The sequence below is a fragment of the Oryza sativa genome, chromosome 2 (genome assembly GCF_034140825.1).
Source record: "Oryza sativa Japonica Group chromosome 2, ASM3414082v1".
NCBI classification, from domain to species: domain Eukaryota; kingdom Viridiplantae; phylum Streptophyta; class Magnoliopsida; order Poales; family Poaceae; genus Oryza; species Oryza sativa.
In genome coordinates, this window is record NC_089036.1 from 6653690 (window position 1) to 6787017 (window position 133328).

General features: G+C 42.2%; 15 protein-coding genes and 3 long non-coding RNA genes across 20 annotated transcripts; 7 read left to right on the forward strand and 11 right to left on the reverse strand.

The window, feature by feature from the left end:
• The first annotated feature begins 7651 nt into the window (after positions 1-7651).
• LOC4328743 (allene oxide synthase 4-like) lies at positions 7652-9560 on the forward strand. Its single transcript, NM_001409865.1, has one exon. The coding sequence runs from the start codon at positions 7724-7726 to the stop codon at positions 9254-9256; it is 1533 nt and encodes a 510-aa protein (NP_001396794.1). The 5' UTR covers positions 7652-7723; the 3' UTR covers positions 9257-9560.
• Positions 9561-13911: 4351 nt separating this feature from the next.
• Positions 13912-15599, reverse strand: LOC4328744 (uncharacterized). Its single transcript, XM_015769611.1, has one exon. It carries the CDS (start codon positions 15542-15544, stop codon positions 14141-14143), a length of 1404 nt encoding a protein of 467 aa, XP_015625097.1. The 5' UTR covers positions 15545-15599; the 3' UTR covers positions 13912-14140.
• A 2420-nt stretch (positions 15600-18019) lies between these two features.
• LOC9270421 (uncharacterized) lies at positions 18020-19589 on the reverse strand. Its single transcript, XM_015771616.3, has one exon. It carries the CDS (start codon positions 19454-19456, stop codon positions 18089-18091), a length of 1368 nt encoding a protein of 455 aa, XP_015627102.1. The 5' UTR covers positions 19457-19589; the 3' UTR covers positions 18020-18088.
• A 1559-nt stretch (positions 19590-21148) lies between these two features.
• On the reverse strand, positions 21149-22600 carry LOC107275833 (uncharacterized). Its single transcript, XM_066307221.1, has one exon. The coding sequence runs from the start codon at positions 22598-22600 to the stop codon at positions 21149-21151; it is 1452 nt and encodes a 483-aa protein (XP_066163318.1).
• A 2852-nt stretch (positions 22601-25452) lies between these two features.
• Positions 25453-30669, reverse strand: LOC4328745 (beta-galactosidase 4-like). Its single transcript, NM_001409866.1, has 17 exons — positions 30103-30669; positions 29885-29980; positions 29695-29807; positions 29485-29551; positions 29294-29386; positions 29040-29183; positions 28814-28902; positions 28614-28719; positions 28432-28519; positions 28163-28281; positions 27916-28080; positions 27655-27824; positions 27457-27560; positions 27262-27371; positions 26961-27173; positions 26636-26838; positions 25453-26180 (listed from the first exon to the last, which is right to left on the reverse strand). The coding sequence occupies exons 1-17, from the start codon at positions 30301-30303 to the stop codon at positions 26072-26074; spliced, it is 2190 nt and encodes a 729-aa protein (NP_001396795.1). The 5' UTR covers positions 30304-30669; the 3' UTR covers positions 25453-26071.
• A 4328-nt stretch (positions 30670-34997) lies between these two features.
• LOC136355355 (uncharacterized) lies at positions 34998-37784 on the reverse strand. Its single transcript, XR_010739567.1, has 2 exons — positions 36266-37784; positions 34998-35328 (listed from the first exon to the last, which is right to left on the reverse strand). It is a non-coding gene; the product is annotated as an uncharacterized lncRNA (long non-coding RNA).
• Positions 37785-38512: 728 nt separating this feature from the next.
• LOC4328747 (uncharacterized) lies at positions 38513-42629 on the reverse strand. Its single transcript, XM_015771617.3, has 10 exons — positions 42260-42629; positions 41996-42037; positions 41753-41897; positions 41306-41535; positions 41081-41138; positions 40082-40159; positions 39896-39984; positions 39227-39308; positions 38965-39144; positions 38513-38895 (listed from the first exon to the last, which is right to left on the reverse strand). Exons 1-10 carry the CDS (start codon positions 42430-42432, stop codon positions 38758-38760), a joined length of 1215 nt encoding a protein of 404 aa, XP_015627103.1. The 5' UTR covers positions 42433-42629; the 3' UTR covers positions 38513-38757.
• A 4167-nt stretch (positions 42630-46796) lies between these two features.
• LOC4328748 (tetraspanin-2) lies at positions 46797-49697 on the forward strand. The gene is made up of 2 exons (NM_001404889.1): positions 46797-47381; positions 49129-49697. Exons 1-2 carry the CDS (start codon positions 46875-46877, stop codon positions 49432-49434), a joined length of 813 nt encoding a protein of 270 aa, NP_001391818.1. The 5' UTR covers positions 46797-46874; the 3' UTR covers positions 49435-49697.
• A 283-nt stretch (positions 49698-49980) lies between these two features.
• Positions 49981-52706, reverse strand: LOC9269252 (CASP-like protein 2D1). The gene is made up of 3 exons (NM_001404890.1): positions 52384-52706; positions 51771-51882; positions 49981-50578 (listed from the first exon to the last, which is right to left on the reverse strand). The coding sequence occupies exons 1-3, from the start codon at positions 52587-52589 to the stop codon at positions 50291-50293; spliced, it is 606 nt and encodes a 201-aa protein (NP_001391819.1). The 5' UTR covers positions 52590-52706; the 3' UTR covers positions 49981-50290.
• A 3751-nt stretch (positions 52707-56457) lies between these two features.
• Positions 56458-59385, forward strand: LOC107275892 (cytokinin dehydrogenase 6). Its single transcript, XM_015769432.3, has 3 exons — positions 56458-57825; positions 57922-58328; positions 58454-59385. The coding sequence occupies exons 1-3, from the start codon at positions 57237-57239 to the stop codon at positions 59039-59041; spliced, it is 1584 nt and encodes a 527-aa protein (XP_015624918.1). The 5' UTR covers positions 56458-57236; the 3' UTR covers positions 59042-59385.
• A 4150-nt stretch (positions 59386-63535) lies between these two features.
• Positions 63536-65364, forward strand: LOC107275724 (cytokinin dehydrogenase 7). The gene is made up of 3 exons (XM_015768875.3): positions 63536-64115; positions 64250-64656; positions 64777-65364. The coding sequence occupies exons 1-3, from the start codon at positions 63536-63538 to the stop codon at positions 65362-65364; spliced, it is 1575 nt and encodes a 524-aa protein (XP_015624361.1).
• Positions 65365-75344: 9980 nt separating this feature from the next.
• LOC4328751 (protein CYTOKININ-RESPONSIVE GATA TRANSCRIPTION FACTOR 1-like) lies at positions 75345-77482 on the reverse strand. Its single transcript, XM_015770373.3, has 3 exons — positions 76928-77482; positions 76400-76780; positions 75345-76205 (listed from the first exon to the last, which is right to left on the reverse strand). Exons 1-3 carry the CDS (start codon positions 77135-77137, stop codon positions 75735-75737), a joined length of 1062 nt encoding a protein of 353 aa, XP_015625859.1. The 5' UTR covers positions 77138-77482; the 3' UTR covers positions 75345-75734.
• A 3313-nt stretch (positions 77483-80795) lies between these two features.
• On the reverse strand, positions 80796-86487 carry LOC136355356 (uncharacterized). Its single transcript, XR_010739568.1, has 4 exons — positions 86367-86487; positions 83148-83408; positions 81536-81822; positions 80796-81430 (listed from the first exon to the last, which is right to left on the reverse strand). It is a non-coding gene; the product is annotated as an uncharacterized lncRNA (long non-coding RNA).
• A 209-nt stretch (positions 86488-86696) lies between these two features.
• Positions 86697-90220, forward strand: LOC4328752 (elongation factor 1-gamma 2-like). The gene is made up of 8 exons (NM_001409867.1): positions 86697-86849; positions 86972-87032; positions 87999-88148; positions 88220-88280; positions 88370-88422; positions 88499-88600; positions 88679-89168; positions 89493-90220. The coding sequence occupies exons 2-8, from the start codon at positions 87024-87026 to the stop codon at positions 89870-89872; spliced, it is 1245 nt and encodes a 414-aa protein (NP_001396796.1). The 5' UTR covers positions 86697-86849; positions 86972-87023; the 3' UTR covers positions 89873-90220.
• Positions 90221-91784: 1564 nt separating this feature from the next.
• LOC4328753 (elongation factor 1-gamma 1-like) lies at positions 91785-95812 on the forward strand. The gene is made up of 8 exons (NM_001409868.1): positions 91785-91865; positions 91984-92037; positions 93059-93208; positions 93279-93339; positions 93429-93481; positions 93630-93731; positions 93808-94309; positions 95098-95812. The coding sequence occupies exons 2-8, from the start codon at positions 92029-92031 to the stop codon at positions 95475-95477; spliced, it is 1257 nt and encodes a 418-aa protein (NP_001396797.1). The 5' UTR covers positions 91785-91865; positions 91984-92028; the 3' UTR covers positions 95478-95812.
• A 357-nt stretch (positions 95813-96169) lies between these two features.
• On the reverse strand, positions 96170-103330 carry LOC4328754 (probable serine/threonine-protein kinase SIS8). 2 transcript variants are annotated; one of them, XR_001543367.3, is made up of 12 exons: positions 102176-103330; positions 101621-101724; positions 100689-101533; positions 99877-99917; positions 99437-99505; positions 99231-99331; positions 99029-99107; positions 98846-98944; positions 97779-97867; positions 97221-97270; positions 96952-97128; positions 96170-96848 (listed from the first exon to the last, which is right to left on the reverse strand). XR_001543367.3 is itself a non-coding variant. In XM_015769901.3 (12 exons), the coding sequence occupies exons 1-12, from the start codon at positions 103058-103060 to the stop codon at positions 96764-96766; spliced, it is 2604 nt and encodes an 867-aa protein (XP_015625387.1). In that variant the 5' UTR covers positions 103061-103330; the 3' UTR covers positions 96170-96763. The 2 variants fall into 2 exon arrangements, 1 of the variants encoding a protein (XP_015625387.1); XM_015769901.3 differs by having other exon boundaries at positions 97799-97867.
• Positions 103331-109608: 6278 nt separating this feature from the next.
• On the forward strand, positions 109609-117328 carry LOC112937835 (uncharacterized). 2 transcript variants are annotated; one of them, XR_010739088.1, is made up of 7 exons: positions 109609-110103; positions 110207-110309; positions 110387-110572; positions 111574-111822; positions 111943-112034; positions 112752-112907; positions 117158-117328. It is a non-coding gene; the product is annotated as an uncharacterized lncRNA (long non-coding RNA). The 2 variants fall into 2 exon arrangements; XR_010739087.1 differs by lacking the exon at positions 117158-117328 and having other exon boundaries at positions 112752-113125.
• Positions 114226-120042, reverse strand: LOC9269769 (putative transcription factor bHLH041). Its single transcript, XM_015768453.3, has 5 exons — positions 119289-120042; positions 119118-119132; positions 118069-119022; positions 117173-117664; positions 114226-114838 (listed from the first exon to the last, which is right to left on the reverse strand). Exons 1-5 carry the CDS (start codon positions 119679-119681, stop codon positions 114755-114757), a joined length of 1938 nt encoding a protein of 645 aa, XP_015623939.1. The 5' UTR covers positions 119682-120042; the 3' UTR covers positions 114226-114754.
• Positions 120043-133328: the final 13286 nt, after the last annotated feature.

Here is a 133328-nt window from a genome sequence, read left to right on the forward strand (position 1 = left end):
GGAAAATAAATAATGTATAGATATGATACTACTGCTAGTCTGCTATGGTGGATATGTGAGTTGATTTGTAATCTGTCTAGTCTTAAACTAACACTCCCTCTATTTCACAATATATAACACTGTTGATTTTTCTCATAACAATGTAGTAGTTCATAGGCACTTGTTAAGGGAGATTATGGCATTTGTTCCTCGGTGTGAGGAACCCTGTGCACCTCGAGAGTGGGAAATTCCGGTGGGTTATGGCACCCACCGGAATATGGAAATTCTCCTCTAGGTGCATGGAAATTTTTCCTGTGAGTACCATATCTAGGGAAATATGGATGGGAGGATTTCTTCATCCATCGAGAGCAGGAACGGGTTGCTATGCTACCCAACAGAGGCAGCCCGGTTGCCATTCCTAATCCACGTGTCCACATCCCATGTATGTTTGATGCTTTCGGAGGCGCATGCAGAGTGGATTGCATGTTGTCGTGTGAGTGAATTTTGTAAGCGATTGCATCCAATGGTACTCTCTTAAGAAGAAGAAATAAAATCCTATAAACCGAAAAGGCTTGAAATTTCCCTTATTATTGTTCAAAAGAACTAAAGAAGGCTGGATTTTCTGGGGTTCATAGATATGGCTTATAATATAGGAGTACGAAATTTAAGAGGCCCAAAAGGACCAATGATGCCCATGCGCAGTAGCCTGAGATGAGCCCAGCCCAATCTCTTTAAAGAATCGAGCGAGAGGAAGCTTCGGGTGGACCAGTTTGTTTCTAGGGCCCAAAAGGAAAGAACGTTTTCGCAATACAAATGCATTCAAAGCGTTTCTTAAAAAAAAAATTACAAATGCATCCACACGTATTATTCACCAGGAAATTAGGTTGAACAGGTACGGTTTTTTTTAGAGCGACAGGTACGTCTTTTGATTGGTCTGGTTTTGTATTCAACTCCCCATGTTTCACATGCATTTGAATTCATAAAACAGATTAGACCGGGACAACACGCTACTACCATCTAACCGATTTTTCATGTGGTTAAATCATTTTTTGCAGGCGGATGGGTGGTCCACCTGCATGTATTTTCGATTGCGGACACTTATGTCATCCGACTGTGAAAAAAAGGCAAAAAAAAGTAAATGTTCCTAAAATTGAAACCCTAGCCAGATACGTCGCCACCTGGTCGCCGCAGTCCAAAGCCCGTTGGATCCACTCGGGCTGGGCGCCTACCGCCGCCAGTCATCATCGCAGCAAACAGGGCGTGGTCGTGGACATCATTGCCATCGAGTCATTGTCGCTGTCGAGGATCAGAGATGAAGTGTGGGAGGGGGAGAAGGGCCGCTGCCACCATTGGATCCACCTCGGTTGGGGTTGCGGCCGACGGGTCCGCCACTAGATCCACCCAGCCGGTGCTGCGGCCGACGGATTTGCCACCTCCTGTCGCCGTTGTTGCTTGATCCGCCCCAGCCTGATTCGTCGCCTCCTACAGCTGCTGGATTTGCCTAGTCGCCCCCCACTCCTTCGCTACTGATGACAGATCCCACGCTCGCCGGCTGCTCTGCTCACATGCCCTACTGGCTAATTTGCTCCCACGCCCACCGGCTACTCCGCTCCGATGGCGGAGTAGAGACTGGAAAGCCCGACCGCCACCGCCACCCGCAGTCACTGGTAGTAGGAGAGGAGTGGGCAACGAGGAGAGTGGGGAGAGTTGTGGACGGGAGAAGAGAGGATTTTGTGGGAGAGAGAGAGAGGGGAGAGAAAAAGGAGTGGGAAGAGAGATGGGCATTTTCGCATGCTATCCTGTGCTTAGGGAAGCAATTTTTGCACGCGGGAGTAGTTATGGTCTATCTACAATCTGAAGGTGGTCTCATCCCGAAAAATCAACTACGTAGTAGCGATATTCTTAATTAAAGAGAGAGCTAGGGTTATCCTTTCATAAAATAAAAAGTCATCCAAATTTCATGCTTTAATTTCAAAGACGACCCAAAGACCAAGAGCAAGCACAAAAAATAGCCTATAAGCTGACTATAATTATTTCTTTGCGCATGTACAGGAGAGATAAAACAGATTGACAGCTGTTCTCCAAGAATTAGCTTTGCACGTGCCTTAAAAGAGATGCATTAAATATATAAGTGAGGAAAAAAAAGATAATATAATAAAATAGAGATGACCTTAATCGCTTAATTATTTCACATGTTAGTTGTAATATATACTCCCTTGTCCCAAATTATAATACCTATATTTTTTACACGTTCTTCAATAACATACTTTGACCAATATTTTATTTCATTCTATGATCCCAATAAACATGAAATTAACATCATATATATGAAAGTACTTCAAAATATGAATCTAATGATATAACATGCATAATGCATACTTAGTATAGATATAGTATGATTATTAGTCAAAAGATACCGAGTTTGATTTTTCTTAAAAAGAGGACGCTCTGTAATTTGGGACGGAGGGAATACTAATTTTAGATGTGCTTATTATAGTTAGTGGTTAGCTTTATCATTAAATTTGCTCTCGCCGCGATAAAATCTACGTGTATAAACTTAATTCAGTTTCTTAAAAGATAATTATGGAGTTTAAAAAAATGGCCTCTCCAGGAATTTGGAGCCCCGTGACGAAATGTAAATTATGGCCCTAAATTTTTTAAAAATTATAGATATAATATAACTAAGCATATTTTATGTCAACTATATAACTTTAATGTGTTATTTCATACCATATTCAAAAAATACATCAAATAAATATTAATACTAAAATAAAAGAGAGTAAAGGTAGTACCAACCTCGTGATGTACTGAAAAGCATCATCCATCTATTGTTTTTTTGAAATGAAATATTTGATTATATCTTCATAATTAATATTGTCCAATACATCACTTTCAGCACCTGAATCATACTTCTTATTTGTAGAAGACATGCCAATGATTGAGGAAATAAAATTCTTCTCGTGTTTTATAAACAAAAGAAAAGACAAGACATTATATTACTTTTTGGTTGAATAATCAATCTAATTGGTCATTCAAAATACCATAATTTTATTTGAATGTATATGCATATGAATATATATCCATCCATCCCAGTCAATGAACAGTGTGAGAAAAATAGTCGCTGTAAACAATTGGCAACAAGGATAACAGTGTGAGAACATAGTTGGATGGATTGGCAGGCACGTAGATGAAGCTATACATGGAACCATAGAAATCACATGACTTCAGAAAAGAAAAGTATAGCTATGAGTAGATCGAGATGGCCATGTCAATGATAATTCGAGCCTTTGAGGGAGATTGGATTGAGGATTCGAGGACGAGGAGATGACCATGAGGACGACGACTCGACGAGGAGGCAGAGCCGCAGAGGCCGCACAGCCAGCCCGCCGCCAGCAGCCGCTAGGGCTTGGGCTGTTCGGTGCTCGCCTTGCCGCCGCTCGTCGCTCGTCGCTCATCACCTGCGGTGCCTGCTCATCGCTCGATATTATCGTCGGTGAGTCGGTCTGCTTGCCTGCGCGTCGATCGCCGCCTCGCGTCATCGTCTCGTCGACTCGTTTGTCTCGACTCTCCATCTCGTAGGCGCATGCATCAGTTGGAAATTGAAGTCACTTCACTGGTCACAACGCCACGATCGAGCCCACGACCCACGCACGCACCGACGCAATGCAAAGCGACGCCTTTCGCCTTCTGCCCCTGCACTCCTCGCTCGGTTGGTAATGGTAGCAGGCCAGGCATGTGTGCAGGCTGTTGGGATACGCGTAGGCTACGATAGGATAAATTAAAATTTTCTATCGCGTAAATCAGGAACCATGCAAGTATTAGATCATAGATCGTTACCACTCGACGCGCTGCGCAGAGGAAGAAGACGCTGAGAAGTCGAAAGAACTCTCGCGAAGTAGTGCGCGTCGATGTAGAGGAAGTAGTCGATCGCACCGGCTCGACCTTCTCCTCCACGTGCGTTCTCCTCGCCATACTCCCACGCCGATCAGCACCGCAAACCAGCGGCGCCTCTACCGGTATCCACACGTACAGGGACGGAACGCCACGCGCAGATGTGCTAGCACCCGCGCGCGGCTAGGGTTTTGCTCGGAGAGGGAAGTGATGGCTAGGGTTTCTCACGTGATGCAATGCCTCCGTCGGTCACGCCCCTCACGAATATATAGGATCCATCACTCGGGCCTCCAAGGCCCGTAGGACTCCTATTCGGATCCCTATCCGAATTAAGCTCATATTGGATCTCTATCCAATCCCCTTATTCCGGCTCATTAAGCGTACGACCCTGTAGGTTCATATATACTCGGCTGTAACCCGAAAACTCCTTTTCGGTCCACGCGTCAACAGCGGCACCTAGCAGAACGTATTGACCCACCGGGCATACATAAAGATCATATCGGCTGAACCTCTAGTGTATACTTGTATGAACCCCTTTGCCTCACGATATCGATTAAGCTCAAGGCTAGATATGTGCCATCCTCTAGTAGCTCAATCATTCACTCGAACCTGTTGATAGATTATATAACTTGTGATTGACTCCTCAATCACCTTTGGCATGGCCATGCACTTCCATAATCTACAACATCGAGGAGCCAAGAGATATCTCTCCATAGGAGGGGCAAATCCCATCTTGCTTATTCATATCCCACTACATGTTTCATAGCATACCCGAAAACTACTTTTATAGCTACCCATTTACGGAGTAGCGTTTAGCAGTCCCTAAGTAAGCTGCTACACATGTTGAGAACCATGATAATCTCAGGTCTAAGAATTCAACACCAATACTAAATGAGATCACCGATGACACAACACATATGGCTCTTGCAGTGTCTCATATTGGGTCTATCCAACAACATGTTCACCAACATGTGTCCACATTATTAATTTGGTATCTCTATACCATGATCCATGAGACATGATCATCAATTAATACATGTGCTGATCATATAAACATATTTGTTCCACATATGATATTTGATCAGGGATCCTTTAGAAATAGTAACAAACAATATAAAGAGTCTCATGAAAGAATCACATATTCATTAACCAATAAATAGTTATCTATTTCAAGGAACAATGTCGGATAAATATATAAATATAGTATGTGATACAATCATCTCTATGTTGCCTCTAGGGCATATCACTAATTAACACATGCCTACTTCGAGGTGAGGGCAATGGCGAAGCTATATTGTGTTTGGAGAGTGCACATGAACCCCCAAATTCCTAATCTCACTTAAAAACACTAAAAACACTAGAGTGTATATTGTTGTATTGAAATTTTCTAGGTTTTCAATAGTAGTGTACCCCTTTGTTTTGATGCTAGCTTGGCCCCTGGGTGAGCGCCCCCAAAAAAATCGAGGGCCCGGCCTGTGCAGCCGTCGTGTTGCTCATGGCTAGCTATCGACGGCCCTGTGCAGATAAAGAAAATTATTGGTAATAATAGCTAGAGTCAGGCCAATAGGGATAATGGTTTCTTGGGTTATGAATACAGGCCAATAGGGATAATGGCCTGTGTCAGATTTAGCTCGAATTAAAATACTCCCGCGTGATACTTGCTTAAATATTAAAATCGTCCACATAGTCATCAATTGATCAATTCATCATCATATATAGTCCCATATGATGATCTCGATCGTACGTGACGATACTTTGAACTGGTCCACTTGATCAACAGCCGATGAGGTATTCTTCCTTATGTAAAAGTACACTATCGAAGTTACTTAGTACTATTACTTTGCTACCTCTGCATTAAAATAATTTCGTTAACGCACCACGCTCCCAGGGAACGTTTCTAAACTCTCGAGTGGGCATCCCCTCGATCTTTGCATTCTATCCAAATAGTTATAAAAAAATAAAAATTTTGATAAGATAGATTGATATGTTATATATAATTTGACTATGGGGTATTTAGATATAGAGGTGTAAAGTTTTGGCGTGTCACATCGGGTATTATATAGGGTGTCGCATGAGGTGTTTTGACACTAATTAAAAAAACTAATTACAAAATCCATCAGTAAACCATGAATGTTTACTGTAGCACCACATTGTCAAATCATGAAATTAGGCTTAAAAGATTCATCTCGCAAATTAGTCACAATTTGTATAATTAATTATTTTTTAGTCTATGTTTAATACTTTATGTAGGTGTTCAACGTTCGATGCGACGGGTGTAAAATTTTTATGTGGGAACTAATCAGGGCCTATATGTATATGTTAACTAGCTAGAGTTCCATTTATCCCTTTTGTTATAACTTGTAGAAGTTGAACTTGTACGTATTTAAAGTGATTAAATCACATATTAATCTATCCTCTTAATATTTTTATAACTATTTAGATGACATGTTACAATCAATGGAAATATAAGACATTTACCAAAGGTACTCACAATTTATGTTAGATTTACATATTATCTATTTGATCAAATAATGTTGTGCAATAATTGACTCGTATTTTCCTTTCCAGAGATGCTATCATAGCTTAAGAATACATCTGGTAAATAGATGAACTACAAGGCTAATGTAATATTATTTCAAGACCTTCCTCAACTATTTTTGAAGGTTACCACGTCATCTTGAACCCTCAACATGTAGATATTCAAACCCAGTGAGTTTTTAGCCCAGTTCGGCCTCTTAGGACAACATTTACTACAAACAGACCTAGCGCCTTTATGCTAACTCTGTTAGTTAATTTTGGACTTATAGGAGAGCTTATGGAGTCACATTTCAAAGCATATCATCCACGATAAACTTCATCCTGAGTCAACGGAAATCATCCAAACAAGATTGCACTGTTGTTGAAACCAAACTTAAGTTTTAGACTTTGTAATAGACTAGGCCTATCTCGAAAATGCCTCTGTCGATCTCCACAAACCTAAACACATTCCTAGAGCTATTTTCCTCTTTAAATATCTATGTACACCCTATAAAACAATTGGATATTGTTTAGCTAAATTTTGCCAAGTGCCATTCACTATGTAGTCCTCGGTTGTTTAGTCGCTTTACTATAGATTCAGAGCCTCCAATAATTGGTGTGTTGATTTGCCGAGTCGATTAGATAAAACACTTCCAATGTTTTCTTTGTTCTTAATTACCTATTCATAATATTTAGATTGCAAAGATCATCAAGCACGCATCATCATTTGTGGTACAGTGATTGTACGACATCCTGAACTTGTTCTGACGTCACCAATATCGCATTCATCAAAGCTAGAGTTATCCCTCACCAAAGAAACAAACCACAAGAGAGAGCGCCATTAGATATCCCATCGACCGTTTAAAATTTATTCCTTCACAGTCCATGATAAGAACAAGCAGTTGGTACTCCCTTCAGTTTTTTTTTTAAAAAAATTCTTGGTTGTAGTTGACTTCTAAACATATATTTACCATTCATCTTATTAAAAAATTAATTAAATAATATTATTTATTTCGTAGGGATTGTTTTATCGTTAGAAATACTTTAAATATAACTTATATTTTATAAATTTTAATATATTTTTAATAAACCAAACGGTATGATAAAAATCAATAGCGTCAAAATATTACAAGTAGGATACTACCATCAATGCTCAGTCAGCAACAGACACACAATGAAAAAAAAAGGAAAAGAGTTTACTTTGTCTGCTTCTCACTTTAGCCTATTTAACCCCAGTACAACAGATGCTCAATGATTCATAGCTGTGGCTGTGACGATCCGACACCTGCACGCTAGTACGTAGTGCGTATACGTAGCCAGTACCCTACTCCCGTCCATGGCGCCGCCGCGAGCCAACTCCGGCGACGGTAACGACGGCGCCGTCGGAGGGCAGAGCAAGCTCTCGCCGTCGGGCCTGCTGATACGCGAGATTCCGGGCGGCTACGGCGTGCCCTTCCTCTCGCCGCTGCGCGACCGCCTCGACTACTATTACTTCCAGGGCGCCGACGAGTTCTTCCGCTCACGCGTCGCCCGCCACGGCGGCGCCACCGTGCTCCGCGTCAACATGCCGCCCGGCCCCTTCCTCGCCGGCGACCCCCGCGTCGTCGCCCTCCTCGACGCGCGCAGCTTCCGCGTCCTCCTCGACGACTCCATGGTGGACAAGGCCGACACGCTCGACGGCACCTTCATGCCGTCGCTCGCGCTCTTCGGCGGCCACCGCCCGCTCGCCTTCCTCGACGCCGCCGACCCTCGCCACGCCAAGATCAAGCGCGTCGTGATGTCGCTCGCCGCGGCGAGGATGCACCACGTCGCGCCGGCGTTCCGCGCCGCCTTCGCCGCCATGTTCGACGAGGTCGACGCCGGCCTCGTCGCCGGCGGCCCCGTCGAGTTCAACAAGCTCAACATGCGGTACATGCTCGACTTCACCTGCGCCGCGCTGTTCGGCGGCGCGCCGCCGAGCAAGGCCATGGGCGACGCTGCCGTGACGAAGGCGGTGAAGTGGCTCATCTTCCAGCTTCACCCGCTCGCCAGCAAGGTCGTCAAGCCGTGGCCGCTGGAGGACCTCCTCCTCCACACCTTCCGCCTGCCGCCGTTCCTGGTGCGCCGCGAGTACGGCGAGATCACGGCGTACTTCGCCGCCGCCGCCGCGGCCATCCTCGACGACGCCGAGAAGAACCACCCGGGAATCCCGCGCGACGAGCTCCTCCACAACCTCGTGTTCGTCGCCGTCTTCAACGCCTACGGCGGCTTCAAGATCTTCCTGCCACACATCGTCAAGTGGCTCGCCCGCGCCGGCCCGGAGCTCCACGCCAAGCTAGCCTCCGAGGTCCGCGCCGCCGCGCCCGCCGGCGGCGGCGAGATCACCATCTCCGCCGTGGAGAAGGAGATGCCGCTGGTGAAGTCGGTGGTGTGGGAGGCGCTGCGCATGAACCCGCCGGTGGAGTTCCAGTACGGGCGCGCGCGGCGCGACATGGTCGTCGAGAGCCACGACGCGGCGTACGAGGTCCGCAAGGGGGAGCTGCTGTTCGGGTACCAGCCGCTCGCCACCCGCGACGAGAAGGTGTTCGACCGCGCCGGCGAGTTCGTCCCCGACCGGTTCGTCTCCGGCGCCGGAAGCGCCGCCCGGCCGCTGCTGGAGCACGTGGTGTGGTCGAACGGGCCGGAGACCGGGACGCCATCGGAGGGGAACAAGCAGTGCCCCGGGAAGGACATGGTGGTGGCGGTGGGGCGGCTGATGGTGGCGGGGCTGTTCCGGCGGTACGACACGTTCGCCGCCGACGTGGAGGAGCTGCCGCTTGAGCCGGTGGTCACGTTCACGTCGCTGACCCGCGCCGCCGACGGCGACGGCGCCGCGCGGCGCGGAGTATAATAGTGTCAAGCGGCGGCGCGCGTGAGCGGCGAGTGTTGGTGCGGCGACGACGCTGTCCATGCATGGTCGCTGTCAGTTGGTCAGATTTGCATGGATTTCTTTTTTCTTTGACCTAAAAAAATTGGGAAAAAGGTGTACTTTCGCGTGCTTGTGGGGGCAGGTTCTTAAGTATAGGGATTCGGTTTGTCATTGTGTGAAGTTCAATACGATGTTTGAAGTTGAATAAAATTATGTGCGTTCCTCGTGGTTTTTCTTTTTGGATTATAGGTCAAGATGGATAATCACACAATGCAAATTATGTGCATTCCTGGTTTTTCTTTTTTTGGATTATAGGACAAGATGGATAATCACACACGCTACCATGCAAATTATGTGCATTCCTCATGGTTTTTCTTTTTATTATAAGTCAATATGGATAATCACACACGCTACCAATCATGCAGTGGAAACCGCATATGTATTGGAAAATTTAAATTTACCTTTGATTCAAAAATAGATGTATGATATTTATTCATATCATCAAAAGTAGAAAAATTTCTTCTAGTAAAATTCTTACTCATGATTGAATCCGGGAGTTTTCAAATTTACACTACATATTTCCCCCGCTAAAGCTACCTAGCTTGTGAATAACAACTTCTAAGGCTGAGTTTGACAGTTCGTTTATCAACTCGAAATGATAACTTTATTATTTCTCGTTAGCACGCATTCGGAACCGCTAAACAATATATTTTGTGTAAAATGTTTCTATACATAATTTATTTAAAATTTATAATAGTTAATATGTAATTAGTGCAACTGTGCAACTCTGTTTTTTAATTGACCGGCAGGGGATATACCACTCTCATGACTTTCTCTGAGAAGGATGGCCACGAACCCTGGCTCCTTGACACGCAGATCCACCCCATGATTTAGGCTTTAACCCTTTGCTTTGAGGCACTTACTCGTACACGATGGTTCGTAATTATAAGTCATTTCTTAACACGTGTTTTAAACAAGGGGTTAGCGAGTACATTTTTAAAACCAGCTCAAAAATTATCTCTCAAGATGTGTCGAACCTAAGGGCTGGTAGGCATACTATAATATCATAACCACTGTGCAACAAACCCGTTCACTACCACCTACACTTTAGGTTACAAGGTTTTTATTAAGTAGGAGTACAATCGAACAAACACAACCCACAAACTTTAGTACTCCCTCCGTTTCACAACGTAAGTCATTTTAATATTTCCCACATTCATATTGATGCGCATCAATATAAATATGGGAGATGTTAGAATGACTTACGTTGTGAAACGGAGGAAGTACCACTCTATCATCGGTAGATCATATCGAATTCCTGCCATAATAAACCTCTAGTGACGATATTAATTAATTAATATCACTGCAGGTCAAGCCACAAACTGGCATTTGTACATATGATGCAGTAATATTGTATTACATATATATTTTGTTATGTATGTCCCTATGGACGATTACATTACGATCATTTGATCTATTCGTGATCTGTACTAATGTATTATATATGTATCTCGCATTTAACCTAGCTTGTCGAAGAGATGGATATGCATGGACTTCAAGCCTCCACATTGAGCATGTCGAGTTTTTTTTCCCTTACATGCCACTCAAGGCAAAGCATAATTAGGTGACAATTAATGAGTACAACTTGTACGACTTACAATAGAAAACCCTATAATGACACATCCAATATAATGGATCAGTAGCTGTTAGTAACTTGTCCTAAAGAACATTCTTATGTTAAACGCCACTTGTTTATGTAGAAATATAATCCAAGTCATTTGGGGCCGCATGACCGAGTCATGTCTCATGCACATGTGCTAAGTCGTTGACCATGCTTTTGTGTGTCTGGTGCACATGCGAGTACAGAGCTTTTACTAAGCTGAATTATAGATTTTTTTTTTGAGATGATGTGCACTGTAGTGTTGTATAATGTACATGTTGCTTGATTATATTAGCTTAGGCTTAAGTCACATATGGATTAATTATTGGTTGCTTGGTCAGATATATGGATTGCAACACCTAAATATATGGAAGGTATCCCTACTTTTTGTTATTAATTTTTTAGTGAATTAAGTGCACGAGCGGTCACTAAACTTATGTAGGTATATCATCCAGGTTCCTTAACTCTCAAAATGCATATTTTAGGTCCCCCAAACTTATTTTTGGTGTTATATAGGTTCAAACGAGTTATAACCCGCTCTATGATGTGGCATGTCATGATAGGGCCTACGTGCTAGTCGGATCCACGTGTCAGTTACATATACAAAAATAAAACTAAATAAATATTTTATCCTATACCTTAGAATAATTTTTATCTATCTTTTTTTTCTTCTCTACCTATGAGGAGAAAATATGGTTTTAAATTTTATTTTTTATAAATGACCGACATGTGGGTCCTACTAACACGTAGGCACCATGGCAATACCACATCAGCGCATAGAGCGGGTTAGAATACATTTGGACCTATGCGACACTCAAGATAAGTTTGAGGATAAAAAAATATATTTTGGGAGTTCAAGGACCTAGATGACACACCCGTAGATTTTTCGTAGAGTAACTTTTGGACGAGTACAGTAACTTTTGGTTGTATATACTAATGTCTTGATATATAGTTATTAGTTTTTTATATTTTTACACAGTGTAAGGGCATATACAAATGTATACTCTGACAATTAATGTACCAAAATAGTTGAGACAAACAAAATTTCCTACCATTACTGTACCAAAATATTTTTTTACTACCCTTCTTTCCTTTTCTCCACCCCATGTAACAAAACTTCTTTTAATAAAAGAGTCGACTCTGGACCGTTATCATGCGTAGCAATCATGTTTCCCTTTCCTCCCCCTCTCTCTCTCTCTACTATGTCATTAATTTTAGAGAAAAGTACATTTTACCCCCCTGAACTAATGCGGTTAGCCGAAAAACCCCCCCGAACTTAAAAATCGGTCATTTTTCCCCCTCAACTAATAAAACCGGACACTTAACCCCCCCTAACCATACTTTGGGCGGTTTTGACTGGAGACTTGCGCACGTGGCAGTCCAACGTGGCAAGACGGGCGCGGTTGGGCAAGCAGCGACTGGCGCAGCTCAGGTAGGGCAGCGGGCGCGGTAGGGAGGGCGAACTGGTTGGCGGCGAGCGGTGACGGGCGCGGATGGGTGCCTCTGGTCGGCTCACCCCTCTCTCTCTCTTTTCTCTGGAGGCGGAGACGGAGCGCGTCGACCGCACGGCCTCCGACCTCGCCCGCCGCCGTCATCGACCCCCTCCTCTACGTGTCGCCGTCCCCTCCCCCAATCTCCATCGCACCATCCCCACCTCCCCAACGGCGACCCAACCGTGGCCGGAGCCGAGGCAGCTGCTCCTATCAGGTTCCAGTCGAGGCGGACGAGGAGCGACGGCGAGGCCGCCCCCAGCCGCCTCCGACCCCGCCCGTCTCCGGCCTCGCCTCCACGCCCCCCAGCCGCGGCCTCGACGCCCGCCGCTGGCCTCGCCTCCGCGCCCGCCGCCACCAGCCGCCTCCGACCTCGCGCGCCACCCCTAGCCGCCTCCGCCTCCGCCACCAGCTGCCCCGACGAGCTCCTCCGCTGCCGGCCGCCCGCTCCGCCTCCACCTCAGCCGCCCAGGGAGCTCCGCCGGCCGCCCACTCCGCCTCCGACTAAGTCGCCCGCCGCCGCCGCCAGCGCCTGAGCAACTTTTCTTGCCCCCGCCCTTGCCCGCCCGCCGCCAGTGAGGGAAGGGAGAAGAGAGAGAGAGAGAGGGAGAGATTAGGATAGAGAGGGAGAGAGAGAGAGAGAGAGCGGACACCCGGGTGAGCTCCGCCTCCACCGCCCGCCGCGCGGGCGAGCACCGCCTTGGCCGCCGGCCGTCCGAGTGCGTGCGCCTCCTCCTCCGTAGCCGGCCGCCGCAACCGGCCGTCCGAACGAGTGCCGCCCGCAGCCGCCTCGTCCCCCGCGCCGGCCTCGGCTCCTCACCCGCCGCCCGCAGCCGCCTCCGCACCCGCCTCCGCACCCGCCCACCGGCCTCGGCTCCTCCGCCACCCCCTTCGTCGCCTCGAGCTCTGCCAGAGAAGAGAGAGGACACCGTCCTTAAGGTGAGGGAGAGAGAAGAGAGATGATTTTGGAGAGAGATAGAGAGGTGAGGGGTAAAAGATAGGTGAGAGACTGACACGTGGGACCCACTGATTTAAAAAGAAAAGAATTGCTGACTGGGCTGCCACGTAGACCAAAACCGCTTGCAAAACTGCTCAGGGGGGTTTTTCATCCGGTATCGATAGTTGAGGGTGAAAAATGACCGGTTTTCGAGTTCGGGGGGGGGGGGGGGTTTTCAGCCAACCGCATTAGTTCGGGGGGGGGGGGTAAAATGTACTTTTCTCTTAATTTTACTTGCATAGTAACGAAAAGAGACCGTTATTACTCACCGTTGTACATGCCCTAAGTATTTTGTATCACATCCAAACTTGGCAATGAATGGCCGACACTATGTCGTCTGTTTAATGAGACTTACACCCTCTAAAGTCGGAACAGGAAGAGCGACTCATTTGAACAATTTTTAAAAGGAGTGACTAAATTTCGCCAATCTCATAAGTGTGCAGTACACACTAAAAAAATCTAATTAGTGTGATTATACTCTAGTGGTGATCTAATTAGCGTGATTGAATCGTGGTGAATGTAACTCCCAAGTACAATTGTGGACCATGAATGAACATGACAATAATACGAAAATAACATAGTGATATTGAAAGGGAAACCAAGCAGTACGTTGCATCTAGTAATTAACCCTAAAAGACTGCCCTATAAACCCTAAAAAAGATAAATCATATATATGAAATGCAACCCTAATTAAATTATCCATAATTCCTTTCCTTGTTTCATAGATCAGATGATCCATGCTTGAGCTCATGGGCTATTAGCCGCTCCTTCTTAACTGTCCTCTTCTTCTCCAGCGAGTTCTTGATCATCTCCTGCTTCTTCTCCTTCTTCTCATCCATGGCGCCGCCGCCGCCGCCACGGCCGCCGTTCAACTCCTTCACAATGCGGGTGTCCTTCATCAGGCTCCGCTTCGACCTCGCCGCCGACAGCTTCCCGGTGACCTCGTCGTCGTCGATGACGAACACCTGGCCCATCAGACCCTTCCCCTGGAGGTGGTGCAGGAAGCCGCCGGCGAGGAATCGCCGGAGGAAGTTGAGCCGGACATTGTCCGTCCATGTCGACGTCGTGAGGAGGCCGTAGTTGGACGACGACGTGCGGACCGAGATCACCGGGGGCTTGCCGCCGGCGAGGAACGTCGTGATGTCCTTGAAGAGCTCCTTCTGCTCGACGAAGTTGGTCTTGTCGACGCCCGCTCCGGCGGCGTCGTTGGCGAGGTCGGAAGCTCTGGCCTCCATCTTGGAGAAGAGGGCGCCATTGTTTTTCTCGGTGAAGAGCTTCATCTCGATGGCGACGGCCAGCGCCTCGCCGGCGGCCATCCGGACCTCGCGGCTGTCGGAGCCGAGGAGGGAGACGAGGTGCGCGTGAGCCGCCGCGCCTCGCCATGGCGCGGCGGGGGACACCTTCTTCTTCTTGTTCCACCCGCCGGTGGTGGTCAGGACGAGCGTCCACGCCGACACGGCGGCGGCCAGCACGCGGGGGCTCGCCGTCCCCTTCGCCGCGCTGGCGAGCTTGGGCCCCGCGCTCGGGCAGATCACCGCCCACAGCGCGTTCATGCACGCCTCCGTGTCGTCCATGTTCTCCGCGGCGACGTCGACGAACGCGACGACGGCGAGGCACTCGAGCGCGGCGACCACCAGGGACGCGTCGGCTTGTGGCGCCTCGAGAATCCGGGAGGCGAGCGGGTACGTCGCCTTCATGATCTTATTCGCGCCGGAGCCGAGCGGGTTCGCCGCCGTCTCCACCGCCGCGATCTTCTTCGAGGTGGCGCCGGGGCCGAGCGTGACGGCGAGCAGCGCGACGGCGCGGAGCGCCACGCAGGCCTCCCTGGCGGCCCTCTTCTTGATGGAGACGTAGCAGCCGCGCAGGATCTCGTCGGTGTGCCCACCCTCCGCGTCGTCGGCGGAGAGGAAGCCCTCGAGCGCGGCGATGAGCTCCGCCAGCGCCGCCTCCCGCGTCGACGCCAGGCTGTCGTGCACCGAAACGGCGACCTTCTCGAGCACGGCGGCATTACGACGGATCCTCTGCTCATACGCGCTCACAGCCACAGCGCCGCCGCCAGCGGAGGCATCGTACGACGTCGAGGCGTGGCCGCTAGAGCGGCCGGTGGATTTCTTCAGCACCATGGCGAGGCGGTGGTTGAGGAGGCAATTGATCGAACACGTCGCTGGCGCAGAGAGATTTCGTGATCGATCGGGAGGGGGATCCGGGGATATGTAGAGAGCGGAGGACGAGACCGAGTCGTATTGGGCGTGGGCGGGAAGAGCCCTGCCACCGTCCGATCTGATGAGGTTTAATTTGGTACGCACGATTTGTGTAGAAGTGGAGTACAACTCTACACAATTTTCCGATCAGGAGTCATTTCAAATTAGGGTAATATTGTTCATGCCAAATACGATTCGGTAATCTTGTCAAATTTTTATAATGTTTTATGGGATGAACTTGTCAAATTAGGGTAATCTTGTTCATGCCAAGGAGGATTAGGCTTTACATTATAACAAAACATGTCGACCAGGAGTCATTTCATAGCATGTCAGAAACACTGGGTAATAAAATTTTACAACGTTGATTTCCTTGCCATATATATTTTCTAATTAAACAAGCATTATTAATTTTTCAAATTCTGCTACAAGATACTCTGATATGATGACTTTGTGATTATAGTTGTAGTAAGACATCGTAAAAATAAACCTTTACGAACAGGAAGTCAATTATGCGCTATCAAGTGCTACAGGAATTTTGTGAGTATCAATGTAACTGCAATAAAAATCATGTGTTCTAACTTCTAAATCTATACCAAATAATAATATAATTTAAAAATATGTAAGGCTTCAATCATCCCTTTTTCCATCCGGGCCCCTCCCTCCCACGCCTCCGCTTCCGCCTCCCTCCCTCCCTCCATGTGCCTCCATCTCTCCCCCTCCCCCGCAACCCCTCTTCTCCCTGGCAACGCCCCTCCTCTCCCGTCTCCCTCCTTCCTTCCCGGCACCCCCCATCTCCCCCTCGTTGCACACGCTCCCTCTCTCCCTCGGTATCTCTTCTCCCGAGCGGCGTCCCTCCTCTCCCCTGCGTTCCCTTCCTCTTACACATTCAAGGAAAACGGAACCTCCTTGTTCGGGAACACATTTTGACGCACTCACTCAGCCGTGTTCACCACAGGAGCTCACCATTGTTGTTTCTCTCTATTGGGACTATGTTGTTGTCGGCCGCGTTCCCATTGTTCTGATTTTTTTTCGTTGCCAACCGCCACCATCTACGGACGAGTCATATCATGGGACACGTCCTACCACTTCCCTCACCGTCGTTTGGTCGCTGAAGCATTGGCGCCCATGTTCCCTACTCTTTTTTTTAAAATAATGGATTATAATAAACCCGGCCTCTACACCTTGTGAGGATGTACACAGCCTATATTCCCTACTCTTTTATTTCTCGCCTTAGCTAGGGAAGACAATGAACAATGTCTATTGGGCATTATTCTTCTTGGTCTATTATAACCATGCTCCTAGACCACTCGCATAATATTTAGACCATATGAGTATGAATAGAATATGAAAATTGTAATTTATATCAATAAAACAGACACCCGTTCAGATTTAGTGAATCAAATTTTCATATGTGGGTTAAAAGAAGTTTTTCCAATTTCTAGCTAATTTCAGTTGTTTTTCATTTACATTATTAGTTTTAGCACTATTTGATCCACTAAAAAATATTATAACTTATAATTTTCTCTATATTAAATTATTTATAGCTAAATGAGAAAATTGGATTAAGTTATATAATTTTCCTGATATTGAATTATCGTTCTGGACAAAGTTATTTGTAGTGTTGTTATTTATAAGTTTATATTCCCTTCATCATTTATGCCCAATTGTAATATATGGTTTAGGATTTTAATTAATGTCAATGAATACTATTTAGAATCCGTTGCAACGCACGGGCATTATGCTATTAACCTCTAGATAATTTCTTTTAAAAAGATAGATGGACTGTAAATAAAACGAGCACACCACAGCTTCTTTCAAATGTATGTTCTTTGCAAGAATTTTAATAAATTTAATCTCATTACTTAAAAAACGATAAGTTCAATACAGTCTAAGTTCTAAACATGGCCAAGAGGGAGTTTCGGGCTTAATACCAATATTTTAGCAACAAATCTAATAAATCTAACTGTAGTGGTTGGTGTATTGATTTATTTTGGAAAAGGAGCGTGTGCGAGTTGTCTATTTCAAGAATAGATTGGATCTATCCGGCTGCACTTTAGAATATTTTTTAGTATTTTTCGAATAAATAAGAAAAGGGTGCACGATCTCGACGATTTACTTCTGAATAAATGCATAAATCATATGAAACAACCATAGCATTTTGCGACCTATTGGTAAATCAAATCAATACGCTGGTTATAAAGTACTAATATGGACTATACTTAGGGACATAATATGGACTTTTTTCATACTAACTTATCCAGCATGCGGCTTATGCTCGGCGGTAGATCGGCCAGGCCATTGTTCGAGACTTCGAGTCATGGATAGATTCTCTTGGGCCAATGGGTTGCACTGACCATCTCCAAGATGAGAATTGCTAAGAAAAAAAGGTTATCGTACAATTTTATTGTGAAAAACTTTCAAACGTAATTTCATAGTGCAATTCCATAAGTAACCCAATTTACTCTCTCAGATAATTATTTTTCTACATAATAACTTTACATGCACTGGACTCTGCTTGGCCCAAAATTCCTTTCCTAGTTTCATACTGAACTTGAGGTCAGAGGCTATTTGGCGCTCCTTGTTGAGCGTCCTCTGCTTGTCCACCTTCTTCTTCTGATCCATGGCCATGTCGTCCTCCTTCACGACGAACACCTGCCCTATCAGCGGCGCCTCCTCCCCCATCACCACCTTCCCCTGGAGGTGCGGCAGGAACCCGCCGCCGAGGAATCGCCGGAGGAAGTTGAGCCGGACAATGTCCGTCCATGTCGACGCCGTCAGCCGCCCATGGTGGGACGACGACACGCGCACCGAGCTCGCCGGTGCCTTGCCGCCGGCGAGGAACGACGCGATGCTCTTGAAGAGCTCCTTCTGCTCGACGAAGTTGGCCTTGCCGACGCCCGCTCCGGCGGCCTCGTTGGCGAGCTCGGACGCTCTCGCCGCCACGCCGGAGATGAGGGCGCCGTGGCTGTCCCGGGTCACGAGCTTCATCTCGATGGTGACGGCGAGCGCCTCGCCGGCGGCCATCCGGACGGCGCGGCTGTCGGAGTGGAGGAGCGGGGCGAGGTGCGCCGCCGTGTCGCGCCACGCGGTGGGAGAGGACGACGCCGCCTTCTTCTTCTTCCAGCCGTCGGTTGTGGTCAGCACGAGCGTCCACGCCGACACCGCGGCGGCCAGGACATGAGGGCTCGTCTTCCTCGCCGCGCCGCCGAGCTTGGGCCCCGTGCTTGGGCGGATCAGCCCCCACAGCGCCTTCATGCACGCCTCCGTGTCGTCCATGTTCTCCGCGGCGACGTCGACGAACGCGACGACGGCGAGGGACTCGAGCGCGGCGATCACCAGGGACGCGTCGGTTGACACCTCGAGGATGCGGGAGACTAGCGGGAACGTCTCCGCCATGATCTTCTTGGAGCCAGGGCCGGGTTCGAGCGGGTTGTACGTCTCCGCCGGCAAGATCCTCCTCTTGGAGCCCGGGCCGAGCGTGACGGCGAGCAGCGCGACGGCGCGGAGCGCGAGGCGGGCCTCCTTGGCGGCTCCCTTCTTGATGGAGGCGCAGCAGCCGCGAACGATCTCGCCGCGGTGGTGCCACCCGATGAAGTGGGCGGGGACGAAGCCCTCGAGCGCGCCGACGAGCGACGCCAGCGCCGCCTCCCTCGTGGACGCCCGGCTCTCGTGCACGGAGACGGCGGCCTTCTCGAGCACGGCGACCCTCTGATTAATCTTCTGGTAGTAGATGCTCATGCCGCCACCGCAAGCGCTGCTGGTGTCATCGTCCAGCATGGACGACGACGAGGAGGCGTGGCCGTTAGAACGGCGGATGAATTTCCCCATAACCATGGTGAGCGGTGGTTGACTGGTTGAGGCAATTGATCGAACAGGTCGCCTGCACAGTGACCGGGTGGTTGAGGCAATCGATCGAACACTTGGCAGGCGCAGTGAGAAGCGTTCCTGAATCCTGATGGATCGGTATGGGAGTGGAGAGGAGGGGCAGGGGATATGTAGGCGACCAGAGAACCGACTGCGAATCGGGAATCGGAGTTGGAGTTTGCGCGGCGGCTGTGCTGATTCCGAATCGGAGTTTGCGGTGCGGCTGGGGCTGATTCGATTCGGACGGGAGAGCTCTGGCCGTCCGATCTGATCAGATTCGGCTGGGAGAGCTCTCGCACCGTCCGATGTGATTCAATCTGGTACGTGTGATCAAAATTGGAATTAAATTAGGGGATTATATATTGGGCTTTTTTTTAGGGGGGAGATTTTTCAATATATTTGGTACGGTGTTTGCATTAAAAAGATAAAAATCCAACGCTTCCCAATAACAGGTATAATGTAAAAAGTATTTAAGTATTAGTGTAGGTATTTAGCTACTTACTCCCTCCGTCCAAAAAAAAAAGACAAACCCTGGGTTTCCGTGTCCAACGTTTGACTGTCCGTCTAATATAAATTTTTTATAATTAGTATTTTTATTGTTATTAGATGATTAAACATGATTAATACTTTATGCGTGACTTGTCTTTTTTTTCATATTTTTTTCAAATAAGACGGACGGTCAAACGTTGGACATGGAAACCTAGGGTTTGTCTTTTTTTGGACGGAGGAAGTAGGTATTAAAGATAGAACGTAAATTTACTAGTAGAGAGAAAATGGTAGAATTATCCTCAACTTTGGTATTAAAGATAGAACATAAATTTGCAAGCAGAGAGAAAAGAGCAGAATTGTACCACTTAAGTCATTTGCCTGTACTAGCGTATATGTTCTCTTTTGTGTGGTTTCCTATATATTTACATCGTGTTCTTTGAGGTTTTTATTTGTGTGATTTTCTCTAGATTTATATTTTGTTCCAAGAACACATTACTAGCATAAAAATTCTCATTTGCATGATCTTCTATAGATTTATATTCAAACTATATCCGAAAGAACACATGATCAGCTTCTCCCTTGATCATGTCTCCTTGCGGGTCCACATATTCAAACTATATTATAAGAACAGAGGAGGTCTCGTTCCGGTCCCTTATACGAAAGAATTTGTGAACTACGTAAATAACTAATCAATAAGATCTCACCTATTGGGCTTCACCTATGCCATTGACTGGTTGATCTCGTCTCATGTTGAATTCTCAACAATTCTGACGGTTCTCCCTCTATTTCTTTTTGGAGAATTTAGGTCAAATCCTAGAGCAAGAACAAACTAGTGTGGAAGACAATGCGGAAGAAGAAAGAAGACGGATCTGATCTTTTTCCCGTGGAGATCTATTCGATGCGTAAATCAATGCTTGATTTACGTTTTTTCTACCTATCGGTACCAGATTAGTTCAGCCAAGTATACCATCCACTTAAAATATCCATATTTTATTACCTAATAATTACTTCCCTGTCATCGGTTATAATAAGTTTTATTCCGTACCTTATCCCTCTCTCGATCAATTGTTCACATTACTTCACCTCTCGATACTTCTAAATATCTCACAAACACCATAAAAGCTCTCTAAGTCATATTGATCGATCAAAGCTAATAATTACTAGTGCTAACTACTAATACTCGAGCAACAAAATCGGCTGCTGCACCGGCGGCAACATGTGGCTCGCCGTCGCCGGTGCAGTAGGCGGCAGCAGATGCGGCTGCCGGTGCACCGGCGGCAGCATGTGGTGGCAGCACGCCAGCGCCGGGAGCAGCATGAGCGCCGTCGTGCCTCTCTCGGGCTCCTCCTCCGGCAGCCCGAACTTGTTCTTCTCCTTCCACACGGCTTCGCGGCACCTCCTCCGCTCCAGCGTCCGCTTCTTCTCCCTCTGCTTCCTGCTCATCATCTTCCTCGCCGCCGGTAGCCCCTCCACCTCGTCGCCGTCGACCTCGAACGTCTCGCCGAACAGCGGGTTGTGCTGGAGGTGGCTGTGGAAGCCATTGCCGAGGTACCGGGTGAGGAAGTTGAGCTGGAGGAGCTTCGTCCATGTTGTCACCTTGAGCACGCTCTGCCTGCTCGACGACGTCCTCACCGACTTCGTCGGGGCCTCGCCGTCGTCCAAGAAGATTTCGATCTGCCGGAAGATGTCCTTCTGCCCGGCGTGGCGCCGCTTGTCGCCGGCGCCCTTGCCGGAGGGCTCGGTGGCGAGGTAGGAGACGGTGGCGTTGAGCGCTTCCATGTCCTCCGGCGGGGTGTCGTGCGCCAGCTTGAGCTCGACGCACGCGGCGATCGCCTCGCCGGCGGCGACCCGGACGCCGCGGTCGTCGTGGTCGTCGAGGAGCTTGGCGAGGAGCGCGATCTTGTCCTTGCAGCTCTCGCCCTCCTCCGCCTCGTACCGGTCGTGGACGACGGTGAGGAGGAACGCCCACGCCGACACGGCGGCGGCGAGGGCCTCGGGCGTTGTCTTCCTCGCGTCCCCCGCGGCGAGCCTGGAGCCGCCCGGCCCAGCTGAGCTCGGGTCGATCACGCCGCCCCAGATGGCGTCCATGGACCTCTCGATCTCGTCGTCTCCGTCCTCGCCGGCGAACGTGGCGACGGCGAGGCCGTCGATCGCGGCGAGCACCTTCGCCATGTCGTGCGACGCCTCCACCGTCTTGGCGAGGAAGGGGAACGCCTCGGCGAGGACATCCTTGGCGCCGGCGGTGTCGTCGCCGCCGCCGCCGAGGGTGAGCGCGAGGATGCCGATGGCGCGGTAGGCGAGGCGGGCCTCCCTGACGGATCCCTTCTTGAGCGAGAAGACGCAGCGGGACACGATGGTGGTGTACTTGCAGCTAACCTCCCGCGCCGACACGTGGCCCTCGAGCGCGCCGACGAGGTCCTCCATGGCCGCCTCCCGCGTCGACCCGCGCTTCTCGAACAGCGCGACGATGCACCGCTCGACGACGTCGCGGGGCACCATGTCCACGCGTTCCTTCTCCGGCCTCGGCGGCCGGACATGGATCGGCTTCTGGCCCGTCACCATCCTCGACATGAATTTGCCGCCGCCGCCGCCACCGCCGCCTCTTGCATCTGCACGGCGAGCCATCGCCGGAAAACCTCATCGTCTCAATCGATCGAACAAAAGAAGAGAAACAATTAAAACAGAGATGAAGGAGGACGTACGTGGGAACTCCATGCCCGGAGATCGGCCGGATGGAGCCATGGAGAGATCGCCGGAGACTGCGATGACTGATCTGGTTGTGCGCGTGCGGTGGAAGTTCGCCGGCGATGAGGTAGGTGGAGGTTGGGACGGCGAGGGGGCGAGAGGAATATGTAGTGGCGGGGAGGAGGAGACCGTGTCGGCGACGGAGAGGGAAGGCGCGCGCGGGAGCGGGAGGAGCTCGTGCGCCCCACGGTGGATTTGAATTCGGGTGTTTCCTTTAAAAATCGTGCGGGTTTGAGATGGGCCTGGTTCGCGCGCAACTTAATGGGCTAACCTTGACGGCCCATGAATATTTGGGCTCGGATTGTGAAGCCCAGCAACGTGTGGACCGAAACATGCCTAGGAGGTAAACAAGCCCATCACATTATGGGCTTGGATACGGATAACAGTGTATGAATGGGATTAGAATTTGAATCTAACGTTTATGTGAATATGTTATTATGACCGCCCCAGTTTTAGAAAATAGATGAAATTAAATAAAAAAATTGTGATTGGTTGAGAGAAGTATGTAGAAAATTTGAATGGTGCAACGTTGTGATTGGTTCAGAAGATAATGCAGATGTAAAAGTGATTATATTTTAGAACGGATGGAGTGCAAATTTTATCAAAGGACAATAAGCCCAAATTGAAACATACTGAATCTTTGAAATGGTGCCGATTTTAATGTTGTAATGTACTTATAATATATAGCTACGGGCATATTTTTACAAAGTCGCATTTGCAAATAATAATAATAATAATAATAAAGTCCTTACAAAGTGCACTTGACAATACTTTTCAATCGAACTGAAACCGGAGGGAGTATTGGCCATGTTGTTTCGTGGGGTTTGATTGACAAGTGGAAACACTTTGCAATTCTGTGGGCAGTGTGGTTGTAGATGCATTGCTTCATTTATTATGGTTCATACAGTGGTCGCTACATAAAAATTCAATAGTTACATGCACATTGGTGCTTTGCTTTAGTAGGAGTTTTCGTGAGGTTTTAAGGTCTCTGACCTTTATATATTGAGTGTCTATTAAAGAAAACTCAAATTTATTGTGTACCAAAATTATATGTTGGAACTGATTGATATAGATTTGTTGGCTGATCTCGGCTTACAACCTACACCGAGTCGCGCACGTTGCGGATTTTACCTCCTAAGAGTAAGTAGCCAACTACTAACTCCAATTCATCTGTAGCCAATCTAATAGCTCATTCATATAATAGTTACATGCTACACTATTAATACCTGGTCCCACCTGTCATACACACACTGTGTCTTAAAGTCCGTGCTACAGCTAGCTACAAATCTATAGCCTGCTGCTCTTCTCTCTTCTTATTTATCTACTTAAAATATGTTTGCAGCTGGCTTATAGCCTGCTATTTTACCTGCTCTAGTTATGCACATTAGCATGGATCCTCTTCTATTTTCAAATGCGAAACTCGAGACGTTACATAGCACTAGCAGAACAGACAGCTATGTTTGGCGCCAATTTTTTTGCCAGTCTTGGCGCCATTCCTCTTTGATTTCTCCTTTTTCTTGCTCTGCCCTCTCTGCCTCTGAAGAACTCTGAAGTCTGAGCCTCGAATTTAATACTACAGTTGCTGCTGCCTGAAGCCACCAACAGAAGTGAAGGCTATACCACAGTGTTTTGCATATCTTGTGCAGCTGTGCTCTTGACCATCCACTAGTAGCCAGCCGGGCAACAAGAACCTCCAAATTAAAATCCAATGGATTCCTGCACCCCACTTTTCCAGGCTTGACGCACTGACCAACAGTGGACTCCTCACTCCTTTTCAGAAGTGACATCCTCGTCAGGTTTGCAACTTCAGAAAAAATCTCCTACTCCTACTTGATCCTACTGGTACTAGGACTACTCCTTAAGGATGACACATTAGAGATTAGACCCGGTTTGACTGAGGCCGAGTTTAGTTTTAAATTTTTTCTTCAAACTTCTAATTTTTTCATCACATTAAAACTTTTCTACACCTATAAACTTCTAACTTTTTCATCACGTCGTTCCAATTTTAATCAAACTTTCAATTTTAGCGTGAACTAAACACACCCTGAGTACAGGTAAAACGATCTTATGGAAAGAAGATAGGCATCATTTGACAGTACGATAGGAAAAAACAAAGGAAAGCTTACAAAAAGCTCGTACCTTTTGTACATTTCCAACAAAAGAGAAGTATATTGGGCTTTGCTCACATTGTTGCCATTTCAACCTTACCAAAGTTTGGTATTATCAAATTTTGGCATATTTTAGTGTTACCATTTGTTTTTTACCTTGGCGTTATCAAATTAAGATAGTGTTAAATGTGTTTGGTTTGGAGCCATGCCAAATTTTGATGGTGTTTTTTCTAGAATCAACAACTTTTGGTAGTTTGGTAAAGGTACGGATATGTTTAGTTTATTACCCTGCCAAAATTTGGTAGAGTTGAAAATGACAACAAAGTGAACATGCCTAATAATACACTGGTATGGAAATTTTTTCATCAAAGGGATATAGAAAAATGTCTGTAGGAATTTGAGTAATATGAAAATGCTTTGCCAATCTTATGAAACAAATGGTCCCTTGGGATCAGAGGTTAAAACAGGAGATGCTATTAGCGCTGATTTACCAAATATAAACTATTACTCCCTCCGTTGTAGGTTATAAGACTTTTGCCTAGTGAATATGGACAATGCTAGAAAGTCTTATAATCTAAAACAGAGGAAGTACAAAGTTAAAATTGTATTTGTTTGATTTTTCTTATAAAAAAACTCTTTTTTTCACAAAACATTTCTGACTGAAACTATGCCACAGAGAACGGGGAAGTAAACTGTTCTGATAAGCTGTTTAGAATGTATCCTAAATTGGCCCTCTAGAGAGCTTTTAACAACTTCAACTTCTCGTAAAATCTCCAACACATCAAACAGTTTTCCTAAAAATGGATAGCTACAGACAATAACGGATTGACAAAACTATTTGTGATTTCCTGCATAATCAATTCTCACAACTAGTAATACTAGTAATTTATAATGTCGACAAAGATTACAAGTTACAATAACAAATGCTCTATGCACCGTAACAAATTCCCGAGCAACGCAAACAACTGAACAGCGTCTGCATGCCGGCCGGTGGCCGGTGATGCCACTGCCGTCGCTGCAGCCGCAGTGAAGGCCACCGGCGAGCGAGACAACCACCTCTCCGACTCCCCAATAAATACACACCTGTTGCTGCTGCTCCTGTGTTTTTTTTTTTTTACTTGTAAGGTGTTCGTCTGTGTGTGTAAATACCATCGACGAATTCTGCGTGCTACAGGAGGAAGCTGTTCACGCGGCCGTCGACGACTGTATCAAATGGTGGTGATGATCTCTCGCTGCAATTCGTTCATGTGGTTCTCGTCGCCAGGCTGACGCCGGCGAGGTCGCCGCCGTACTCCTCCAGCACCACCAGCAGGTTGCCGCCCGGCTTCAGCCATGATCTCGGCACATGGTACCTGAAATTTTATCCAAAATAGTAGGTACATTTTACGGTGATCTCTCCCCAATAGAAGTGATCTTAAGCGTTAATTTATGAGGCAAAAAAAATCGTTCTACTAATAGTAATTGAGTAGTGGTAAAATTGATTCTACTACAGTAGCAGAGACACTATTATAAACGTCTCTTTCTTTTTGTTATTTAAACATTGTAAAACATTTTATTATTGTTGAGCATGGATTGATAGTCACTAATCTTTGTGTTTCTGCTCTACTTGTGTGCTTGGGATGTGGTTTTTTGTGGTTCTTTTTTGGTTTTGTGCATTTTATGCAAAAGCTAAGGGCAGACTCAGTTGGATTATATTATCTTGATGTAATTGACCGAGCCTCGATAAAACTTCCATTATCTAAAAATTATTGTTCAGAGAAAATTTGAGTTGTGTGAGAAGATGGTTATGTGAGGCTGAATTTATTACCATCTTTGGGACAGGTCGCCGCAGTTGGACCGGCACTTGTCCTCGTGGTACGTCCCGGCGTAGCTGCAGCCGCCGCAGCCACCGGAGGCCTTGTACGACCAGTACCGGCCGACGTGGTGGCCGTTCACCCAGAGCTGGCCCTTCCCCATGCTGCCCATGTCGAGCGCCACTGGGTCGTTCCCGGCCGGCGCGTTGAAGAAAGCCTGAGACAATCAATGGTGACAAAAGGAAATTCAGCAACAGGTGACACAAATTCAGTCTGAGCGTGATGAAACTGTAATTCCACTTTGTCATTGCTGGTGCTTCTTCAGAATTCAGCACTTACCTTGTGCCAAGTCAGTGGCTGGTAGCCGCCAGGGCCACCCCATTCGACTGCGGAGCTTCCGGTGACGGTGTGGAGACCCAGCGTTTCGCCTTTCAGGCCGACCTGATAGGTCCATTTCTGATGGCTGAGGTCTTTTGTGCCCCCATTTAGGCTGGAGAGGGTCACCGGTCCGAGCACTCCGACATTCCAGTTCTCAAAATGGTTGCCAACATTCTGAAAATGGTATCAGATATCAGTGTTACAGGTAGTTTGAGACAAGATATAAGTGTCCGGGATATCAGTTAAGCTGTGATCAACTCACAGGGAGGCCAACTGCTGAACTTAGGATGGAGATCTTGTTGCTGCCCTGCCACATCTTGACACGTCCATTGTATGTCAGCTTCGGGTTGTCGTAACCACCATAAACAGATCCTACGGAGGAAGCAAAATCATGAACATTCACTAAAATGATTGGTGTTGGCTTGATCTAACATGAAATGTAGCTAAGTGCCAGTACCATATGATTTCCCGTTCACGAACACCTGCATCGAGTGCCCAGCGGAGTAGACAGTGAGCTGAGGAGACTGACCAGACCTCAAGTCATTTGTACCAATGTTGACGCTGCAACAAGAATTCATCAGGGTTAAGGGAAAATTCATATGGCTTCTAATAGAAATGGTTGAAATTTTGTCACATATCAAGGTTGGTCACTCACTATGTGGTGTACCACAGGTAGTCTGACTTGTCCCATGTCATGCTCAGCTGCTCAACAAGGCCATCCTTCGTGAACGCGCTGTCGCTCAGCGAGTTTGTGTCCTCGCTATATGACTGCCAAGCGAATCGAACCACTGGGTTCATCTTTGGCATCAATGTTGGCTCCTTCACCTGTGCCATTATCATGTAAGTACATTAGACCATGTGCTCCAGCAAGGTCCAGCTAGTCCACATAAAGGTTCAAGCTTCAGTGTTCCCTAACCGTTGCAGTGTTGAAGACGGCAGTTTTGCAGTCCGGCAGAATGCTGATGGACCAAGCAGGAAGGTTGTACTGCTGCCCATTGAACCTGACTTTGACTGCAGTGTTCATGTGGTAGTTCGACAGGAACGCCGCGCATGCTCCATTCTTTGCCTTGAAGACATATGCCTAAAGGATTTGACCAATTATGAATCTAGGAATATCTATGGATGATCACATATATTGTGTGCAAGATTGTAGCAACACCAACCTTCTCATAGCTGCCAATAGACTCTATTGTCGGATCGGCAGAAACCAGCACAGGCTCAGCCTGCTTGATGGCCCTGTGAAGGTCTCTCAAGTGACCCCATTTCGGTTGCCTAAGCAGACCTGAGATGTACATGCCATCCGTTTATCAACTGAGTCAGATCCATGTCAATCAAGATTATAAACAGAAGATAAAAAACAGCAAATTTCCGAAAATATCTCAAGAAGGCAGGCAGGAATTCAAGTTTATCAAAGAAGGCAATCACTGCATACCAAATTCGTCAATCGGAGCATCATAATCATAGCTGGTTGCAATGAAGGGACCACCAGCTGTCCGGCCAAAATTGGTTCCTCCATGGTACTGCACCAGAACATGAAATGCGGTCAGAACAAGTAAAACTACATTCACTGCAACACCAGTGTTGGTGTGACCAGTGAGCCCCCTCTCTTCTCACCATGTAATAGTTCACGAAAGAGCCACCCTTCTGTATGAACCTCGCCACGGCAAAAGCCAGATCCTCCACTGGCCGATGCGGCACCCCACCTCCGAACGATGTAAACCTTCACGCGCAGTAAAATGTAAAACCGTAGTAAGATCATTCCCATCAGATTAGGATGGTATGAAGTGCGACATGAGTTGGAACAAGAAAATTACCAGCCGGTCCAGGCCTCAGTCCACATGGACGGCTTGTAATTCTTGTTTGGGCTGAAGTAGTCGCAGTAAAATCCATTGCAAGTGTTGATCTGCCATGGTTGGGGATAAAAAAGGGTAAGAACTCGCAGTCTGGCACAGTGAACTGCACAACAAACTCATTCATTTGACACCACCAAGGAAGGTGGAGTAGTTTGTTTCCAGTTTCTACTATCAATTATCAGTGTACCACTGGGTCAGGGGCGTCGTCCTGCTTGCACATCACCCACGGCACGCCAGTGTTGGTCCCGACGGCCATCTTTGCGGCCCAATTTGCATACGGCTTGGCACCGCTGCCACCGACCGACTCCATCGGCCCAAACTCATTCTCCACCTGACCAAATCCACCACAGAAACATCAATTCTCAGTTAAGCTACACTCTAAGCTAGCTGCATTGCAGATTGCAACGGACTAAGCAGAGAAGCTGTTCTTCAGGGATTCACCTGAGACATGATGATCGGGCCGCCCTGCCACTCGAACAGCCCCTCGGATTTCATCATCGACACAATCTTCTCCACAAACTTCTGCATTTCCGCCTACACGATTACAAGCACCAGATATTTACCACATCATAAACCCCAATTCTTGAAGAATGTAAGAGACCAAAATTGCTGCATTCGTGTTAGCACAATACCTTGAACGGGCCATTGTCCGTCCTGAAGCTAACCCCCGGCACATATTTCAGCCAGACAGGAAAGCCCCTGCAAGAATCACCAACATTGCAAACGTTTTTCAGATGCAACAACTTGCAACCAAACACACACTGAAACTGCAATGCTGCAGCTGCTACATTCTGCTCCAAAATCTACCCAAGAACACTGAGACTCTGTAGAAGAATCGTTACCCAAAGTTCCACTCGGCGCAGACGTAGGGGCCGATGCGGAGGTGGACGTAGAGGCCGGCCTGCTTCACCAGCTTGACGAACCTGACAAGATCGTACCGGTCGCTGAAGTAGTACTGCCATAAAAAGGAGGTCATCAACCAAGAACTCATAGGAAGAAGAAGAAGAAATGGTGAGGTGAGAGTGAAAGTACCTGGCCCTGGACGGGCTCGTGTCCGTTCCAGAAGACGTAGGTCTGGATGACGTCGAGGCCGCCGTCCTTGGCCTTCTGTATCAGCCCCGGCCACATCTGCGGCGGCGGCGACGGCGAAGCACACGAAGCAAGAATCAGAAACCGGAGGTGTACGTGAGAGAGAGAGAGAGAAGAGAAGTGGTGCATTTGGGCGGCGGCCATGGATGGGGGGTACGTACCTCGGGGGTGCTCCGCGGGTAGTGGATGGAGCCGGAGAGGAGGATGCGGCGGCGGCCGTTGATGACGAGCGACCGGCGGTCGTACGACACGGCCGCGTTGGCGACGCCCACGCTCGCCGCGAGGGAGGCCGCCACGAGCGCCGCGGCCAGCACTGCCACGCGGCGGCCGGCGGCGGCAGCCGGAGTCGGCGCCGGCGCCATTGCAAGTGTGTCCCCTCTCCAAAGAAAGCTCCGAGCTAGCTACCTCTCCTCTGCTCACCCTCTCTCTTGGCGTGAGAGAGAGAGAGGGACAGAGAGAGAGAGAGAGAGAGAGAGAGAGCAGTGAGCTGCTTCTTGGAGAGGAGCAATGCGTGCGAGGCGGCAACGTGAAGAGCGCCGCACGGTGTTTTGTGGAGGGTGGCAATGGCGATGGAGGGAGAGCTCGCCTTTCTTTTCTTGTTTTTTTTTTCTCTCTCAGTTTTTAACTGCTTAATTTTGATCCTTGGACTCGACTCGCGAGAAGAGGAGTGAAGTGGGAGCAGTTGCAGGCTAGCAGCTGCAGTAGATGGGGGCGAGGTTTTTATGGGAGAGGGTGCAGTGTGAAGCTGAGCTGAGCTGAGTGAAAAAGGGAGTTGGCGCACTGGAAGGGAAGAAGGAGGTGGTTCTGCGGGTGGGATGGGTGGGCCCACGACATTTTTCATTTATTCTAGCGTGGGCCCGTTTGGCATGAGAAAGAGTAGAAATGCAGCCGGCCGCCCGCATCACGCACACACTCCCCTTCGCAATTGGGCCAGCATATCTTGAGATTGATAAAATCTTGTTGTTGATAGGTATGTTGCCTATCAATTAAAAAACAGATAGTCGTAAATGTGAGCATCCATATTAAGGCTATGTTTAGTTCGTGTGCTAAATTTTTTTTAAGTATATAGACACATATTTGAAGTATTAAACGTAGACTAATAACAAAACAAATTACATATTTCGCCTATAAATTGCGAGACGGATTTATTAAGCCTAGTTAATCCGTCATTAGCAAATGTTCACTATAGCATCACATTATTAAATCATAGCGTAATCGTAATTAGGCTTAAAAGATTCGTCTCGTAATTTACATGCAAACTGTGCAATTGGTTTTTTTTTCGTCCACATTTAATACTCCATGCATATGTCCAAACATTTGATGTGATGTAAAAGTTGGAAGTTTGACGAAAAAATTTTGAATCTAAACACGGCCTAAATTTAGGATTTGAATCTGGGTGGCTGATTCCACAACCGTAAACCTAGCCAGTTCAGCTAAAATTTAGGTTGGATTAGAAGGGTATATAGATTTGCGATTAAGGCCTTCCTTGCTATGGAGGATTTTTTTTTGGATGAAATTTAGATGAATTCAACTAATTTAAGTGAAAACATTTTATTCTAAAGGAGGCATTAAGGTTGATTTCTATTACTTTATTAGGTTGAAGGAATTATAGAGAATTTTCATACAACTGAAAATAGCTCCTATCAAATAACTCCTGAATGCCGGGATTTTCCACAATACCACTGGTGCACACAGCCACACACTGATGTGGAACAAGAACCAGGAGGCAGGAGCAACTGCTGCTAGACGAGCAGTATTGTAGAGGATCGACATTCTAACCTGACAATGTGCACCTTCTTCGGAAGGTAACAAGCGTATGCAATTCGTTTTCCCAATTCCTACTTCATCCGTTGGAAAATAAATCGATTCTTAGGATCCTAAGAAAAATTTTGCATCGAGAAATAAAAGACCAAAGTATCTCTCATTAATAGAAAAATAGTGTTAATGGGTTGGTAAAATAAGGTGTATTGAAAGGATAGAACTTGATTTGTGAACTAAGGATAGGTATAGAATAGAAAATCAATTTTTTTGACAAATATTAGTTACTATTAATTTTTTTTTTGGATGAAGTAGACTGGCTACTAGTGTTCTTAGCTTAGGCCCTGTTTAGTTTTCACGCAAAAACTTTTCACCATGTCTGTCACATCGAATGTTTGAAGACATACGTGAAGTATTAAATACTCCCTCCGTATTTTAATGTATGGCGCCGTTGACTTTTTAACAAACGTTTGACCTTTCGTCTTATTCAAAAATTTATGTAATTATAATTTATTTTATTGTGACTTGATTTATCATCAAATGTTCTTTAAGCATGACATAAGTATTTTTATATTTGCATAAAAATTTTGAATAAGACGAGTGGTCAAACGTTGGTTAAAAAGTCAACGGCGTCATATATTAAAATACGGAGGGAGTATATAAAAAAAACTAATTACACAGATTGCGTGTAAATTGCGAGACGAATATTTTAAGCCTACTTGCTCCATGATTTGACAATGTGGTGCTACAGTAAATATTTGCTAATGACGAATTAATTAGGCTTAATAAATTCATCTCGCAGCTTACAGGCAAAATATATATTTTGTTTTGTTATTAGTCTACGTTTAATACTTCAAATGTGTCCGTATATCCGACGTGACATGCCAAAACTTTTTACCCCTGGATCTAAACACAAACTTTCTCTTCTTGGATACACATGGTCATATTTATAGAGCCTGGAATATAAGCCATACACGCGCAACTCCACCGATGATACTTCTCAGTTCATGCATGTACCGGTGTGCATAGCGTTGGGGTCATTGGATTAGTTATTAGAATGGAATCCGTTCATTCGACAGGACAAAATCCACACGCCATGTCTGCTAGATCCGGCCGTGCGTGCTCCTCACACTAATAATCATGCATGTGAGTGTGGCCAATACTATACTTGATAGTAGGCTCCTCCCATGCACACATGCCGCTGTCAGCCAACGCGTCGACTCGAATCCTAGCTACGTGCTTAGTAGACGACAAATCAATAGCATCATGTGCCGATCAAAAGGCTCGTTCAGTTTTGTTGCAGCAAATGTCCAAACAAACATTTATCCCCACTGTCCAAAATCCAGATGTCAAGAATACAGTATATGCTAAGAGTACATATTAGTTACTGTATTACAGCAATGCCTTATGTGAACAATGGCGGATCAGAAAATTGATTCGTTGATGTCATAACGTGTGTATCGGTATCATAGTATGCTAATTATATTTAGATCATGGTGTTATAATATATGGATAAGCAGTTTTGCTATAGGTTTTGCCGAAAGTCATCGGTGTCGCCTGACACCGGTCCTTATATTGTAGATCCGCCCCTTTAAACAATCAAATCTGAAATTTGCTCATACGAAGACTCAGGACCTTGGGTGCTACTCATGTCACTGCAACCACTACTATTTTATTCAAATAGTTTTTTTAATAAATAACTATTCAAATAAAAAAATACAGATCGAAGGTTACTTCCCGTCATTTTGCAGCAATGCCCACCGTACTTAAATTTGGTCAAATACGTGGTATGTACTAACGACTAGTCGAAAAATTGTGGTATGTGTAGCGTGCACATTAAGAGCAAGTACTATAGTAGGTTATAAGCCAACTATAAATATATTTTAAAGAGATAAATAAAAAGAGAGAAGAGCAGCGGGCTACAGATCTGTAGCCAGCTGTAGCAAGGACTTCCAGACGTAACGTGTATATGACAGGTGGAACCAGACATTATATTGGTTATAGATTATTTGGAGCTAATACTGTGCTATACTATTAAACTTGCTCTAAGTAGGATCGATGTGCGGCCTCCGGGCCTCGTTGTGCTCACAGAAAAAACTAATCAAGCATGCAATGCAGTACGTGCAACAGCAATTAATTCCTGCCGCGGTTTGCTTAACCAGGATGGTGTTACTTGAATGAGAAGCGGCTGATCTAATTAATCAGTCGCGATCTCTCTTAATCTAGCTTATTAACACAGCCTTTAATTTAATTAATAGCCGAGTCCGTTAAACCAATTGTTAACCAGACTAACTAAAAGGGCACTTGCACAATTGCACGCTGGCCTTTACTGTAATGCAAGCACCGATATTGCAGCTGAGATATGATGCTAGCTTGACAGTTCGAGAGTACATATTAGTAGTACACTAGTGCGTGAGACATTGCCTGATCTTATAGATAACCGTGTTAGTACTTAGTACTACTAGTTAATTAGCCTGGCTAAGCAACTTTAATTGATGATCTGTCACGTACACTCTCCTCTACACTACTAGAGGCTAGAACTTTATTTTAGCCATCCATCATCATTGCCGACTGTTGATATAAAGAAGCAAAAGATCAGGCTAGAAGACCTTAGCATATGTATGTTCCATTCGAAATGGAAAGGAGAAGAGTAGAGATGAGAGTAGTAGACACGAAGCATGTCGACCAGGATCTCTTAAGGAATTTCTAGGAACCTTTTTCTTGAGGAAAAAACACTGACATGTGTTGATGTTTGCATAAAGCCAGCTCTGTGCTGCATTTCATCTTCTCTTGCAGTAGCACATTGCACCTTAAGCTAGTAGAGTACCCCTCTATCCTAAAATATAACAACTTATAATTAAATTGGACATTTCATAGTATCACGGATCTGGACATGTTCTCTGTCTAAATTTATAGTACTATGATATATCTAATCTGGTTCTAGGTTAGTATATCTTAGAAATGAGGTAGTAGTAATATACTGCAGTGTTTTGCTGCCTATTTTGAGGGCCCTATTGCTTGAGAGGATATATAGACAAAGGGGAAGGGGGAAGAGAGGCCAAAAAGGCCAGCCAGCAGTGAGTACTCGTATGAAGAAGATTTTTGTACCTACTTGCCTTGCCGTATGAATGTGTCACTTGGGTTTGCTTCTACTTTAAGCATGGGTGATGTACCATCATCGGTAGTTTCATACAAAATTTATTTATTGCTTAGTGCAAACTGAATTTCTCATGTTCCAAACATGCCATCACCATTTGCCATGGCGAGGCGTGTTGAGATGTAGATAAGCAATCTAATATTAGATAAAGTTATCTCTCAGTTGTGCAGCCTGAAGTATTGCAGAACAAAAGCAATTGTTGCTAAAGGAGAATGCTTGAGACAGAAGAAGCCTAAGGACCACAAAAGAAGGGTACAGACGAGTACATACCTTCGAATTATATGACCATGATGCTGTTACTTGGTTGACAAATGGCCAAACAGGGAGTAGGGCGAGTCTTGTGGATTTTGACAGCTCTAGTGACATCTAGCACACTGTTCAGCAACATGAAAAATGCCGCACTCCAAGATCGTTGCTTGATCCATTTTTCATTTCTAATGTGTCCGCTCACGCGTTTCCAATTTATTTTTTTCTATAAATAATTTGAAACCAAGTTAGACACTCGGCTCAGAGTCTCAGAGAATCTAGATAGTGAAACTAGTAAAATTTGTAAACAAAAGCGTGTCTCTGGCCACGAATAAAAATGGCATGTTGTTTAACCTCGCCTTGGGAATACCTCACTCCCTATTTGTTTGGTGGCATTGATAACAGTGCAGGAAAGCTTAGCATACCAAACAAAAGCTCTATACCGACCCCAATCTTGTTCTATTTACTAACCAATTGATTTATCCAGACCAACTAGATATCTTTGCTATTAAAACATGATCAGTCAGATCTTTAATTAATGCAGACATTTTGATTCAGATTCTTGTTTTATGCAAATCAGATCATAAACTAGTAAAAGATCCACATCGTTGTTTTATGTTGATGTCCTTGTGTTATGCTGATGTCTGTGAGCACCTTTTTCCCTGAGCAACGGAGCTCGGGAAAAGGTAGCCTGGTTATATATGTGACAACATGAGCTGTTTAATACTGTTCTTGTTTGTACCCTCACTAGCCGGAACCCAACAAAACCTACAATGGATCTTGCACTCAGCAAGATAATTGATCCAATCTGAAATCAATCTAATCAACTGCTTGGGATCCTACGGCCTAGACGAACCCAAATAAAAAGGTTGTTATTCACAAGATGGACATAATCTGTACTATAAAACATACTCTCTCTGTCTTAAAAAAAGATAACTTCTAAAATGAATCTGGACATGATGTGTAGAGACCAAAAGAGAAGATACAAAATGCAAAGTGCAGGCCTAATCATAAGTTGCTCGCTAGTCACTACTCACCACCTATCGCTTAAGATACAATAAACTTGTAGGAGCATGGACAAGAAGAATCATGCAACTTTTTGCTAAGATATTTCAAACAATTATGAGTGCAGAAGAAACGAACACCATGTTTGAGTTATGTACCTTGTTAGTGCATGGGTTTGAGCAAGCAAAAGTGGTTATCAAGCTTAGTCTTCATTCGTGTGCGCCTCTATGCAACAATGGTTCCTCACCCAGGTCAATCCTGCCAAATTAAACTGACGCTGAACAGAGTAATCCACTATTGTCTTGTATCAGATCACCTTTAGTAATAAGTACAATTATCTCATACTCCTGTGGCAACGAATGCATCCCATATACATATCTCATTTCTTTCCAAAAAGATCCCATGATGCAGCCAAATTCCCCAAAAATGCAATTCCTGGTATTTCCAGAAAGAGATCATATTTTAGCTCGTAAAAATACGAGCAGACAATTCCTGGCATTTCCATCATGGAACTTCCTGCCATATCCTGGGTGTTATGTTCAACTGTCAACATATTCCCCAAAAAGCTAGGGATATGGCAGGCAGTTGACATGGTTGACAGTAGGTATGATGTTCAATCGTATGAAGCCCCAGCAGTACACCCTAATGCAAACAATTCAATATTTGTCATCAAATAACTGTTCCAATTGAACCATGAGGACCAGGCACCAGCCAGCCATGTATACCTGTCAAATATAGCCAAAAAATTAGCGTCTGAAACCAGAAAATGTCCCATATCTATGCTCAGGTAGTTCATCCACTGTTTTCCATGCAATGTTTGCCATTTCGGTTGCCATCGTGGCGACTCGGTTGCACCGTTATTCATAATCCTGTGACAACTGACAAACCACCAACTGGTCAGCCAGTAGATAGAACAAATTTAACTCTGATGATGACAATACAATATGGCATTGCAGCTATGCAGAGATCAGAAGACATTCTAGTTACTGAGCTGTAAGATATCCCACATAATATTGTTCACTCATCCAACTGTTGATAGTTATAACTGAAAGATGTGGCATCCAACACAGAAGATCTGACAAGTTATCATGCAGGCATTTGCCGGTTGAGGTAAAGTGTAGATCCCTGGGACCATGACTTAATGGAGAAGAGCTGAGCCAGCAAAGCTACTCTATCATAACAACTCTGGCAATTTATTTGGCACCACAGATCAGAAGAAAGTACTCCACATAACGTGTTCAAAACTGCACATATAAAGCACCACTATGTTGTACGATAAGCATTGGAGCTGTCCTCAACTCCAATCACTCTAAATAGATCAAGGATAGCAGATCTTGTAAATGAAATCTGGATTTTATCTTTGCTATCCTTCAGTACTATAATAGGTACATAGAACTCCCCAATAATATGATGATATTGATGAGAGATTGACACTTGGACTACTGCCAGTATGGACCACCATCACAACTGTCACAACAGATAATAGAGTGTGCTAGTACCATAATAAGGTCAATATTAATAAACCACTTCAATACATCAAGAACCAAAAACAAAGAAGATGACAGAATTCATGGGAACAAGCTATTGGGCCCCGTCAGGTGATAGTTAAAAGCTTTCTCCTTCGCTTCATTCCAATCTTGAAGGGGATGCGGCTAATACCCATCAGCTCAGCTTGCTCTGAAGCACAGAAAAAATGAGCTTCCCAATCTTATCATAGGAAAATTTCCAAAAATCCTATTCATAATGCACATAATGCTCCCTAAGGCATGCAAAAGAGCTTATGTTGAATAATTCATAAGCAAAATAAACAAGAAATTTAACAGTAGATGCCTGTTACGTTACCTAGCAGAATGAAATGGGCACCCTAATACGAAATGCTTACATCAATTGAAGATTAAGAGGTTGCTATGGATTATTAGCAGGATGCAAGTCAGTCAGGATTAAGGAGTCAACTAACATACAAACTAATAGAGAATTACAAGACTGAGAATCACTACAGTGCCATACGCAACATGTAACTATGTAAGGAAACATGCAATACACTGCAGCAGGTCCAATTTCAACACAAAATATAATACCACTATTCTCTGTTCAATGTAGGTTACAGCCTATGCCTTGTAACATTGGGCATACAACAATCAGACATGATTCTTTGAAGTGCCAATGCCGCAACAAACATCCAGGATTTAATATATCAAAGCGAACATCCATGGTGCATTTAAATAGTGTCATGAGAAAGATGGTGCAATCTTATGGTTGCACTAAAACCTCAAAATCTCTCTACATCATACCAACTAAAGGTATACATGCCAGTGAGCATACGTAAGTGAGCAATGCCATTTTCATCAGCTCTTGCAAAAATAATCAAACAGATGGGATATGCTATGCAAGAATTGTAACATAAATGCATAAAATTATTCAATAGAAAAGAATGGCAAATAATGAGTATCCTGACAAAAAGTTGAACGTGGCATACAAAAACTAAATACAAAATTATGTCCCAGCTGAATGGACATTACCAAAGAGAAAAAATATACAAAGAGTTAACCTCCAAAGTTTCTTCCTTTTTGATCTCTATCCAGGGGTTAGGATGATTCATTTATCTAGAAGAGGATGATGTGTGAACAGCACACTTCATACTTCTTTGTTTCTACATTGATAACCAGGTTGAAATTGCTAACAGTATACCCATTGTTCCCAGACCATACATGACAATAGTGTCAGCATTCTTGACATCAAGCTGTTCCAGCAGAACATCTGTCCACCCATGGGACCTTACTTGTGCTTCCTGCATGTTGCAATTTGCTAAGCATTAGCTTCGAAAAACAACAGTATCTCAAAGTTTACTAAAACTCACTTTCACTTCTTCAATGTTTGATCTTCTTTGGCTAGCCTTATTCTGTAACACAGCATGGTTCAGTAGATTATCTCCAGTGGATGGGATGGTTCCAATATCATCTGCAGCTAAGAAGCCTGAGTAGGCAGAATCTGTGTGGATAGTATTCATGACTGATCCAAAGAAATTTGTCACAGGGACCTGAACGATGACAGAAAAGGATAAAACAATTGTGAACAAAATTATGTATTAGATTAGAAACAAATTTTAACTTATGCTTTACCTCATTTAATGGCCGTTCATAAAGATCCATCCGATAATACGCAGTCGACAACAGCATAGAAGGATTATAGGAGTTGAAAAGACTGTAGCATAACAATGAAAAGGTTATAATTGTATCACAAAGATACTATTTTCAATGTATGAGATGAACACTATTTCGTACTCTGTATGGTTACCAAGCTACATGCTTGTAGAGTCTTAGTAATACAAGACTGCATATTTAAGCATTATTCCACACGGGCTAGTTACAAAATACTATAAGACACAACTACTCTATGGTGCTTTTAGAAATATATGACTGAATATAATTTAGAATTATTGCACACACTTAGTTATAAAACACAATGGATTCCGAAAGGTCAGTAAATCCATTGGAAGATTGATATATACTCCATAAAAAAGATGACTCATGTTATTCGTAGTTAATGCACATCCCAGTAAATTGCATTTTGGATAAAGTAAATACTAAATATATCTTGTGTGATGTAGATACAATAATCAAATTGCTCACAGTTAATGCACATCACAGTGATAACAATTATATGCATACAAGAAAGCTCTACAAATAAAATTATGAAAAAAAATTTTCGAGACATTGTAATGAATTATATTTGGACATGTAGGAATTAAAGAACTTGCAACCATTATAATAGTGTACAAAGTCTTTTACCTGTTCAATGAGGCATTGCTATACATGTTGAGTTTCTCAAAGAAAGCAAGTGTATAAAAGGTAAACCTATCCACAACAGAAACACCAATCTGCCACAAATAAATAGATCAGGTATCACCCAGTGATAAGACAAAAAAAGTTCCAAATAATATATGAGACAATTGTAAATGGAAGGCATGTTCTCACGTCTGAATCAAGATGATGAGAATAAGAGTTTTCACCCTTCATGCTGCTACCAATCGTTAAAACACCAGGTGATTGAAGCTGCAGATATTTAATATGTCAAGTACAGCTGTAGATATAGTTTTCATATGCAGAAAAATGTTGACCATGATAAAGGAAATAACTAAATTGATCATACAAAATTGTCTATATCAGGTCTTAGTGCTTTTACTTATTTATATATCTGCTTGGAAAATAGTTTTGGTCTGTTACCTACAGAATACTTGCTAGATGGTCACTTTACCTTTTTTTTTTATTTCTGTAAGACAGTGTATGGGTTTCTAGGAAACCTTTCTTGCCATATTATTTCTATTACTTTGTAATATATTCCAGTGGAGCATTCCCCTAGTGTTCTAAAAAATGATGTGAAACACTATCAATTGATAAATTAGTGTATCAAAATGTAGTAAGTGGAAACTGGAAAGTCCACATTCGTCCAACTGCTCTGCACAAATACAGCATGGAGTCTTTGGAATTTTTTATTGTCTAATGCTCCCTCCGGAAACAAGTACTTGTTGTATTGGGCATGCATCCAGTCAAAGTTTTAATACTCTTGAGTATTAATACCTTCTTAAATATTTAATTAAATAGGTGAATGATGCATGTAGAAAAGTACTTTCGTTATATTATAATTTTAATGGCTTCTACTATTATTTCATAATGGAAAACTAAGAGTCAAATTTGCATCTGGGAGACCATTTCGATACCTAAATTACATTTGTTTGTGAACAGTGGAAGTAGTTCTTAAGCAATAAAACATAATGTAGAAAATTTCACATAAGCAGCTAATAAATTTTATAGTATGAATTATTGACTTGACAGTAAACTTTCAAATGAACAGGCACATAATGAAGGTGCAACCAAATATTATCTCAAGTTACAAAAAAGAAACCCTTATGTTGTAAGTAAAGGTGCTTGAAGTAAAATGTTATGGGAAATAATGACCAAGACACTGAGACAAACCTGTGAAAAGAGAGTGGCAGCTTGGCATGTATCTACCATTATCAACAACTCTTTAAATCTGAAGTGCAGGTCAGAGAAAAAGACAGTTTGAAAAACTGAAGTATGAAATGAAGAGGAGCAAAACAAAGGCCAATTTTTTTGGCAAAAAAGAAGAAGAAGAAGAAGATTCTGTGTATACGAGTAAAGAAAAATATTACAAAAAAGCATAAGGTAAACAAATCCTACCTATGCTTCTCCTTCATTTGCTTTACTGCATCTGCTAAATCATGGCTCTGAAGTTCTTCAGAATCTTGGAACTTCAAAAACTCATCCCCACCATGTCCTGTCATATACAAGAGAATATGGCTTCCTTCATCACTTAAAAGACGCTTTGATCTTGGTACAGCACTTTCATGTCTTCCAGTCAAAACTCTCAAAAAGTTTTCAACTGTCACCTCATAACCTCGGTAATCAACCTGCCATTAGGTGGCCAAAGGTAAAACTAGCATTAAATCAGATGTTATTCTTAACATAACCATAAGGTGGTAATCATGAATGAACATTATAAAGTGTTACCAACAAATTGCATTGACTAGATACACCAAAAGTGGCCATTTTACCATGTAAATTGTTCATTGTGATGTTTAGGATTCAGATATTTCAGGAGTCATATTTTCAGAGTAAGGAACTCACCTCAACGTTGTCACCATATAGATTAAGCTGGTGGTTCTCATTATTGAACACTTGGGCAGGATAGTTATTCCTAGGGTTACAAGCCATATCATCCGCCAACATAAGTATGATCCGCTCGTCGGGTATTCCTAATCTCTTAACTGTCCTGGAGGAAACAAACAATGTTTTGCTAGTAAGGAATAATCTATAATCTATAGATACTACAGGGAATAACAGATGCATGAGCATAATTAATCAAGCTACCTGTACAGAGACAGAGTATTTGCCATATGTCGATAATTAAACCTGGAGAACATTACAAAATTGGTTAGATATCAAATGCGCGAAGTAATCAGCATCTGGAGAACAGGTTAGAATATCAAATGCGCGAAGTAATCCGCATCTGGAAGTTGAAACAAACCCCTAGCAAATACGAATCGCTTAATAGGCGAACTAAACAAGCATGCTTCCAAACTGGATCTCTCGGCCAGACGAAGTAAACAACGGTGCGGGGGGATGAGGTCTCACCAGAAGCGTGAGGTGCAGACGAGCACGGCCCAGTTGTTGTTGTGCATCGCGCCCGGCGACGACGCCGCCGCGGAGGAGGAGGTGGAGAAGGCCAGGAGCATCAGCAACGCCGGGAGGAGGAGGACGAGGAGGGCGCGAGAGGGCCCGGGGATCCCGCCGCGGCCGGACGCCATGCCAGCCTCCGGCGGAGGGGGAGCGCCGCCGGCGTGGCCGGGTCAGGAATCTAGGGGAGGAGGAGGAGGCGGCGGCGCGAGATCGTCGCTCCGGCGAACGCGGCGGTGGACTGGGGCGGCGCAGGGTGAAGGGCAGCCGGGGCTGGTCGCCGGTGGAGGAGTGAGGAAGGAAGTCGGTGGGCTTTTTTGGTCGTGACGAAGCAGGCCTCCTTCGCGTGGATGGGGGCTAGTTGATGGGCTTGCCTCGTTGGGCCGACGAAATGTTAAAAGGACGAAAAGTCCCATGTGAATAATTTTCACTCTCTTTCCCGATTTCCTTTTTAGGTGGTTTCTTTTTCACCTTGTATTGGTCAGGTATTTATTTGGGAAGTTATGGACGAGATCCCTAGTGTAGGTCTATTAATGTTTCGGGAATTTTCTCAAATCAGATTGTATGTGTTTACTTGGGGGCTGCTAATTGGGGCACGCGTGCTAGCCGCGTAACTCGTGTGCGCTCCTCTCTCTCGCTGCTAATGACACTGATTAGTGTTAATGGTAATATTTAATGTTGTTTTAAAAACAATATACATCAACAATTTAGTTAAAAGTTTTTAAAAATAGTTGAAAGTTTTAAATGTTGGCTTGATTTTTATTTAATATTTGAGTTGAAAGTTTCAAATCTTGAGTTGAAAGTTTTTTTAAAATTTAAGTTTAAAGTTTTTGTAATTGAGTTGAAACTTATTGGTGGGACGATTGACCCTCATTCGGCTAGATGGTGATGATGGTGTGTTTAGTTCACGTCAAAATTGAAAGTTTAGTTGAAATTGAAACGATGTGACGGAAAAGTTGGAAATTTGTGTGTGTAGGAAAGTTTTGATGTGGTGTAAAAGCTGAAAGTCTAAGGAATAAGTTCATCTGAGGTCCCTTAACTTTACACTGAATTCGATTTTTGTCCCTCGATCGGAAAACCAGACACAACGGGTTCCTCAACTATTAAAACTCGTGCAGATTAGGTCCCTCGGCGGTTTTGAGAGCGGTTTTGGCTGACGTGGCGCCTATATGGCTAATTTGACTCGGTCTTCGTCCGATGTGGCATTGACGTAGCGCTTACGTGGCAATTCGACCCATGGGACCCACATGTCAGTCTCACATAGAAAATAATAAAAAAATCGTGGGACCCACATGTCAGTCCAACTCACCCGCTCTTCTTCCTCCTCTCTCCCCATCTCCCTCTCTTCATCTCCCTATCTCTGCTCTCTCCAGGCGCCACGGAAGACAACGGCGCGTGGCGGCGCGCGGCGACGCGCGGCCGGCGGCAGGAGAGGAGGGAGCAACGCGCAAAGACCGGCGAGGCGGGCAGGGAGGGAGGACGCAGGGAGGCCGGCGATGGCCGAGCGCCGTGGGCGGGGACTTGATGGCGACGAATGGAGGGAGAGGTGCGCAGCCGACGGCGGCCAGCGGGAGAGGGAGTGGCGACCGCCCTCCGCCGCGGACGACGTCGAAGTCGACCTCGGCATCCTCGGCGACTCCCTGTTCCGCCTACCGCCGTCGCCGATCCCCTTTTATCGCCCGGGTCGATCTGTTCCGGCCACCGCCATCGCCACGGGCCCCCTCCCTCCGCGGCGTTCAGGTCATCGCCTCGCGGGCGGAGGAGCATGCCCGGCGCCATCGCCTCGCGGGCCGCAGCCGCGCGGGGCCTCGTCCCTTCCGCCGCTGACGCCAATGGACGCGGCCGCCGCCGCCGCACCACGCGGCGTCACCGGGCGGCGCCCGAGCTCCTCCGCCTTCGGCGGCCCGCAAGGCGATGGCACGCCATGGAGCGGCGGGGAGAAGGGCGGCGCACCTCTCCATTCCCACCGCCACGCGGAGTCGGCCGATGCTCAGCCGAGCACGGCTGCGCCGGCGTCGCCCGCGGCAGCCTCTCCTCGTGTCGCCCTTCCCCACCACGCCGGTCCATCCTCTCCATCCCCACCTTCGCCGGCCATCCTCTCCATCCCCACAGCCGTCGGCCTCCTCTTCTCCACACCGCCGCGCCGGCCTTCCCAATCCACCGCCGCCCCGTGAAGCTCCCCTTCCTTCCCTCCTCTGCCCGGTGCCGCCCCGATTCCTCCCCCCCTACGCCGCCTCCTGGCCGCGCTGCCGAGCCGCCGCGCCCGGCCGCTGCTGTTGACGCCGCGCCGACCTGCCCGTTCCACCCCGCGCTGATCTCACCTCCATCCCCGCCACCACCGAGTTCCCCGCCGCCGCTAGCCCTTCCCCAAACCCACCGCCGCCCATGGAGCTCACTTCGCCTTCCTCCCCTTCATTGCCGGTGCCGCGCCGTCGCGCCAAACCGCCTCCGCACGCCGCGCCTGGCTGCGCCGCTCCCTCCTCTCCCGCCGGCAGCCGGCCACCGCGTGCCGCTGCCTCTCCGTCGCCGGGAGAGAGAAGAGGAGATGAGAGATAGATGAAGGGGGGAGATGGGGAGAGAGAGAAAATTGACATTTAGCCATCTTCAGGATGGGGTTTCGCCAGAATGCCAATCCGGATTCTAGCTTCGTTATAATGCCATGCTCGGACGGCGCCACATTGCTGCTTTGCCATTCTCACCAAATTCGCATATTTCCAAATGATTTCGATGATTTTCCTTATTAGTTTGGACCGAAATGCCCTCGCCGGTCGGTTTAGTCGAGCTGGTCCAGCCGCATCGCTTGGCAGAGTACGCAGCGCCACCACTTCTCTCCGCCGCTACCCCCCACTGCTCCGCCGTCCCCCTCGCCCTCGCCGTCGCCGTCGCTGTCGCCCTTGCCGTCGCCCTTGCCCTCGCTATCGCCCTCGCCCTCGCCCTCGCCCTCGCCGGTACTCCCCCATCGCCGTAGTCCGCGCGCAGTCCGCGACGGAATGCTTCCAGCCATTTGGAAATCGACGAGCTCGACAAAGTTCACAACTTACCCGGCGAGGAGCTCATGCCAAGTGCAGTCCATATGCTCAACCGTCTCTGTCCCGACCTCACACCATAAGAATGGCGGCGGCGCGACGACGGCTAGATCTGAGGGCGGGGCAACTGCTACATCTGACGCCGCGGCGACGGCTGCAACGGCTGGATCTATGGCGGCAGTGGTGGTGGTGGTGTAGGTGGCGGGTGGCGGCGGCTAGGTTGGGGGGGAGCGGTGTCGAGAGGAAGACGAGAGGAAGATGACGACTGGATGGGGATCCAGCTCCCACGCAAGTCAACTAATTTGGTGACAGGGGCAATTTGGTCACACAACGGTGGAAATCATTTGGAAATATGCGAATTTGGTGAGAATGGCAAAGCAGCAATGTGGCGCCGTCCGAGCATGGCATTATAACGAAGTCAGAATCCGGAGTGGCATTCTGGCGAAACCCCATACTGAAGATGGCTAAATGTCAATTTTCTCGGGGAGAGAGGAGGAAGAAGAGGAGGGTGAGTTGGATTGACATATGGGGCCCACGTGGGTCCCACTATTTTTTTATTATTATTTTATGTGTGATACTGACATGTGGGGCCACGTGGGTCCCATAATTTTTTTAATTATTTTCTATGTGAGACTGACATGTGGGTCCCGAGGATTTTATTATTTTTCCGGCTCGAATTGCCACGTAAGCGCCACGTCAATGCCACGTCATATGAAGACCGGGTCAAATTAGCCACATAGACGCCACGTCAGCCAAAACCACCCTCAAAACCGCCGAGGGACCTAATCTGCACTGGTTTTGATAGTTGAGGGACTCTTGTGTCTGGTTTTCCAGTTGAGGGACGAAAATCGGATTCGTTAACAAGTTAAGGGACCTCAAATAAACTTATTCTAAAGTCTAAAAGAAAAATTTTGGAACTAAACTCTGCCGTTGTACTCTTTCTTACCCTCCTCATTCTTGGCCATGATGCCTGGATCACACCTTCTCTTCACCTTTTCTTCTCAAGCCAGCTATGATTATGGCTTTGTACCTGTCACGCTGACATCACTCCTCTCCTCCACCATGGCTTGTACGGCCGTGCCATGCATGCAGTCTGATGCAGAGCTTTGTTGAATTGTTGCCCAGATGACGGCGGACACAGATGCAGCCATGCAGGATGCTCCTAGAAGGTGGCCAGCTTCACCGCGAAGCGCCACGTGTCTTCCACTCATTCGCTGAGAGAGAAGATAAAAAAAAAAGAAGAGAAAAAACTTCAACCTGGCAGAAAAGCAAGTACACAGAGTTCAGATTTATCATCGTCGCCGACGGGGACGGAGAGCAAAGCCGCCACGCTGTCAACCGTCCAGCCAATCCCACGCTCACACCTGCCACTGCCCCACATCCCCGGGCCCACCTGCCAGTCCCCGCCACCTTTCCCCCCAAAGATCCAAATCTCCTCCTTTTATTATGCCAAACCCACCCCCACACGCGCGCACGACACGACACGACACGAGCGCGCGGCAGCAGCAGCAGCAGAGCGAGCTCGAGCTCCAGCTGCGTCGGCCGCCATGGCGGTGAGCAACAACATCACGGCGTGCGTGACGCTGATGGCGCTGATCTGCGCCGTCCCGGTGATCGCCTCGGGCGTGTGGTTCGCGTCGGCGCAGGGGGAGGAGTGCGCCCGCCTGGCGCGGTGGCCGGTGGCCATCCTGGGGGGCCTCATCCTCCTTGCCGCCCTCGCCGGCTTCGTCGGCGCCTACTGGAACCGCCGCCGCCTCCTCGCGTTCTACCTCTTCGCCATGGCGTCGCTCATCGCGCTGCTCATCGCGCTCCTCGTCTTCGCCTTCGCCGTCACCCGCGGCTCCGGCGCCTACCCGGTGCTCGGCCGCGCCTACGACGAGTACCACCTCGATGGCTTCTCCATGTGGCTCCGGGGCTACGTCTCCGACGACCCGGCGCGGTGGGAGCGGATCAAGGCGTGCCTCGTCGTCTCCGACACCTGCAAGAAGCTGGCGCGCCAGGCCGGGTTCCTCACCGCCGACCAGTTCTACCAGTCGCGCCTCTCGCCACTCCAGGTATAGTTTTTTTTTTCTTTAATCTCATTTTGTTCTTTAATCTCATTCTGTTATTAGCTACTGTTAATCTTAATCATCTCATCGACTAGTTAAACTTGTCTTACCATCTTCAGAATATTTTAACTGAGTTCAATAAGATTTCATTATCTAAAAATCCTAGTGTTACCACTATAAACTTACTAGCGGTTGATTTTTGAAGATAAAGCTATAAGCTTAGTTAATTAAATCCTTTTAACCTCTTTTCTATATATCACTTACTCCTGTTTTACTGCATAAAACATAGTCAATACTTGAACTCCTTGCATTTTAAGACGACTTTTATTTAGAAACAGAAGTGTTAAAATTACCCTGACCGTCCATGAGCACATGAGCAGCTATGACTTCTAGCTGAAACAAAGCGTAGAACTTTTCTTTTTTTTTTCCCTTTCCAAGGATCAGCTTCTCTGAGCATCTAGAGATAGGAGATGCTACTGGAAGAGAAGAATCAGATGGCAACTTTATATCTCAGTAGGACACATATATAAAAAAAAGAATGACTGAATTATCAGCACTGCTCGCTGTCACTGAGCGGTGGGCCATCCCTCTTTTGACAGTGTACAAATGCAAGTGCTCTAAAGGGGAATCCATGTGTAGGTCCATGTAATTAAGCTTTTTTTGGGTACAAATCAGGCAATGACATGGACGGGGAATATAATTGCGTAATGGGGCGATTTCCTGGTCGGATGTGCTTTGCTTAACAAAAATTCTCCATGCTTTTGTTAGCTACAAAGATTATAGAGACAGGTCATTTTCAGTTTTCCTTTTTCCCAGAGAAAAAGAGAAAGGAGATAATTCAGTATGTACATAAGGTTTTCTTATTACAGACAAGATTGGAGACAGGAGTTCGTGGGCGGTGCATGGGGGAGTGTGATTAATTTTGGTCTTGTTGATTTTAGAGTTCATTACTGATTTTGTGTTGCCAACGTATGGGGCTTAGAGTTTTTAAGAGTTATCATCTCTCTGCGTCCTCATCCGCGCAGAGTTTGTCTGTCTGTGACTGAACATTTTAGTACTGATGATTAGCCTCGAGGCTCATGCGTCTGTCTAGGAAGAAGTATCTCTGGATCTGCCTGCCTTGGCACCATCCATCCTTGGTGCTTCATGTGGTGTAAAAGCCAAAAACAAAAAATCTCACAGATCTACCTGTACCAAGAAATAGATACCACACCGACAAATGATTATATTTTTTTCATCTCCAATAAAAATAAAAATAAGTTTTGGCTTAACTTTGTTGGTGCAAGCAAACTACTCTGTTTTATATTATAAACCGTTTCGAAGTCAAACCTCTTTAACTTTAACTAAGCTTATAAAAACTAGCAATATTTTTAATAGACGTTAACAAAACTATTGTCGATGTTGTTATTTTTTTTAAGAAAAAAACTTCATATGTCTTTTGTGTTATAACATAAAATGGAGGTACTTAACTTCGAAAAAGAAAGAACATTCAAATTCTTTTTTAAAATTAAATTAAGCGTGCTATTCTCAATTTATTCTTAATCAGACTAAAATCAAACTTTCTGGTGCTTATAAATTATTATATTTCAGTTTTATCCCATTCATAGAAAGGAGATAAAATGAGAAATCTTTACCGTCCAATCTAATTAGACAATACTAGAGGTGTAATATCAACTCATCAGCTATGAATAACTGTTCATCATCTGAAAATGAGAAAAAAAAATAATCTCCTGTGTGTGTGTTATATATGCAGTCCGGGTGTTGCAAGCCGCCGGCGGTGTGCGGGTACAACTACGTGAGCCCGACGGTGTGGGCGGGGCCGGCGGCGCGGCCGGCGGCGGACGCGGACTGCGGGGCGTGGGGGAACGACCCGTCGCAGCTGTGCTACGAGTGCGAGTCGTGCCGCGCGGGCCTCCTCGCGGCGCTCCGCGCCCAGTGGCACCGCGCCAACGTCGCCCTCGTCGTCGCCACCGTCGCCCTCGTCTTCCTCTACCTCGTCGGCTGCAGCGCCTACAAGAACGCCCAGGCCGAGGCCCTCTTCCGCCGCTACAAGTGGTAGCAGCAGCAGCAGACTTCCCCCCCCTTGTAATGCAATGCCCTCTGCTTCAATTCAGCTTCAGAATTTGCTTTCTCTTCTTGTGAGTTGTGATCAATGCAAGTTGTATGGTAGTAGAACATGCTAGATTTGGGTTATTGTTTGTACTGTTGTAGATTTGGAGTAGTAGTTAAGATTCATGGCCAGATTGTGATCTAAAATTTCAGTGTGATTTGGTTGGTTTATTATGATGGGAATTTGTCGGTGTTCGTCACTGACTGAATTAACCTGCTACTACTAGTAGATGTATGGATCATGGATTGGTTTGTTCAGGGGACAAAAACCAAGCATGCTGCGTGTCAATCTTGAAGCTAGTCAGGTTTTGTCAGGGTCGTCATCTTGCAATTGTCTCTTCTCTTGGATGCCATCTGACTGTCTATTGCATGTCAGTTACTGTACTTGCTTAGTCACATGGCCACAGTTCGATATACAGTAGACCACATACCTGTCTGAAATCCTGACTCTTCAGTCCCTGTAAAAGCTGTAACATCTCCAAACAAAACAACTGTCTTTCTGAAAGAGAATAGTAGTTCAGTTTTTTCACACTTCAGTATCGACCCCGAGTCTGAACTCTGAAGATCAGCTTCAAGTATACATACATACAGTACATCTAAATAAAATTGTAAATGTATAGTAATTCTAGTTCATGGTATTTTGAGCACTTATACAGGTTACATCTACACAACCATTTTTTCTTTTCAGACAACACGCATTAGAGTGTAGTGACATCTACACAAAGCAAGACCTGAACACACCGTAAACAGCTGAACACAGTAAAAGTACCATCTAACTGAAAGTTCAGACTTGGGAGAGCCACTAACTAGCCTGAAACTACAGGCTTGCCTTGCTCCTGCGACAGCTGCTGCTTGGAGTTGGATTGAGATGGTGGGTTGAACTTGGTGAAGACCCTGAAGGCGGAGATGAGGGAGAGCGCCATGAAGCAGAGGAGGGCGGCGGCGTTGAGCGCCACGGACACGGTGGCGGCGCCGCAGAAGCGGCCGAAGTAGGAGCACACCTCCCCCCACGACACCTCCCGGTCGCCCTCCCGCGCCAGGTACACCACCTCCGCCGCCGCCGACGCCGACGTCAGCAGCAGGTACGCCGACGCCTGCTCCGGCAACGGCCACCGCCGGATCAAGATTCGGTCAGTGTTTTTTATGTGTTGCCATTGTTTAACTGAATTGCTGGAAAATTTCCGCTAGTATTTGTATTTTGTCTCCAAAAACTTTTAGATTTGTGATCATCGGATTGCCTTAATATTTGTGCATGAAAAAAAATGCAAGAAAGAAATTTTCACACGGATCACGTATATGTTGCTAGCCAACCAAATCATAATTGAATACATGTTTTATATAAATTATATGGTTGTTACAATGCAGTTAAAGTGTAGTTTAATTACACTTCAATTATGCTATAATTATATTTGAAAGTTTTTCACTTAAAAAACATACGGCAATTTTTTACATACTCCCTTGTTTAATTTGATCCACAGTTAAGGATGTCTCCGAATCTCATGTGATTATACATCGATGCTTTTTTCCTTAAAAGAAGAAACACAACGCAATCATAGACCGCTCACAACGCGCAAACCCATCACTATGAACGTACGAACGGACACCTTACCTTTACGATCATATCTGATAAACTGAATTGCTATATCTACGATGCATAGATGTTGGTTCTATTAAACAGATGATATGTTGATATATACTATCATTGATGACTTGTTTTCTTAAAATTAAAAAAAACAATAATCTCCTGATGAAACTGGATTTATATTAGTACTAGGATATACTAGGTTGCATGCTGCTGCTGCTACATTTGTACATAAGGATAGTGAATTGGTATCATGTTAAGCTCAAGAAGAGTGTTTTTTTCCCTTCAATATGCTCTGTGATGAAATATGCGTCTAAAATCTGAATCAAGTAGTTCAAGATAGAATGGCATGTTTATTGCCAATATTATATTCCTTTTAGGTTTCTCTATCGGTTTATCCTGTGCCCATAATAAGAATCTAGCTTCCTTCCAGTACTAATTATTGATGTACAGTTTAGCCTTGACCAACTTATTAATTATAATCTTATCCTAGCAAGTATTAGTACTAAACACTTCCCTTGTATGTACTTATGTATATTATAATACTTACTCTATATATGATTGAATCTTTTTTTGCTGCAAAATATATGGTTAATTGATCATTTTTTCTTTCTTTCATTTTCAGATTTTCTTTTAAAGAAACAATATAGAAGTTTTCTGATGAGATGAATATAAAGAGGGAGAAGCGAGGTTAGGAGTAAAACCTGATCCAGGAGGAAAATGAGCCAATCAAAGCGAGTGATGAACCTGCAGGATGACAGCAGGATGGAGGCCACCGAGTAGGCAGCCGTGATGGCGTTGATCCAGACCAAATACCTGATGGAAAAAAAACATTGAAGTTTAGCATCGTAATACTGATTATCTAATAATCTGAAGAACAAACTGCACAAAGTCATCCTATAATTTATCTAAAACTAGATTAATAGGAGCACAGGGACGGTAAATAAATATATATACATATCAGCACATGAATAAAAAAAGAACCCAATAACGCCTTTATTGTTTGGCCAAATGCAGATAATACGCCATTCGACGTATTAGCAAAATAATAATAATTTATATATTAGATTTTTATATATGTGTTCTTAGCGACTTAAATGTCAAAGTAAAACATAAACTTTAATAAAAACTTTCAAATTAACTTTAAAATTCGGTTTGAAAATATAAATTTTGGCAGCCACTGATACTGTAAGGAGGAAACGATGGAGGCTATGTCAAGGTGATTGATTAGTAAAATTCAATTTCAGGAAAGTGTTAGTACTGTAATTAATTAAGAAGATAACTAGTCAAGCAAGACGGAGCACACGGTGAGTTTACCTGAAGCCGGAGAGGTCGGAGAACCTGACCTCCCCGTAGGTCTCGTCCACCTGCTTGTTGGTGGCCATCTCCCACACCGACGCCACGGCGAGCGGCACCGCGCACACCCGGAGCCCCAGCTCCGCCAGCCTGAACGGCGCCGCCACCTTCACCTTCTCCTCCTCCGCCGCCGCCGCCGCCGCGGTGCTCCCCTCGCCGCTCCTCATCTTCTCCGACGACGACGACGGAAATTTCCTTCGCCTATTCTTTCTCCGACCTGTCTCGGTGTGCGAGGAGGAGAAAATCGGTGAACTGTGAGGACTTTGCGCGCAAGAGTCCAAATTGGAGTGGAGCTAGATAGATAGATATAGATATATGGCGGGATTGGTGGCTTGTCGTGCAGTGTGAATGACTAGCGAGTGTGTGTGTTCTTGCTCGCGAGTGTGGGGGGTGGGGCCCACGGAATGTCGTCGCGGCGCGCGCGAAGACTGGACGAGTATGGCAGGTGTAACGTGGGCCGTCCGATGTTGTGATGGACGGATCGGATCGGATAGGATGGAGTGCGTGAGTTGCCGGGGCAGCGAGGGCAAGGTGAACAGTGTGTGTACAGCGATGGCTGTTGAAAATTATTTTATTAGTAGCTACTCCCTCAGGATAAACAATACTTTGTTTTGAATATGACTATTATCAAATTTTTAAAACTTCGACTATAAATATCACATAAGATATTTGTCTTAGGAATGTGGAGACCATATATATAGATTGGTGGTAAAAAGTACTTCAATAAAACCATATATTTATTTTGTAATAAAAGTAGTGATCAAGGTTATTTTTTGGAGATTGTGTCCTTGTTCAAAACAATAAGTATTATCTACCTGAAGAAAATAGTAGCTAGGGCTCATTAATAGTTTTTGATATTTTTTTACGAAAATTTACATTGTGACATCTTATCCCAATTAGGATGTGCCTTGTGTGGCCCATGAGAACGGTGTCAATATGTTTGATATCACATTACTAATTAAAAAATTGTGGAACCAACTTATAAGGATTTGTTCCTCCAACCATATTATTTATGGTTTAACCTTTTATCATGAAACAAATATGAAAGTTTAAGTGGGGTGGTATGTGTAGCAAGTGGACCCACCCATCAAGTGGATTGATTTGCATGGTTCTAGAGGACGGACTATTACATACAGGATTATTTAAAGGGATTTAAACTTGGTTTTAGAGATAAACTTGAAGCTCACACCCTAGCTGCAATATGCTTGCCTTCTTGATTTTGGTGGTAAGCTTGGGGTTCAAATCCTAGCTGTCGTATGCTTGCCTAGCTGTCGTATGCTTGCCTCCGCCCCTAGTAGGCTAGTACTGCTACTGATGTTCTATTTAAATTTAAATGTAAGCTGAAGATTTTGACAAATAGCCGATGAGTATTTAGTTAGCAAAGGATTAAGCTAAATCCAACTTTCATTTTTATAAATGGGAGTGGTTGGTGTGGGGATGAGCGTTGGAGGGAGTGGGGAGCTAAGGCCGGGCCGCAAGCTTTTGTTAGTGGGGCCGGGGTAGGAGGCTAAAGTAGCACCGCACGCGAATGGCGAGACCACCCACCCTATCTCCATTGCCGCCGCTCAAAAAGGCCACCACTGCAAACTGCAAAAGCTCGCCAGAATGGCTCTCCGTGCGCCACGGCGCGACGCGTGATCTGAACTCAGACAGAATTTTGTGGCCTGTGTGTTCATACGATTGATTAATCGATCACTCCATCTACTCATGCTTCATATAGAAAAAAAAATCAAAAAAAAATTAACAAACAAGTCAAGAATGAATCATCTCGTCATCTTATAGGAGTATCATCCTTAAAGACAGTGGCCAACAGAATGAGTGCGAGGGAGAACCAAAGTATGAAAGTCCGTATACAGCAATACAGGGCTGTGGCCGGTGTGCATACGTCATCACCTGACTATGGTCACGTCAGCTGTCGATTAAGAGGCTTAGGCTCAGTTTGGCACAACTCCTCATACAAGATTTTGCGGGGGTTGGATATTCCTAACTTCACAAAAAATTATGGATCTAGATCTACAATTTCATGCATAAAGTGGATAAATCAATTTGTTCTTATTGTAGATGAAATTTTAAATTTTAAAAAAGTATAATTTAATATAGAGATATTAAATCTACCGTGGATATAAAATCTGAAGCTCTTCTAGACATGATCTGTACTACCTATTGGCCTAGTGGCCCGTCACATTGTTGGGAATGCCATACGTGTGTCAATGGGCCATCCTGGGCCTTATTCAGGGCGACTCAAAATTTCGTTTCGTTTTGGTGTTAAAACGTGGACCTCAGCAAAGATGAGCGAAATCCGTAAAATTAGACAAATTTAGTTTGATATTCGATAAAAACCGAAACAAGTGGTTTGTTAGTCTACTTGATACCGACACTAATACAGAACTAATTTTTTGGACGAGACTCCTTTTAGGGTGTAGACAGACCGTAACTGGTTGCACCTGCAAAAATCGATCGATATTTTCACATATGGCTCTTTAAGGGGCCAACATGTAAAAATTGATTTTCACAGGTGCACCTCTTAAGGGGCCACATGCGAAAATAAGCCTACTTTCGTAGGCAGGCCTATTAAGGATCCACCTAGAAGGTTAACTTACCTTCTCTTTTCCCTCTCAACACTTAAAATATTTTCAAGCATCATCCTTGTCCTCTTATCTCTCTCACCTCCTCTCCACCTTAGACTCCTCTCTTCTCTCTCTCACCTCCTCTCCTCCCTCTCACTGGGCGGCAGCGGGCTCGGCTATCTTGGGTGATCGGCGGCGGGCTCGGCCTGCAACAGTCGCCTTGGCTTCCTCGGGAGCTCAGCGATGGCAGGCTCAAGCAGGAGCGGCTAGCGGCGGGTGGATCTACCGCCGCTGGCCCCGCGACGGTCGGGTCCGCCGCCGCCGCCCTCGGGACGGCCGGATCCACGTCGCCATCGCAATCGCCATCTTGGTGGTAGGGTTTTGATTTTTTTTGGTTTTCTTTGTGCGGATGACACAAACACCCGCATGCGAAAATAGCAATTTTCGTTTACACTTTCGGGCGGACGGGCGGCTCAACCTCACGCAAAAATAGAATCTAACCATTTGAAAAATGCTTTCTGTACTAGTGCGACATACTATAATAAGATGTCCTAGCATTTCTTTTTGTTGTTGTAGTGGAGATGTCATAGCTTATTCTCATCATTCATCAAGGTTCATCATGAGAGAAATTTTACGGTTCTCGGGAAAGTATCTGGAGATATTAAAATTTTACACTAAAATGTAGTACCTTCTGATACCATTTTAAGTATGGTAAAATTACTCATCGTGTACAACGGATTTTATAACTCAGTACTACTCAATGTGACCATACTTCTCTCAGTTTCATTTTCATCGATATAACTTCACAGCACTAAATGAAGAAGAATGGTATTGGCAAATTAATAAACTTAACAAGAATGGAATCTAAAAATAAAAAAAGCTCTGACCTCACCAATTTCTCTGACACACAAAAAAGAACATACCTGTCTCTATCTCTCCCCTCTCTCCCCTGTACACGTGTAGTGTGTACATCCACTAACAGTTTCTGGTTGATACATGCATGAATCAGCAGAGCAGATGGCTAGCTTAACTCAATTTTTGTTTTTAGCCTTTGCTGCACCTTCTTTAAAGAACAGAATTCTAAAGTGATAGCCACTAACCCATGGAGACTGTTTCATGTAGTTGACAAATCTACAGATTTGATTTGGTCCAAATTTATATATAGGCCTCAACATTCACGCACCCTCCCAAACTACAACATTGTGGCATATCATTCCATTAGCTTGTTTATACTAAAGTACATGACCTGCCGACTTAGCCATTTTTTATTTACTTCAAATCCTGAGTATAAACGTCAGATCTGACTGCAGATGAACTCCAAATTCAGAGTTTCAGAGAGTTATTTATATATCAGTTACTCCTATACTTGCAGGGCATAAACAAAACCGGAAGGTCAAACAGTGAGGCCACCATGAATGTAACCCTTATAATGTAGTATAAGAAATTAAGAGTCAATTTAAGTTTACCTGCCTATATCATGATTTGTTTGTGAGAGTTGTTGACAAATTAATTAGTCTTGTATATATGTCAGCTGATTAGTAAGGTAAGCTAATATTAGGCCATGTGTTTTCGGCAAAATTACTCTAAAATTCACTCTCTGAATTTGACAGATTAATTAGTCTCCTAACGCCAGTTGATAAGATAAGGCTAAGTGTTTCCTGTAAAATTACTCTAAAATTCTCACTCACTACAATAGTTTTCAAGTTAAGATTCAGTAATTGGTTTTATTAATTGAGATGTATAGCTACGATGTGGCGCTGAGGGTTGACAAAATGTTGTATCTTTAGTAAACAAAAGCACTGAAGCTTTTTAGCCATTCTGTTCATAGTTTATATATTTCTGTCTCAGCCTGCGAGGCAGAAATGTATATTACTCGTGTCCTTATCACTCTTGTGCTTTAAAAGACAAATTAAATCATTAAGAATTCTCTGCAAGTCAAAACACCAGGAGATGACGAGACTGATGATCAAGATTTGTTTTTTCTTAACAATGTTTCAGCCACCATTATTATTATTTTCTGTCAGAAGTCAATACATTTATTTCAGAATACTAGCAAGAAATCAACGCAATGCTCTGCACTACCTACATTTGTCAACGTTTCTAAGGCCATCTATAAATGTCTTGGAGTTTTGACCTAACTCACACAAGCTCTAATCGTCTCTTTCTCGGTTCATCACCTGAACTGATCAACTGCAAAGCGTCCGAGTTGCAGTGTTCAGTTCGCTAATCCGATTGCATTTCGGAGAGATGGCTGCAAGGTGTTCGATCGCGTTCATGGTCATGGCGAGCTGCCTGTCCGTCGTCGTCTCCGGTGGGCTTCCCGGCGATCTCTTCGCGCACAGTGTCGCCTCGAAGCTCCGCGTCGACCGCGACACGACGGCGAGGGCGTCGTCGGACTTCGGCCGCATCGTGGCGGCCGCGCCGGAGGCGGTGCTCCACCCGGCCACGCCGGCCGAGATCGCGGAGCTCGTCCGGTTCTCGGCGTCGTCGCCGTCGCCGTTCCCCGTGGCGCCGCGCGGGCAGGGCCACTCTGCCCGCGGGCAGTCGCTCGCCCCCGGCGGCGTCGTGGTCGACATGCGTGCGCTGGCGGCGCGCCGCGGCCGCGTCAACGTGTCCGCGGGCGGCGCAGGCGCGGCGCCGTACGTGGACGCCGGCGGTGAGCAGCTGTGGGCCGACGTCCTCCGCGCGACGCTGGAACACGGCCTGGCGCCGCGCGTGTGGACGGACTACCTCCGCATCACCGTCGCCGGCACGCTCTCCAACGCCGGCATCGGCGGCCAGGCGTTCCGGCATGGCCCGCAGATCGCCAACGTGCTCGAGCTTGACGTCATCACAGGTAATTAACTAAATAGTCCAATTACACATGAACACTTTTAACACTGATAATTAAATGATTGAGCGACTATTAACATTGTTGACAATTGGAATCCAGGAAGGGGAGACATGGTAACATGCTCTAGGGACAAGGAGCCGGACTTGTTCTTCGCGGTTCTCGGTGGGCTGGGCCAGTTTGGGATCATAACCCGGGCTCGGATTGGGCTTGAGCCTGCCCCAAAGCGGGTTCGATGGGTCCGCCTCGCCTACTCGGATGTGGTGACCTTCACCAGAGACCAAGAGCTGCTCATATCAAAGCGAGCTAGTGAAGCAGGGTTTGATTATGTCGAAGGACAAGTCCAGCTCAATCGGACACTCACAGAGGGTCCCAAATCAACACCCTTCTTCTCGCGTTTCGACATTGATAGGCTTGCGGGACTTGCGTCAGAGTCTGTGTCAGGAGTAATATACTTCATTGAAGGTGCCATGTACTACAACGAGTCAACTACTGCCTCTGTTGATCAGGTAGGGAATTATGATCCGTTTGCAATTAGTATATACCACCACAAAAAATACTATTGTGCTTTACCCCCTCAAAGGGAATGGTGAATAATCTTTTATTAATGATTAATTTTGTTATTTCCTTGCAGAAACTGACGTCAGTACTAGAACAACTCAGTTTTGACAAAGGCTTTGTGTTCACAAAGGATGTGAGCTACGTGCAATTCCTTGATCGTGTGAGGGAGGAGGAAAGAATACTCAGGTCTATCGGCATGTGGGATGTGCCACATCCATGGCTAAACCTCTTCGTGCCCCAGTCTCGCATCCTTGACTTCGACACCGGTGTGCTCAAGGGTGTTTTTGTTGGTGCCAATCCTGTCGGTGTCATCCTCATGTACCCCATGAATAGGAACATGTGGGATGACCGTATGACAGCGGTGTCTGGTAATGATGACATGTTCTATGTCGTTGGGCTACTCCGGTCTGCGGTTGTCCCCGGAGATGTGGAACGCCTGGAGAGGGAGAATGAGGCAGTTCTAGCGTTCTGTGATAATGAGGGCATCGGGTGCAAGCAATATCTACCACACTACGCATCACAAGATGGGTGGCGAAGCCATTTCGGGGCCAAATGGAGCAGGGTTACCGAGCTAAAGGTAAAGTATGACCCATATGGGATACTTTCACCAGGGCAGAGGATTTTCTCGTCACTGACACCAATGGCATTGGTGGCTATGTGAAATGGTAGTTTTGAGGTGAAGACTGAGTAGTTTAGGTGTTTGTGGATTCAATTTTGAGGTTATATAGGATGAAAGTAAATTGAGTTGAATGCGAGAAGCTGAAATACTGGTCAGAACTCTGGAAGAAGGATTGTAGCTTTATTTTAGGAGATACATGTAGGAAAGTTAACTGTATATCATTAATTTTATTAGGAGGTTGTTCTAGGTTGTATTTGCCACACTAATTTTTTTAGGATTTCTTTTGTTTAGCAAGGCATGCAAATGTAATAAACATAGGAAGATTTGTACAAAGGAAATAAAGGGTTGCTTGAAATCATTTTATGTAGTTTGAATTTCGAAAAAAATATGAAATTGTTTTTTTTTCTCTGGTGTATGGTGATGATGCCATTCGGTGTTGGAATGTATTTTTCGAATTCATTTCTTGCACTAATTTTGATTTTTGATACATCCATTTTTCATATGTTGGTTGCAGATTTAACTTGAGTTTATAGTTCCCATATGTTAATGAAGGACACATTCCATAAATGTTGTGTTTGGTGCTATGTTTTTCTATTACCCACCTCCTTTTTTTATAATGAAATGCTTCGTTTTGGAATTGGTTGATGCAATACGTCCACTTTGTTAAAATAATATCATAAGAAGAAATAACATAAATGTTAATACAATGACAAGAACATTATAAAAAGTACGCACAGTTTGATTTTTGAGAAAGCAAATATGAAACCGCCACTTCTTTTGCTTGGTATGGTGATGATACCATTTGGTGGTGGGGTGGCTTTTGAAATTACTTTCTTGTTCTTATTTTAGGTATAACTATTTTCATATGTTTTCTTGCATATCCAACTTGAGTGTATAAGTTATGTATGCAAATGAAAAAAATATTCTATAATATATGGGTGGAGGAATTCATAACAATTTTGTGGTTAGTGATCACATTTTCCATTAAGTCATCCTTTTTTACAATTAAATTGTTCATTTTGGAATAGATTAATGTAAGGCATCCACTTTGTATGTAAAAAATAGATCACAAGAAGAAAGGACATAATACTTAGACCAAGGCATGGAAATTATGCAAAAGGGACCCATAAGCACTTAACAAAAAAGTATATCCTTCTTTCTAACAAATGACTACATAGATCATTGTGTTGCACACATCCATAACTTTTTGACTTTGTGTTTATTTACACTTTGGAAAAACAAGGACAAGAATAAAAAATCGGAAGCGCTACAATATTGATAATGAAGGACACGATGGCCAAACAAAAATCACACCACAATGTTTCTACATAGCCACGCTAGCAAACTTGTTATGAAATAGTTTAAACTAGGTGATGGGTGATATTGGAACTAGGGTTCCTCACATCGCAAACATGGGGCAGCTTGGTGCCATGACATCCATTCCCCGAGCTCTAAAGGGTAGCACCGGTCTGTCGTGATGATCATGCACCCTGATGGACTCGGTTGAAAGTGCGGTCCGATGAAGACTAGCTTCTTGGGGGTCCCGAGCAAGTCGTCCCCCGAGCACCCATCAAGGCCGTATCCCCGATCTCTTGGGATGTGCTGTCTAGAGCATGGTTGGCCCCAAGCACCTACGGTCTACCTAGCGCCGCAAGAAAGTGCTCAAGAGTCAAACTGCTTCTAATGGATTTAATGTGTTGGAGCGATGAGTGTCGTCCCTCTTGGGGCAAGATTACAAATATCTACCTGTCCATGCATGCAGCACAGGGGACATGATGAACCTTATCATCTATCCGTCGAGGAACGATGTGGCTGGTAGGCGGTACGGTTCACTTTGTGAAGTCGTCTGGCCCACCACATTTTGCCCACTCCACATGGACACCGATAGGTGGGGCCACGGGGCACTGACTATGGATGACGACGCCCTCATTAAATCACCCTAAAGCTAGTGGGTACCAATTGAGGGCACATGGCAGGTGCTCACGCCCCTTCCCCCTTCGGCTCTGCTCGAAAGAGGACCACAACAATGAGCATAATGGGCAAGTTGGGATAGCATGAAACCCGAAGGAAGATGTTGTCAGGTTAAGCTAGATGTAGTCTATGACATGTACCCTTAACCCATCCCTTTGGTACGATCATTGTGCTTCCACCTGGATTCTATAAGGGGAGGGACTGAAACCATGAGAAAGGGTTGGAAAATTCTAACTGGAACTTAGGCAAAGAAATAGCACACAACACACAGGAGTTCGGTATTACACCCCTGAGCGGCCTGAACCTGTCTAAGTTCTCCTTGATTATTTCTTTTCCCGTTCCGAGGTAGCTCAAGGTCTTCCTCCCCTAGCCTAACTCAAAGGGGTCCCATCGGGTCCCTGCTACTGGTGTTCACCCATCGATAGCAAAGACATAATACTTACTCCCTCCGGTTTTAAATTAGTTGACGCTTGGAGCTTGGACACTTTGGATGAAAAAACTTGACGTTTTAGCCTCATGTGATTATTTTAGACTGATTTACTCTTGTATGGCTGCATGCATGCAAATCACATTTAGTGACTTGATGCATCGAGTCCTGCACAACACTGCATCCTCTCCTACATCACATTAACCTGATGCATCGGGACAAGCAGCCACAACCACTAGGTTAAGAGGATGTGATTGTTAGATGTGCCGTCCTAATGTATTTAGTATGGGTAAAACATGAATATGCACCCTAACTAACTATTTCTTGATATGTGAGATCCTACCAAAAATATCAATTAATTTGAAACCGGAGGGAGTAAGAATTAATAAGGCGGAAAAATCATGAAAAGGGACTCGTAAACACTTGCCCCCCTCCCCCCCCACCCCCCCAAAAAAAAATCCTTATTTCCAACAATTGACTATATAGACCACAGTGTTGCACACACATGTAACTCATTGACTTTACGTTTAATTACACTTTGGAAAAAAAGGGACAAGAATAGAAAATCGGAAGAGCTACAATATTGAAAATGGAGGACATGATGGCTAAACAGAAAATCACACCACAAGGTTTAGCTTTGTTTTTTTTCGTTTTCTTTTTTTGGCTTTGCTTGCTGCAGCTTCTTAAAGAACAGAGATGATCGCCACTAACCCATGGAGACTATTCCGGTAGTTGACATATCTTCAGATTTGATTTGGTTGAAAATTATATATATGGCTCTACATTCCCGCATCCTCCCAAACTACAACCTTGTAGTATTTCATTTCATTACCTTGTTTATCTTGTTTATGCTAAAGTAAATGACCTGCCGACATAGCCATTTTCTATTTAGTTCAAATCTTCAGTATAATATTTGTTTGAAACTTTCTGTAGAAGTTTCTGATAGGATTGCACACGATCAAACTCCAAATTCAGAGTCTATGTTATATATATATGCCGGATATAAACAAAACGGAAGGTTAAACAGAGAGGACACCATGAATGTAAGCCATATGATGTACCGAGTAAGATAGTAAGAGTCAATTTAAGTTTACCTGCATATAGCATGATTTGTATATGATTTGTTAGTGAGAGTTGTTGACAGATTAAGTCGTCCTGCATCTCAGTTGATTATGAAGGTAAGCTAACATTAGGCCAAGTCTGTAAAATTACTTTAAATTTCATGCATTAAATTTGACGGACTAATTGGCCATGAAATTTTTTTTTCTAAAGATTGATTACTTAATTAACACAATAAATTTATATTTTCAGAAATAAACTTCATAAATATCTTAGAATAAGTGATCTAAACAATAAAGAAGCTTTTTTTTATAAATATATATTTAGAAGCGTAGAACAAATAATCCATAGGAAAAATCTTGAAAAAAAGCTTTGAACAAACTGGTCACAAATAGCTCGGAAAAAGTGATCTCCTAACACCAGTTGGTTCTGAGATTTAAGACAAGACAAGGCTAAGCTAGGTGTTTGCTGTAAAGTTACTCTAAAATTTGCACGCTCTAAAATTGTTTTCAAGTTAAGATCCACTATTTGGTTTATTGAGAATTTGAGATAGATAGTTATGATGTGGTGCTGAGTGAGTGTTGACAAAAATTTGTATCTTTAGCAAACAAAAGCAGTAGTGAACCTACCAGAATGGTTCAAAATCTTAATTTTTTTAGACATAGTGTTCATAGTTTATAAATGTCTCAGCCTGCAAGACAGAAATATAGTATTACTTTCTTTGTTCTTTAAAAGGCAAAATCATTAAGAATTCTCTGCAAGTCAAAACATCAGGAGATGACGAGACTGATCAAGTTTTGTTTTCTTCTAACAATGTTTCAGCCTCCATTATTCATTTTTCTCTCAGAAGTCAATCCATCAGAATACTAGCAATAAATCAATGCAATGCTGTGCACTACCTACATTTGTCAACGTTTGTAAGGCCAAAATGCTACCTATATAAATGTCATGGAGTTTTGACCCAACACAACACACACAAGCTAATCATCTCTTTCTCTAATCAGTCCATCACCTGAGCTGAGCAGCAAAGCATCTGAGTTGCAGTGTTCAGTTCGCTAATCCGATTGCATTTCGGAGAGATGGCTGCAAGGTGTTCGATCGCGTTCATGATCATGGCGAGCTGCCTGTCCGTCGTCGTCTCCGGTGGGCTTCCCGGCGATCTCTTCGCGCTCAGTGTCGCCTCGAAGCTCCGCGTCGACCGCAACTCGACGGCGAGGGCGTCGTCGGACTTCGGCCGCATTGTGGCCGCCGCGCCGGAGGCGGTGCTCCACCCGGCCACGCCGGCCGAGATCGCGGAGCTCGTCCGGTTCTCGGCGTCGTCGCCGTCGCCGTTCCCCGTGGCGCCGCGCGGGCAGGGCCACTCTGCCCGCGGGCAGTCGCTCGCCCCGGGCGGCGTCGTGGTCGACATGCGCGCGCTGGCGTCGCGCCGCGGCCGCGTCAACGTGTCCGCGGGCGCGGCGCCGTACGTGGACGCCGGCGGCGAGCAGCTGTGGGCCGACGTCCTCCGCGCGACACTGGAACACGGCCTGGCGCCGCGCGTGTGGACGGACTACCTCCGCATCACCGTCGCCGGCACGCTCTCCAACGCCGGCATCGGCGGCCAGGCGTTCCGGCACGGCCCGCAGATCGCCAACGTGCTCGAGCTTGACGTCATCACAGGTAATTTACTAACTAATACAACTCATCATCCCCTTTAATTAGCAATCTAATTAACTTGTACTAATGAACATTGTTAACAACATTAATCAAATGATTAAGCGGCTAATGAACACTGTTAACAATGATTAATGCAGGAACGGGTGATATGGTGACGTGCTCAAGGGACAAGGACTCGGACCTGTTCTTCGCGGTGCTGGGTGGGCTGGGCCAGTTTGGGATCATAACCCGGGCTCGCATTGGGCTCATGCCGGCTCCGAAGCGGGTGCGATGGGTCCGGCTCGCCTACTCGGATGTGGCCACGTTCACTAAAGACCAGGAGCTGCTTATATCAAAACGGGCTAGCGAAGCCGGCTTCGACTACGTCGAAGGACAAGTCCAGCTCAACCGGACACTCACCGAGGGTCCCAAGTCGACGCCCTTCTTCTCTAGCAGCGATATTGGCAGGCTTGCTGGACTTGCCTCGAAGTCTGTGTCAGGAGTGATCTACGTAATCGAAGGCACCATGTATTACAATGAGTCAACCAGCACCACTATGGATCAGGTATACAATTATGATCCATTTGTGTTCAATAGATACCATGTAAAAGTACTATTGTTATCTATGGCCTCAAAGGAAATAATGGATATTTTGTTAATGATCAATGTATTGGTTTCCTTGCAGAAATTGGAGTCAATACTAGGGCAGCTAAGCTTTGAGGAAGGCTTCGTGTTCACAAAGGATGTGAGATACGTGCAATTCCTTGATCGTGTGAGGGAGGAAGAAAGGGTGCTCCGATCGATCGGCATGTGGGATGTTCCGCACCCATGGCTAAACCTCTTCGTCCCTCGATCACGCATCCTTGACTTTGATGCTGGTGTGTTTAAGGGTGTCTTCGCTGGTGCCAACCCTGTTGGCGTCATCCTCATGTATCCCATGAATACGAATATGTGGGATGACTGTATGATGGCAGTGGCCAGCGACGATGATGTGTTCTACGCTGTGGGGTTGCTCCGTTCTGCGGCAGTTATTGGTGATGTGGAACGCCTAGAGAAAGAGAACGAGGCGGTGTTGGCATTCTGCCATAATGAGGACATCGGGTGCAAGCAGTATCTGCCATATTACACATCACAAGATGGGTGGCAACGCCATTTCGGTGCTAAGTGGAGCAGGGTTGCCGATCTAAAGGCGAAGTATGACCCACACAGGATATTGTCACCAGGACAGAGGATTTTCTCATCACCAGCATCAATGGTGGTGGTGTCTATGTAGTCGGTCAAATGATAATTTTGAGGTAAGGAGGAGTATAGATAATTAGGTGTTTAGGGATTTAGTTTTGAGGTAACGGAGGGTGAAAAGCAAGTTAAGTTGCTTGTGAGAAGCTGAAATGCTGATAAAACCCAAAGAACTCTAGAAGAGGGATTGCAACTTGTTCTTAGAAGATATATGTAGAAAAAAAAATCTGGATATGGTTGATTCAATTAGGAGGATGCTGTAGGTTGTAGTTGCCACGTTATTTTTTTTTAGGTTTCCTTTTGTTTAGCAAGGCTTGTAATGTTACACACACGTTAATGAAACGATTCAAAGGGAACAAACTAAGGTTGTTTGAAATCATTCCGTGTAGTTTTGACTTTTGAGAAAGATCATGAAATCATTCTGTGTAGTTTAATCTTTTGAAAAAGAAAGCTTAACTGGATTTGGTGTTGGAGTGGCTTTTCAAATTCCTTTCTTGCATTTTACTAATACAACATTTTTCATATGTGGTGCTGTAGAGTCACGCGTTAGTACAATAACGCGCAGCCGTTTTCTTGCTGGGGCGGACACGTATTTCTCTCTAAAGGTGAAGACTCAGAAGTGGGCGAACACTCGGCCCAGCTGGAGAACATGCTGGCTCCGGCTCCACGCACCTGCTGACACCTTTCGAAGCACTTTCACGTGTGAACCGAAGTCGTCTTTCAACTTGAGTCTAGGTTCTGTATGTCAATGTAAGAGGAATTTTATATATATATATATATATATATATATATATATATATATATATATATATATATATATATATATATATATATATATATATATATATATATATATATATATATATATATATATATATATATATATACTCATATTTTCTGTTACGCCGTCTTTTTTACAATTAAACAACTCATTCTAGAATAGGCAGATGTAATAAGGTAATAAGGCATCAACTATATCAATCCTACATGGGCTACATGGCCCTTAATTTCAGCCCATCTTTTGAGCCTAGCCTTAACAATCAATCCTTGGAGGGAGTAAGTTCACATACCGTCCCTCAATTTTACACTGTGTTTGTTTGACATCACTTATCCTCAGTTCTAGAAATCTTCGTCCCTAAACAATACAAAACAGTTCAATTTAGGTCCTATAGCAGTATAGATGCCTGGTTTTACTGATGTGGCATCCTAGTCAGCAAGAAAAGATTAAAAAAAAGTATATGGGACCCACATGTAAGTGAGAAAAAAATGTAGGGTCCACATCTTCATTTTTCCTTCTCTTTTCTCTTTTCTTTTATTCTCTTTCCTTCTTCAGCCGCTGCTGTTGGGAATCTACCACGGTGACGACGTGCAAAAGGATAAGCTCCGTGAGAGGCGGCGGCGGCGGGCGAGAGCGGCAGTCGCATCTTCCTCCTCTCCCGCCGGCACAGCCCGCAACCTCCCCCCCTCTCCCGCCAGCCTCTTCCCCCCTCTTCTCTGGCTGGCCTCCTCCCCTCTTCTCCCACCGTCGCCGCCGCCGCTTCGCTCCACTCCGCCGCCCGCTTCCGTGCAAAGAGAAAACAAAAGAAGAGAAAAAGGAACATAGAAGAAGAAGAAAATTTTAAAAAAAGAAGTAAATGGTGGAAAGAAGGTATGCGGGTCCCACATTTTTTCTCACTTACACGTGGGCCCAGATTGCTGAGGATGCCACGTCAGTGAAACCACTCATATATACTATCATAGGACGTTGATTGCACGGTTTTAAACATTTGAGGGGTGAAGATTTCTGGTTTTGGGGATTAGGAAGGCCATACACACTCGACGTAAAGTTGAGCGACGGCAGGTAAATGGATGAGTCTCCTGTGACGTAAAGTCAGAGAGACTACACGTCAGTGACCCACATCCCTCTGACTTTACGTCAGAGGAGCGACATGCTTGGCAACTCTCTAAGGTGGCATTTGTTTCTACTGAAGATAAACGATAGAAAAAGTTGATAGAAAAAAATTAGTACATGATTAATTAAGTTTTGATTATTAAAAACTTAAGAAATAGATTTATCTATTATTTTAAAGCAACTTTTATAGAAAAATTTCATACGATATGTACCGTTTAGCATTATAAAAAACATGCTAATAGAAATCAAGATAAAATATATATCTTAATCAGAAAAAAGAGATGAGTACTGGGAGTCTTTTTTTTATAATGGATAAAAATCTGGCTCTATATCCACATGTGGATATACACCGCCATTTTGTTGTTAGATAAGCGAACTAATAGTAAGATTAGGATGAATATTTGATTTTTTTTTCAAGTCCCGGTATTTTGTTTGACATATAGAAGTGGTGGGAATTGGTAGAGAGATTAAATAGAGATAAGATCTCAAGGAAAAAGAAATATACGGTTGAAATTTATTTGGATAATGCAAAGAAGGAATTGTCTTTCAACTCTCAGCCCCTTATATTAAGGAGGGTTCCCTCAATCGTCATTCTCATCGCACCAAAATCCCACATCCATTAACCAAAGAATCAAACGAACCAAACATTAGCCGCATCCCTCCAAACTTTACTGTCTTTCTTGTAAATATCACGGTATATTCACACTAAAAGATGAAAAAAAAATGAAAACTAACATGAGACTGTGTTACCTTATCAATGGGAGGAACTTCCGGCTGAGCTGCTAGCTTATGTGTAGTACGTGTAATTATATATCTTAAAAGAAGATTATGTGTACTGTATATCACAAAAATAATTGATACATCTGCATTGCACTTAAAGTATGTGGTAGTATACAATATCCTCTTTTAAAACCTCGTAAAAAATTTCCTCTCTAAGAAAATAATATTAACTCTATTTTACTTGTAGTTTAAAGGGCCGTCATAATAAGAAATGTACATGTTTTATCATTAGATTTTTTTAAATCACTTGTAAAATAATCAAATTATTAAAAATAGCTGCAAGAGAGTATTTTTGTGATAGATATATACTAATGTTATTTCCGCATTTATTCTTTTTTATATTAGTGAGTATAATTTCAAGATTTAGCCAAAAATCTATTTAAAACAACATCTATCTATATGAAAACATATCCAATATTTAGCACCCTCCAAAGGAAACTACTCTCCTTTTCTAACCGGTGAGTAGTTTCTTTTCCATATGAAAACAATCCAATATTCTGTACATTGCAATGGGCCCATCTGACCCAGAATAGGCCAGGACTGTGGATCAAGTTTAAACCATTGGATCATCCAATTTATTTTATTAACCAATCTTAATTTCTTAATTTTGTTTTTATGGGGAGGCAGTGGTTACACTTCACGCGACGTGTGCACAACGTGGAGAGGAGAGGATGGACACTCTGCTTTTTAGTAGATAAGCATTTATAGGATTTAAATTATATATATAATATAAAGTATTTAAAATTTAAAACTTAATTTTAATTTATAGTTGATTTAATGGTTTTAGTTGCAATTTGTTTACCAGCATTGGTTTTCACGACGTTTTAAGTCGCTAAGAACAATATGTCTAAAAGGTTTACTCATAAGTTATTTTCTTATTGTTAATAAGCGTTATGACTTATAATCAGCTGTACGCCAAGCGATGGGCTGCTAAAAATATTTATATTTAGGAGAGGAGGGTATATGTACTAGCTAGTGGTACTTCTCAGTTCTTATAGAGAAATAAAGGGTGGTATAATGATATTGCCATGTGGGATGAAGGCATCAAAAGGTACAAAATAAAATGTCCAAATGCATGGATACACAAGTTTCTGACATGCTCATGGCGTACCCCTGGCTTGTACAGTATCAGGTAAGGTCCCTACTACGTACTAGCCATGTTCGAATGATCGATGGTAATCATTCATAACCATTTAGTCTCGTCTAGTTGGTAGACCACTTAACCTCAAATCTTTTTGTCCACTAAGCTATTAAAAATGATCTCACTTTACTCCCTCATGATATTTGTATATTTGTCTCTTTTTACATATGGCATATTTTAAATTGAAAATATATGAGATATGATAGGGAGCATTATATATACCTCATGCCTTAGATTTTTCTTGAAATTTTTTATCACTATTTGCATAGGTTAGAAGCAATTGGGATTGATTCAAAAATCAGGATTTATAACTGAATGGAAACTTTCATAGAGAAATTAGAAGTATTTTTCACAGGTTATATTGTTATGGTTCTAAAAAAATAAACATATTTGTATAAAGAGTAAAAAAGGAAACATAGAGAAGGAAAATATTGTTCAGCGTAAATTAAAGAAGCCGAAAAATGCTATGGAAGGTTAAGTGTGATAAAATGGTAAATTGGCATTGTAGCTCAACACGATCTTTTGCTAATTACTATACCTATATATGTAACTTCTATATAGATGGTATCCATTGTACCAATTATTAGAAGGTAAAGCGCAACATGTAAATATACCGCATCATTATCTACTAGCAATTACTATACAAAGCATCTTAATTCACATGCAGGCATGACACATTTAAAATATCATATTATATAGTTGAACATATATAAGTATGTTAAATCATCTTTCTTACATTATTTTTCACAATATTTTAACATTTACTATTTCTATAATATTTAGCATATATATTCATTCATTTCATAGTAAAGCACAATGTATCACCCAATTACTATCTTATAAGATGCATTAAATAATTTTCGGATTGGATTGGCTACAAATTGTGTCGTTTGTTTTCAAATCCTATATCACTACTATGAAAACGATTTCCGTAGATGAGATCCTTTTTTTCTTTCCTTGGCGGGTATGTTTTTTGGCATCATAGGTGAATGGGGGACGGGGGGCGAGAATTTTTGGCACCATAGACCATTTTTGACCACCTAGAAAAAATAGTTTTTCTAGTAGTGTATGATGCTCGGATTAGGCCACCAGCACCGGCTAATTTACCATGTGGTCTATTTGGCCTAGATCTAAGATTTAGGAAGAGAAGAACATAATGTAAAATCTTTTCTGCGCACTTATGTTTTTCTAAGAATATACAAATACCGCAAGACCCCACAAACTATACATGACTCTTCTCTGTTCATTATATGTGATTTCTATTAATCTCCCAACAATCGTTACATGGTACATATATATTTTCTAGTTATACTAGTTATACATACGTTGGTAGTTAATATCGATTCTCTACGTTATTACTATCAGTGTGGTGACCTATGTATCAGCGAGCAATACGCCAATACCACGGGTATAGTGTAGTAGTACTGCAGAGGACCTCATCTGGTTTGGTTTTCGACTACAGTGTCCTGTCCGGGCCCCGGCTGGCTTTAGCATGAAATGCCAAGATGCTACATGCAGCCCTGCAGCCATTTGGGGCCCTGCTGCTGCCAAGATGCCACCTCGGCCCCGGTCGAAAAACCACACAATGACATACTCATCTTTTTCCCTTCGCCACATCGCATCTCTCATCTTATCTTAGCTTTTTGTTGGTACTTCCGATATCATTTCTTCCTGTGAATAATTTTTTTAGTATCATTATTTGTGTTGCCAAAATTAACATAGGTTGGTTTAGCATGCATTGGGTAGGTATTTGGGTAGTACTAATCCATGATGTCAAATCTTGCGAAAGGGCCTGTAGCCTAGTGGTTACAAGAGACTCAGTAGCACCTGAGGTCCTAGGTTTGACTCCCCATGGGAGCAAATTTTTCAGGATTTAACGGCGTTGTGCTTTCAGTGGTAGACGACGTACCCGTCGACAGCAAGGCGCATGTGGTGACTTCGTCAATCTCTCCAGAATTTGCTTTATTAGGGGGTGAATGCGCGTGTGTTGTGAGTGTCTGCGTTGTACTGTGTAATTCTAAAAAAAAAATCCACTACCTGTTTACAGATTGTCCAGAGTTAAAAGGACCCTTTTAATTTGTTGTGTGGTAAACTTTTGCAGTTTCGCTAGAGTGGCCTGCATTGGATGCTGCGCTGCGTGGCTGGTGGGCAGCGCACTCGTCCGTGAACCACCAAAAGATCTTTTCTTTTGTTTTTTTACACTACCGTAAAGCCACGAAGAGAAGGTGGGGTACTGGTTTTTGTTGGAGAAATTAATTCTTCCCTTAATTAATTAGATTAGTTTAAGATTAATTTTTTGTTTCGAGAAACACGGTATAAACATAAACGCTTACACAACACACGCACACTCACCCCTCTATAAACACACACGTATGCAATATTTCTATGAGCACCTACGAAAAACTGAGCTGACATATATTGAGATTGTCAAAGTCATCACTGATATCTCGCTGTCCATAATTATGTCATATATCACTGAAAAAATAATTAGCCGTAAAAATAAACACCCTTATCAAGTCTAGGATTTAAACGTACTTCTTATATATGCCTATTTAATTAAAGTTTGCAATACATATTGTATACAGTTACTAATCTATTTGGTGCGAGGTTGGACTTCGATTATGGTCAAATGAGACGAATTGGACCAAAATTTGATATAGCAAAACCTCTCTTAATTAGTCTTGCCAAAACACGTATAATCCTATCTATCTATAAAGTTACAAAACAGTTACAAAACACTATATCCTATAACTCAACACGCACATATATCACATCATCATTCACTAATAATTATTACATTTTAAACCTCATGGAAGCATGCTATATTATTTATATAATTTATTAAATTTTAGAGCTTTAAAATACAAGCATATATTTAAATCATCATCCCACATAATTCACATAATATTTCAATATATATCTTCAGCATTGTTTACAATATCACATACCTATATTCAGATAATATTCACTACTACAGAAAGGCATATACAAGTCACACGAAACATCTAAAACCGACACCTATAGTGCTTTTTCCACCTTCGCGGGCTGACAACATTTATACTCCCTCCGTACTCGTAAAGGAAGTCATTTAGGACAGCGACGCGGTCTTCAAAACACAACTTTAACTTCTTGTTTCTATAAAAATATTTATTTAAAAGTGATATATGTATACTTTTATGAAAGTATTTTTCAAGACAAATATATTCATATAATTTTTACCTTTTCAAACTCAATAACTTTGAGAGTTATTTATGATTTATATTCCCAAGGTTTGACTTAAACATTGTACTAAACGACTTCCTTTACGAGTATGGAGGGAGTATGTGCCAGTTCTTTTAAAAACACTGTACCTTAAATATAATATATTATATGAAAAAACGACACCTATACCAAACCTAGCCAAACAGGCAAACCGAGTACCTGACCTTATCCACTCGCCCACACCTGCCTCGGTCTCTTTCTCTCCCATACTTCTCTCTCTCTCTCTCTCTGTGTCTCATGTGGCGGCGGGCGGCAGCCTAGCGGAGGTGGCGGTCGCACCCTCCCCTCTGCTAGATCCGATGGGAGGGGGTGGCGACGACCGCGCCCTCTCCTCCGCTAGATCCAGCGGGAGGAGAGACGGTGGCGGCCTTCGATGGCGGGAGGGGAGGCGGCGACGGCTACAACGGGAGGAGAGAAGGAGGCTCGCCCCTCCTCCTCTTCTCCTCTTCATCCGGCAACCGTGGCAAGGGTGGAGTAGGACGTCGGCCCTATGTGTATCCTCGTCAGGCAGTAGTCCATCGAAGCTTCAGCGTCTTGTTCTTGATGTTCATATTGATGTGTTCTTGGATGTTGTTGATGTTCATGTGTTCTTTGATCTGGTCGGGGTGAAGGGGAGATGCTCGATGCATCAGCTCGATTCGAGTTGATGCACGAGCCACTTTCTTTTTGGATTCTTGAGACCTCAAAGGTGCCGGTTCTAGAACTGGCCCCTTTGATTTCTCTCAGCAGTGTCGCCTTCTCCAACCGACACCTATGTGGGGTTTCCAACCAGCATCTATTTGTGTTTATGTAGTAGTGATTTCAATATATATCTTCATCATTTTTTTTACAATATCATACCTATATAGTTCATCATCACTTAATTAATGTTATTTCTTTCTTATCTCATCAAGCCATATCACCTTAATTATTTTTGGCCTTTAAATAATTAATCTATGGTCCGAATCTTTTTCTCTCTCATAAAGACACACCATCTTATTTTTTATATTTGGATCATCATGCTAGTTAAATTCTCGTAAACCACGTTAACTTATATAAGCTTATGCCGTTTAGCTATCTTAAATATTATTTCTACTTATTATCATATAGAACTTCCGCAACAATGCATGTGAGGTTTCATGTAGTCCGTGCATGTGAAACACCTAGAAAATAAAAATCAATTACACACATCATAATAAAATGGCAAAAATTATACAATAACTAGTGCTGTTATTTCACAGAACTGGTACTGTACTAAGCTCGATACGGTTAATACGATATTGTTGTACTCCGTAACAGACAAAAAAAAAACAAACAAAATATCGTATTATCATGCGTGCAGTTTACAGTATCGTACGTACATGTGTGCATGTTGCAGGATACTCCTGGCACTTTGCCGGCAGTGTCCGACTCCTATACTGTCCCTTCTGCTGCATGAGCTGTCATGCATGCTACTATTCTCGTCTCAAAACATAACAATATAAAACTGAATGAAATATATTGTGTACAGTTCAACAAATTTTGACTAAAATAAATTTTAACCAGTTTTAGTTGCTATATTTTGAAACAGAGACTATTACTTCCTCCGTTTCACAATATAGGTCATTCTAGCATTTCCCACATTCATATTGGTATTAATAAATCTAGATAAATATATATGTCTAGATTCATTAATATCAGTATGAACGTAAAAAATGTTAAATTGACTTATATTGTGAAACGGATGGAGTAACTTTTACTTAGGGCTGCTTTTAGCTTTTACTGATCCGGGCACGCAAGGTACGGTACTCCTACATATATGGGTAGCAGTTCGGTACGGTATATTAGCTAGGCTAAGCTTGTGCATGAAAGTAATTAATGAATTGTTTATGCATGCAGTTAAGTAAAGAAAAATAGGATTAATTCTTCTTCAGCCATTCAGGGTGCATGAGCTAGCTCTACCTTTTGTCTTACAAAATTATATTCGTTTTGTGTTGTATGTATCTTTTTATTCTTATACACGCAGACGTAGACACCCATACACAATTACACACGCAACACCACATATACCCTCAAATCTGCCTTTTAACATACATTTAAAGAGACGGGAACTAGCAGCCGTCACACATGATTTCACTAAAATCCTACATTGCTCACTTGCATGTGCATATATAATATTTCTTTGTGCCTTTAATTTCTTGTGTTTTTCTTGTGTAAACTCCAAACAATTTGAACATTCTTGCATTCTTATAAAAAAAACCATAACTGCATACGGCCTGATACATGACTTTTTTGTATTTTCCCTAGCTACCAATCTTTTTCACTTCTTTTTTCTTTTTTGCATCCGAGCGGATATATGTTTAATTTGTTTCATCATCTTTTTCACTTCTTTTTTCTTTTTTTGCATCCGAGCGGATATATGTTTAATTTGTTTCATTGTTGTTTACTAGTAATATATAGATATTTTAAGGCATGTCTTTTTTACTGAAAACGTTACACATCTGTTCGTCATGTTGGTTAATTAGAAACGGAACACACAAGCAATTGCTACTTTCTGGATTAACTTATTGTTATCTAACGATATTGTTTGAATACATTGATGTAAATAACACGTACCTACAGCTAATATGGTAGCTGGTATTGTATATTGTCCATCAGACATCTATGTATGGACGTACTGTAATTGTAGCAAAAGTTTGTATGTACTATAGTATATATAGGACACACATTTCCAAAATCAAAGGGTTCACTACGGACTAGCCTCACTGCCACACACATGCATGCATATATAGCTGACACGATAGAGAGAATGTTTGTCTCCCAAAAAAAGTGAGAAGGCCAGCTTTTGACAACTGACAGAGATCATATATATACATAAGCTAGCTGACATATGTAACAGCAAGAACAAGTCATGCATCCATGAACGACACCCAATGAATAGTAGAAGTACACCTACAGTACGATCTGCTAGTTTCACTACATCCGATTCTCTCCAATCTCCATATTATTATTAGCTCCAAACATAACAGATACAAGAAGAAAGAACTAAGAAACATGATACAAAAGTGGCTTGATTAATTAGCAGCAGTAGGGGGTAATAAAAAAAAACCTCAAGCTAATCACTCAGCTGATAGTAAATATAATCCTGATCCCGGCTAGTAGCTAGCTAGCGAGTTTGTTCTCGTTTATTTCGTCCTTAGACATGTGATCACTATCTCTCCTTCATCCTGATCTAGTGATCTCCTCAACAACACAAAACAACAAAAGATCACAAGGCACACACAAAATATTGCTAGTAGTGGTACATAGTACTCTGGTTGTTGCCCTCATCAAATTAACGGTACTAGTAGCTAGCTAGTTTTGATCAGCTAGCTAGCTAGCTGTGGACGAGGCCACAGGATAGGGTCATGAGCAGCATGGCGGCGTCGGTGATCTCGTCGCGAGGGAGGCCGTGGAAGAACGCCGGAGAGGCGGCGGCGGCAGCGGCGGTCGCCGCCGCCTTGGATATCGGGTTCTGTGCCGGCATGGAGGTGGCGGCGGCGTTCTCGCCACCGACGACGATGACGTGATCTTGGTCCTTCGGAGCGGCGGCCACTACTTCTCCAGCAGCCGTGGGCTTGGTGGCAGCGACGGCAGCAGCAACGTGATCGACCATCTTGCACCGTTTCTTGAACGGCAGCGACCGGTCGACGTCCGCCGCCCTCTTCTCCTTCTTCGCCGCCGGCTTATTGTTCACCGGCGCCGCGGCCACGCTCTTTGCCGGCGCCACCGCCGCTCCGCCGTTGGCAGCAGCGGCCATCGCCCGCCGCGCCTTCCTTTGCCTGATGCCACACGCGTTGCAAAGGGACTGCACCATATGCATAGCACAACACACAATTTAAACCAAGGAAATCAACAATCTTTAACATATGCATGATGATCTGGTGTAACAAAACAAAGAGAAAATGCACATAGTAAGGTAGCATATAGCACCCAGACAGACAGATCAACACATGAGTTTGGGCAGTTGTTAATAGGGGTGTAAGAGCAAGTAAATCTCACCTTGGGGCCACAAGGACCACTTCTCCACAAGGGGGTCTTGGTGGTGTTGCAGTCCGAGCACACTCTAACGACACCCAAAGCTTGCTGCAGTTGTTGCTGGCTCTCATCCTGGTGCGCTTGTGCTCTTCTCCTTGGCTTTCTCACCGCCCCGCCCTCAGGATCGGTTGCCGCCCCCTTCCTTATGATCCTCATCTTCATTGGCGGCGTCGACATCCACTTGCTGGTTGATCCATTGGCATGCTGCTTGTTGTTACTCTCGATATCGTATGGATCATAAGATGATCGCTGGATCATGTCGCTGCCGATGCTTTGGATGGTTGGTCGGAACGGAGACGGTGTGAGGAAGACATCTGATCCGCCCATCATCATGTGATCATTGAACTGCAAGAGCAAAAAAAAGAGAAAAAGAAGAGGAGTATAAGCTAAAATTATTAGGGCAAGCAGCATATATACTAAGAAAGAAGCACTGATCTACATGTGTATAAGTAGCTAGCTTGTTCTACACATGTATGTGATCGATCCCCTCACCTGTTGATTGGATTCACCCAAAACCTGCTGCCTCCTCAAGCCCTGATCTCCATAGATTTGCCCTTGGTGCTCGACGGCGCTGTCGATCATGAAAGGGAACAAGATAGGAGGGTCCTTTGCTCTATGGAAGGCTGGGTAGAGCCCCTGATCCTGATCCCCCTCCATTAGAGGGAGAGTAGCAGGTAGCTGGCTCATGTAGATAGTAGACATATCAGAGAGGAGGAGGAGGAAAGAGATGGGAGAGAAGCTATAGCTTAGCTGAGGAGATCTGGGAATTATATTGGTGTAGCTTCAGGCAGTACAAACAACTGTATCAGGGATATTGCATATAAGGAAGATAGAGATGTGGAGAGGAGAGTAGTGTGGCTGCCTAGGGGCCGGAGGATCTGCTGTTGGAGGGGCAATTTACAAGGGCCCAGGGGATGATCATGGACAGTGGAGAGAGGCATGTCCTTTTAATAAAAGGGAAGCAAGAGGAGCCAAGAGCTGCCATCAATCCCTCTCCAGCTCGGGCCTAGGAAGATTTAGAAGGATGCCATGTGTGTGATCCCTTTCCTGAGAAAGAGGGCGAACACAGTTAGCACAGGAAAACCAAAGGCAAACAGTGGGGAAAAAAAAAACACACTGCGCACTGTACAACATGCAAAACATTCATTCCAAAACAACAACCAATTAAGATCTCATGCATGCAGCTGCAGGCAGTAGCAGCGTGTGCCCTACCTGGCGCAGCAGTATTCATCGTTTTCTACAAAAGTATTTTGCCTGTTATCTCAAGACCGTGATGCAGGATGATTGCAGCGTTGCATACATCATGCACTATATATATGTTCCAAAATCTCATCCAACGGCTCATGTGACGAGTAAGCAAATTAATTAGCACCCATGATAGAGTATATGTTTGCACAATGGCACTAGACATATATTTCCCATGTATAAACAGCTTAGCACCTTAATGTAGGTAATATTAATTTCCTAATGAAATATTGCATGGCACGCTCTGCATATATAAAGTGTTTGGATCTGTGGGTTTCGACTGTGAAACAAACAGACATACATACATATATTCTAAACTCTCAAGGAGACACCCCTCGTTATTTGCACGCCATCTAAATGGTTATGAAAAAAATTAAAAAAATTAACAAGATAGATTATTATATGGTAAATCACTCCACAATCATGCAAGATCAAATTTAATTTCTATAAGTTGTAACGTAAAAAATAAATTTGACTATGAATACACGTTAACTAGCCATAGTTTAGTTTGTTTTTTTGTTGCAACTTGTAAAAGTTGAATTTTAATTTGTATGTTTGTGGAGTGATCTATCACATATTAATCTATCTAGTTGATTTTTTTCATAATCATTTGAATGATATGCAAATAACAAGGGATAATCCCCTCGAGAGTTTAGAATCCACTCCTATATATATGTGGTATTGGAAGTACAATAGGCGTCATGATTTCCTCAAAAACACGATCAAAGAGAAAACAAGGCATAGAATTTCACTAAACCAGGGAAATTCAACAATTATATCTATAGCTTTTGATTTCGAGTAATATTATTAATTTAAGAGTATCAGTTGGGATATATTTGACCAAATTTGCTTCCAATTCAAAGATTAACTTGTAATATTAGATATCGTGAAGTGAGAGTAGCTCAACTGGTTAGGTTCTTTGTGGTGGAACCAGCCCACCCAAGTTCAAAAACTAGATTTGACACGGTGTTCGCAACGGCTTATTATTCTTTCAGTGGTAGGCGATGTACCCATCAACAACAAGGCATATGTGGTGACTTCGTCAATCTCAAGAAATGTCGGCCCAGTCTTTCTGAGGTGCTCTGCCTTCGTCAATCTCAAGAAATGTGCGTTCATAGGGTGACTGTACGTGCGTTGTGGGCGCTTGCATTTATACTGTGTTTCTTAAGAAAAAAAATGAGATATCGACATGTTCTCTAATACACCAATATAAACCCCCCAAAAAAAGAAAAAGTATGTCCCGCAAAACAAGTGATTCCGTGTTCATACAACAAATTAACCTTCTTTTACAAAATTGATCACACTTTTGAAAACATTTATTATTTTAAGAACAGAGGGAGTTTAATCTCCCTTGTTTGGCTCCAAAATTAATTTATCAATAAATTATGTATTAAATACTCTCTCTGGTTATAGTGACATTTTGGATGCATGTCAGCATGGTCCCAATACAACCTTAATGCTCTATTCATAAAATATATTAAATATTGACATATTATTTTGTGAAAGCACTTTTGAAAGCCATCCACACATCAATTAAGTGTACCAATTCTCCTGGTGTGCAGGGCTGTCTTTGTGACACTGCTTTGTATATACCCCTGTAAATCCAGCCCCCTGTTTTCTATTCTTCTCTTTTGTTTTGTCTATTTTGTTTTTCCTGTTTTCCCTTTTTTCTGCTCCCTCTACCCCCTCTGCTACACTCATAACTTGTAACCTATAAACCTCATTTCTCTTAATGAAATGACTATAAGGTAGGGCATGCTCTACCTTCTTGCGTCAAAAAAAATTTAGTGTGCCAAATCTGAAACTTATAAATATGCCTATAGCCACATTATTGCCTTTTGTGACTAGGCGTAGCTAATTACCAGCAAAATCAAAACCTCACTGCAAGTTGAGCAAGAAATGTATGATCAAACAAACAAGTCGTGCACATCATCATCATTATTATTATTATTATTATTATTATTATTATTATTATTATTATTATTATTATTATTATTATTATTATTATTAGTTCGAAGATGCATAGATTTAATTAGCATCACATGAAGGAGTTGTTTTTACGGGAATATATATAAATGCGTTCCCTGTATGAACTACATGAAAGTTTACATGCAAGTAGCTTGTAGATCAGCTGGCAAATCCTACCCTACACCATCCAAATCCTGCTACTGCACGAGCACATTCGAGTAACTAATAATTAATTGCACGACTAATAGTCTAATCAGCAATCATTGACTGCGAACCTATGTAAATAACTGTATATTGTGACATGATCACATCTACTCCCTCCATCCCATAAAAAACCAATTTAAAATGAGATGTAACGTTTTCTAGTACAATGAATCTAAACAGAGGTATGTCCAGATTCATTGTACTAAAAAAAATCACATCATATCCTAGGTTGGTTTTCGTGGAATAGATGGAGTAGCTAGCTAGGGCTACTACCTAGTTAACTAACTCTCACATGCCATGCATCTGTTAGTACATGCAGTACATGCACGTTTCCCAGCACTGTAGTATAAACGACAGATCGGTTGAACAAAAGCTGGAGCCATTCAGCAGGGAGGCCTGCCTGTGTAAAATCGGGTGAAGAATCAGTGCAGTGGCTCTAATAGATAGGTTTGCATGAAGAAGCCATTAGCCATCCCTCTCTCTCTCTGGTTTTCTCTCTCACACAGTCACACACGCACTGGAGACAAAGAAACATTAAGACATGAGCAGGCAATGAGACACTTCCTGCGCCAAGGGCCCCAGGCCCATATGCAAGCATGGTTTTTGGATTTAGCGGCAGAAGCAAATGTAACAGGGGTAGTTTTGCCTCTAGCCAAGAGCTAACACCGGCAGTACGAAATTAATCATAGTATCATACGAAATTATATCAGATAATTTTCTGGCGGCAGTAGGAGGCCGAGAGAGAGATTACCTTAATGAAATATGCCAAGTACGGAGGATCAAATTCCAAGAGTTTCAGCACAGCTAAAATATATGATATATATATATATATATATATATATATATATATATATATATATATATATATATATATATATATATATATATATATATATATATATATATATATATCCCCAGAGCCTACAGCAACATCAACAAGACATTTATACCATCATCAGTTCAAAGATTAAAAATATACTACTGTTTAGGCAAAATATTTTTACCTGCTCTGATTTGTGATGAACAGAGTCGACCTAGGTCCATGAAAGGGCAAATCTTTTCCACGACTCAGAACAGGATATACTGACTGCATGATCTCATCATACTGTTACATACGCTAGCCAATCTACGGCCTGCCTGCTGACTATTCAACCAGTCTTTATCATCACTTGGGAGAGGTCGAGGGACTAAAATAAAGCCAAAGCTGCAATAAACATGGCACACATCCCTCTAATGCGCAACCAAAATCTCACTTATTGCCCATGAGCAAGAGAGAGGAGGAGCAGAAACAGCTTAAACCCTGAAAGCGACGGCTCTTCCCACATGACAAGCCCACACACTTCCATTGGCAAGGGTCCAAAATCTGGGCAACTTGTTCCTCCCCCTCTCGTGATCCCGTTGGGGACAAAGCTCAGCGAGGAGCGCTCCCAAACAAGCAACTAATGGAGCAGATTTTGGGGCTGGCAGCGCAGCGCGCCCACTGCGCGCGCCTCCGTACGTACGCGGTATATATGCGTACAAAGGAGACAGAGGTCGACAACGAAAACGCCCGTTTGGCGAGATCGTTGATCGATCAACCTACAATGGAGAGCAGAGAGAATCAGTGATCATCAAAGATAGCAATAGGAGTAGGACACGTGTCGCGTAGGCATTTCCCAGAGTGCATCGAGATCGGTGACGCACCTCTGAGCTGTGTGGGAAGAAGGATACTGATGAAGTAGGAGAGAGCTGGGACTGGAGCTCTTTTGGTATTTTGGAGAAGCTAGCACCTGGGTTTGTACCATCTCGACGAAATGACGAGCAGATCTCTGCACTGAACTTTTCGCCTCGGTTTGCGCAATAATCTGTCAGGCATGGTTCAGTTGTGAATCGTCATATCCTCAGACAGAATGCAGAAGTTGTCTTCGTGACATTGGATCTAGACCCTTTATGATTTATCCGGAGTAATCCCTCCTGCATAAATAAAGATACTGCAAGAAGAGTGCAGCTATAAGTCAGCACAGAAATTTGAGATTGATAAGGTGGTATATGTTATCAATAATTAAGCATCTAAATGAATTTGTCACAATCTTATCTCAAGAAGTGACCAAATGATCCCCCATACTACCGCAAACAGTACTGTCCTTGCCTCATCATTGTGTAATGAGCCATTTTGTTATGCATGATGCAATATCATTCGAAGTGCTTGAGCAATACTGAAGGAGATTGAATCTAAATTTAACATCTACTCCATATATCTAAATTTAACATCTACTGAAGGATCAAACTCTTATGGTAAAGGCTGCAGCTGTGACATCATTCGTTTACTTATGCTGACAGTCCATGTGCTTAAGCTACAGTAGTAGCAATAATGTAAGAGCGTGTTTCTGTTAAGACATGCATGCTATATTCTCCAAACGTAACGGAAGCAAGAAAGAGATCTCAGCTATAGAATAGATCTACTAGAAAATGACTGGTTATCCTCAAAACATCACACAACACCATAAGATACTTCTGTCTCGCTCAAGATGTCCGGTGAAATATTGGAAAAGTATGCCACAAAATAAAAGTTAAAAATAGCATGTAGCCAAACGACAGCTTTTCGCTAATACGGTACTAGAGAGAGGCCGTATATATATGTTCACAGATAATTACATGAAAACTTCAGGCCACACTACCAAATTCTTATCGTACCACTCGTATAGCTGGATAATGTTCACTTTGATAGACAGCCAGCTTCTAGTTTGTATGATGGTTAAGATGTATACGTATGAGCCTTTTGAATCACTCCTTGAGCAAGAGTGTCTGTGAGAATAAATTCACTCACTGTCACAAGATGTAAGGTGCCCAGCTCAATGATAGACTTGTGGCCAACAAAAATGTAGCTTTCACAAGGCTCTTGCAAATCCAACGGGATCATGGCTTTGTGCAAAAAGACACAATACGCTCCATGCCTACGTGGACCCTCATGTGTGTGTGGGATCATGATACACACAAATGAGAGGGTTTATGTATATACATGCACTTCATCATTACTAAATAATAAGAAAGAAAACAGAACGCTACAGTGTTCAGCTTTGAAGGGTTGCTGCCAGTCTAGCAATGAATTTCATGAAGAATATCAGAAGATGTACTGTTGCTAAACATAAAATGTTCCCAAATACTCCAGCAAAAAATGATTCTCTGTTAGCTCTAAATACTCAGTTAACAGAATCATGGTAAAACCAGGGGTAGAAATGAGGAAAGGGAAATAAAAAGGAGTCAGAAAATAAAATCTAAATAGTAATCTTGAGTGAAGAAGCTGAGGTGTTCATACCAGAGTGCAGGCTAAAGTACAAAAACCCAACTGAGAGGTGTTCATGGTGAATTAGGCTTATCAGTGGCACCCAAGTGAATAAAATGTTCTATACACAACAGGCATTGCCAAGAATCACTTCTTTTTTCCAATCTTGCAAACTTCTCTTCATTAGGACAAAGAAAGGCCTAGATATTTGAGAAAAGTTGCGCTGCAGTCTCCAATTGTCAAACATCTTCTAGGAGTAGGCAATACCAAGTTTATCATCAAGAAAAAGGAGGCCTGCAATGACACTTACAGGAATAATATCAGAAATGTAGTAACTGCTAGTAAACATGTAAATCAATGAATCACAATAGTACAAAAAATAAGAGATGGAATAGTTCAGATATGATCATAATTTGATTTAATTTTTTAAAAGTATACCTATGATAATATAATAAGACAAATATGTGATTACCAAGCAATGCAATAAGTGGCTCTGCGCAGCACACAGCCATAACGAGCCGTTGCTATTAAAGAAACAACAAAAAGACAGAAAACAAAGAATACACTAATTGAGAGGAATTGGATAAGGTAACCTAGGGGTGTGATGAAGGGCTGAGCCACAACCACTTATTTTTCGGCTTAATGTCACTCCACATGATTTTGAGATTATGCTACGAGTGAATGATGCACCAGGTAATTTTTCAAAACTAGGGGTAAAAAGGGAAATGAGGGTTTACCAAATCAAGGATGGAAACTATGGGCTTGTTTGGGGAAGCTTCTAGTTGTTATAGCTTCTCCCAGAATCATAAGCTCCCCTAAACAGTCCAGCTTTTGGTCCAAATTCTGAGAAACTGTAGTTGTAGAATCCAGGAAATGAACTAGAAGCCAGAAGCTGGGAAACCCAGCTTTTCCAGATTCTCAGAAGCTGGATACTAATCAGCTGCTTATTAGAATCTTAAGCTCCCCCAAACAGGCCCTATAATATTGTTCCCACTTATTTTGTAAGTCTCCTACTTTGATACAACAGAAGCACACAATATCAGAACAATCATAAGATTTGATCTGTTGAGGCACCAATTTTTTTTGGTTCACTGCACGTTCCTGGAACTCTAATGTGATGCCTCACCATTAAAATTTCCACCTCTAATTTTTTTTTTGTAAATTAAGCTATAATAGTTTACATAATAACTAAGAAAGCATAAAAAAAATAACATGCCATATGCAAATAGTTGAATGGATGGATTATGTTCAGAGCTCAGCTGGGAGAACATTCCTGATGTGCTACCTCTCGCTATGTTTCCATCACATCATTGAATTTCATTTATATGAAGAAAGAAAACAACACAGCGTATGCAGCAACTACATGTACTTTCTCTCTCATGCTTAAATCTTGCAATCATGTCTCAAAAATAATTGTGAATGTTTGTACCATGCAACAACAAAATAAAGGTGTATCCAGGAAAGTTTGAAAAGAAACATATGACATTGACAAGTCAAGACAATGGACTAGCTAATGGATAGGATGGGGAGAATCGTCTGGGTACGGATTTCTTAACATATGAATGTGATGATAGTAAGTGTATATTGTATAAGTATATTTTCTGATGCCAGGTAATCTATAAAGTGTTCTATTTTGGTGCTTCTTTTTTGTTTTTTGTTTAAAGCAGACATGAACACTAGCATGTCTGTGCGACCATATCTCAATCGGGTGAAACTTCGGCCCGATTGAGATTACTTCCTTGTGACGGCCTGCTAATTCCAGGCATGTTAGGGGCCGTCACAGATGGAAGGATCTGTACTAGTGACTACCAGATTCCAAGGCAGAGGTCTTATGTTCCTATTTTTCTGTAAAGAATATACACATACCCCCCCCCCCCCCACCTTCCTCCCTTAACATTTCAACATTAGGAACAAAGCTGCACAAGCCGCTTTCACTTGACGGAACTTGCTCAGGCTGTTTGATCCTACACGCAGAGTTATAAGCTTTTAATTAGATGTTATTCTAAGCTATGAGAATGACCCATCTAGATCCTTTTTGTATGTTCAATAAAGGTGCAGCCTACATATATCTAAAGAAAAATGTCACACGAAAGGGTTTGTATTGGTTAACAGCTATTTAAGCTTATGGTACAGCAGCTGCAGACTTCTCTGAGTTCAGATAGACAAACAATAATCTAATCTTAACACATAGAGCCACATTTCTTAAAGTATTTAACAAAAAATATGGTTGAATCAAAGGTACGGAAAACATGCTTGAACTATTGCATCAGATTAAAACTAGTGACCTGAAAGAATCTAAATAATTTTGACACAAGCCTTACCTGTAGTTCAAGGTATACACTACAGGTGAAGTTAAGATTGATTTTCATCTCACTGTAGGTCCAACTTTTTTTACTATAATACTTGCAAAAAAAAGAAAGAAAGATTTGGCCTTCCCTCTCAAAATCTTCACAAACACATAAAACTTCAACTTGAAAGCGCGGCAGAGCGCACTTAGCTTTCAGAAATCAGAATTATGCGACGTCCTTAATACGACACAATATGCTGATGCTTACGAATATTGCAGCAAGGCACAAGAGAATACATGAATGAAACTACATCAATCTAAGAATAAAGAACAACCATTGTGTCCAGTTTCCAGTTGCACCCACCGCCACCATATATTGTGGTAGAAACAGTCACTAGGCAAGGTATATCTCTACCGTCTCTGTTGGTCTCATTTGGCACTTGGACCCGTCAAATATAGAATATGATACTATAAAAACTATTAAGAGGCATCATAAGCAAACTGTCACTATCTTTTAATCAACAGTCATATCGCTCCAATCCAGTTACTTAAGCACATATGGCCAGGACCAAACCACAATGCCAGTGAGACCTTGACTAAAATCATGATCCCTAACTTTATACCGGTGCAAATAAGCCGTAAATGGTAAAAATGCCGAAAGAAACGCCGAATTTTCTGCACTAACTAAGGCACCGCCGGATGCTTCTCCGACCACCACATCCACAGCCGAACCCAAGATCAGGGACGCACAGAAACCTCTACAAGCTCATATAGCTCAACACCCAGCGTCGCCACACGCAAGAAAGGTACCAGACCACAAATCTTGGCCGGGGGCGCATTTCGCCGAACATGTGGTGAGCGACGACGCAGCGTCGCAGGGCAAATCACGCCAGCGCTTCCATCTCACCAGCCAACACAAAAACCCAGGGTCTAGGAGCGGAAGACGATGAGAAGGCCGCGTATACCTGCAACAACTCATCTCCGCCCGCCGCCGGCGACGCCGCCGCGCCGCCGCGTCGCCGCGCCCAGAGAGCACAGCCCAACCCGACGCCGTGGGAGAAGCAATAATAATAAACTAATCAGCACAAAAAAAAAAGCAGAAAAGAAAAAAAATAAAGGATCGTTACGACTGGAAGGCCCAACAAGAAAGGACTAAGGCCCATTTCAGCCCAACATATAAAGCGAAGGCATGAGGCCCGTTACAGCCCAACAGGCTCGACTGAAGAGGCCCAGACGAATGGCCTCGGCTACGGAGATGCCGAGCCTGATCTGCGCCGTTCGATCCCTCATCGGACGGTCAGGATCACTCGCGCGGCAACCCTAGGCGAGATTGCGAGGCGGGCGCCGCCGCCTCCATAAGTAGGCGGCGCCGAATCCCTCGTCGGCTGCTGCTACTTCCACTAGGGTTTCGTCTTGCTTCTCCCGCTGCTCGCCTCGCCTCCTCGACGGTAAGATCTCCCCGATTTGCAACAGCTATTGTGCTCGCGCGATTATTGCTTGTTGCGAATCTTGTTTTTGCGGAGTTCTTTGATACATATGTAAAATTTTGTGGTTTCCTCATGACGTGCAGATCTGAGATCATCGAGATCGATTGAGTGGAGCTAGGCGGCGGCTAGGGCGAGATGGCGCTCGTAAGTGTGATCTATCCATGTTACCTGTTCATGCTTATCACGTGTTGCTACTTGTGCGAATTGGTTTGATTTGTGGGGATTAATAGTGGGAAAGCTTGGCCTGATGCGGTGGGGGGTTTGGTTGTTCATTTCAAATTATAGCTTGTGCGGGTTGTTGTATAGTCTGCTATGAGAAAATCTTTTTTTCTGCATGATCAGGGTTGATTTGATGCGCATTGCTACCCAGTGTTTCGATCTAGGAAGGGTTTTTGTAGGGTGTTGACAATTTAGGTGTTCAGGATTTGACTTGGATCGTTGACAATGTTCGGTTATGTCTAGCATCTCTGATTTTCTTCATGCTGGCTTGCGAGCTCGTTGATATCAATGATTTCTGGTGTTCTTTTACTGTTACTTTCTGGTTCAAGTGCTGGTGGTTGAAGAAGATTTATGGTGTTCTTTACTTTGTTACTCTCTGCTTCTAATGCTAGTGGATGGAGTGAATTACTTAATTTGTAGTAAGGAGCTATGATTTTTTTTCTGCACTGTCATTTTTTTCTGATTATCTCATTGGATACCAAGTGTTGCACTATTGCCAAAGTAAGTTCGTATTCAATGCAAGTAAATGAGTGCCCAGTGTCATGCCGGCTTGTTAACATTATACTCGTTATCCTGCATAGACATGCACAGGGTTGATTTCCTAGAACGCTTAGAGCTTTTTGTTTGATGCAAATGGATTCATTTACAGTTTCCAAAATGTGTTTTATTTGCTTTCAGAATATCTGATCTCACGTTGACCTTATGTAGCTCAGCACTTCTGCACATAATTATATAATTATTTGCATTGATTATCGCTATGCACAACATTGGAAGCTAAAGTTACTTTGTAATATATGCTTCTTGATCTGTGAATTGGTTCCTCTGCTTGTATCGTTTTTGTTTATCATGCTTGTGTCTCCAACCTTATGTACATTATTCGTCTGTGATTAGGTATTGCATGCTGGCAGTGGAAACAAGAATGCATTCAAGGCACTCATTGCTGCCGAGTACTCTGGTGTCAAGGTTGAGTTGGTGAAGAACTTTCAGATGGGTGTCTCCAACAAGACACCTGAGTTTCTCAAGATGAATCCTATTGGGAAGGTTTGAACAAAAACCATCCCTGTATTTTGGTACATTCGCACAGAATCTTATTTGGACACGTTTTCTTTCAGATTCCTGTTCTAGAGACTCCTGATGGTCCTGTTTTTGAGAGCAATGCGATTGCACGATATGGTAAGTGATACATAGCAAGGAATTGGAGTTCTCTTAATCTTTTTCTATCATATCTGATTTAGTTCTAAGTCACTGTCATTTTCCTGAAGTTACCCGCTCGAAGGCTGACAACCCACTCTATGGGTCTTCACTGATTGAATATGTGAGTGGTCTTCCATAGATATTTAAGATCATTCTTGATTATTTTACGAGCTTCTAGAATTGTATGTTTCTTCCAGGCCCACATCGAGCAGTGGAATGACTTTTCGGCCACAGAGGTTGATGCTAATATTGGAAAATGGCTCTACCCACGGCTAGGAATTGCTCCCTATGTTGCTGTGGTAAGTATGGTCAAGTGGGTGTCATAGTGTTTTCCTTGTGTCAGCAATTTGTTGTCTAATCTTATTTCTGCCCAACAGAGTGAGGAAGCAGCTATTGCTGCTTTGAAGAGATCATTGGGTGCCCTCAACACACACCTTGCATCAAACACATACCTTGTTGGCCATTCGGTGACTCTTGCTGATATTGTGATGACCTGTAACCTCTACATGGGCTTTGCTCGGATCATGACCAAGAGTTTTACTTCTGAGTTCCCTCATGTTGAGAGGTACTTCTGGACCATGGTTAATCAGCCAAACTTTAAGAAAGTCTTGGGTGATGTGAAGCAGGCAGAGTCTGTCCCACCAGTTCAAAAGAAGGCTCCACCACCAAAGGAGCAGAAGCCAAAGGAAGCCAAGAAAGAGGCTCCAAAACCTAAGGCAGTTGAGAAACCAGAGGAGGAAGAGGAGGCACCAAAGCCAAAGCCAAAGAACCCTCTTGATTTGCTCCCTCCAAGCAAGATGATCCTTGATGAGTGGAAGAGGTTATACTCAAACACAAAAACAAATTTCCGTGAGGTTGCTATCAAGGGTAAGTTTCTTTTGGGAATCTAGTAGTCACTAAAAGGTTTCCACGTAGAAAAGTATAGTTTCTTTCGGGAATCTAGTAGTCACTAAAAAGGTTTCCACAGAGAAAAGTTTACTACATTGCTGTGAGTACACTAGAAAGATATGAGTACAAATTGGCTTACAAATTATAACAGCTACTAAAGAGTCAATGCAAATTTGTTTGTTGACCTGTCAACTGTTAGCAAGTTATATCTCTTTGATTACCATTATTTGTCATCTGCTCCCAACTTCTGTTGTGTATGAAGTTCTGTGAATTGAACTCAACATGTCTTCTCACTTATTGCAGGTTTCTGGGATATGTATGACCCAGAAGGTTACTCCCTGTGGTTTTGTGACTACAAATACAATGACGAGAACACTGTGTCCTTCGTGACCATGAACAAGGTTGGTGGGTTCCTGCAGCGAATGGACCTGTGCCGCAAATATGCTTTCGGGAAGATGCTTGTGATCGGCTCTGAGCCGCCATTCAAGGTGAAGGGTCTTTGGCTCTTCCGTGGCCCCGAGATCCCCAAGTTCGTCATGGATGAAGTCTATGACATGGAGCTCTATGAGTGGACCAAGGTTGACATCTCAGATGAGGCCCAGAAGGAGCGCGTCAGCGCCATGATTGAGGACCTGGAGCCATTTGAGGGCGAGTCGTTGCTGGATGCGAAATGCTTCAAGTGAGGCGTCGTTGGAGCAAGGATACCGTGGAAAATGAGCTATTTAGGTTTTGGATTTACCCTTCTACAATAGTTCATGATTATGAAAAAAAAAATACTATCACCATGTGGCTATATTAGTCAATATTGAGTGTGCTGGTCTTTTCTTTTTGTACTGTTTGCTAGAGTTTTGGCCCTTTTTAACCTTGTAGTTAAGTTGTTAAGACACTTATCCATCGAATCATCGTCAGAAACACACCATTCGAATCTGCTGTTGCTCATGTGTTAAACTTGCCATTCTGATAATGTTTTGGAAATAGGCAACAAAACGAGTTATGGTGCTGGGTTATTTTATGTATTTTATTCTGTTGTTCATGTTTGTTGTGTTTCTTTTTTTTTTCTTTTGCTTTCAGCGCTGGGCACGCAGACGAAGGCCATGTTCGTTTCTATTGAGATTTTCTTGATTATCTGGTTTGGTGATGGCTATTTGAGGGTATATAAATGAATGAATGAACGAATTACTATTAATTTAAAATTTTGCTTTAGAAAAATATTTCCAAGAAACTTCTATTATATAGAAATTTTTTACATGAAAAGCATAGCTTGGTAAGCCGGATAATAATCTCCTGAATCAAAAATGGGATCTACAACGCATGGATCAGAGATTTGCGTTTTGTCAATGTGTCAACTTGCCTAAGCATTTGCGGAGTAAATTTAGTGACGTTAAAGAAAGAAAGGGAAGGAAGGAGAAACAACTACGGATGACAACGGTTTAGGGTTTAGAGTTAATGTGGAAGAAATAGAGGGAATGAAGGAGAAATATCGTTGCTATGCATGACAACGGCTCCTCAGAGTCAAGTGAAAGAAAGAGAGGGACGCATGACATGACAACGGCTCCTCAGAGTCACGTGAAAGAAAGAGATGGAAGGAAGGAAAAACATCGTTGATACGCATGACAACGGCTCAGAGTCGACTCTTAGCATTCATTAACGAAAAGTTTGTTGCATGAGAGTGGAGAAAAATGAAAGAAGTATAATAAAAATTTATTTATACATTAATGGTTTAGAAAACTTATTGTCTTTATTACTTTAGTACTTCCTCCGTTTACTTTCTAACATTGCTAATATTCATATATATGTTAATGAATCTAAACATATATGTGTGCCTAGATTCACTAACATCTATATGAATGTGAAGAATGCTAGAAAGTCTTATAACCTGAAACGGAGGTAGTAGGATATAGTCTCTAGTAATATTAATTAATATAAAGAGCTCATATTAGACTCTACCTTTATACATGCCTTGAAATTAACTCACAGCATCACCACCATGCGAACATTAAATCCTCCTTACTCCATTTCGTATTCTATAATACTATCTCCTTCCCCTTAATAACGTTGGTCCTTACTCCACTCAGTATTCTGTAATACTAATCTCCTTCCCCTTAATAACTTTGGTTAGTTTAATTTTGAGTAAATTTTAGGGTGTTTGGTTGTAGTCACAGTTGTGGCAAGATTCTCTTCCAATAAACGAGTCATATACGTTATTGACTCAAAAATGTGTTGCAAGATTTTCTTAGGCTTGCTAAAGTGTGACCAAGAATTTGATCGCCTCACTTAGACAAGTGTGGCAATACTTTTGTATGTAGTTTTATGATAAATTAACCTATATATATATAATTTTCTAAAATTTATTTAATTTTTTTATGGGAAAGAAATGGATTTAATTTTTTTTAGAAAAAATGCCCAAGGCCCGTTTCGATCCAACGGGCTCGACTGGAAGGGGCCAGAGTGCCAGACGAATGCCCGCCTACGGAGTGGTTGGATCTGCTCTGCGCCGTCCGATCTGTCGCAAGGCTTACTCATCGGACGGCCGAGATCACCCGCGCGCAACCCTAGGCGAGATCGTAAGTAGAATCGGCTGCGTCGAATCCCTCCACTGTTTTTGCTGCCGCTGCTACTTCTTCCACTAGGGTTCGTCTTGCTGCTCCCTCCACTGCTCGCCTCGCCTCCGCCACCGTAAGATCTCCCCGATTCGCTACAACTAACTAGTGTGCTTGCGCCATTGTTGCGTACTGTTGATTTTGCGGATTTTTTTTTAAATTTTTTTGGATTTTTGTTTCCTCATGATGTGCAGATCTGAAATCGAGTGAGTGGGAGCTAAGGCGGCGGCCCCGTCGAGATGGCGCTCGTAAGTGATTCTTGATCTAACCTCGTTTGCTCGTGTTCTTTAGTTGATTTAGTGGAGAAGCTTGGCATGATGCGGTGGGGTGTAGTTTTTTTTTTTTCATTTTCAAATTGTAGCATCTGTGGATTGCTGTATGAGTCTTCTGTAAAGCATATCGTTTTTTTCTGCACGATCAGGGTTGATTTGGTGCGCATTTCTACCCAGCATTTAGGGAGGGTTTTGGTAGGGTGGTGACAGTTTAGGTGTCACGGATTTTATTTAGATCGGTGGACAATGTTCGGTCTATGTCTAGCATCTCTTATTTACTTAATGTTGTCTTGCAAGCTCGTTGAAATGCAGATTTCTGGTTTTTTTTTTTACTTTGTTACTTTCTGGTTCAAATGCTGGCGGATCAAGTGAATATTAAATAATTTGTGCAGTGAGGAAGCAAGGACCTGCCTTCGAAATTTTTCTAGTCTATATTTCTGATTATTTGATCCCAAGTGTTAAAGATTGTTGCCAAGGTTTTCCAATAGTTAGCCTTTCTTATATACATTTGATGATGTAAGACCAAATTCAAATGCATACAAATGAAAGCCTGATCACATGACAGTTTGTTGACAATATATACATTATCCTGTAGAGATTCGCACAGGGCTCTGCTTTCCTAGAATGCTTACAGCTTCCTGTTTGATGCAAATGGGATTATTTGGAGTTTCGGAAATGAAGTCTTATTCGCTTTCTGAATAGCCGATGAGCATGTAGACATGTCTCATGCAGACATTATAGCTCAGCACTTGTGCACATAATTATATAATATGTATGTATTGACCATCACTCTGTAGAACATTGAATGGCTAAAGTCACTGTGTAATATGTGCTGCTTGATCTATGAATTTGTCCCGTTGTTTGTATATTTTTTGTTTATCATGTTTGTGTATCCATCCTTATGGACATGCTAGTCAAACTGTCCTTGTAGTGTTGTCATGTCATGCACTTCCCTAACCTATTTTCACGCTCAACTTTGTAACTTGCATTGGTGTAGGTATTGCATACTTTCGATGGAAACAAGAATGCATTCAAGGCACTCATTGCTGCCGAGTACTCTGGTGTCAAGGTTGAGTTGGCAAAGAACTTTCAGATGGGTGTCTCCAACAAGACTCCTGAGTATCTCAAGATGAATCCTATTGGGAAGGTTTGAGCAAAACCACCTCTGAATTTTGGTACATTTGCACAGAATCTGATTTGGACACGTTTCCTTTCAGGTCCCTATTCTAGAGACTCCTGATGGTCCTGTTTTTGAAAGCAATGCGATTGCACGATATGGTAAGTGATACATAGCAAGGATTCCGTTCTTTTAATCCTTTTCTCTCTATTGCTTGATTTAGTTCTAAGTTCCTCTCATTTTCCTGAAGTTACTCGCTCGAAGTCTGACAACCCACTCTATGGGTCTTCACTGATTGAATATGTGAGTGATCTTTCATAAATATTTAGGATCATTCTTGATTATTTTCCAGCTCCTAGAATTTTGTGTTTCTTTCAGGTTGATCTTTCATAGACATTTAGGATCATTCTTGATTATTTTACCAGCTCCTTGAATTTCTTGTTTCTTTCAGGCCCACATTGAGCAGTGGATTGACTTTTCAGCCACAGAGGTTGATGCTAATACTGGAAAATGGCTCTTCCCACGTCTTGGATTTGCTCCTTATGTTGCTGTCGTAAGTATGGTCAAGTGGGTATCGTTGTGTTCTCCTTGTTAGCAATTTGTGATCTAATCTTGTTTCTGCCTAACAGAGTGAGGAAGCAGCTATTGCTGCTTTGAAGAGATCATTGGGTGCCCTCAACACACACCTTGCATCAAACACATACCTTGTTGGCCATTCAGTGACTCTTGCTGATATTGTGATGACATGCAACCTCTACATGGGCTTTGCTCGGATCATGACCAAGAATTTTACTTCTGAGTTCCCTCATGTTGAGAGGTACTTCTGGACCATGGTTAACCAGCCAAACTTTAAGAAAGTCATGGGTGATGTGAAGCAGGCAGATTCTGTCCCACAAGTTCAAAAGAAGGCTGCAGCACCAAAGGAGCAGAAGCCAAAGGAAGCCAAGAAAGAGGCCCCAAAAGAAGCTCCAAAGCCTAAGGCAGCTGAGAAACCAGAGGAGGAAGAGGAAGCACCAAAGCCAAAGCCAAAGAATCCTCTTGATTTGCTCCCTCCAAGCAAAATGATCCTTGATGAGTGGAAGAGGTTATACTCAAACACAAAAACAAACTTCCGTGAGGTTGCTATCAAGGGTAAGTTTCTTTTTTGGAATCTACTAGTCAGTAAAAAGTTTCCAGATAGACAAATTTATTGCATTGCTTTGTTGCAAAGGATATGAATACAAATTAGGATACCCGTTAGAATTTGTTTGTGTAGCATCATAAATAGCAAGCATGCATGTGACTTTTTTTAGATGTTATATGTTGTTAGTTACTTTTCAACTGTGAACTAGCTAGCTGTCCAGGATCAGCTGAAGGCCTGGAGTTGTTGCTTTTACTGCAACTTCAGCAGTCATCACATCCAGTAATCCAACAAGCAACCAATGGCTAGACCAAGAGCATCTCTTTTCCTTTCTTTCTTTATCGAATATTTCCAAAACCATGAAATCAATGAAACAGAAAATTAATAAAAATATTAAGTTGGACTATAAATAAAAAAACGCCTTGTTTTCAGAACTTTAAAAAATGACACTGTTAACTATGCTATTCTTGTGTCAATTTGTATCTCAAACATTCTAGTTTAGAGAAAATTAACATCTTAGCTAGAGAATTATAGCATGCAAAAACTGTTAGCCTCTTGTTGTTGGATGGAGAAAATTAACATCTTAGTTAGAGAAGATGCTCAACATCTTAGCCCATTGGTGGCTTGATGGATGGCTATATGTGTTGACTGCTAAAGTTGCAGTCAAAACAACTACCTCAGCTGATCCTGATCTGTCAATTAGTTCTCTCTTCTACACCATTATTTCTCATCTACACCAACTTCTGTTGAGTTTGAACTGCTGTGAATTGTACTCAAGTTATCTTCTCATGTATTGCAGGTTTCTGGGATATGTATGACCCAGAAGGTTACTCCCTGTGGTTCTGCGACTACAAATACAATGATGAGAACACCGTGTCCTTCGTGACCATGAACAAGGTTGGTGGGTTCCTGCAGCGAATGGACCTGTGCCGCAAATATGCCTTCGGGAAGATGCTTGTGATCGGCTCTGAGCCGCCATTCAAGGTGAAGGGTCTTTGGCTCTTCCGTGGCCCCGAGATCCCCAAGTTCGTCATGGATGAGGTCTACGACATGGAGCTCTATGAGTGGACCAAGGTTGACATCTCAGATGAGGCCCAGAAGGAGCGCGTCAGCGCCATGATTGAGGACCTTGAGCCATTTGAGGGCGAGGCTTTGCTGGATGCGAAATGCTTCAAGTGAGGCGTCGTTGGAGCAAGGATACCGTGGAAAAATGAGCTATTTAGGTTTTGGATTTACCGTTCGAAAATAGTTCATGATTCTGAAAAAGAAAACACTATCAGCTTGTGGTTATATTAGTCTATATTGAGTGTGCTCTCGTTTCTGTGTGCTGTTTTTAAGAGTTTTGGCCCTTCTATCTTGTAGTTCTTAGTTGTTAAAGACACTATCCATCGAATCATCATCGGAAACACACCATTCCTTGTGAATCGGCTGCTGCTCATATGATAAACTTGGCAATTCTGATGTTTTCGAATTGTTATGCAAGTAAAAGAGGTACAGTGATGTTCATGTTTGTCAGATTTTTTGTTAGCGTTGTCCAAATTCACTTCATTTTTGTTTTCTTTTAGCGGTGTCCAAATTCATAGGGATTCTTTTCTTTTAACGTTGTCCAAATTCAAATTTGTAGGGATTCTTTACTTTTAGCGTTTTCAAATTCGTTGTTCTAGCTTATGTCTTATCCTAACTGCGGTTTTTTGGGGGATAGAGGGAGGAGTCAATTCAGCTTGCCTAACTGCGGTTTGTGTTCATGTCTTTTACGTCAAAAGTTTTGTACAGATATATGCGCTCAAACATAACGTGTACATAATTATGGGCACCAGAACTTACATCATCATCACCATACCAACAATATCTCCGCTAGTAACCATTCAATATTATAGGAAAGAGGACCAAAGGTAATAAGATATTAAGATGCATATTCAAGTCGATGCAGAGTAAAACTCTGTATAAATGATATACAAGATTTGCATCTGGTTAAATACCGGGCCGCAACTTTTTGCAGACGCCACAAAACTTTTGATTTCGTTTTCCCTTTTCCATTTTTTTTAACCTGACCTTTTCTCCTTTTTCCAATTATGAAGCAAGACAAAAAAGAACGAAAACCAAGATCCTATCTTTGTGGTTAAATTCTGATTCTCAGAATCACCGTTCCAAATTCCAGAACTGAACAAATTATTTACGATGGCACAGAGCACTTCGTGTTGCACCACATTTCTTCACTTGGAACTAACACACTATTGCTTTCTCCAGCAGCGCCTTTGCACGGCTTCAGAGAGAGTTTTGTCACATTTTTTTTTTCACAACAGGATGCATAGAACCTTCGTCCATGCACATCCATCCTGCATGCAGAGACTGCGAATACATCTCCACAAAGCTTCAACATGAAAAACTTGGCCTCTGTAGTAGTAGAGCTTACATACTTGTATTTTTTGTTTGACCTGAGACTTTTTTTTTCTCAGGAAGGGATGTCAGCAGTTTTCTGGAACAACTAACCGCTGTAATTGCTTCAGCGGTGACAAGAGCTGGGAGAACGATGGTCGTTTGCTTGGATCGCTGCACGAAAGAACATTGGGGGTCATTATCAGTGGAGCAAGTGGCAGGTAAAACTAGGTAGAATGAGAAGAGTAGCATGTTATCCGGGCTGGTTTGTTCTTACTTTTCCCAGCACGAAGATATTATGGTAGCCACCAGTGGGTCAATTTCTTTGGGAATTTCTAGTCGCCTGTTCTGGAACCCAACTGCTCCTACAACTTGCATTGGATTCAGTCCACTCCATGGTACACGCATTGTTGCTAGTTCCCATAGGATTACTCCAAAACTGTATACGTCACACCTGATGCCAGCATTCAATTTTCAATCAGCAGGAGAACATGACAGGAAGTAAATGGAAAGGCCAACATGTCATGAGAAAACTAAGCAACTCACTTCTCATTTGATGGCTCATTACGTAGAACCTCTGGTGCCATCCACTCCGGCTGTAGCCCAACATAAAATATGGTCAAGGTGATGGAATAATTAGCTAATTACAGGAAACACCCACCAAATGAACAATAAAAATGTTATTAATATAGTACACTATGCCACTACATGATCTTGGATTAACAATGAGTTGTCTAAAAAGGGTGAGGCTCTACTTCCAGAAAAAAATAAAAAGACCCTGTGAAAGTAACTAGGGTAAAGAGAGCATGGCTTGAACTGATCTATACAAAATTAGTTGTGCAGAGCAAACTACATTGCACAATGTTTTGCATAAACCATTCTGTTTGAGGACACCGGCACTATCCAATGCCTCAAATATTGCATCTAAACACCAGGCAGAGCAATCAATGTGTTATTTTGAAGTCTAAAGTTCAAATGATTTGCATATCCTAGCCGTGTAAAGTGCAATAGTGCGATATTCCAGAGTTTCTGGAGAACAAAGATGAAAAAAAAAACACCTTATCATACAATCAAAACGAGGTAAAACATGAAAAAGAAAGTCACCAGAGCATCAAGGATATTACTGTTCCAGCTGTTGATTTAGAGGACAGGAAAGTGTGATGTTTCAACCTTGACATGCCAAAATCTGACACCTGCATGAAAAAATGCATGTATTTACAATATTATTAGTCTATACGACATGAAGCTTTTTGTGATGCAATTGCTAATTAAAGAGGAACATGGATCCCTCCATTTTAATGGGCATTGCTGAATTCTGATAAACAATTTGTCAAGTATTCTACACAAGTTTAGCTAGATCTACTTTACTTGCATGTATAGTAGAACCAGCAACTTGTTACCAGTACATCCCTCACTCTAAGCTAACAGAACCTTGATATTTAACTACTTCTCCATAAATCTCCCCAAAGCACCCAAACAGCAGCTAATGCCTAGAGGTCTCCACTAGCATACCTTTTCATGGGCTGTTTTGATTTGATGAATGAGATGGTGAATGGACCACCCAATCCAAAATCTAAACATACCTACTTGTGTGGTTTGAGGAAATAAATGGTTTGGTCCATGTGACCATGTCCATAACCATCTCATCCATCAAACACATATAGTGAAGTATGAGAAACATGGTCATTCCCAAAAGCAGGGGAATAACCATATGAGAAATATGACTCTATAAGAAATATGCAACAGCTTAAACCAAGCAGACCATAAATTCATTTGGTACAACATCCCATCTTGATAGCTTATGGTCTTGCCTAAGAATAACCCAGAAGTATAGGATTATTTAAATGGTCGCTCAACAACTGGGTATCAGACAAGCTGATCAGTGGCAGACTGGCAGTCACCACAAGGTCTGTTTACATACAGTATTATAATCGAGAGAATGTAGTCCAGTGTATCCAAATGTTCTGTTTCATGTAAACACTACATTGAAAAAAAAAGAGCAGAACATCTTTTTGATACCAAACAAATATCATATCAACTTCAGCAAATCTTATATTCTTCCTATGAGAAAACAGACAAGGTTTATCCAAGATGAAACAGAACAACAAGACTAGTAAGCTTTTTTTTTCTGTATTGAATGAGAAGAGGGTTGTGATTTCTGAGAAAGTCACCTTAACAACCCAATTTTTATCCACTAAAAGATTTGGGGATTTCAAGTCACGATGCACAATAGTAGGATGGCTAGCATGCAAGTAGTTCATCCCTTTTGCCTGCAAGACAATAATAAACTGTCAACACGGTATAAAAATAAGCATCAACAACGAAAACAAACAAAACAGCTTCCTGAAGCTTACCACATCCAATGCCATTTTTAGCCTTCGTGTTTCATCAATTTGACTGTTTGGCCTATGCAATAGGCGGTAAAGGCTCCCTCTGAAAAAGGAAGTATGTTATCTTTGTTGTAATATCTCTTTCCGCTCATATAACATATGCACAAAAGTAGAAGGAGCCAATGGTTATGTTGACTGAATAAACCAAAAACAAAGTTGGAGGAACCTTGGAAGGTATTCAGTTAATATCGAAAGATTTGGTGGTTGTGTCACATATCCCAAGAACAGAACTACATTTGGATGCCTCAGCCTTGACATGATCCCAACCTTGAAGAGAAGGAATGCACACTCAGTTGAGGAAATAAAGTCGATAATATTTATACACAAACTCCAAAAGAGATGCAATGCATTAAATCTTAAAAGTGGACTCACTTCACATTTGAATTGATCTAGTGCAACACCCGATAAATCCTGGTCAAGAAATTTCTTCACTGCAACTTCCTGCAATAGATGAGGACAATAAATTACCAGAGCAAGAAACTCACAAAACAATGGCAATTTAGGTGAAAATGAATCATATATGTTTTGTTTCTTCCAGCTTGGTAAATTTGTTACAGTGGGCCTGATATTTCCCTATTTTGTTTTATTGGCCTTCCTAGGCAACAAACCTTTGATATCCAATAGTTACCTGTTAAAAGTCACTGCTTTGCAATACAATGAACCAGTGGTGGCTCTATTTATGAGCTAGTTCGTACAGACACAGTAGTTATCCAGTCCTGTACTGTCTTACTATTTAAGCTATAGACCTTACGACCACTTCGTACTACTAGCAAAATATAATATAAGAATTGCTCTTCAAATATGTGACTTACAGTGCCATTCCAATCTGCATGATATACTTCCCCATATGAACCTGCAAAAATAAATTTAGTTTAGAACACAGAGAGTAATGGTACAAAAGAAAAGTATCCAATACATTACAGAGTAATGGTATAAAATAACACAAAATTTAACTTAGTTCAGTATGTAAAAAAAATTAAAAAGGAAATAACGATGGGGATCACATTGCAAAATCCAGCTAATTTATTCCACTCTCTAGCCTGAATAAGTGCAGTTTTATTTTTATTTTTCAGTGTCTCCATAATACAACTTTGGCCAATAACACAGAAAACACCATTGGTTGACAGCGAATTATAACGCAATGAAAGTGGTGTTGGTTTAGTTGTAAAAGTTCATAATTTAGAACACCTTCATTCTAAAACTGAACCATTAGCAAGTTCCTGAATAAAAAAAAATCCATGATACGCGCAGCAGATATCGTATATTTTGGAAATTAGAGGCATTCAGACAAGCACCAGTCGTTAAAATAGAACAATGTCTGTGAAACAAGATCGATTTCACAATACAAAGCTTCAAAGTGGATGACTACCAAAAATGTTAAGGAAGAACCATAAAAAGTCTGAATTTTCAATCAAATAAATGAATGTATTTATTACTAATGTATTTAGTGCCATGTAGAGAGCAAGAGACATTTACTCTTTCTGCATATATATTCATGTAACTTGGTGTTCATTGTAAACTTGAAATGCAGTATGTTGTCCCCTTAGAGAAGCTACCTCTTAATTAACTACTTACTGCTATACTAGTAAGTGGTAATATAAGATCTTGGAATTAATGCAGATACCTAGACCAATGCGCTCTCCAATATGAAGATCTTCCCATGGTATTTCATAGTCAGCAACGTCATCTATAACAGAGCTGATTGTTTTCGTGCTAGAACAGCTCGACTTGTCCAAGTTTCCATTGCTACTTCCTGGCATCTTCACCAAAGAGTCCTCAGAAAACCTTTGGTCCTCGTTGGCAATGGCATGAGCTGTATGATCATGCAAATCCAAATTTCTGCCAATTGCTTCTGTATTCCCCACATCATGCTGTGCATCTTCATGGAAACAATTCACTACTGCTAGTGTTTTGGTATTGCCATGTTGCAATGGAGAATCTTCCGCTACATGACCATTTGGCAAATTTTGACCTGTTTTAGCGATTACCAACCATCCTGCAGTTTTGTCATCTTCAGAAGCAGTATGTTTGCATATTTCAGGTTTCTCATAGGTGGGTAGCAATGCAGTGCCCTCCAGGAGCAAGTCTTGCAAATTTTGTGCAAACTGTGGGTCCACTTCTGTGGGCACTAAATACATGGGAGCATCGTTGACTTTCATCAGATGCGGAATTTCCCCTCCATCAGATATGGTACTTTGTTTAAGCGGGTTCTCTGTGTGGAAGATGTCTTCCAGCTGTGAACTTGCAAGTGCTAAAGCAGATTTTTGTTCAGATGAACTTCCCCCCATGTCACTTGTATTCTTACATCCAGCACTAATCTGCTCAAGGGCTATGCATAGTTCTGCAACACTCTCCTCGATGGCATCATTGCTCAGTTGACTATTGTTGGAGTCCTGAAACTGACTGCCAGAAATATCTGAAGGGATTAATGTGCCTGGAGCTCCCATCAGATCAACTATATATTCAACACTGCAATAGGATTTGATTGTTATATATCAACACAGAAGATGTCCTAATATTAAATACTGAAAGATTGTAAAGATACAATGTAGATACCTGTCAAAATCAATTTTAACCAAGTTAATAGCCCCTTCATCTGTCCCCGTATAATATATTCCTTTGACAAGCTTGCATGGTAGATTAACTCGATCAGCTAGTACCTGAAACCAATCTGATCAGTTATTTTCTTTGTCCAACAGAAACCTACTTACGTAGAAAGCTGTCACCAAGATATGTAGTCAATGAAACAAGGTTCAAAGGTGTTTCTTTTTCATCAACCATTTCAATTATCCATTCCATACAGCAAATTCAAGATTTACCGATGCCCATAAATGAACTAGATTGGCTTCCACAGTTGGACTACCACAGCTCATAATGGACAATATAACTGGTTGAAGGTGAGTACTAAACATCTAAACATTTTTCAATATCATAACTGGAATCGGGAATCATTTGTGCTTTAAACAACCATTCCACAATGTAAATTGTGCAACAAGATGGAAATTGTTACCATGGGGCTATTCCCATATTTTCTTACACTTGACATAATTTAATGCCCTATGTGAATGACTGGATTGAAGTAGAATACAGTACTTCTGCAGAGATACTAACCTTAAATAGCAAAGATCTGTGGCGCGACAACCCAATGCGAAGCAAACCAAGAGGGAGAACAATACTGTTGCGCTGAAGGCATAGCGCGCGGCTCTTCACTCCCCATTCCCTGTTCATTTCATCAGCATCATCCACCGGACCGCCCATAGCATCAACCACAAGGTTTGCAATCTTCTGCACGAGCTCCGGCGAAGCGACTCCACCATGCTCCGCCCTATCCTGCGCGGCAATTGCCAGAGCCCTCCCTTCGAGCCGCTTCAGCGCCGGATCACGCTCCCGATTGACCAAAACTGCCACGTACGCGGCGTCTCCACCGACGGGAACCGCCCTGAGGGTGGTCAGGGAGGGGAATTTGGCCTGGAAGTGCGGATGCATCGGCGCGCCGCACACATCGTAGAACCCGTCGGAGAGCCTCTCGTCGTAGTTGACGACGCAGTGGTTCCAGTACCGCGCGGAGAGGGCCTCCATGGGGCCCCGGTCCCCGGCGGCGCCGCCGAGGCTGATGCGCTCGGCGGCCCGGATCTGGACCGAGTCGGCGTCCACGAGCCCCGCGTGATCCGACGCCGAGATGGCCAGCGCGAGCCGCACCTGGTACTCCTCCTCCAGCCGCGTCATCGTCGCGTCCGCCCCCATCCCCCTCGGCTCCGCCGCCGCCGCCGCCACCGGAGCCGCAACAGGAGCCATCACCGGCGCCGCCTCGGCCGCCGCCGCCGCGGCGACGACCGGAGGAGGCGGCAGCGGCGGGGGCTGCGCCGACGACCGCCGATGCTGCCGCGGGCGGTGGTGGTGCTCCCCCGACGGGGCCCCCGCCGCCGCCGCTCCTCCGCCGCTCCCGCCCCCACCCGAGAGGTGGAGCTTCCGCAGCAGATGCTTCATGCGTGACATGGATTACCACCACCACCACGGAATCATACAACTCCTCCTCCTCCTCCTCCTCCCTGATCCGATCCGCCTACCCAACCCAACGAATCAGCGTACCCCGACGAACTCACCTCCTCCCTCCTCCGAGCACCACCGCCGCCGATCTACCAATCCATTCCCGCGCTGCTCGATCGCGCGGCGGCCGCTGTAAATTCGTTGCTTCGCGTCGGCTTCGCCTCGGCGCGCGGGGGGTAGCAGCTGCCAAGGTGAAGCGAGGAAGAAGAAGAAGAAGGCATCGGCATCTTCCCCTCTCTCTCCACTTTTTTTTTTCCTTTTTTATTATTTTTGGATTATTATTATTATTATTATTATTATTATTATTATTATTATTATTTTGGGTTGCTCGACGTGTAGTAGTGGTAGACTGGTTTGGGTTGGGTTGCTTGCGCGGTCTCCGGTTTGGGGGGATCGGATGATGATGGGGAGCGTGGGTGACGTGGCAGGTTTGGATCGTGCGGCTGGGATTGATCCGCAGGCCCGTGGTCCAGACTAGAGGCTTCCGAGTGGATGGATGGATAACTCAGTTTTTTGGATGGTTTGACACTAATCCCCACTTCTAGATTAACCTAGCTCTGTATGGACGTGTTCGGCAAATTGTGGGTTTATAATAAAAAAATAAAAGGTCATTTTAGTTTAGTGTCAATTCTCATCGTAGGAGTACCGACTATTTTTTTTAAAGCAACTCAATGTGTAGTTTTGGATAATACTTTTTTTTTTTAGGCTGGGAATCCTTCCCCTCAGCGCTTAAAATGGATTTACAGTCTCACAGATTAACATAAATTATTAAGTATTGATTAAAAAACTTTAAAATAGACTAATATAAATTTTTAAAATAACTTTCCTACGTTTTTTTTAAAAAGACACCGTTTAGCAGTTCCGTTCGGAAAACATACGTAGCAAAAATGAGAGAATAAAAGTATTAAAAAAGGAAAGAAAAAGCACATTCTTAGGCAGTCATTTGGATTGGAACAAACTTTTACCAAATCTATAGAGCTGAGATACATCTGTTCAAATAAAAATTTGGCAACATTAAAAGTTGAAATATTACACCTAATAAAAGATGTTTTAATCTTAGGCATCCTTACATCTCACACCTTTTATTCTAACCCTCCACTAGTTTGTATTTTCTAATCTTATCCTTTATAGCCCTAAATGCCCCTATTTTGATTAGAAAATCATCGCTCTATCGGCAAAAGTTTCTTCTAATAACTTAGCATACATTCATAATATTCAAAGTTGAAAGCGACAAGTTAAAAATGAGCTATGTATATCATCAACCCGATTCTCTTTGTTTTCCCTCTCACAACATATATAGGGATTTTTTTTTTCTTCTCAATACATCCTTACATTCTTCCCCTCTATTAAGAACTTAAAAATGACAACGAAAAGTAGGATCCTCGTCATGCCGGCATTAGAGAGAAAATGTGCGATTATCCCTGACCTTCTACTACGTTCTTCTCCATCATGACAATGTGCGAGTATAGTGGAAGCTTAATGTCACTTTACATTCCGATACAAGATAATCACTAGGGTAACAAAAATTCAGCTGGTTTCAAAAATCAAGATTCTTCGTGTACCATGTGTGTTCAACAAATGAACAACTTTTACACGTCTAGAAAAAGGAAAACCTTATATATAATGATCTAACACCTCATTGGTTTATATATGCATTTCTCTCTCAGCTCTAGATAACTTAATTTTTACTCAATGCTATAAAATCATAGTAGTTTTACCAAGAATTTTACGCTATTCCTTCAAAGATCAAATCTTCATAAACTATCATTTGGAATTTCTAGGTTTGACCAAGACAGCTAGACCTACTAACGTTGGTCTTCATCTACTCCAAACTCTGTTCACGTTTCAACTTTTTATTTATTTGTAACAAAATAGAAGCCTTCAGTTTTTTTTTCTCCTTTAATTTTCGGTAAAAGTGGTTGCCTCCTGGCGATGATGAGTTGTATTAGCCGGCAAGTATAGCCATGAAGGTTTTGTTTGACTTTCAACGGCAGATTTGGAACCATGCAGACACCCACATTCATTGGCCGAGAAGCGTATAAGCACTGGGGCCGGCTCTCCTGTTGCTTAATTTGTCGTTTAATTAATTACACTATTTTAGTGACCGAGTCGCCATCGTCTTAACGGACTGAGCGTCTCAAGCTACAGTAAAAGAATTTACTTAGCTGCATCCAGGTCAAGCAGGGCGGAGGTAGGAAGTTATCAAGAGTAGGACCATGTAGATGTAGTTTCATTCATTGTGTTTAAATTTCGGGTTTGTTTGGTTTGGAACCAATTTTTACTCTACCAAAATCTTGGTAGTGCTAAAATATTAGCAAATATTGGCACTACCAAATTAGGTAGTGTTGAATTTGAACTATTGTGGATAAAATTTGGTAGCAAATCAAATATGCACTTGCTACTATTGAAGTTACCAAAATTTTGGTAGGGCAATAAGTTGGTATCAAAGCAAACAATCCCTTCATCTAAATTTTAGTGTTTTTCCATTGATTATTTTTTGTTACATATGGGGCCCAAGACTAAGGCCCTGTTTGATTCAGCTTAGGATTATTATAATCTAGATTATTATGAGTAAGCTGAAATAAACAGATAGCTTATTATGATAGATTATTACAATCTATACGCCAGATTATTATAACTAGCTGGGTGGCCCGCGCAATTGCGCGGCTAGCACCCAAACAAATTCATATAATTTTTAGTATGATTTTACTTAAAATTTATTAAATAGCTATCTCATTATCTTAAGACTTTGAAAGACCAAACCTTATCATCCTCGTGTTTGTACATATAGTTTTTAAAAGTCACACCAGTTGCTACCTCTTATGTCATCTCCTTTTTTATTTGCTTGCTCGATCTACCACTATTTTAATTCATTCTTCTTGAAACCTTTAAAAATTGGATTTTATAATTTTTAGAGTTTATTGTCACGTTGGGTTTTGCTTTTATAATTTCCATATATCACGTTAAACGTTGCTATTATACTGCTCTACGGTCCATCCACTGTTTCTTCTCTTTATTGTCAATGAGATATTAAAAATCGAACATAATTATCGTTTGGGTTCATTTTTACTTTCTAGAAGTCCCGCCAAACCGTCAGCGGCTTTGCGATTGTACTCCTCTACGGCTCACGCGCTGCCTCCCTTCTTTATTGTCATTGAGATTTTAAAATCAAACATGATTATCATTGGGGTTTTTTTTTACTTTTTTGAAGTTCCAAACCTTTTAAAATTGGACTTGTAATTTTATTTTTTATAATTTTTAGAAGTCCCATCAAACGGTACCACTATGCCCCTCTACAGCTCGTCCGCTGCCTACTCTTTATTGCACTGTGATTCTAAAAATCGAACATAACTATCGTTGGAATCCATTTTTTATTTTCTAGAAGTCCCATCAACCGTCGGCGGCTCTGCAACTATACTCTTATACACCCCGCCTGCTGCTTCTCCTTTTTATTGTCATTGAGATTTTAAAAATCAAATATGATTATCAATGAGGTTTATTTTTTTTACTTTCTAGAAGTCCCGGCAACCGCCTTACTTGTTTGCTTCACGGCCTGCCTGACGTCCCTCCTTTTAATCGTCATTAGGATTCTATTTAGTGTTTTATTAACAGTTTTTATATGTCGTAACAACCGCCACCACTATACTCCTTTATAGGCATGTTACTTAATTTATCTCGTCATGTGTTTTAGATGGTCATTTCTTTTAATAGTCTTTATTTTTATCACAAATTTAGTTATTTATAAATTGTATTTCTAATTGAAATCTTATTTTTCTTTTTCTAATTTTAGAATTTATTTTTTTAAAAAAATTAGTTAACATCGTATTGTGTTCTTTTAGTGTTTTTATTTTTTATTTTCAATTTCAGTTGTTTCAAAATTGTATTCCTACTTGATCTCTCTTTTAATTTTTATAATTTTGGATATTATTTTATTTTTTATTCAAAATTTTAATTAATCTCGTATTGGGTTTTTTATATGGATTCTTCTTTCAATATTGCTTATTTTTAATTCCGAATTTCAGATAATGTTAAATTGTATTCCTACTTGAACTCTTCTTTTATTTTCTTTTGCTTATTTCGGATTTATTTTTATTTTTATTCTGAATTTTAATTAATCTTATTTTTAATTCTGAATTTCAGCTATTTTTAAATTGTATTCCTACTTGACTCTCATTTCCTTTTTTAATTTTGGATTTTATTTTATTTTTATTTCGAATTTTGATTAATCTCGTATTAGATTCTTGTATTAGATTCTTATATGGAAACTTCTTTCATTATTTCTTATTTTTAATTCCGAATTTCAGCTATTTTTAAATTGTATTTCTACTTGGACTCTCCTTTCCTTTTGTAATTTTGGATTTTATTTAATTTTTATTTCGAATTTTGATTAATCTCGTATTGGGTTCTTATATGGAAACTTCTTTCAATATTGCTTATTTTTAATTCCGAATTTCAACTATTTTTTAAATTGGATTCCTACTTGGACTCTCCTTTTTCTTTTTCTTTCCTTTTCTAATTTTGGATTTTATTTTATTTTTATTTCGAATTTTGATTATTTTCGTATTGGATTCTTATATGGAAACTTATTTCATTATTGCTTATTTTTAATTCTGAATTTCAGCTATTTTTAAATTGTATTTCTACTTGGACTCTCCTTTCCTTTTCTAATTTTGGATTTTATTTTATTTTTATTTCAAAATTTGATTAATCTCGTATTGGGTTCTTATATGGAAACTTCTTTCAATATTGCTTATTTTTAATTCTGAATTTCAGCTATTTTTAAATTGGATTCCTACTTGGACTCTCATTTTTCTTTTTTTTCTTTTTCTTCGATTAATGTGAGAATTTCTAGCCCCCACAGCGAACGTGACGCCACCTTTCAAAGCTGTTTTAATAATATAATAGATCTGGTAATCCACTCTAAATGTGCTTTTTTTAATTATTAGATAGCTAACATCTAACAAACAGCTAATAATCTAGAGAAACAAACAACTAACAGCTTATTCTATATCAACTTATTATAATCCAGCTTATAGTAATTTGGCTCAATAATCTAGATTACAATAATCTCAAACTAAAACAAACAGGGCCTAAGCTGCCCCACAAGTAGCTCCGTCCCTGAGCGCTTGTTGCATGCTATGCAAGCATGTATGTAAACTCAGTGGCGGAGTCAGGAAATTTACTATATGGGATCAATTATTATTATTTTAGTATGGTCATTTATGTAAATTTGAATGGATTTATAGGAAAAATTAAGATTCAAAGGGCAATAGTGAAAAAGTTGTGGGGTTAGCCGACCTCACAACTTACACATAGATCTGCCATTCTCAGCGTAAACCCGGTTTGTGCCATCAAGCAAAACAAGTACCGGTTCGATGGAAAATGTATGTCATCGCTATTATTATTGGATCGCCAGTATTGACGTAATAGGCTATTTTAAGTAAAACAAATTTGTATTTAAAAATGACTGGCTAGCATATATGAGAGCATAGTATAACCAGTAAGTTTTTTTTTCCTGGAAATATCTTGGGGAGTGAAAGGGAGCTAGTGGCATCGTGGCTCATGCATGGCTGTCTACACATGTGAGATGGTAGATGGTACTATCTCCTAGTTGAGCATTAATCTATAATTATCGATTGATTAATCAAACGTGTGCTTATGTGTGTGCACAACTGCACATGCTGATCGATGCAAGTTGACTTATGCACACGGGTTCGTGTATGTGTATCCATAGCTAGCCGACCTATTTTGTCTTGAAGCAAAGAATTATACACAAGTGGCTCGACCTGTTGACTTATAGTATTAAAAAAGGGTACTTTTACTTTGCAACAAAATAAAGCACTTGAATTGTTTATCGAACAAAGAGAAGAAGGAGATACATGATGGGGTCAATGGTTAGTGTTATCCAAATCCGCTTGCATCCCAAGGGAGAGACGGCAGAGCAAAATATCTAGAGAAGTTTTAACATCTAGACATATATATGTTTAGATTCATTAACATCTATATAAATGTGGGCAATGTTAGAAAGTCTTATAATGTAAAATGGATGAAGTATTTCATATGTGTGGTTGGTGTAGACGGAGAAAAAAGCTATTATTTTGGAATTTGTACAATTATCTAGGCGATTTCTTAACTCATCCTTTTGGCGTATGTGAAATGAGAAATTAAATACCGACCATTATAAGCTTGGAAAATAAATTTATTTAATTATTTTTATACAACTTCTATATAGAATGCTTTTAAAAGAGTATCATTTTAACAGTTTAAAAACATGCTAAAAAAGAGAAAGTTGAAGTTTGAAATCAAAGAAAATAAGTAAATAACATAGCCTAAACATTCTACAATTTGATCCTTTTAAAAATTTATATTACAAACAGACCTTCCGCAAAATTTGTTCTCCCGTTCTCTCTCTCTTTTTTTCCACCTTTCGGTGTTATCATCGAATGGGCCTCCGGTGTAGGCCCATCATTTCATCATGGGCCTCATTCCTGCCAGCCCATTCGTCAGCCCAAGCCGTCGAGCGGCGGCGCGTCTCCGCCGCGAGCGGCGCCGGCGAGCGGCATCTCCTCCCCACGCCGCCTCGCCGTCGGCGACGACGTCCCCAGCGCCAAGGTCAGCCACCGGCGCCGCCGCCGCGCCCCCGGTCCCTCCTCCCCTTTCTCTCTGGCTTCTCTCATGTCCCCCCTCTATGCCCTCCACCGCGGGCTGCTCCGCCGCTTCGCGGCGCGCGGCCGTCGCGCTCATCCGCATCGAGAAGCGGTGAGCTACAACCCTTGCCGCATTGCGATGTTGTGACACGGGCGAGTCATGGCCGTCGCCGCCGCCGCCGCCTTGTCGTGCCATACGCCATCGCAACGCGCCGCCGCGCAGCATAGCAGGGCACGCCCGTTTGGTTCCCTCTCAAATGGGTTCATCTCGAGCGATCGGATGAATCGGAATCGTCGAGGCGCTGGAAGGTTCGGTTCGGTCGGTTGATGATCGATTTCCCTGTGGTACGTACGATTCAGGAATCCCATGCCTGTATTTTTTTTCTCTTTGCAAAAATTCCGTTTCATCTTCCGCTGCTTAATTCTGCTTGTGATGCGTACGAATCAGGAATCCACAGGTTCTCTTCAGTGCCAACTAGTATTAGTTGGTCCCAATCTTCCAGAATCACCATTTCTGCTTGGATGTTTCTAAGCATGATGGTATTAGTGAGGTTTGCTCAATCAAACTCTATCGTGCACCTGTTCTTCTATTTTGACGAATCACCAACGATTATTTTGTAATAATCAGGTGTCGTCCTGCTATGAAGATTCCGGTGCCGGAAATAGAGGAGATGTATCTGAAGGAGCACCTGGGTGTTGATTTAGTGTATCATTACTTTTTTTCTTTGACAAAGAAAGAATCTATCATCACTGATGATGATGTGAAGAATTGCTAGCACATTGCTTGACTCGCTCAGCAATACTTTCTGGATCGGTGAGTCCTTATCCTTCCCTTTTTTTTTGCTGCTTCTTTATGTTAGCTTCCCTGCATATTGATCTAGATTGGTTCTGAAAGATATTACACGTGGTAATACAGGAGTTCTTATTCACATTCTGGACAGTTAATCCTTATCCAACATCTCTATCAAAACCATGTAACTCTTGGTCACTGGCTGGGTAGGACAAACACAAAAAAACAATAAGTAAATCTTTTCAGGATGATTAGCCTGACTTTTATGATGTGCAAGAGAAGTTGTACGGACAGTGGCCAGCAATTTCATAGTTAAATGAAAAATGAATAGTTTGGTATGATATAGGTATGACTTTACGTATGCCAGCACATGAATGGCATTGATTTCTTCTTTCTTTATTGTTTTATGTTGATGAAGAGTCAAGGTACAAAAGTAAGGAAATGTGAAAAGAGACATGCAAAGAAATCACATTAACTGTGCTTATTCTACAGTATCCTCATTTACCAACTAAATGCATGTGAACTGTGAAGTATCCTACACTATACTCATTTTCTTCCTGCTGACATCTGGTGGAAAGATTTTTCTTTTTATTTTTTTTACATTCATCAACCTTGGGCTGCATTCACTTGCAGTTATTTATTGATGATGCATTTTTCCTCTCGATCTCTATTCCTTAGGAGGTTACATGAAGTCAAGTGCCTGGGCTATAGCAGATTCAATTATAAAAAGAAAAACTTGATTAGGTATCTAGTAATAGAAATTGAGTAATGCCCGGCGAAAAAGAAATTGAGTAATCGTGATAGATATATATGCCTGAAATGCATGCTTGACGGATAAATTGGGTTGTATATGAAGTAGTGTGTGTGGTCTACATGCACTGATGCGGATATTTCAGCATGGGATCTTGCCAACAAGATTGTTGAACAGAAAATTATTTGCATTTGAAAGCTTTCACTACATGACATTATTTTTGTGTGAACCCTTTTAATTGGCTCCGTGTTCATAACTGTCTCTTTTGTTTCAGCAATCCTGTCCATATTCAAGGTCAAAACAAGAATGATTCTACCTTAACATGGGAAAGCTCGTGCTACTTGACAATGTCATAATGAATCGCAGTCAATCTCTGATATTCGTATCTGAAGTCTCCTGCTTGTGTCCATTTACCATGAAACCATCCTGGATGAAGCCCAATGAATTGTGGCTGAGAACAGTTGCCTGATTCCAGTCATTTTCATGTGCCCTCAGTTCACTGGCACTTGATCTGGGAAGAAAGGTACACATTTGTTCCTATTGTATTGCTGTTGACTTGTCACTATACACTTAGTTCTGCAGTTCCTTTATTGTGTAATATCCTGGCATTATTTGTGATGTATGACTCTGCAATGTTTGGTAGGCAACCTGTTTGAGAGGAACTGCCCATCTTGAGGTAAACCCTCCAGGCCTTGTCGACAATGGATTCGAGTCAGCAGTGCTTTATATATGCAGGTAATTTGTTAAGAAAACTCATATCAATCAATATGTCACTTTCATCTGTAGACTACCCAGACTTAGATATGTCTATGCAGAAGTTTCTCATGGCATTCCATACTTCCTAAGTTCCTAGTCCCGATTCCAACTTCAGTTTGCATTGCCAATTGCCCAATTAGCGTATGGAAATCTTTTCATGCTTTTTTGTTTGGATGTCAAGTCTGATTGATTAGTCTAACCAAATACTGAAATACTATTCTTTATTGCATCAGCTCGCATGATGGTTATTTATCTCTGAATTTTCCATCTTTCAAGTTTCAAACATGGTCAGTAGTCCAACATAGCGGCATACATATATATTTTTTCTTTCGCAAATAAGCAGACATGCTGCTTAGCAGGGAGCAGATCTGGTGCAGTTGTGCGTAGTCCTTAACGTCAAATCTTTTTCACTTCCATTGAACGGAAGTGCCTGTCACATGTCCTTAGACAATTCTTTGCTCCTTTAGTACCTTTCCAACCAGATTAATCCTCAAGGTGCATGACTTCCAAGTACTTTCAAAGTACGATAGGGGATCGATGGATACTTCGGTGGTTCTTAGTCCCTCGTTCTGTTCTCTGACTGGAATATTATGCATCCATGGTCCATATGGATCTATATCTGGTCCCTCATCTAGATTCTTTCTGGGTAGTTTTCCAACAAAATTCAATGATCATAACATCAATGAAAATCCACAGGAACTCATCAGGCATGTCGGGTTTGACAGCAATGCGAAAGGATCCTGTCTATGATTGGTGTCTGGTGACCATCAGCAGCGGCTGGTCCGGGAAAACGGATGCCACAGAAGGATATAGCGGCTCAAATTGCGACCTGTCCACCCCACCAACACAAAGGTATATTTGGTTTTTGACCTAAGTTCGCTACACCCAATCTTAGCCATGCCATTTCATGCCACAATTTATCAGGAAAGCGTTTGATTAATTTGATTAATTTCTGCGACAATAGCAACCCATCTTTGTTAGTGTTTTGGCCCACTTGTTAAGTTGTTATTCTAACCAGACTGTCAACAACAAAATGTCACGGTTTGTATGCCGCGGCACACCTTAACTAATTTTGTTGTAGTAAAGTTACTTATCAAATAAATCCTTAACCATATAATATAACTTTTTAAAGATGAGGCGTTCCACAATTTTTATGGCTAACAAATTATTTTCCATGAGGAAACTGGGTCTACGATAAGAGAGGTACTAAATATAATGTTTTGTGGTGTGTGAAATTTTAGCAGTAAACTAGTTGGTTAGTCTTGCCAAAGATGTATCGAAGTGTGGCCACCAATCGAAAACCCTTAGTAGCCACAAGCCGGCAATCCTGAACTTCCACTGTTGGAGGATTTCCAATTAGAAAAAGGGCGGTCAAATGTTACAGTTGACCAACAAGTGAAACATTAAGTTATATATGAAAAAAAAAATCAGCAACTGAAGCATTTAAAAATTTTGTGAAACACGGTGAAGATACACATTGAAACATGTTGCTATCACATATAAAACAACGAGTGTTAACGGATTGAAAATATATGTTTTTTTTCATCAAAATATAATCATGTGATATCTTATTATAAAGATTTAATTACAACGAATACAATGGTGCGATCGGATTGTAGATTGGATAACTAGGTAGGAGAAAAATCATTTTGAAGATCGCTAAAATGCATACATACATGCATAGAGTGGAGAGAGAGTAGTGACAAGTAGTCCCGTGAATTTTGTGAAACACACCACATATTGAAACATATCACTATCACGTATGAGACATTGAGTTTTAATGGTTTAAAAGACATGGTTATATTTTATTATAATATAATCGTATGATATCATGTTGTAAAGATTTATTTACAACGAATACAATGGTGTGATCGGATCGTAAATCGGATAAGTAATTTAGGAGAAAAAAATATTTAAAGAGAGAAGAAAGGAAGAATAAGAAGAAATTAACTAGTTAGGAGTATGCATGTGAGAGTGTAGGGTGCTCGAGTCTGGGCAATCTCTCATGCATATGCAAACAATTCTCTATGTATAGAAGGGGGAATAAGATGAAATTTGTTGCTAGGGTCTTAGTGGACAACGCAATTGGTGTTCGGATCTCATTGTATCCCACCATTAGAGTTTGACCAGTCCCCAAAATTATTATTCGAACAAACATATAGTAAATCCGTAGAAAAAATTGCCAGTTTAAAATATATGCATCTGTAAGGCCGTTTACACACAAAGTTCCATCTCTTCCTCTCTAGAACGCAGTTCAACCATGTTGTAACACCGGGCTAGCTTTGTCACAAGTCACAACCCTGTTGAACTACATCAAGAATTCAAAAAGAATGCAAAATTGCAGCAATATCTGCTCCCATACCATCCGCCCATCCCCAATTAGATCCTAATCGAATGGTTATATTTCTCCTCCATTTTACCTCAAAAGCTTAAAAAGAAAATCTAAGCTGTGTTTGGATCCGAATCCCAGAAATTTCCCAGAGACGAAAACCCCTCATCCTCCAAACACCCGCTTCAAAATTCCAAAAAAAAAAAAGAGAAAATGATCTTGATTTGAAACTGATCTACTTGTTCAAGCCCCAAATGCGTACGTACGTGTGCACGCGTCACCAACCCCAACTTCTCGAAGAAGGAAGCGCACGCATCGATCGATCACGAGCTGGCCGGACCAGGTCGAGGTGAGGGTCAAAGCCGACGGGCTACGGCGGCGGCGGCGGCGCCACCAAACTCTCGACGGCCTTCGCGATAGCTTCCTTGAGCGACGCTTCGTCGAATTCGCCCGCCTGCAAAGGTTGTCGCAAGAATATAAAGATATCAATCATTTTTTTTAGATAATGATAAAGATATCAATCATATGCTATATACACATGGTTTTGGTAATTAAATTCTCCAGCATATAAAAAATACACATCCACGTGCTGCACTGTCTACTACAGTACTCCCTCCATCTATTTTCTATAAACTTAATCAAACTTAACGAGGTTTGACTGAAAAAAATCAACGACTTATAATATAAAATAGAGGAAGAGTATATACAACCTCATTTTAATAAATGACGCCGTTGATTTTTAATCATATAATTGACCATTCATCTTATTCAAAAAATTTATGTAATTATAATTTATTTTTTTTATAAGTTGTTTTATCGCTCAAAGTATTTTAAACATGATTTATATCTTATACATTTTTATAATTTTTTTAACAAAACTAATGGTCAAACATGCGTTTAAAAGTTAGTAACGTCATTTATTAAAAGACGGAGAGAGTATATGTTTACCGTGGAGAAACATTTTTTTTTGTGTGTGTATTGTAACAAGTATTTCTTGATTATTGATACGGTGTGAGGACCTAATTGGAGCCTTGGACCACTACTACTTTCTACTGGAATATAGCGCTAAGTTCTAATTTGATTTTCTTTTTTTGGGTAAGAATCTAGATATATGTAGAGGAGTAAAGATATATCCATACTCAAGATTCAAAAGTTTTGCCGCACATATATCTGACATTAATTAGGAATGGACAAAAAGAAAAATCAAATATCATGGCTCAGCTTGGATCGGCTCATTGCAAACTTGACCATGGATCGACTTGAATTCATATATCGTAATGAGTTGAGCTAAGCTTGAGGTTGAGGGAATCATGCGAGCTACCCGTTCATAGCATACAAGGTCACCATATCTTTTTATACTTCGGCTTATTAATTAGTGGTTAACCCTTTAAATTACTTTCAATCCATCGGATAATTATCCACTGGTTTACTAGTTAGTGTTTATTATTTTAAAATAGATGATAAATTAGTATATGCTGAAATTATAGAGGTGATATAAATGAGCCTAATAACGAGCAACGCCCTATGAACCGAGTTGGCTCGTTATGACCGTATATGTCACAACGGGCTCATAATTAAGTAGTTTTAGGCAATTTTGGTCTAAGGTTATGGTTCCATCGTTTGCTTGTTGGCTTATCAGTCACAACCAAAATTTAAATTTTAAAATTAAAAATTATTATACTTTATTTTTGTATATTAGCTTTCAAATCACTAATGATATACTGACGGGGTTAATTTCATGGACTCATAAGAGGGGCAACTAGCCAAACCACTGGCCTGGTCAAAGTCAAGGCGAGTTGATTGAAACGGCCCGGTAATTTTATCTTGTTCCTCCTCCTATGGCTAGATGAAGCTCTTCAAGCAATTCTGCAGATTTGGTGCAGTTACCAGATGAAGCTCTTGATAAACTGTTTGCTGAAAGGAACATGACATCGATTGGGATTTGGATGGAAATGAATTGAAAACCCGGGCCTCTAGTGTTTTGGACTTGTATGCTGTCTGTCCGTGACGTCATGCATCCCACACAGCAACAGCCAACAGGGGCAGTCAAGTTTTCCAGTTGAGTTTTCTCCGGTGGGCCCCACCCCCGTCGCTGTAGGGTAAACTAGGCTGATCTGGTTGACTTTGACCTAGGTTTGAACAACCAAATCTCTCTTTCTTCGTCACTCACCTCTCTCTCATGAGCCCATGACAATGAACACAAAATGGAGCAGCTCAAGATAGTAGACCAGCTAACAGTTTGGATATATATATATATATATATATATATATATATATATATATATATATATATATATATATATATATATTGAAATAATTGTTATAAACATTTGTGATCATTGATTATGACTAGTTAGGTGAGATATGCACAACAATTAACAGACGTCTGGAACGGAATCCAAATATAACATATATACGAAACAATACAATCTCTATTTGTAATTTTATAAAATCAATCTTGTGTTTCAAATAAAGGCTACATATAAATATTACTAGCATTAAGCTTGCACTACGAATGATATATATAAAAACGGATACTCCCTCCATTTTAAAATACAAGACATAGTTCAATCTTGATAACTTTGACAAATAATAAATCATAATATTTATGTTTAGTGTCATGTATATAAGTTAGATTTGTATTTGAAAATATTTTCACATTTCATATAATGTGTAGCATTAGGCACCGTATAAAAAAACTATATGTGTCTTATAATCTTATAATTTGGTCAGAGGAAGAATGATTTTTTGCACGAAACATACGTTTCAACAGGGTAAGCATCCGTACCGTTGCTCGTAGTGTTAGGCTGGCCTGAGCGACGCCATTGCCGCCGCCGCCGCCCGGCTGCCTCGCGTCGACGGCCACCACCGTGAAGCCGCCCATCGCCTTGAGCAGTGCGAGCACCCGGAGCACGAGCTCCGACACGTCGGCGCCGCCGCGCTCCGGCGCCCGCACCGCCACCCTCACGGTCACCTCTGGCGCCGACGACGACGACGATGCCGATGCGCCGCCGTCGTGATCACCGCCGCCGATCACATGGACCTGCACCCTCTCCGGCGAGCCGCCGGCGGCGGCGGCGACGGCTAGCCATTGGTGATTATGGTGATGGTGAACCTCGTTGACTGTTCGGATCATTGATGATCTCGATGATGATGATCCATTGGCGCGTTGGTGGATTTGGGTTTGGAGTGCTCGGTTCTTGGCTTCGAGCTCCGAGATTTGAGCTATCAGCAAGTTCATGTACTCTAGTGTCTTGGCAAGAACTGTGGCCTTGTCTTTCTGAAATGCCAGTAGTTGATTTGATTAAGATCGAGAAGCTATTAATAATTAGTAGAACAGATTAATTAGCAGAGTTAATGTGCAATACGCAAAATAAAATTGTAGTAATTAAAACTGGAAAAATGGCAATGTGTAGTATTTCATTGGTTAGATAATGGAAAAACGTTAATGATTTCCGCCTGATCTGTACTTCAATCTGATGAGAACAATATGCAAGTAATATAAGATTCTAACAATTTGAACTAGCAAATAATGTTTAGAAGCATTTCAGGTTGAATTTGAACAAGATTTTCTGGAAGCTAATTAAAATGGGTTTAATTTGCATTGCAACAAGGACACAAGCCACAAGGTCATTAACATGATGGTGCAATTAACTCATGTTAATTATTAGGAGTATAGTTTACCTTTGATCCTGGAGGAAGCAAACCTCTCAAGTGCTCGAAGCTCTCGTTGAGCCGCTCGCGCCGCCGCCGCTCCGATATCATATGGTGGAGCTGGCTGCTCGTCGGCGGCGGCGGCGCGGCCGTGGCGTCCTCGTCGTCGCCGCCGCCGCTCCGCTGTGCCGCGGCAGCGCTGGCAGCGGCGGCGGCGGCGGCGGCGCGCTCCTGGCTGCACCTGACCATGTGCATCCTCCTCAGGATGGAGAAGCCCATCTTGATCATCCGCTGCCCCGGCGCGCCCGGCGGCCGCCGCGACGCCGCCGCGCGCGGCGCCAGCGCGGCGTTGTACGCCCGGAACGCCGTCGTCGTCGGCGTCCCACGCCGCGGAGACCGGATGATCTGCGCGCGGTGCTTGACGGACGACCACGGGGCGTGCAGCGCCGCCGCCGAGGACGACGTCGAGGGGGAGGAGATGACGTCGAGCATCGCCTGTGCCATGGCGGCGTCGTCGGCCTCGGCGCTCGGGAAGTGGAGGACGCCGCTGCCGCCGACGCCGCCGTGGCGGGAGAACGGCGACACGTGGACGTGGTGCGGCGCCGGAGGGCGCGGATGGAGCCGGGACGACGACGACGGCGTCGTCGTCGTCGTCGTCGTCGTCGCCACCTGCGCCGCGAGCTCTCGGGGCGACGGCGTGGCGGATGACGAGGCCATCATGGGCGTCATCGTGCGGAGCAGCGACGTGGAGGCGGCGCCGTCGGCCGGGCTGCCGACGAGCGAGGACGACGACGACGACGGCCGCGTCGGCGGCAGCTGGAGGAGCTCCTCGAGCAGCGACTGCTGGAAGAAGTCCTCGGAGAAGACCTGCTCCACGCTCGCCTGCAAGCTGCCGCCGCCGCCGCCGCCACCGTAGTTCTCCGCCGGCGCCGTCGAGAAGCCGACCTCGATCTCGCCGCTCTCGCATCCCATGAACGCCGCCATCTGCACGCCACCAAGAATGGCCCATGTCAGCTTCATCCTTCTCGATTTCTAACACGATCATCTTACGAAACAATATTATGAAATGGATTACGAACCTTAATGCCAGCTTCCTGAAAGAATTTTACCACAAAAGATCATACGAATTCGTTAGTAAATCCATAAATTTCTCAGGTGTTTGATCAACTAATGGAACCCAAATTGATCAAGAAGCAAGTGGATCAAGCAGATCGAACAAGTGCATGCACCGGTGAGTTCCGAGTTCTGACCTGGTAGAAGCTTTGCTGCACCGGCAGCGAGGCGGAGGCGACGAGCTCGAGCTCCGAGAGCTCCATGAACACGCCACCGCCGCCGCCGACGTACGCCCACCCCGGCACGCACCCGGTCACGGCGCCGCAGACGGATCCCCGGTACGCGTCGAACAGCGCGCGCACGCAGCCGCCGCCGTCCTCACCACCGGAGAGCCATCCGTCGACGCAGTAGAGCAGACGCGCAGCACCGGCGGCGCCGCCGGAAGAAGGACGCTGGTGGTGCAGGCCGGCGGCGGCGACGAGGGGGAGGGGAGCCCAGGCGCAGACGTAGGCGCAGCCGGGGAGGCGCGCGGCGGCGCGGTGGAGGATGCGCTGCCGGGACTCTTGGCCGAGCACGAAGATGGTGTCCATGCAACGGCCACGATCACCACATGGTCTCCATGACTACCTAACTTAATTAGCCAACCCAAACTACTACTTCTTCTTGGCCCGCCTCGGCGAGATGGCGCGGTTGCCGTCGACGATAGAATGGGAGATTTAGGGGTATATATATGCGCGCGGGAAGGAGGGGAGCAAAGGTGAAGACTGAGGACGAGGACGACGACGAGGGCTGCGGCGGAGATGGGGATGCATGGGAAAGACATGCATTGATGCATGTGTGGATGGGAGTGGATCGGAGGCGGGAAAAGTAGGAAGGTAGCTTAGGAGGAATAGGAGAAGCAAGAATGGTGAAATGATGGTGGGGGTGGATTGGTGAAGGGTTTGGTTTGGGGAGAATGGATGGAGACATTCATGGATGGATGGATGGAAAGGAAGGAGGTTGAAAAGTACTAGGGGTAGTGTTATCTATTGGAATAGAAAGTCGTTCAAAGGTCTTCCCTGTGTGATGGTGGGTGATATGATGCTGGGTGCCTTGATAGCTTAAGATGATCTTGAAAAAGGGTCAAACAAGGTGGCACAAACGTAGCTACCATGGGGGGCTGCCCGCTGCCCTAGTTCTGTGCATGTGTTGTTTAAAAGGCCAAAAAAAATTGATAAGATATATCAATATGCGGATATGCTATTTTACAAACATGTAAATTCAAATTCGACTTATACAATTTAAAAAATAAAAAAATTGATAATTGTATAAGTTGAATTTGAACCTGTATTTTTTAGAATGACATCACATATTGATCTATTTTACTATTTTTTTCAAATCTTTATAGAGAAAATTAATTTAAGTGACATGTAAAAATAAGAGGATATCTCCTCAAGGGATTAATAGAGTTCCCTAGGCTGGCTGTACTTGGAGGAGCCAAGCCACTAGCCATTTTTCGGTTAGCTACTTAGGCCTAGTTCGAATGTACAATTTGATTTGTCTTTTCGGCAACATATAAAACGATATAAGTTATTAGCACATGATTAGTTGAAATAAATTATTATAAACTTTTAAAATATGTTTGTTTGATTTCTTAAGGAAACTTCTACATAAAAAGTTTTTTTTTTTAGAAAAACACACATTTAACAATTTAAAAAGTGCATGGGCTAGAAAAAAAAGTTACAAACAATGGAGCTTAAGGCTCAAATAGTGGCTGAGCGTGAAATTACTCAACATTAGGACTGTACTAGGGCTCAAATACCAAAATTTATATAGTGATTAAACTTGATTTTGGAGGCATGTCGGCTGTCACATAAAGCTTGATTAATCTCTATGGTACGTATGAACCTCTTGTTATTTTAATTTCATCCTGTTTTATTTTCTGCACCAGCAGTATGCAATTTCATATTGATATAGCAAAAAGAATTAAAAAAAATATGGAAGGCTACAATCAAGAAAAAAGAAACATAACAATCCAAGAAATGGACTAGCACCAAGCCAGATGCCGTTACCTCTACGGAGTGGTCACAAACGCACCACCCATCACCAACTCCAAGCAAAAGGTCGCCCAAATTAGACTCTCATATATACCCACGGAGAAAGGTTGCCGAGTGAGAGGGTGAGAGAAAAAGATACACTCGTGCATCACATAAACCTAATGGTGAAACCATGAGAGTCGCTAAAGACTAAGATGCTTGAAGGCAGCACATGTGAGAAACAAGGCATCTTAATTACTCCCTCCGTCCCAAAAAAAAGGCAAACCCTAGGTTTCCGTATCCAACTTTGACGGTCCATCTTATAATTCGTATTTTTATTGTTGTTAGATGATAAAACATGATTAATATTTTATGCGTGACTTGTCCTTTTATTTTTTTCATAATTTTTTCAAATAAGACGGACGGTCAAACATTGGGCACGGAAACCAGGGTTTATCTTTTTTTGGGACGGAGAGAGTAGACAATACTTCTAGAGAGGTCACGATGTCAAGAGAATCGCCACCACCTGGCCAAGACACCTCGGACTTGATTTTCACATGAAGAGCCCCACTAGGGAGGGAGAGAGAGATGCCTCACAATGTCCAGCCCCAAGGGGGGACCGTGACGCTCAAGCTATTGTTGCTAGTCCTAAAAAAATGTCGAGCCAGGCTTTCGCCTACAACTCCCTCCCCTTTGAGGGAGTGCCCAATAGAAGATGACTTGCCGCCACCGCCATTGATATTGTTCGGTTGAATCGAACACGCCATCTAGAGGCACCCTCCTTTCTGTTGCTGCAACCACTAGCCTCACCTGCTGCAAAGAAACATTCGCTAGCCAGGAAGCTTGCCCACAGCCTCCGGTAGCCTTTGCCAACATCCAGGCCATGACTACCGCTAGCCTCTGCCGCTCACACCGGCCACCCGCTAGAGTCGCGCACGCTAGCTCCCACCAAGGCTTCAATGGACGTCGACGCGTACCCAATTGACCTTGGCTAGATCTGCCACAGAGGCATCGGATCTAGCTATAGCAGCGCTAGATCTAGCCACCGATGGCAGTGTCCTCTTAAAGCCTTCAAGGCCACAGACGGTGCCCAACTCAATGTGGTGAAGCCCCACTGCTGCCTTCATTGCAGTCGTGCAGACTTCTGGTGGCTCACTGATCAGACGACAGTAAGGTGTAGAGAAGGAAGAGGAATGACAGGGGCAGTGACGATGAGTTCCACATGTGTCACCCTAGAGATGATGCGGGGATGTCATGTTTTATTAGGTCTAGTTTGGAACACAACAATTAGTTTTCCTTAGATTTATAGAAATAGAATTGACTAATGTGGAAATCCTACATGCATTGTGTTAGTATGATGATTATTGTTATCATGCATATTTTGTTTTATGCTTGAGTTATTCAAGATTAGTAAGTGCGTGGGGGTACTTTAGTTGTTTTTTATATATCAAATATTTAATTCTCACATAATGGAAGAGTTTCATGAAAATAAAAAAACAAGAGGGCTCGAGATAGAGCAAGTTTTAAGAGAACTAGCTGGGTGGCCCACGCAATTGCGCGGCTAGCACAAAAAAATCATATATTTTTTAAGTATGATTTTACTTAAAATTTATTAAATAGCTATCTCATTGTTAAGACTTTGAAAGACCAAACCTTATCATCCTCGTGTTTCTAATTATATACTTTATAAAAATCACACCAGTTGCTACCCCTTATGTCAACTCCTTCTTTATTTGCTTGCTTGATCTATCACTATTTCTATTCATTCTTCTTGGAACCTTTAAAAATTGGATTTTATAGTTTTTAGAGTTTATTGTCACGTTGGGTTTCGTTTTTATAATTTCTAGATGTCCCGTCAAACGTTGCCATTATACTCCTCTACGGCCCGTCCACTATCTCTTCTCTTTATTGTCATTGAGATTTTAAAAATCGAACATAATTATAGTTTGGGTTCATTTTTACTTTCTAGAAGTTCCCCCAAATCGTCAACGGTTTTGCCATTGTACTCCTCTACGGCTCGCCCGCTGTCTCCCTTCTTTATTGTCATTGAGATTTTAAAATCGAACATGATTACCATTGTTTTTTTTTACTTTTTAGAAGTTCAGAACATTCAAAAATTGGACTTGTATTTTCATTTTTTATAATTTTTAGAAGTCACATCAAACGATGCCACTATGCCTCTCTGCAGCCCGTCTGCCGCCTACTCTTTATGTCATTGTGATTCTAAAAATCGAACATAACTATCGTTGCAATTCATTTTTTATATTCTAGAAGTCCCGTCAACCGTCGGAGGCTCTGCAACTATACTCTTACACACCCCGCCCGCTGCTTCTCCTTTTTATTGTCATTGAGATTTTAAAAATCGAAAATGATTATCAATGTGGTTTTTTTTTTACTTTCTAAAAGTCCCGGCAACCGCCTTACTTGTTTGCTTCACGGCCTGCCTGACGTCCCTCCTTTTAATCGTCATTAGGATTCTATTTGGTGTTTTATTAACAATTTTTATATGCCGTATCAACCGCCACCAACTATACTCCTTTATAGGCCTGTTACTTAATTTATCTCGTCATGTGTTTTAGATAGTCTTTTCTTTCAATAGTCCTTAGTTTTATCACAAAATTTAGTTATTTATGAATTTTATTCCTTATTGAAATCTTTTTTTTTCTAATTTCAGAATTTATTTTTTAAAAAAAATAGTTAATACCGTATTGTGTTCTTTTAATGTTTTTATTTTTAATTTTTAATTTCAGTTGTTTCAAAATTGTATTCCTACTTGAACTCTGTTTTAGTTTTTCTAATTTTGTATATTATTATATTTTTATTCAAAATTTTAATTAATCTTGTATTGGGTTCTTATATGAATTCTTCTTTCAATATTGCTTATTTTTAATTCCGAATTTCAGCTAATTTTAAATTGTATTCCTACTTGAACTCTTCTTTATTTTCTTTTGCTAATTTTGGATTTTTTTATTTTTATTTTGAATTTTAATTAATCTCGTATTGGGTTCTTATATGGACTCTTCTTTTAATATTCCTTATTTTTTAATTCCGAATTTCAGCTATTTTTAAATTGTATTCCTACTTGGACTGTCGTTTCCTTTTCTAATTTTGGATTTTATTTTATTTTTATTTCAAATTTTGATTAATCTCATACTGGGTTCTTATATGGAAACTTCTTTCAATATTGCTAATTTTTAATTCTGAATTTCAGCAATTTTTAAATTGTATTTCTACTTGGACTCTCCTTTCCTTTTCTAATTTTGGATTTTATTTTATTTTATTTCGAATTTTGATTAATCTCGTATTGGGTTCTTATATGGAAACTTCTTTCAATATTGCTTATTTTTAATTTCGAATTTTAGCTATTTTTAGATTGTATTTCTACTCGGACTCTCCTTTTCTTTTTTTTCTTTTTCTCCGATTAATGTGGGAATTTCTAGCCCCCACAGCGAATGTGGTGCCTCCTTTCAAAGCTGTTTTAATAATATATTAGATAGATTGAGAGGTAATTAAACACTTGCTCTATTCTTAACGGTTGCAATAATTTGACAGCTTTCATCATCATTTCCTAAACGGTTGAACTTACCGCGAAAACTCGCATCCCGGCCATGGCATTGGACTTATTTTTGCATAACCGAGGGGAGCTACATATGTACAGTATATATCCTATGGTCAAGCTGGTAGAGTTTGATCCTTTTTATGAAAGACATGATAGTGCCATTTACCAAACGCCTCCTTAATTGGATCTCAAAACCACAAAAAGTATATGCAGTCAAAATCATTGATAGACACAACTTAGAGACCAAAGGTTTGGTTATCCTTATATTATATTTCTATTAGTCCTTCAGGTTAAAAACCCTGAGAGATTCAGATTCTTCGTTTCTTTTCTCCCCTCCTTTTCGTCAGTTGATTTGGCAACAAGCAGTTTGGTTAATTTAATTAAGATGCATAAATATGAATACATGGGGTCCATGGAGATCATTAACACCGTGCACTTGGTCCACTGCTTTTGGGCCTTTTTCTCTGCTAAATTGGGATTTGGTCTTCGCCCGTATACCATTCTTCAGTAATCAGGCCAGGTCAAGGATGCAACTGCTGGAGTGCTGGTGCACAGCACAGGGTGCAATGGACCATGGCATCTTTCGTACTATCCTCAATAGAACAAATGCTAATTAATCGGTTCATCAATTAATTAATTTCATTGTTACATTGCACAATACTACATTTGCAGTAGTACTACTACTAGTCGTAGTCAAAGAAATGCAGTGGCTAAATGGCTAATGTGTGCTTTGTTTTAGCTTATTAATTAATCAGCTGATGATCATACGAACACAGCGCGTGACACTGGTTCACATTGAAGCTCTAGTTGTTGATTGGGATTTCATTATTAGTTTAAGTTGCTGCTGGAATATTGTATGAGCCATTTGGGTGCGTACCAACCTCGATCACAATCTGGTTGCAATTGACTATTAGATGCATGCTGTCAATTAGTTGTGCAGAATTGTAGTGGTGATTGGTGAACTAGTGTGATGTCATAACATTTGATATTTAGAGCAATATGCATAGTGTGAACTTAACCTAGATTGCTAGAGAAGATGGTAAGATGAACAATATCAAAGGCAAAAACAGAGGAATATTATCATAGTAAATTACAATTCATTCCTATACACGACAGCTTCTTTGGAACATATGGATTTTACAGGATTTTCACATGAACAATTAGTTAAATTTCCGTATAACTCCTATAAAAATATCATCCATTCGAAAGGAGGATTGAATAGGGAAAAAAAATCGTATTCCAGACCTGGAAAGTAAAGAAGCCTTTCATTCACAAGTGTTCACCACCTGTGAGTCATTTTAAATGAAACCTTAGTTAACATTAACATGGGTGCTAGTTTCAGAGCCAAGTCAAATTTCAGTCTTCTTTCGCACACTTCCGCCATAAATCTAACTAAACTTTAGATAGTACTCTGAAGTTGATCAATTAAATTTGTTGTCTCTGAAAAAGACCACAAAAAAGTATTAGTATTCTCCAATCTTTAGATCCTGCCAAACTGCATAGATATGCTATCCAAGTCCACCCGGACCAAATGAAAACTACATATATGCATGCACAACCGAATCTTGATGCCATTGACAGTATCTGATTTGATGCAGAAAAGTAGTCACTTACTTGATGACATGTCTTGTATAATTTTCCCTTTAATTAATGCAGATAAAATGTTTTGCTTAGATCATTTGATTAGTTGACTGGGATCCACATCCACTCGATCTAGTACCTCATAAGTTGAGTTTACCACTTTTAATTGATTCCAAATCTAGCTAACACCTATTTGTTTATCGATTTAATTACTTAGTGCCACATGTCTGCACTTTTAGAGGTTTGAATTAGGTTAACCATGCTTGTACCCGTAAAGTTGTAAACCTCCCTTTTTGACAAGTTCGGTGAGATTCTTGTATAATTAAAAGCTCCAAAAGGTTAGTATTACCAGCAAACAATTAATTGCTAGGACACTTGGCAAGCCTATATATAAGTATTATATATACAATGTGCCGCATGTCTTATATGGTGGTTATACTGGAACTTGATCATTTGATCTACAAAGGATATAGCGGTTTTTTTCGTAATACCAAATTCATCATAAAAAAATATTCGTAAAAAATATACGGCAGTTTTGTATGTGAAACGGACGTGACTACGTGTCCTTGAGACAATGAGCTGCATACGTCAAATAGAAAGACACAAAAGAAAATAATAAGTTGCAAATAAATTAAAGGAACTTATAAAATTCTAATGGTTGACAAAAGATTTGTCTTGGAAATGGCTATCATACGAAACAATGAAATTGTTTGGAAAATTACGAAGTTCATTGAAAAAAAAAAGAGACATCTTTGAAACGTTTTCTCAATTCATGCCTTTGTTGGTGCAGTCTTTGGCTGGTGAGTTGGAACTTGGAAGTAGCGGCAGCAACACTGCATTTTCTTTTTCATTTTTTGACGAAACTACTGCAGGAGATAAATTACACGTAGTTAATATATTAAAAGCAAAGAAGCTTATGTACAAGACAGGAAAAAAAATACAAAAGGGTAAGCCATGCTTCTACGTGATTTCTCATTTCTCTAGCTTTTGTCTTTATTTTCAAAAGATCTTCCTTCAAAAGACGTCTCCAAGTAGCTATCAAACCTACTTTAGCTACTTTAGCATCAAAAGGTTACTCCACTTCGCTGATTACTCCATTACGCTGTTTCTAAATATGCCAAGCAGCATAGAGAGTCATCTCGATAAAATTTAATAAACTATAAAACTTTTAGCAGTGAACATCGTATTGGAAAAAACAAACTCAACTAGGTACCCAAATGCTTCACAACACTTTAAGTTTTCTTACAATTTTAATCCGTGCGTCCTATTAAAGACGATCTGTTGGCTTCAATCTAAATATATATGTGCTATGTCTATATTCAAATGCTTCAAAATCTCTCTCTCTCTCTCTATATATATATATGTATATATATGTGTGTGTGTATATATATATATGTGTATATATATATGTGTGTGTGTGTGTGTGTGTGTGTGTGTGTGTGTGTATATATATATATATATATATATATATATATATATACACACACACACGTGTGTGTACGTTCTAGGTAGTTTTTTATGCGATGGACGGAGTACCTCATTTGTGAGACTTTTTCAAAGAGAAACAAAATAAGCGAAACCTCCGTTTAGTTTGTAATAATTTATCTGAATTGAAAGAAAATGTTTGTCCGTAATCGGTGGTTTCGCATGCGGTCGTTTTCGAGGGTCAAATTCCGGTCAACTCAAATAATCACTGCAGGTCGTCGATCGAGTCTGTAGCTACAGACTTAATCAATGATGGATTAGTAATAATTGTTATTATCTGTCACGATTTTGTATGTGAATGTGACAGTATGTGTGCCCACCCGGCCGTACAAATGTGATTAGTCTTTGGTTTCGTAGTAATCCATGTTAGCCTGAGCTATACTATAAGCTAGGCGTGCGTTTATACGCGCAGACGACCTGTTTGTGTCCCGTCGATTTCATTTGCCACGTCAGCTTGCTGCAGACCCACAGTTCGTTGGCTGGAAAATGAGAGACGGGAAAAGGAAGAAGGGGATGAATGGAGAAGCCATGGGTATTTTAGTCCTAAAATATAAGAAAATACATTGAAATGATACGTAGTGGTACATCGAAAATTATAATGATATGGTTACAAATAGGTGAATAGTAATGGCATATTTTAAAACCATAAAAATTATAATGGCATGGATCAAGTTTCCTCTGGAAAGGATGGATTAAGTTTTGGATTTTCGTGGCACGCTTTTCAAACCGCTAAACGGTGCGTTTCGTGCGAAAACTTTCTATATGAAAGTTGTTCTAAAATATCATATTAATCCATTTTCAAGTTTGTAATAATTAAAAATTAATTAATCACACGTTATTACCACCTCGTTTTACGTAAAATACTTAATCTTCATCTTTATCTTTATCTTCAGGAGATTCAAACACCTAACCAATGAAATATATACTAGTATTATGAACTCGGACATATATGTCTCATTCATTATGGTTATTATAATTTGGGATGAAGGTAGCATGACATTTTCTTTATAGATTCCAATAAGAAAATTTCATATGAAATACTTTAGAATAAAGGATTAATATAATATACCTTTGAAATTGGGCCAATCCATGAGACTTTTGGAGGAAAATAATTATAGGGTTGTACCGCATGTTTCTTTCTTCCTATGTCTCATCATGGTTCCTGTGTTTTCTTATGTGTTATTCAAATGATTTTAAAACTTTGCCTATAATTTTATATTTTTCTTTCATGTAATGTGCATGGCATCCTATCCATGTGTTTTCACAATTTTGCATTCAGAAGGGGCTTTAGATTTTTTTTTATCCACATTGATACTAAGCTCCTCTTAAGTATCTTACATTTTCTTCTAAATTTTATCTCTCAATATCTTCTATTACCTCAATCCCAGGATATAATGATTTGTAGGGTTGAACATAAGTATTAAGTAAGTAGATGGAATTAAATGTGAAAAGATTTTGATTAGTAGAGAGGAGAAAGTAGGTGAGGAAGTTGTTATATTTTAGAACAAAATTTAAATACTATGTTATTATATTTTGAGATAGAGGAAGTAACTCACAGTGAAAATATAAAAATACATGAGAAAGAAGATATTATAAAGAGTAAATTTAAGAAAACTGCAACTTTAGTGACAAAACTATCAGTTTGCTACAACATTAGCAACATGTTTCAGTTTGCAGCGACATGTTTCAGTTTGCTGCAACAATAACTTTTACAATAACAATAACAATAGCATGTGAAACTATCACAAAACTATAACTTTTGCGTTATATGCTGCTACAGTACATATAGGTGACAACTGTAGCAGCATATAACGTAAAAGTTGCAGTTTTGGAATAATTTTTCACGCTATTGTTACAGCAAACTAAAACATGTCGCTAATGTTGTAGCAAACTGATAGTTTTGTTACTAAAGTTGTAGTTTTCTGAAATTTACTCTATTATAAATGTATGTGAAATAATATATCATAAGTCAAAATTTACTATGTGACGCTCTAACTATGCGGCATTGGACATATGTGACACTAAAACAATTATGTCACTACCACTGGACACTTCTATTTATCGAAGCACACTATATTCACTATATAAATATATTTGGTTCAAATAAATACTCATTTACAAATAACGCTTTGTGTCCCTTAGCCAAATCATTGCACCAATCGATTGCCGATTCGAGATCTCTAATCCCTTGCCACTCCCCTCCCCAAATCAAGCAGCCACATCTTCGCCCTGATCCGTCAACAATGTTTTGTCTTCTGGCGATAGGACCTAGTTTGTGGACGATGGTTGTGTGGTAGTGGTGATTGTGCTGGTTCGCTTTAATTAACAAAAACAAGTTCGTTTGGCCAATCCTGATGGAGCTTGGCATCGCTGAATTACTTGTGAATCCATCGTCAAATCTCCTATAATTGATTAGAATTCCTCTTGTACGTGATTTGAAAGATATATTCAGGTGAGAAACCTCTTCCCTCCGGTGACTTGTTTTTTAAAAACTAGTACGTACACATTTACGGTATAGAGCCTTGAAGAAACCAAAAAGAAAAATAGAAAGAAAGAAAGAAAAGAAAAGAAACGAAAAAAGGGAGAAAAGAAGAAGCTAAAGCGAAAGAGAGACATTGATTGAAGGCTCTCCGCAGCTACTAGAGTTCACTGAGATATATAGCAACAGTGGTGAAGGGATTTGAGATTAGGGGATGAGAGGGTGGGGATAAGCAATAAGACCGAGAGAACTTTTCCGGTACAACATACTGATGGTATACACTGCCAGTATAAATGATTTAACAGTGCAGATTGATTTGATCTTCTAATTAATTGGTTTGCAGTACAAAAATTTAGAAGGGTAGATTTGTCTTTCGATGCGGTGGTTCAGGTCCGGCCTCTCCCTCCTTGGTGGCATCGTTAGCCGACCAAGGGCTCTCAGCATGCACCAATTGCGTTGTCGGGCACGCACACAGGTGCATGAGGTTCTGTGGCCACTTCTAGCACCTTCAAGGTGCTGCTATGGCAGTCTCTGGAAACTAAAATTTGCTTGCATGGACAACAGCCTATAGCACCGACATATGAGAATAATCTAGGTGTTGTGGTGTATGTTAGTATTCCAAACTAAAATGAGATATTGTGTTTTTTACGTGCGCCGCAAATGTGGAATATGAAACTGCATTTGTCAGGTTTGCCGCCGTCTCTCGTGAGTGTAGCCAAGCAGCGACGAGTCACACCGTCGCCATGCGCACGCCGTCGAATTGCGTCGCTGCCAGAGCTCGTCTTCCCCTGTCTCTCGCGAGCCTGTCTTACACATTACGTCACAAATATAATATAAGGATTCTATAAATAAGGATTAATTGAGCCTGAATAATGAATTACAATTTTTTATCAAATTCCTAATTTACCCTTGTAAATACTAGCAGCATATACTGCCAGTACAATGTACTGTAAAAGTTCTCAAGACTGATTGACCAATATCAATAGCAAAGAGGTCAAATAGTCACTATCAATAACAATCAATTCGTAAACTAGTTCTTTAAAAAAAACTTCAATTCTAGCTCTTTAATAATATCATTGAAAGTTTGGAACAAGTCTTTATTGCTAAATCCTTTCAATCTAAACTACTGAATAATCTCATAAATAAGTATATTCTATTTTAATTTGAAAAAAAGATGAGAAATCACAAACTAAATTTGAAATTTGTAGATCATGTTCTTTCTAATTTTTTTTCAGAACTGATCTTGTAATTAGTACAGCCATATAACAACAGGTGTTGGGGGGGGGGGGGGGGGGTTGGCCCCCACCGGCACCGCACAGCTGTGCCACTGTATAGCAAAGCTTGGACAACCACGTTTCCCAAGGCTAGAAAGACTTAATTAGTCACATATGAACTAGCTGTATTTGAATTTGGACAACTTTAAATGAGATAGATAGGATGCTTCAACTAAGTAAATAGCTTCAATAATTTTAAATAAACATTTTTAAGACAATAGCAGTACAAAGTCTTTATGTACATAGAATGTTTGCATGAATAAAGTTTGCTTATTTGGTCATACAATATTCTAACCAAACATATAAATACTAGCTAGGGTACGTTTGTAAAGGCTTTCTTCAAATGTTATTGTGCCAATCCACTCCAGTGGAAGACACACTTTTTGGAGGTGTGTATTCCATATTTGATTTTTATAAAATTAATGTTTGTTTCATCAACGAAAAATATGAAAAATTCTTGGTTCTAAAAGGGATAAACTATAGAAAGATAATTATATTGTTGGTTTAACATGATTTTCAAGCATAACAGATCCATTTTTCAAAACATATTGTCCGCTTATGGAAGAAAAAAAACATATCTACAAGTGGCAAACAGTGTGCTCATAAAACAATAATAGATATAGAGCAAAGCTTGAAAACCAAAGTTTCCCCATGTAAGAAAGACATGATCTCATCAACTTTGTGCACTTGCGTATGGACAACATTCATACTTTAATGAGATAGCTTCAACTAAATAAATAGTAAAGTAGATGTTTTTCTGACGATCCACACCATCTCCATAAATGTCAGCCAATGCTAGTTTGGTTACAAACAACACTAATAGCGATAACTTGTATAGAACCTAAAAGGCATTCTAATAGATTAGAGCCATCTGTTTAAACTAGTGGCAGGCGCACGATTTTGGTGGTGGGTATTTCATATTTGCACAGTGAGATTTTTATAAAAAAAAATGTTTGTTTCATCAATGAAAATATACAGGTTCTTAAATTTGGAAAATATACCATGTTTTTCCTGGTTAGAAAGACGTCTCATCAACTTTGTGCACTTACATATGGACAACATGCATACTTTAATGAGATAGCTTCATCAAAATAAACTATACAAAGTGTTTTGGATATTAGAATTCCTATAATTGATTAGAATTCGTTTTATAATTGATTAGAATTCCTTTGTAATTTTTCTCCAAAGAAGCCCATCTATAATGGTCAAAAGTTGATCAATTGTCATATTATACATCAAAGTTGTGCCCTTTTTCTAAAAATGGTATCTAAGTCATGAACTGACAAAATAAATCGTAATCAATAACTTGAAAAACCCATAACATGGGAAATTAAGAAACGATCATTGCGTGGGAAAAATAAAGTTGGACTATTGACATTACAAACATCAAGACATCTCATCAATAATTAAGTTCTAATTACGCATAACGGGAAAATAAAGTTGGACCCATGTTTGAACTTGAAATATCAAACAGCTTACAAAACCCAAGAAGTACTCAACACTCAAGAGTCAATCTCAGCTTTTCTTTTCTTCCTTTTCTTTCAAGGATACATCATTCGAAGGTACGTATAACACTACACCATGCCCCAAGTTTCCTTACTACATATCTGTCAGCAAAGACCCTATCTAGTGGCAAACTGTGTCAGTAATTTTTTTCCCGACAGAGATGGTCTGTCAGGACAAGTGCTGCCGGCAAAGGTCTTTCCCGACAGATAAATCTGTGCTGACAGATAGGTTGGCAATGTTTTTTTGCTCTTGCCGACGGATAATTTTTCCTGACAGACGGACCTTTTCCGACATATGGATCTTTGCTGACAAATAGTGTGACATGACTCATACTTTTC

Bases quoted from the DNA above. Each gene is read 5' to 3' on its own strand.
- LOC9269769 (XM_015768453.3), bottom strand. From the start codon at position 119,681: ATGGACACCATCTTCGTGCTCGGCCAAGAGTCCCGGCAGCGCATCCTC. The intron at 117,665-118,068 runs GTAAACTATACT...CTGGCATTTCAG, and splicing joins TGCTTCCTCCAGGATCAAAG to AAAGACAAGGCCACAGTTCT. The intron at 114,839-117,172 runs GTACGGATGCTT...CAACCTTTGCAG, and splicing joins GCCTAACACTACGAGCAACG to GCGGGCGAATTCGACGAAGC.
- LOC107275724 (XM_015768875.3), top strand. From the start codon at position 63,536: ATGGCTGCAAGGTGTTCGATCGCGTTCATGATCATGGCGAGCTGCCTG. The intron at 64,116-64,249 runs GTAATTTACTAA...TGATTAATGCAG, and splicing joins CGAGCTTGACGTCATCACAG to GAACGGGTGATATGGTGACG. The intron at 64,657-64,776 runs GTATACAATTAT...GTTTCCTTGCAG, and splicing joins CCAGCACCACTATGGATCAG to AAATTGGAGTCAATACTAGG.
- LOC9269252 (NM_001404890.1), bottom strand. From the start codon at position 52,589: ATGAGGAGCGGCGAGGGGAGCACCGCGGCGGCGGCGGCGGCGGAGGAG. The intron at 51,883-52,383 runs GTAAACTCACCG...TTTTTCCATCAG, and splicing joins TCCGACCTCTCCGGCTTCAG to GTATTTGGTCTGGATCAACG. The intron at 50,579-51,770 runs GTTTTACTCCTA...TTGCCGGAGCAG, and splicing joins TCATTTTCCTCCTGGATCAG to GCGTCGGCGTACCTGCTGCT.
- LOC4328751 (XM_015770373.3), bottom strand. From the start codon at position 77,137: ATGTCTACTATCTACATGAGCCAGCTACCTGCTACTCTCCCTCTAATG. The intron at 76,781-76,927 runs GTGAGGGGATCG...TTGCTCTTGCAG, and splicing joins TGGGTGAATCCAATCAACAG to TTCAATGATCACATGATGAT. The intron at 76,206-76,399 runs GTGAGATTTACT...CATATGGTGCAG, and splicing joins GTGGTCCTTGTGGCCCCAAG to TCCCTTTGCAACGCGTGTGG.
- LOC4328752 (NM_001409867.1), top strand. The intron at 88,149-88,219 runs GTTTGAACAAAA...GTTTTCTTTCAG, and splicing joins AGATGAATCCTATTGGGAAG to ATTCCTGTTCTAGAGACTCC. The intron at 88,281-88,369 runs GTAAGTGATACA...ATTTTCCTGAAG, and splicing joins CAATGCGATTGCACGATATG to TTACCCGCTCGAAGGCTGAC.
- LOC4328754 (XM_015769901.3), bottom strand. From the start codon at position 103,060: ATGTCACGCATGAAGCATCTGCTGCGGAAGCTCCACCTCTCGGGTGGG. The intron at 101,534-101,620 runs GTATCTACATTG...ATCCTATTGCAG, and splicing joins GTTAAAATTGATTTTGACAG to TGTTGAATATATAGTTGATC. The intron at 99,506-99,876 runs GTAAGTCACATA...CATCTATTGCAG, and splicing joins ATGCAGATTGGAATGGCACT to GAAGTTGCAGTGAAGAAATT.
- LOC107275833 (XM_066307221.1), bottom strand. From the start codon at position 22,600: ATGGCTCGCCGTGCAGATGCAAGAGGCGGCGGTGGCGGCGGCGGCGGC.
- LOC4328745 (NM_001409866.1), bottom strand. From the start codon at position 30,303: ATGGCGCCGGCGCCGACTCCGGCTGCCGCCGCCGGCCGCCGCGTGGCA. The intron at 29,184-29,293 runs GTGAATCCCTGA...GGATTTGGTCAG, and splicing joins GCCCGATCATCATGTCTCAG to GTGGAGAATGAGTTTGGGCC. The intron at 28,520-28,613 runs GTGAGAAGAGAG...GTTCTGGTGCAG, and splicing joins CTTTCGTGAACTATTACATG to TACCATGGAGGAACCAATTT.
- LOC4328747 (XM_015771617.3), bottom strand. From the start codon at position 42,432: ATGGCGTCCGGCCGCGGCGGGATCCCCGGGCCCTCTCGCGCCCTCCTC. The intron at 41,536-41,752 runs GTGAGTTCCTTA...ACCTAATGGCAG, and splicing joins TATATGGTGACAACGTTGAG to GTTGATTACCGAGGTTATGA. The intron at 41,139-41,305 runs GTAGGATTTGTT...CCTGCACTTCAG, and splicing joins CAAATGAAGGAGAAGCATAG to ATTTAAAGAGTTGTTGATAA.
- LOC9270421 (XM_015771616.3), bottom strand. From the start codon at position 19,456: ATGGTTATGGGGAAATTCATCCGCCGTTCTAACGGCCACGCCTCCTCG.
- LOC4328743 (NM_001409865.1), top strand. From the start codon at position 7,724: ATGGCGCCGCCGCGAGCCAACTCCGGCGACGGTAACGACGGCGCCGTC.
- LOC4328744 (XM_015769611.1), bottom strand. From the start codon at position 15,544: ATGGTGCTGAAGAAATCCACCGGCCGCTCTAGCGGCCACGCCTCGACG.
- LOC4328753 (NM_001409868.1), top strand. The intron at 93,340-93,428 runs GTAAGTGATACA...ATTTTCCTGAAG, and splicing joins CAATGCGATTGCACGATATG to TTACTCGCTCGAAGTCTGAC. The intron at 93,732-93,807 runs GTAAGTATGGTC...TCTGCCTAACAG, and splicing joins TTGCTCCTTATGTTGCTGTC to AGTGAGGAAGCAGCTATTGC.
- LOC4328748 (NM_001404889.1), top strand. From the start codon at position 46,875: ATGGCGGTGAGCAACAACATCACGGCGTGCGTGACGCTGATGGCGCTG. The intron at 47,382-49,128 runs GTATAGTTTTTT...TTATATATGCAG, and splicing joins CGCGCCTCTCGCCACTCCAG to TCCGGGTGTTGCAAGCCGCC.
- LOC107275892 (XM_015769432.3), top strand. From the start codon at position 57,237: ATGGCTGCAAGGTGTTCGATCGCGTTCATGGTCATGGCGAGCTGCCTG. The intron at 57,826-57,921 runs GTAATTAACTAA...ATTGGAATCCAG, and splicing joins CGAGCTTGACGTCATCACAG to GAAGGGGAGACATGGTAACA. The intron at 58,329-58,453 runs GTAGGGAATTAT...ATTTCCTTGCAG, and splicing joins CTACTGCCTCTGTTGATCAG to AAACTGACGTCAGTACTAGA.